The sequence below is a fragment of the Heteronotia binoei genome, chromosome 19, assembly GCF_032191835.1.
Source record: "Heteronotia binoei isolate CCM8104 ecotype False Entrance Well chromosome 19, APGP_CSIRO_Hbin_v1, whole genome shotgun sequence".
NCBI lineage: Eukaryota > Metazoa > Chordata > Lepidosauria > Squamata > Gekkonidae > Heteronotia > Heteronotia binoei.
In genome coordinates this window covers 16,871,907-17,014,235 of record NC_083241.1, presented here as the reverse complement: position 1 = coordinate 17,014,235, position 142,329 = coordinate 16,871,907, and the positions used below count along the sequence as shown (strand labels likewise).

Here is a 142,329-nt window from a genome sequence, read left to right as displayed (position 1 = left end):
GAAATAAACAGCTTTACAATGGCACAAATTTTTCTTAATCTATCTGTGACAAATATATGGAAAAAACCCCAAAGAAATTATAGCTGGGGTACATTCACTTAATCTGTACCTGATCCCAAGTGCCAAGTGTCTCCACTCAGTTCCATGTTTAGAAGAAGAAGATATTGGATTTATATCCCGCCCTCCACTTCGAAGAGTCTCAGAGCGGCTCACAATCTCCTTTACCTTCCTCCCCCACAACAGACACCCTGTGAGGTGGGTAGGGCTGGAGAGGGCTCTCACAGCAGCTGCCCTTTCAAGGACAACCTCTGCCAGAACTATGGCTGACCCAAAGCCATGCTAGCAGGTGCAAGTGGAGAAGTGGGGAATCAAACCTGGTTCTTCCAGATAAGAGTCCGCACACTTAACCACTATACCAAACTGGTTTGTGGCAGGAGGAAGACCCAAGCTTTCAACACAAGTTTTGGACCCAATCTTGGGCCAGTCAACCTAGCCTGAATTATAGGGTTGTTGTGATTATATGATGGTGATTGGAGGGAAGAGCTTGGAGCACTGGGAGGTAAAAAGGTAAAGGTAGCTCTCTGTGCAAGCACCAGTCATTTCTGACTCTGGGGTGACGTCGCATCACGACATTTTCATGGCAGACTTTTTTTACAGGGTGGTTTGCCATTGCCTTCCCCAGCCATCTGCACTTTCCCCCCAGCAAGCTGGGTACTCATTTTACCGACCTCAGAAGGATGGAAGGCTGAGTCAACCTGGAGCTGGCTACCTGAACCCACCTTCCACCGGGATCGAACTCAGGTCATGAGGACAGAGCCCGGACTTTACCACTCTGTGCCACAGGGCTTTTCTCACTTGGGAGGCAGTGAATGATAAAAATGTAACAGACTGCCATGGGGCTGTGGTGTGAGCTATGCAGTTGTGAAAAGATTTGTTTTTGGCAAAAACCTTGTGTCCTGTCATGGTTACAGGATGTATAGAGTAGTAATCAGTGTTACGTTTGGATGCAGGAGATCTTGTTCTAAGTCTCTGCTTGCCATGAAACTTACTAGACCAACCACACACTTCCAGCCTCACCTGAGGATCAAATGGAGGAGGGGAGAACCTTGTATATAGCTCCAAACTCCTTGGAGAAAGGACAAGAGAAAATTTTACTAAATCAATGTTAAAGGTGACGAGAACAATTCTGATGTACAAGGAAATCTCATCCACCTGTCACATGGAGAAAATAATACATCAACTGGGTAGTCGTTCCTTCACCCTTTCTAGCAAACATTCCAAAAACTTGAATGTGTACATGGAATGTCCCTCACCCCATGGCTTCTCCATTCATTTATGTGGAGGGAACCACTGAAATTCAAGAGCTTTTTTGGTGGAGCCCTGAGGTCCTATGAGAGCAGCATCACAGAGATACAAAACTTGGACCAGTCAGTCCTTGACAGATGAGGCACTTTTTTGGATTATGCAAAACTCTTCCCTTGATAACAACAAGGGCTCCATTTTGAATGAGGCTGCTGAGACAGTAACTGGAGCGCTGAGGTCTTTAGGTCAAAACATGCACACTTACAGTCGTGCTTGTAAACGCTAAGGAATAGGTGCAAATTGCTCCCCCAGCACCACATTGATTACTGAAGCTATGGCTGCAGTATGCATTAGCGTCAGTTGCTGAATGCGCTCTGTGTGCAATCCCATGATGAGCGGCTTAGACAAATTCCATCTCAGAAAGAAAGGGAGCGGCTGATGGCATTCCTATCCATGCACTCCTAGGGTTTGGGGAAGTGTTTTGCCACTGCTCTGACATTATGGCCCAAGAAGTCACCTCTCTCGAAGTCTCAATGAGGAGTGGCAGGGTGCTTCCTGCTGACAGGCCAGGCTCTCTGATTGGGTTCCCAGGGGCTCTGATCAAAAATGTCTCCCCCCCTCCCAATGGAGTTGCAGATCACACAGACATTCCACAGGTCTTACAAGTCCAGGTTAGGGATTCTAGACACACAAAACCATCTTTGCAACAATGGAAGTTATTTGCATGCAAAAGTTATGCCATTTAGGAATCTGATTATATGGAGGGGAAAAGAATGTTATGATCATTCTAATTACGGCTGCAAGGTTTAATCAGTAGATAAGTCAACAGATGATTAATTGATTGTGGCTAGTTTTAATACATAATACCATATTTTTATTCAGTGAGGCTGAAGACTTAAGGCATAGTTTGCTTTATTAATGATCAGCTCATTGATAACCTTCTTGGATTTCCACATAATTTGTTAATTGCATCGTTGGTGTGCTGGGCTACATTCTGAAGGCATCAAATGAGGTTTGTGTTGACCTTCTCCAGCTCTGAAGTATTAAAGCTCTAAAATCCAAGAGAAGCCACTTGGTTGAAGGTCCTTGCTGGCCTCAAGAAAATAGCCCAGCATCCTAGAGTAGGGCTCTCTGGAGAGGAGGCACAGGAAGTCCCTAAACAAACCAGCAAGTAAATAATCCCTTTTCATTCTTCCAAATTTAAAAATCAAGCTCATGTATCCAGCTAGTAAAAATGATGTGGAATAATCTTTTTAAATACAGAAGCCTTGCAGGCTGCTTGTGGGGCTCCCATTTTGAATGCTCCCCCACATATAAAACATTCCCTGGGAATATTAAAAAAAACAGGCACCATCAAGGAGAAATGGTCAAGCCTAGCCCATTCCCTGAAGTGCTAGCTTTCTGCTTGCAGGGATTTCTTAAAAACTCTGAGGCAGCATTAACGGCATGACCGCTTCCACCTATTGCCTGAAGTCTATTCTCCCACCTCAGGACTCCTGTCATCGTATTCTGTCACAAGAGTAGGTGACGACTGACACGTCTCCCCATCCCTTCTCCTGCTTCACCTCCAGCATTGCTATAATCACGTTATTACTATTAATTTCATTAGAGATCACAGAGGCTTCCGCCATATGCCCAGTTCAGCATACTTCCATTCAGTGTGACTTAAGTACCTGCCACTGGCACAGGATGGCTGCCAATGAAATTAACAATTTGGCTGGAAACGGTATCATTGGACTTGCACATAACCCACAGGGCATAGAAACGGCAATGCTCTCAAGGCCAGAGCTGATGCACACAAAGGGCACACATATCTGTTCCGCTAGCATCGTTTGGCTGCTCACAAGGCCATGATGTTGCCAAGGCAGGAGATCAGAGCCTATTTCCCAGCATTTTTCTAAAGTCTGGCCATGTTGAGCTGCAGACAAATCATTCATCCGGGTGAAGTTCATTTTTGACAAATGATATTTTGCCCTTCTGAACACCTCCTCTTTCAGGAGCTGTGAACACATGACAAACATTAATTAAACTTCTGTGCAGCCTCAGGTAGTAAGCAAACATGGCCCTTTCCCCACCCTGGTTTTATGCAGCACAGATGGAGAGAAAGCAAAGCTAACCCGTTTAACCAGCCTGCCACTTTCCCCTCAATACCGCAGAAGGGGAGATACATGCTCCATTTTTATCCTGTGCTGCTTCCAAAGATCTTTGGCCAGTATGCACAGATCTTTCCACCACCCATGTTACCCTCAGCACCCCATAGGAGCTGGATCAGAAAAAGTGACTGGCTCATTGTCACTCAATGGGCTCCTGGGCTGAGCAGGGATTTGAACCCAGGTCTCCATGTTCCTTATTCAGCACTGCAACATAGCATGGGGCTCACATTTGTCTTACCTGCCACCATCCTCCTCCTTCTTCAAAACCATTGGACACATGAAGCTTCCTCCTACTGAGTCAGACCATTAGTCCGTCAAGGTCAGTATTGTCTACTCTGACTGGCAGCAGCTCTCTAGTCTAGGGTCTCAGGCAGAGGTCTTTCCCATTACCTGCCACCTGATTTTTTAACTGAGGATATCGGGGATTGAACCTAGGACCTTCTGCATGCCAAGCGGAGGCTCTACCACTGAGCCATAGACCAGCTAGTCAATTTCTTCAGTAAGAGCCAATCCTGGCTTTCCTCTACCTCAGGGGTGGCCAACGGTAGCTCTCCAGATGTTTTTTGCCTACAACTTCCATCAGCCCCAGCCATTGGCCATGCTGGCTGGGGCTGATGGGAGTTGTAGGCAAAAAACATCTGGAGAGCTACCATTGGCCACCCCTGCTCTACCTTGTTCATGCAGGAGATACTTCAGAAGAGCCCAGGAAGTATCGTCTTTGGAGCTGTGGAGAATGCCCATTTAGAGGCAGCTGCCTCCATTCCAGGAGTATGTTAGAACATAAGAACATAAGAGAAGCCATGTTGGATCAGGCCAACGGCCCATCAAGTCCAACACTCTGTGTCACACAGTGGCATTATCTTGTAAACCTCTATCATGTCACCCCGCAGTCGATGTTTCTCCAAGCTAAAGAGTCCCAAGCGTTTCAAACTTTTTTTACTGGGCCTACCACCCTGTGGCCACCATTTTGTGGTTGACCGTTATCCTCCCCCAGCAGCCATTTAACGGAGGCATCCACTTCCTGTTCTCATAATAATCCAAAAGTGTCCATCCACAGCATCAACAAGGTTTGAGAAATCTGCTATAACCACTACCTAAGGTTGCTAAGTCCAATTCAAGAAGTATCTGGGGACTTTGGGGATGGAGCCAGGAGACTTTAAGGGTGGAGCCAGGAGACACTTGGGGTGGTGCCAGGAGCAAGGTTGTGACAAGCACAATTGAACTCCAAAGGGAGTTCTGGCCATCACATTTCAAGGGACCGCACACCTTTTAAATGCCTTCCCTCCATTGGAAATAATGAAGGATAGGGGCACCTTCTTTGGGGGCTCATCTGGTCCAATCTTTTTGAAACTTGGAGGGTGTTTTGAGGAGAGGTACTGGATGCTATGCTGAAAATATGGTGCCTCTACCTCAGAAAACAGCCCTCCCATAGCCCCGGATACCTGCAGATCAATTCTCCATTATACCCTATGGGAATTGGTCTCCATAGGGAATAACGGAGTGCCCAGCAGACATTTCCCTCCACCCCCCACCCCTGCTTTCTAACGACCCTGAAGTGAGGGGAGGGCCTCCAAACCAGGGGGGATCTTCTGCCCCCATCTGGGGCTTGGCGACCCTACCAATACCTAATGCTGGCTTTCCTAAGGCCCATGGGCACTCCCTCTTTTCTAGTCATTGTAAGTCAATCACTAAGAGAGGCTTTCACAATGGAAGGTGCCCCTTCTTACTGAGACCATCTGAGGAAGGGGTGGGGGAGAAGGCAATTGCCCTCCATCTTGCAGGATCCAGCCCCTTCTATTCCACTCCCAAGTGCTACTGACAGGGCCATCAAAATGGGCTTGGGAGCTGGAGGGGGTGGGCGGGACAGCCAAGTATCTCTCCCTCTTATGCAGGTATCCCTGTTCTTCAGCTTCTATGGCTCAATTGTTTACAAGTGAAATTCGCTGAGAACAGTTATGCTGAAAAGAGGCACATCGGTGAATGACTACAGCAGCAAGGGGGCGGAGCAGAGCACTTAGCAATGTGAAATGGTGTAAGGAGGGGGGGATGGGGTTTCTCCTTGGTGTAAGAACTGGGGCATAATGAGGAGGATGTCCCTTGTTTGCTGCTGCTTACCAAGCATGGTTATAGCAGAGGGATCCCCAAACTGTTTGTGCATCCGTGGAGCAGCCTAGGATGCTACAAGAACACACCTTGGAAAATGTAGCAACCAAGTTGGATGTGTCCACCTGGCAGGGAGGGCCTCTGCAGCAGTGAGATCCCTCCTCTGCCAATACCTGAGCAGTGGCATCATCCCAAGACAGAACAGAAGTCTGTACACAGGAAGCATCTCCATTGCCTAGAAAGCGCAGGCCCACCTGTGAGCCCACAGAGAGCAAGGCCAAGAGGCAGTTTTCACTGGATTAGCCTACCGCAAGCAAGGTGCAAGCCTACTCTTTGCACCCAGGTTCAGAAAACATGTATAGACAGCTAGAGACAGAGCTTTCTTTCTTTCTTTCTTTCTTTCTTTCTTTCTTTCTTTCTTTCTTTCTTTCTTTCTTTCTTTCTTTCTTTCTTTCTTTCTTTCTTTCTTTCTTTCTTTCTTTCTTTCTTTCTTTCTTTCTTTCTTTCTTTCTTTCTTTCTTTCTTTCTTTCTTTCTTTCTTTCTTCCTTCCTTCCTTCCTTCCTTCCTTCCTTCCTTCCTTCCTTCCTTCCTTCCTTCCTTCCTCCCTCCCTCCCTCCCTCCCTCCCTTCCCTAAGTGCCAAAGAGATGAGTCTTTGGGGGGGAGCGGGTCCTATCTATCCATTTGTATCTGTCCTTTCTTCTTGAAAGCTTTGGATGGGGTAGATGGGTCTTCTCTTGCCCCAACCCTCGGGGGTAGATTGGTTTGAGGGAGAGTGTGACTGGCCCAAGGTCACCCAGTGAGCTTCCATGGCTGAGTGGGGACTTGAACCAGGGTCTACACCAGGCTGACTAAGAACATGCTGTTTGCAAAATCAGTGTGCCCCAATGGTTGGACAGGCTATTAACCCTGATTTGGACCGAGGCCTTGGCAGGGGGAATTAACTCATTCCCCTCCAGGCCATCAGTCGTTGCAGCCCCATCAGCACAACCCGGCTGAACTACTGCTGTGTTGTGGTTGCCAAGCAGGGATTGTGCACAGCAAACTATGAGCCAGCACCAGAGAGACTATTTGGACAATCTGCCAGCGGCCATCTTACCTATGTATGATGCAGAACAACCAGCCACTGTTTATTTGACTGTGTTGGTGAAATCCAGCCTAACCTTTCTTCTTGTAGAAATAGGACCAATAAGGCTGACTGCCAAGAAGGAGAATTTTTAGCCCTCTAAATTGTTTGAATGTTAGTGATAGAAAGAAATTAATGCTAGGTGTAAGGTAGGAGTAGGCCAGAGGGAGCGTGGGTGGGAAGTAGGGTGGCCAGACCGTCCCGGGCGCCCGGGAATGTCCCGGTTCTGGCCCCCTATTCCCGCCTCCCGGGCTGGCTATACCGGGACCATTTAGAGGTCCCGGTTTAGCCAGCCCCGGAGGCGGTGGGCCGCGGGCGCCGGCGGGGAAAGCGGCGAGTGAGGGAGGGAGCGTCCCTGCGCGTGCGCAGGGACGCTCCCTCCCTCACTCGCTGCCTTCCCTGCCCGCGCACGGGGCCCGGCGGCGGTGGCGGAGGCCTCTCCGCGGCCTCCGCTGGTCGCTGGAAGCCCTCCAGAGACTCTGGAGGGCCTCCAGCGACCAGCGGAGGCCGCGGAGAGGCCGCGGAGCAGCCGGCGCTGGTCCTGGGAGGCCTTCCAGAGACTCTGGAGGGCCTCCAGCGACCAGCGCCGACCAGCGAAGGCCTCTCCGCGGCCTCCGCTGGTCGCTGGAGGCCCTCCAGAGACTCTGGAGGGCCTCCAGCAACCAGCGGAGACCGCGGAGCAGCCGGCGCTGGTCCCTGGAGGCCTCCAGAGGCCAGCGCCGGCAGTGGAGAGGCCCCCGCGGGTCCCTGGAGGGCCTCCAGAGGCCCGCGGAGGCCACGGAGAGGCCCCCGCGGGTCCCTGGAGGCCCTCCAGAGGCCCGCGGAGGCCGCGGAGAGGCCGGCGCTGGTCCCTGGAGGCCTCCAGAGGCCAGCGCCGGCAGTGTAGAGGCCCCCGCGGATCCCTGGAGGGCCTCCAGAGGCCCGCGGAGGCCGCGGAGAGGCCGGCGCTGGTCCCTGGAGGCCTCCAGAGGCCAGCGCCGGAAGCGGAGAGGCTGCCGCTGGTCCCTGGAGGGCCTCCAGAGGCCAGCGGAGGCCGCGGAGAGGCCAGCGCTGGTCCCTGGAGGCCCTCCAGAGACCAGCGCCGGCCTCTCCGCCGCCTTCCCGGCCTCCGCAGCCACCGCCAGCCCCGCCAGCAGCCCGGAGGAGAGGCCGCCATCGCCCTGGATCAAGGTAAGCCAAAAGCGGGGGGGGGGGGGGGCTGGCGGGGGGGGCGGCTGGCGGAGGGGGGGCGGCTGGCCTTCCTTCTTTCCTTCCCTCCCTCCTTCCCTCCTCCCTCCCTCCCTCCTTCCTTCCTTCCTTCCTTCCTTCCTTCCTTCCTTCCTTCCTTCCTTCCTTCCTTCCTTCCTTTCTTCCTTCCTTCCCTCCCTCCTCCCTTCCTTCCCTTCTTCCTTCCCTCCTTCCCTCCCTCCTCCCTCCCTTCCTTCCCTCCCTCCCTCCTCTCTCCCTCCCTCCCTCCCTCCCTTCCTTCCTTCCTTCCTTCCTCCCTCCCTCCCTCCCTCCCTCCCTTCCCTCCCCCCTTCCTTCCCTCCCTCCTCCCTCCCTTCCTTCCTTTCTTCCTTCCCTCCCTCCCTTCCCTCCCTCCTCCCTTCCTTCCTTCCCTCCCTCCCTCCCTCCCTTCCCTCCCTCCTCCCTTCCTTCCCTCCCTTCCCTCCCTCCCTTCCCTCCCTCCTCCCTTCCTTCCTTTCTTCCTTCCTTCCTTCCCTCCCTTCCTTCCCTCCCTCCCTCCTCCCTTCCTGACTGAATGGGCCACTGGCCTGATCCAACAGGGCTTCTCTTATGTTGTTATGTGACACAGAGTGTTGGACTGGATGGGCCACTGGCCTGATCCAACAGGGCTTCTCTTATGTTCTTATGTGACACAGAGTGTTGGACTGGATGGGCCACTGGCCTGATCCAACAGGGCTTCTCTTATGTTCTTATGTGACACAGAGTGTTGGACTGGAGAGGCCACTGGCCTGATCCAACAGGGCTTCTCTTATGTTCTTATGTGACGCAGAGTGTTGGACTGGATGGGCCACTGGCCTGATCCAACAGGGCTTCTCTTATGTTCTTATGTGACAATACTGACTTTGGTGGACCCAAGCACTGATTCAGTGTAAGGGAGCTTTGTGTTTGTGACTGGAGTGGACAATACTGACTTTGGTGGACCCAAGCACTGATTCAGTGTAAGGGAGCTTTGTGTTTGTGTCTTCTGGTGCAATTTTGTTCTCAGATCCTGTATTTACTTCATCAGTATATGGGATAAGGCACTTTCTCAACTGTGCGCATAATGCAGCCTATTTATTTTGTCCTGTTTGCTCTGTTGGCTCTATCTGCGCCACCTTCATCACTTTCGGGGTGTGGATCCCCCAGTGGGGTGGTCTCCCGACTCCCTCCGCCGGCTGTTTCTGATAGCCCTGCGCCCCCTCTTTCATTTGATATGTGTCCCGTGCGGATGCCACCCTCCCGCCGGGAGATGCCGCAAAATGAGCCCCCTTGAGGCTTATGGCGGCAGGGCTCGGGGGAAGCGAGCTAGACTGCTGTTCTTTTGAGGGGTCATAGAGTGTTTCGAGCCCGTCCCTGTGGCATCGGTCCCATCGTTGTGGGGCCCAGGGGACCGGCGCAGCGGCACGCTGAAGCAGCCTGTCGGTCACTTCCGGGTTCCTGTCCTGCATCTCGACCTGTGTTATTAGTGACAGGCTGCTTCGGCGTGCCGCTGCGCCGGCCCCCTGGGTCCCACAACGATGGGACCGATGCCACAGGGACGGGCTCGAAACACTCTATAACCCCTCAAAAGAACAGCAGTCTAGCTCGCTTCCCCCGAGCCCTGCCGCCATAAGCCTCAAGGGGGCTCATTTTGCGGCATCTCCTGGCGGGAGGGTGGCACCCGCACGGGACACATATCAAATGAAAGAGGGGGCGCAGGGCTATCAGAAACAGCCGGCGGAGGGAGTCACGAGACCACCCCACTGGGGGATCCACACCCCGAAAGTGATGAAGGTGGCGCAGATAGAGCCAACAGAGCAAACAGGACAAAATAAATAGGCTGCATTATGCAGCACAGTTGAGAAAGTGCCTTATCCTATATACTGATGAAGTATATAGAGGATTTGAGAGCAAAATTGTTTCCGGCAGTGATATCTGGGGGATTTTTGGGGACGTCACAGGAAGTGCTGTGAAGTCACTTCCTGTTTCCGGCAGTGGCATTTGGGGGAAATGATGTCATTCGGGGGAAGTGATGTCACAGGAAGTGATGTCACTTCCCATTTCCGGCAGGTGACGCGGGGAAATGATGTCACAGGAAGTGGTGTCACTTCCTGTTTCCGGCAGTGGCATGATGTCACCGGAAGTGACGTCACCGGAAGTGACGTCACTTCCTGTTTCCAGCGGGGCACGCGCTTTGCGCGCACGCACCCCTACCTTCCCCCCCTCCAAGGTGTCCCTGGCTGGCCTTCAGACATTATGGTCACCCTAGTGGGAAGGTTTGAAGTTAGTAGGTCATTTAGGTCTGTCTAGCTGGTTAACTGATTATCCGTAAATTGTAGGTTGGGTTTGTATTAGGTGGGTGAGGAGAGGGATGGGGAAATAGGGATGAGATCTGAAAACATCTGGCGTGCCAGTGCTGGCTCAGGGGGCCCAGTGATCAGGGGAAGAGGGAGGTATGGTGATGTGACAAGGTATTGGAAGGGAAAGAGATGGAGATATGGAGATACTCGGTCTCCTTTCAGCTTTTGTCCCATCCCGAGGCACAGTGGTGGGGAAGTGAGGAAAGGAAACCCTTCTCTGACACTGATGTTGAGCAGTGCCAAGTCCATCAATAATAAGACCCTGACTCTGCAGAATTGTTTTGCAGGGTGGGTGAGACAGTCACCTGAAAAGACCCCCCCCCCCAGTTTCTTGGGCTCTCCCAAATTGTGTCAAGTTCCACACATCAAGCAAGCCACACCCTGGAGTTGATCTTTGACACAGGGATAAATATAGATCTGATTGCCTTTGATAGGGTGCCATGGTCAGATCATTATCCCCTGAAGGCTTGGCTGGTAGTCCCAAGCCCTCCCTAACTAGGCAGCAAGCTCATTTATGCTCAGCTGCAGAGACTAATGGATTCAATTGGTTTCCAGAGTGCTCTGTAGGAACCGATATCACCCGGTGACTCATTGGATGTGCTGATGGAGGACTGGAATACCCATCTCTCTGAAGCCATCAGTGAAATCCCCCTCCCATGTCCTCTTCGTTCCCACCCCAGATAAGTCCCATGGTATAACACGGTGCTTAGGGGAATGAAACATGAACATAGGTGGCTAGAGCAAGCTCGGTGGCAGTCTCGTGATGAAGCCACAAGAAATACTATAGGTTGTTTATGAAAACCTAAGAGATGGCAGTGAAGACCTCAAAGAGGGAATTCTTTGCAGTCTCGCCTGGTACAATTATTTAGGACAGGGGTGGCCAACAATAGTTCTCCAGATGTTTTTTGCCTACAACTCCCATCAGCTCCAGCCATTGGCCATGCTGGCTGGGGCTGATGGGAGTTGTAGGCAAAAAAACATCTGGAGAGCTACCGTTGGCCACCCCTGATTTAGGACAATTAGGTCTCTGATTTCTCTCACAGAGAGAATCCAAAATGTTAGTAATCTGACAATTCGCTGTGAGGCTTTTGAAAGCTTTTTTGGGGATAAGATCTTGTCAGTCCACCATGATCTGCCTGCCAATATTGATACAGTATATGAACTGGAGGCCCCTTGGCCATCTTTGGGTTCAGTTTTTGACAACTTCTGCTGACTCTCTTGGGCTGACCTTGGCAATATTCTGGGTGTTGTTAAACCGACCACCTGCCTCCTAGACTTTGCCCATCATGGCTGGTAAAAGCCAGTGGTGATGGAATATGGGACTCCCTGGTGGACAATATCAACCTGTCCTTTAGTACAGGGGTCTATGATGGGGGAGGTTAAAGGAGCCTGTAGTAACACTGCTCTTAAAGGAACCATCTTTGGATCCATCAGATCCTGCCAATGACCATCCAGTCTCAAATCTTTCATTTCTGAGCAAGGTAATTGAGACAGCGGTAGCAGAGCAGCACTAGAATCTGCAGGAAGACACGATGGCCCTGGACCCGTTTCAGTCTAGCTTCCACTCTGGCCATGGGATGGATAGCACTGGTTGCTCTCGCAGATGGTCTCCACAGGCAGCTGGACCTAGGCAGGTCAGCACTGTTGTTACTGCTAGATCTGACAGCAGCATTCAACATTGTCGACCATGACCTGTTGACCCACCACCACATCAACAGAGGAGTCCATTGGGTGGCCTTAAAGTGTTTTACCTCATTTATCCAAGGTCAGGGACAGAGGATGACACTAGGAGAAGGGGTGTCACCCTGATGGTATGTGGGGTGCCTCAGGGGGTTATTCTCTCCCCAGTGTTGCTTAATATGCACCCCCTTGCCCAGCTGGCACAGAGTTTATGGCAAAGTAGAGGTTGAATGTGCACTGTCAATGTCTTTATGTTTCTCCCAATAAAAAATTATATTGGCTAAGGGATTACCTCCCCACCGCCACCTGCTGCAACCCCCATCCAAATCAGGGATCTCCCTACTCCAATTTATCAGATTAACTGCAAGCTTCTTCCAGCAATTTGTTTCGTTGATTCCTAAGAATGAGCAAGTTTAAACAGGAAAAACCCACAGTGTGTCTGGTATCCAAAGAAGGGATCTACAGCCCTCACTAGGCCTTGGCTGCAAGCTAGAATTTGTGAGCATCAGAGAATGACATATTGCCGATCTCCAGCAAGACATAAAGTTGCCAATCCCCAGATCAGGGTCATCAGAAAGGGGTGGGGGGAGGGAAATGTCTATTGGGCACTCCATTATAGTCTATAAGTTTCAGTTTCAGTTTATATCCCGCCCTCCCCACCGAAGCGGCTCAGGGCGGCTTACAACATATAAAATCTAACATAAAGTTTGCTTTTAAAATACATCAGTTTGCAACAATTTAAAACAATAAAATAGCCATTTTGGTGTAGTGGTTAAATGTGGGAGAACCGGGTTTGATTCCCCACTCCTCCACTCGCACCTGCTAGCATGGCCTTGGGTCAGCCATAGCTCTGGCAAAGGTTGTCCTTGAAAGGTCAGCTGCTGTGAGAGCCCTCTCAGCCCCACCCATCTCACAGGGTGTCTGTTGTGGGGGAGGAAGGGAAAGGAGATTGTGAGCCGCTCTGAGACTCTTCGGAGTGGAGGGCAGGATATAAATCCAATATCTTCTTCATCTTCTTCTATGGAGACCAATTCCCATATGGTATAATGGAGAATTGATCTATGGGAATCTGGGGCTCTGAGGAGCTGTTTTAAGAGGTAGAGGCACCACATTTTCAGCATATCATCCAGTGCCTCTCCCCAAAACATTCCCCAAGTTTCAAAAAGATCAGACCAAGGAGTCCAATAGTATGAGCCCCAAAAGAAGGTGCCCCTATCTTTCATTATTTCCAGTGGTGGGAAGGCATTAAAAGGTGTGCGGTCCCTTTAAATGTGATGGCCAGAACTCCCTTTGGAGTTCAATAATGCTTGTCACACCCTTGCTCCTGGCTCTGCCCCCAAAGTCCCCTGATATTTTTTGAGTCAGACCTGGCAGCCCTAGCATGACAGTTCAGAGGAGGGGTCTTATTTCTGATGGCGCACTGAACTTTAGAGATACTTGGGAGTAATAGGAAATTTCAAGCTGAGGTCACCAGATCAAAACAGTCAGTGCTGGCAACATGGGAAGCCTGTCTGTAGACCCCAGTGTTTGGAGACACTACTTGGGCAGCCATGTAGGATCACTTAGTGGGAAACAGGTAATTTAGTTCCCTTTCCCAGAATATCAAAATACTTGAATGTAATGCTGGATGAGTGTTTTTGCTGGATGTTGGATTCTAAAATGTGCACACCACTTGGAAGAAGTTCACCAGCACTATCTCTGGGGCTATGTCTTGAAATCAGCCTCATTCATGCATTCTGTATGTGATTATGCAGCATAAGCAACACATTTCCAGAGCCATGCATCCATTTGCATTTGGTACAGGTCAAGACAGTGTGCGATTGCAATAAAAAAGGCCAACGCCATGCTGGGAATTATTAGGAAGGGAATTGAAAACAAATCAGCTAGTATCATAATGCCCCTGTATAAATCGATGGTGCGGTCTCATTTGGAGTACTGTGTACAATTCTGGTCACCGCATCTCAAAAAGGATATTATAGCATTGGAAAAAGTGCAGAAAAGGGCAACTAGAATGATTAAAGGTTTGGAACACTTTCCCTATGAAGAAAGGTTAAAATGCTTAGAGCTCTTTAGCTTGGAGAAACGTCGACTGCGGGGTGACATGATAGAGGTTGACAAGATGATGCATGGGATGGAGAAAGTAGAGAAAGAAGTCCTTTTCTCCCTTTCTCACAATACAAGAACTCGTGGGCATTCAATGAAATATGGAGCAGAGGTCCATCAGTGGCTATTAGCCACAGTGTGTATGTATGTGTGTGAGTGTGTGTGTGTGTGTGTATATATCTATATCTATCTATATCTATATCTATATCTATATCTATCTATCTATCTATCTATCTATCTATCTATCTATCTATCTATCTATCTATCTATCTATCTATCTATCTATCTATCTAATCTATCTATCTATCTATCTATATATTTTGGCCACTGGTGACACAGAGTGTTGGACTGGATGGGCCATTGGCCTGATCCAACATGGCTTCTCTTACGTTCTTATGAAATTGCTAAGTAGTCAGGTTAAAACGGATAAAAGGAAGTACTTCTTCACCCAAAGGGTGATTAACATGTGGAATTCACTGCCACAGGAGGTGGTGGCTGCTACAAGCATAGCCAGCTTCAAGAGGGGATTGGATAAAAATATGGAGCAGAGGTCCATCAGTGGCTATTAGCCACAGTGTGTGTGTGTATTGGCCACTGTGTGACACAGAGTGTTGGACTGGATGGGCCATTGGTCTGATCCATAATGGCTTCTCTTATGTTTTTATGTTCTTAAGTTATTCGATAGACAAGAATGGCAGATGACTCAGTGGACAGAGGCACTAAAGTCTACATAAGCCCACTGAGTGCACCTTTGAGCTGTTATGATTTTTACCAGATGGTAGAAATGTAATTCCAAGCTGCTCTGAGCCCCAAAAAGTCAGTTGTGGAGACTCAGGCAGCCCAGGCAGTGACAAGAAGAAAAAAAAAAAATCCCATTTCCCAAACTGAAGAGATCTCAATTGCCTGAGAGCGTTTGTACAAACATCTTTTCAGGCAAATCTCAATGAAAGCTGTATTTTCTCTGTGATGGCACGCAAGTCACACTTAATGTTTCAGAAGTGCCTTGAAGTTGAAGTCCTTGGCATGTGGGTTTTATGGTGTGTGAAGTATAGTGCTGGCAGTAAACAAAGTATCAAGGGTCTGGCACTAAAAAAAAAAATACATTTGGGGAGGGCTTATTTAGACTGTAAACTTGCATCTGTTTTATGCCCATTTAACTGCATGGCCTTGTCCCAAAGGATATTGGGAGCTGCGGATTCCTAAGGCTTCTGAGAATCCCGGCAGATTTTCCTCAGCCTATCACCAGAGCTACCAATTCATGGTTTGCTGGGAAGAGCCTGCCTTGGCGGGGAGGGCGGGATATAAATAAAAGTTTTTTTTAAAAAGAAAAGAACAAAGGTGATGGTGATGATGAAGAAGAAGAAAAAGAAGAAGAATTGTCACAGTCAGATATTTGACTGATAGATGGTAGCCATTCTTGGGAACTACACGTGTATTTTCACAGGCTTCTTCCAAGCAACACTGACGGATTTCCCACCAGCCTTATGCTGATCTCACTCTCCTCGTCTCAGTGCGGCTTCCGTTGGATTTCACACAAGCTGCCCCGAAGCTGCAACTTGCTCCACCTCTTTCATGCAGCAAACAAGATCCTCTAAAAACCAGCTCCTGTTTGCCACGCAAAAAGGGCGAAGCTAGTTGCAGCCCCAGGGCAGATAGTGTGAAATCCGACAGAAGCCCCACGGAGAAGAGGAGCGTGAGAGCGGCATAAGGTGAGTGGGAAATCGGTGAGTGTCTTCTGCAGCTGAGCTGGTTTTATTTGTTCAATACCCAGAATGTTCAGGGTGTTCCTTGAGACGTCTAGGCACTGTTCTGAGGGCTCCGATGACAAAACTCCAAGATATTTGTTGTTTTCTTCAGAGCTCAGTGTTTTGATGTTGCTGTTTGGCATCCTGATTTCTTCTTATTCACTGATCTTTCCTCTACTTACTGCTAATGCCACACACTTGTCAAGGCTAAATTCCACTGCTGTATCTTTGCTGAATATTCAAACTGTATTGAGTGAAGAACCAAGCTTTACTAACGTTTTATAAAACCATAATGTTTTATGGTTTTATTTATTCTGGTTTTATTTGTTTGTAAATTATCATTTTGTCATTAACCACCCTGAGACTGGCTATCAGGAGGGGCAGTAAGTAAGTAAATAAATAAATCTCTGATGATGACTATCCAAACATTTTCAAATCATCCATATACAATACATATGAAATCTTTGAAAGCTGGTATCTTAGGCCTGTGCTGTTAAGAATGGTTGTGAGTGGTATTAGGGCAATGATAAGGAGTAGCAGTGAACATAAGAGAACATAGAACATAAGAGAAACCATGTTGGATCAGGCCATTGGCCCATCCAGTCCAACACTCTGTGTCACATGAGAAGCCATATTGGATCAGGCCAATGGCCCATCCAGTCCAACACTCTGTGTCACATAAGAACATAAGAGAAGCCATGTAGGATCAGACCAATGGCTCATCCAGTCCAACACTCTGAGTCACATAAAAACATAAGAGAAGCCATGTTGGATCAGGCCAGTGGCCCATCCAGTCCAAACACTGTATCACACAGTGTGTGTGTATATATATATATATATATATATATATATATATATATATATATATATACACTCAGTGATACTGAGTCTTCCTTGGAAAATTCCTCATTTGATATTAACTGTTCCAATTTGTTCTCCATTCACCACAAACCTGGCATTCCACTTACTCGTGGCAGTTTTGATAAACATTACCATTTGGCTGATGCCTATAATTTTTAGTGTTCAAAGGATGCAGGTATGAGGGAGATAATCAAATGCCTTCTTGTAATCAACCCATGCAACATTCAGGTTGGTTTTCTGCTTTTTACAATTTGTAAGACCATTTTTATCAATCAGCTGGGCTTTTTTTTGTAGCAGGAACTCCTTTGCACATTAGGCCACACACCCCTGATGTAGCCAGTCCTCCAAGAGCTTACAGGGCTCTTCTTATAGGACCTAATAAATGCTCTTGTTGGGTTCAGGAAATTGTGGTTTGTTAATTTCCCCACCTCTCCCTCTTCCCTTCTGAACCTGGCTATTATTTGCTACCTCTCTTCTGTGCTTTTAGGTCATCTTTTGGTATTTCATTTATTGCCGCTAAGGCAGATATCAATTAATTACGCAACAGAAAATAAGGACATGAGAGTCATTTAACTCAGTTCTGTCACATGCTGGTAGGCCACTGGGGTTGGGAAAGGTTTCTCAAGCCATGAGACATTTCCTTTTAGGGCTTCTGAATAAATTACTGGAGAAAGCTGGTTAAAGGGCAAGCTGGGTCCATAGGTGCTCAGAGAAATAAGCCAGGAATGCAATCTTTTCTTTGAATTCTGTAATGCCATAAATGTTAGGGTTGCCATGTCTAACTCAGAAAATATCTGGGGACTTTGGGGGTGGAGCCAGGAGACTTTGAGGGTGGAGTCAGGAGACTATAGGGCGGAGTCAGGACTTTCCTATTCCCAAAATAAATACATATTTTCAAAAATAAATAAGAACATAAGAGAAGCCATGTTGGATCAGGCCAATGGCCCATCCAGTCCAACACTCTGTATCACACAGTGGCCAATATATATATTATATACACACACACACACACACACTAATAGCCACTGATGGACCTCTGCTCCATATTTTTATCCAATCCCCTATTGAAGCTGGCTATGCTTGTAGCTGCCACCACCTCCTGTGGCAGTGAATTCCACATGTTAATTGTCAAGCTCGACTGATTCTGATCAATAACTGATGGGTTCCTAGCCTGCCACAAGCAGGCCTGGGTAAGATCATAATGAACCAAATGCTGCTAGTTTATTATCCTTTCCTAGCCCTCTTTGTTTTACGACTGGCAATTACTGAGAGCAAAGCAATCAGCAACTTCCCATGAATCCTCTTGTGGGAGGAAGCGCCATCTAGGTGATACAAGGCCGAATGTCTGATAACGCCCTGGGAATGCATGTACTTTTGTGGCTATGTGTGAATGCTCCCCTGCTTCCCCTCCCCGTAGGAATTTCTTTGAAGTGTACCTTAAAACTTATGTATCAATGTATTGGTTTCATTCTTCTCAAGCCAAGGCTTGAGCCAAAGTAACGGTCTATCAATAAACGTAGTCTTTGTAGCAACTTCGACTCGTCATTGAATCTGTCTGCTTGACAAATCACCCTTTGGGTGAAGAAGTACTTCCTTTTATCCATTTTAACCTGACTGCTCAGCAATTTCATTGAATGCCCATGAGTTCTCGTATTGTGAGAAAGGGAGAAAAGGACTTATTTCTCTACTTTCTCCATCCCATGCATAATCTATCATGTCACCTCACAGTCGACGTTTCTCCAAGCTAAAGAGCCCCAAGTGTTTTAACCTTTCTTCATAGGGAAAGTGTTCCAAACCTTTAATCATTCTAGTTGCCCTTTTCTGCACTTTTTCCAATGCTATAATATCCTTTTTGAGGTGTGGTGACCAGAATTGCACACAGTACTCCAAATGAGACCGCACCATCAATTTATACAGGGGCATTATGATACTGGCTAATTTGTTTTCAATTCCCTTCCTAATAATTCCCAGCATGGTGTTGGCCTTTTATTATTGCAATTGCACACTGTCTTGACATTTTCAGTGAGTTATCTACAATGACCCCAAGATCTCTTTCTTGGTCAGTCTCTGTCAATAAATATTTTCAAACAAGAGTTTTTCCATTCCTTGAATGCAGTCTTCACTTCCTCCTCTTTTTTGCTTTCCCCACCACTAACTGAAAATGTCATTTGCTGTATCCCACAACCACAAGCCCCTTGTCAGGCTCTGGTAGCATGCCTATATTATGGGACACGCACACTGCAGCCAAAATAAACAATGAATCTGCAACACAATTTTGCAAGCGCCCAGCGTGCTCAGCTCAGCACCTTAAGCAAGGGCAAAGAGGCATTTCCTACCCAAGTTATATTTAAAGCAAAACAAGTGTCAGAAGTTGGAACTTCAAATAAGAACAAATCATTTTGTTTCAAAATTAATCCATTTATTTGAGAACAAGTGGTCTGGTGTAGAAGCAAATTGAGTTTGATACTTTCCAAGGCCAAGCCTGGTGTTTTTGTATAGTACATGAAAGCATAACAATAAAAACATTCTCACACTCTAAGAGACAGTTGACGATTCCCATACTCCCTTATCTCTTTTTCAGGGAAGGAACCCCGCTGGTTACCTTGGGGCATGCCAGCTTCAAAGGCCCCAGATGTTTCTTGTACCAAGTGAGAAATTCCTCCCTTGCGGTTAACAACTGTCCTTGTTTGAAATGCAGATCTTTGTTCCCAGGGTTAGTAGCAATGCAGAGAATATAATAGCCTACAAAATGGGGTTAGTCATGTCAAGCAAGCATATCTACCTACAGAATGAATAAAGGCAAGTTACAATGTCTGACAACAAGGCTTTTATTTTCTCCTCCATACAGTGTTTTGCCCCCCTCAAAAAAACCAACAAACCCTATTTACACAGTAAACAGAGACACTTTGGAGAAACCATGGCGAGACTTGCTCCATGCCTGTTTCCCTCCACCACCATTTTCTTTTTGCAGAGATTTTAAGGGGGTTGCCTGGGCTGGGTGAGAAAGAGACCTTAGTAAGCATGTTGGAAAAACCTACAGAGAGACCGTTTTCTCTTTCTCTGGATCACTGCAGCTTCACACCAGAAGAGCAATATTGCTCCGTGCCTGCTTCCCCACCCCCCACCCCCGCTTTCCTCTCCCAAAGATTTTTAAGGAGCCTGGTCTGACTCAGAGGGAAAGAGACTTCTTAGTAAGCAGAGGCACATTGGAAAACCTATGGAGGGACTATTCTCTCCCTCTCTTTGGATCAGTGCAGCTTCACATCGTCACGTAGAAGAGCAATGTTACTCTGTGCCTGCTTTCCCCGCCCCTTTCCTGTTGCAGATTTTAAGGAGCCTGCATGGATGGGTAGGAAAGAGACTTCTCTCTGGTAGTCATTCCCAACTCACGGCAGCGGCAAGAAGGGATAGCAGCTGCACCCCAGGCTTGTCCTGGCAGGATTGGGGGGTGCTGGGAGCTGGGGGCGGGGCTTAGCTGTCCATAAAGAGAGACTCTTGGCTGTTCTAGCCTGCCCACCCACCCTCTCTTTGCCCCAATGATTGAGGGTATTGAATGTGCTGGTCTAGCGTGGGATGTCGGAGAGGGATTGGCGATCTGGCTGGTGTACCGTCCGCCTAACGCATCAGCCAGTGCCTTACCATCCCTGATGGAGGTGGTGGCAGGCTGGGTGTTGGAGTACCCAGGGCTTATAGTCCTGGGTGACTTCAACGTCCATGCTGATGACGCAGCCTCCAATCAGGCAATGGATTTGGTGTCATCCATGGTGACTCTGGGACTCTCTCAATTTGTCACGACACCCACGCATCAGGCTGGGCACACGTTAGACCTGATCTTTGCATCCGGGATTCTGGTGAACGATATCGCGGTAGAAGCGGTACCATGGTCGGATCACCTAGCCCTCAAGGCCTGTATGGAGATGCTGCCCCAACCCTGTATGGGCGGAGAGCCTATTTTGGCTCGCTCGTGGAGCCTAATGGACCCGGAACGGTTCCAAATGGCCCTGTGGGATCCCTGGCCCCTTGGCGATTCCCTTGATGACCTGGTAGAGGCCTGGCAAAACCGGCTATCCAGGGCAATCAACGAGATCACACCTCGACGTCCTCTACGCCCTTGTGCAAGGCTGGTGCCATGGTACACCTTGGAGTTACGCCAGCTGAAACAAGGGCTCAGACGACTAGAGAGGCAGTGGCGGCATACTCGTGACGAAGCGACAAGAACATCCTATAGATCGTTTATGAGGTCTTATGAGATGGCAGTCAAGGCCGCAAAGAAAGCTTACTTTGCGGCCAAGATTGTGTCTGCAAATTCGTGCCCAGCTCAATTGTTCAGAATAATTGGAAGTCTTACTACACTGCCTCAAAGCAGACCAAATGTGAGGGAATTAGAGATAGGCTGCGAGGCTTTTGTGAAATTTTTTGCAGATAAAATCACGTCGCTCCGCCAGGACCTGCCTATCACATTGCATACAGTACAGGAACTTGAGGCTCCGTGCCTGTCTTCCGATTTCGTTCTGGATCGCTTCAGCCCGCTCAGCCTGGAGGAAGTCAACGGAATTCTCTCTTCTGCACGCCCAACAACTTGTGATTTGGACCCTTGCCCCTCTTGGCTGATTAAATCTTGCCAAAGGGAGTTTAGATGTTTTTTACGGGACATCATAAATAGATCCCTTTCTGAGGGGCATTTTCCAACACCCTTGAAAGAGGCTTTGGTCCATCCCCTCCTGAAAAAAAGTACAGCAGACCCGGCCGAATTGGCAAATTACCGACCGGTCTCTAATTTACCGTTTCTTGGTAAAATTATTGAGAGGGCAGTGGCGTTGCAGCTGCAGGGTTTTCTGGATGATGCTTCCATCCTAGACCCTTCCCAGTCCGGCTATCATCCAGGTCATGGGACGGAGACAGTGCTGGTTGCCTTGGTAGATGACCTCCAGCGGCATCTGGACCGAGGCGGCGTGGCAGTGCTGATGTTATTAGATCTGTCTGCCGCATTCGATATGGTTGATCATCAGCTACTGACCCGCCGCCTCGCCGACATAGGGGTTGGGGGGCTAGCCCTACAATGGCTTTCCTCCTTCCTTAAGGGTCGAGGACAAAGGGTGGCAATCGGGGGTGAGCTGTCCCAGAGGCACACACTTGATTGTGGGGTGCCGCAGGGAGCAGTTCTCTCCCCAATGCTATTTAATATCTATATGCGCCCCCTTGCCCAGATTGCCCGGGGGTATGGGCTTGGGTGTCACCAATATGCAGACGACACCCAGCTCTATCTGCTAATGGATGGCCGGCCTGACTGCGTTCCAGGGAATTTGGACCTGGCATTGCAGGCCATGGCAACTTGGCTTAGGCTGAGTGGGCTGAAGCTGAATCCGACGAAGACAGAGGTCCTTTGCGTGGGTCGTGGCGCCCTAGGGAGGGAAATACCTCTCCCAGTTTTTGATGGTGTGCCTCTGAAAGCGGCGCACCGGGTCAAGAGCTTGGGAGTCCTATTGGAGCCTTCACTATCAATGGAGGCCCAGATAGCAGCCACTGCCAAGTCGGCGTTTTTCCACCTGAAGCGGGCAAAGCAGCTGGCTCCCTTCCTGGAGCGCCGGGACCTAGCAACAGTGACCCATGCAACGGTCACCTCAAGATTGGATTACTGTAATGCCCTCTACATGGGGCTGCCTCTGTGCCGAACCCAGAGGTTGCAGCTGGTGCAGAACGCGGCTAGGCTGATATTAGGGCTCCTGAAGTGGGAGCACATACAGCTGGGGCTACGTGAGCTGCACTGGTTGCCAGTTACCTACTGGGTTTGTTACAGAGTGCTGGTTATTACCTTTAAAGCCCTATATGGCTGAGGACCTGCCTACCTGAGGGACTGTCTCTCCCCATATGAACCCCAGAGAGCACTGAGGTCAGCAGGGAAGAACCAGCTGACTATCCCTGGACCAAAGGAGGCCAAACTTCAAAACACCCGTATACGGGCCTTCTCCATTGCAGCTCCACACCTATGGAACCAGCTCCCGGAAGAAGTGCGAGCCCTGTAGTGCCTTGACCAGTTCCGCAGGGCCTGCAAGACCACCCTTTTCAGGATGGCCTTTGCTGGCTGAGAGACCGCTGTTGGGTGACTTTCGCTATTATCATCTATAAATGGAATTAGCACCTGGAAATCTGTATAGTACTTGGTTAACTGGAATGTTTTAAAGCTAATTCGATTTTAAACTCTGTATAATTTTATGAAAATGTTGTTAGTCGTCCTGAGCCCGCTTTGGCGGGGAGGGCGGGATATAAATAAAATTTTTATTATTATTATTTACATTTTTTTTACTTGCTCTCCGCTTTCAAAATGGGTTCCTGGGATGCATGGGGTGGGGGGCGGGGAAGACAGCTTTGGGAGCCACAGAGGAGACCTTAAAAAGCCACATGTGGTTCCTGAGCAGCAGTTTGACCACCCCTGCTCTCGATCTAAAGTGGAAAGGCAGGTGCTGGCTGTGGGGGCGGGGCTTCCCCCCCTTGCTGGCCAGCTGATTGGGGGCGGGAAGGAGCCTTCAAAAGTGGGGAATTCCCTGCTGGGACCTGGGGATTGGCAAGCCTAATAAATGTGCATAGTGCATTCCAGAATCTAAGAAGCCTGGACCGTTCTATATGGAGCCGACTGTAGAGTTTGATTCTGAAACAAGGCAGCCTTCTATTGTGTCCTGCAAGAGCAGGGGAGAGAAACGTGACAAGCTGTGTGCATTCTTGTCATGAGTCATCCATTTGTTGTGATGTCTGAATGGGATGGCCTTGGGGCCATGCAAAGGAATTACGAAACATTGATCTTCTGTTCCCTCTGGTTTTGGGTCCCAGCTCCTCTTGTGTCCATTTTGATGCAATTGCAAGAACTGGTCCTCAGCTGTAAAATAATAACACACCTCTTGCTAAATCACAGTTCTGTAAAAGTGCTGTCAGGCTGCCATAAAGCATATCCATGGAAATGAAGAATCACAACACCCCTGCTTCTTAGGCTGTGAGCCTCTTCCATGGTCTACAAAATTTCAGAGCAAGGGTCATATGTACGCGATTGATACTGTCAGCTGGCCAGCAGTGCTGGGAGTGTGGCCTCTGATTTCTTCCTTTCAGACATCTCTTCCAGATTTGTGAATGGGACCCCATCAAACTGCTAGCTTGATCCAAAACTCCCAGCATGTTCAAAACTACCACATCAGAGAGGAGGCCAGGGAAGAAGGTTCAGAGTAGTGTGGCTACAGAGTACTAATAAGAATGCTCGATTCAGATGAGGGAAGCTCCAGGTTCAAGTTTCCTCTCCGCTTTGAAGGTGAAGCTGAGAGTGGATGGCTGACCCAAAGTCACCCAGTGAGCTTGCATGGCAATGTGGGGATTCGTATCTCCCAGATCCTAGTCCAACATTCCAGCTACTACAGCTCACTAGGGTTGCCAGGTCTGACTCAAGAAATATCTGGGGACTTTGGGGGTGGAGCCAGGAGCAAGGGTATGAGAAGCATGACTGAACTCCGAAGGGAGTTCTGGGTATTTCAAGGGACCACACGCCTTTTAAATGCCTTCCCTCCATTTGGAAATGATGAAGGATAGAGGGCTCATAGAATTGGACCTCCTGGTACAACCTTTTTGAAACTTCGAGGGTGTTTTGAGGAGATGCACCAGATATTATACTGAAAATTTGGTGCCTCTAATTACAGCCCCGCTAGAGCCCCAGATGCTCACTGATCAATTATCCATTATACCTTATGGGAATTGGTCTCCATTGGGAATAATGGAGTGCCAAGCAGACATTTCCTCCCCCCTCCCACTTTTTGATGACTCTGAAGTGGGGGGGGAGGGACTTCAAACCAGAGAATTCCCTGCCCCCAACTGGCGATTGGCAACTCTACAGCTCACTGGCTTGTCATAAAGTTGTCTAAGGGACCATTATTACATCTTTTGTTAATAAATAAACATAATTATATGAGGAAGCATTTTCTTTCGTCTGTCCAGATTTCATTGCCAGTTATTTTTGGAGGGTGTTTCTAAGTTGCTCCATTGGAGAGCGAAGGAAATCTCTCTCAAAGATTTCAGGTTTTCACGGCTGGTAACATCATTAGGGTTTGTAGAATCTTTCGGGCTCAAGTGCCGTGTTCTACTGGAGAAAGCTTTTCTTCCAGACGTTTCATTCTCGGCTGCGGAGAACATCCTCAGTGGCGTTGCAGCCGGAGCAGGTGCTCTGACCTTCTTGGCTGCTGCTCTCCTTGGTTTCTCTGTCTAATTTTATAAACCTCTGTTCTGTCTCCCTTTTAGCAATTTCCCTAAACCGTTGAGAATCTTTAGATCAAAAAGATGGTGCAAAGCTGAGCAGGTGCAAAACTGCATTCTCTTTTGTTACAGCCAACATGTTCAATGGCTATCTTGCTCAACACGTTAATATTTATTTTAAGTCCCTTATCATTTCTCCTTTTCCTCTCCTTTACTGCTGCATCCATTTTAATTTATCTAAGGTGAAGTTCATCAGTAATTTAGTTATGGCTTATTTGGTTGGATAATGAACATCTCCCTGTGATAAATTATACCCTCTTCTCGAAGAGTGGTCAGAGAGAGAGAGAGAGAGAAAACGAATGAACTTTGGGATATCTTCTGGAAGCCTTTCCAATGATAACCAACCTGAACAAGGCTGCCCTTTCTGGTCACAAAGATAAATATTGGACCACTGGACCTCGGGGGGCACATCTGAGCAAAGGCTTAATTGCAGAATCCTTTTGGAAGGGCTCAGCTCTCAGGTATACTACAAAATGTTAAAGAAGGGGGTGAATCTGAGTTTTAGTCTTCATTCACCACACCCAGCTATAAGCTAGAAAAGGACTGCTGGTAAGAGAGCTGAGATAGGATTTGAGAGATCTGGCTCAGAAGGAAGAGGAGAGGGGAGATTGGATTTATACCTGACCTTCACTCGGAGTCGCAAAGCAGTTTACAATCTCCTTTCCCTTCCCCTCTGCACAACAGACACCCTGTGAGGTAGGTGGAGCTGAGAGAGCTCTTTTGAGAACTGCTCTTCAGCAGAATAGCTCTGAGAAAGTTATGACTGACCCAAGGTCACCCCAGCAATTGCTTGTGGAGGAGTGGGGAATCAAACCCGGTTCTCCCACATAAGAGTCTGCATACTTAACCACTACACCAAACTAAGCAGGCCGATCATCGTACACATGCAGCCTAATCAACCTTGCTTGGACCTGCCTGATTCCTCTTCAAAGCTGTCTGTGCTTGTGGCCATCATCGGCAGTGGATTCCAGTGAATCACTCATTGAGTAAAGAAGTATTCCCTTTTATTGCCCATCAACTTCACTGGATATCCTCTAGTATTTTGGAAGAGGGAGAAAAGGTTATCTCTGCCCACTTTCTCTAGTCTGTGCATATTTTTATAAATGGCTATCATGTCCCCTCCTCCTCCCTGTCACCTCTTTTCTAAGCTGAAAAGTCCCAGACTCTTCGGCCTTCCTGCATGGGAAAATTGCCCCGCCTCACTCATCAGCTTGTTCACCCTCCTCTGTACTTTTCCCCAGCTCTACGATGTTCTTTTTGAGATATGGTGACCAGAACTGCACACAGGATTCCAAATGAGGCTTCAGCACAAATCTATATAGGGGCATTATATAATATTGGCTGTTTGACTTTCAGATTAAAATTTTTTTATTTAGTAACATATGGTAACAATATCTTATTCCTGCATCATTAATAACATCTTTTTATCTATCCCATATATTACTTTCTAATCATCCCTCCCCCGTTACTTGACCCCCGCCGGTGTTATTTACTTATAATACTAATCTTAAAAGGTACCCTTAACTTAATATAAACAAAAAATTTACATTCTTCTTCCTTCTAAGACTTAATCATTATCAAAAATTGTCCAATGTCCTTTTATTTTCCACTCTTTTTCTACATATCTTCTGAACTTTTTCCACTCCATCTTAAAAACTTCTAAGTCATAGTCTCTTAAAATTCTTGTTAATTTGTCCATTTCACTCCATGTCATAACTTTTACAATCCAATCCCATTTCTCTGGTATTTTTTCCTGTTTCCACAACTGCGCATATAATGTCCTAGCAGCTGAAAGCAAGTGCCAAATTATAGTTCTATCTTCTTTTGGAATTTTTTCCATTTGTAATCCCAACAGAAAAGTCTCTGCAATTTTCTTAAATTCATATCCCAAGATCCTAGAAATTTCTTGTTGAATCATCTGCCAATACTTTTTTGCTCTTTCACAAGTCCACCACATATGATAGAAAGAACCTTCATGCTTTTTCCATTTCCAACATCTGTCTGGCACCTTATTGTTCATCTTTGCCAACTTTTTAGGAGTCATATACCATCTGTACAGCATTTTAAAACCGTTCTCTTTAATACTATGACACATTGAAAGCTTCCTAGAGTTCTTCCACAAATATTCCCAAATTTCCATCTGTATTTCTTTATTTACATTTATTGCCCGCTTAATCATTTGAGATTTCACTACTTAATCTTCCGTAGACCATTTTAAAAGTAATTTATATAGTTTTGAAATTAATTTTTCATTGTCTCCAAGCAGAACTCTTTCCATTTCTGTTTGCTCTTTTCTTATTCCTTCCGTTTTAATATCATTAACCACCAAGCTCTTTATTTGTTGCATTTGGAACCAATCATATTTATTATTCAGCTCTTCATCAGTTTTCAATTCTATTTTGCCACTTTGTATTTTTAATAGTTGATTATATGACAACCACTTTTCTTCCCCCATCTCAGCTGTTATTTTTATTACTTCTTCTAGCACTATCCATAACGGTTCTCTCTCATCTCCATATTTCTTATATTTCATCCATGCATTTAGCAAATTATTTCTTATATAATGGTGAGAGAAAAAACCATCCTTTTCCCCCATACTACATATAAACGTGCCAGCCAACGCTAAGAGTTTTTTGTTTAACAGCATCATCCATTCTTTTATCCACACTAAACAAACTGCTTTGTGATATAATGTTAAATCTGGTAATTGGAATCCGCCTCTCTCTTTTGCATCTGTTAAAATTTTCATTTTAAGCCTTGGTTTCTTCCCAGCCCACACAAACTCTGAAATTTTTCTTTGCCATCTATTAAATTGTTTACTGTTTTTTACAATCGGGATAGTTTGAAACAAATACATTATTCTTGGTAGAATATTCATTTTAATTGCAGCTATTCTGCCCAGCAATGACAAATAAAGTTTATTCCATTTTAACATATCTTCATCCATTTTACGCCATAGCTTCTCATAATTATTTTTGAACAAATCAATATTCTTCATTGTTATCTCCACACCCAAATATTTTACCTTAGAGGTAACTTCACAACCTGTTAGCCTCTGCAATTCCTTTTGCTTATTTACTTGCATATTTTTACATAAAAGTTTTGATTTTTCTTTATTAATACAAAGTCTTGCCAATTTCCCATATTCTTGTATTTTAGCTAACAAAGGTGTGATTTGTATAGGATTTTCATTTATAAACATTATATCATCTGCAAATGCTCTATATTTGTAAATAAATCCTTTTACTTTTAATCCTTCTATTTCTTTATCTTCTTGGATTTGCATCAGTAAAATTTCAAGTGTCATTATAAACAACAGTGGGGAAAGTGGACAGCCTTGTCTTGTACCTTTGCTAATTACCATGTCTTCTGTAAGATCTGCATTTATACATAGTCTTGCACGTTGTTCAGTATATATTGCTTTTATCATCCTTATAAAGTTTTCCCCCAACTCCATTTTCTCCATTACTGCAAACATAAAGTCCCAATTTAAATTATCAAATACTTTCTCTGCATCCGCAAAGAATAATGCTACTTCCTTTTCTGGATGTCTTTCATAATATTCTACAATATTTACAACAGTTCTAATATTGTTTCTTATTTGCCTTTTGGGGAGAAACCCCGCTTGATCTTCCTTTATAAAAAATTTTAAATGTTGTTTAAGCCGTTCTGCCAAGATTCTTGTGTATATTTTATAGTCATTATTTAATAGTGAGATTGGGCTATAATTTTTTACATTCGTGACATCTCTATCTTCCTTTGGAATCAACGAAATAACAGCTTCCACGTATTTGGTATTTTCCCTTTTATTCTTATCATGTTCATCAATTTCTGAAGTTTCAGTATTAACTCCTCTTTGAAGGTTTTAAAAAATTTAGCTGTATATCCATCCGGCCCAGGTGCTTTTCCATTTTTCATTGCATTAATTGCTGCTTCAATTTCTATTTTTTCAATTGGACCATTCAAGACTTTCCCCATATTTTCTGTTAAGGGTGCTATTTTAATCTTTTGTAAATACGCTTCCATTTTTTCTTTCTTTATTTTAACACCCTTAAATAATTTGGCATAATACTTAAAGAATTCTCTTTTTATTCCTTCTTGATCTACAACCTCTCTTCCCTCTACCACAATTTTATTAAAATTTTACTCTCTCTCTTTTTCTTCAGTTGCCAGGCCAAATATTTTCCAGGTTTATTTGCTCCCTCAAAAGATTTCTGCTGCAATCTTTTCAGATTCCATTCCAGTTCTTTATTTAACAAATGTCTCATTTGTGTTTGTAATATTGTAATCTCCCTCATAATTTTCTTTTTCCCTGGCCTTTTTCTCAGTTCCCCTTCTTTTTTCTTTATTTCATTTTGAATGTCCAGCATCTGTTTTTCTTTTGCCCTCTTGTCTTTATTATTCAATGTAATCAGTATTCCTTTCATTACTGCTTTATAAGCATCCCACACCGTCTGAATTTCTATATCTTCTTTATCGTTTATTTGGAAGAAAGCATTAGTTTCATTTTCTAGAGATGTCACTATTTCTTTATTCTGTAGTAAATCTTCATTCAATCTCCATCTTCTCGACTTTTTAGACAATTTTGTAATCCATATTATAGGGTTATGATCAACCCCTATTTTAGGTAAAATCTCTATTTTCTTTGTTATAAGGCCTAAATCTTTAGTACCCCACAACATGTCAATGCTGGAAAAAGTTTTATGTCTTGCTGAAAAAAAGGTATAGTCCCGCACTTCAGGATTAAATTTCCTCCATATATCCTCCAAATTTTCTTGTTTGACCAATTCAAAAAAAGACTTTGGCCATTTTCCTTCCTTATCCCCCCCCCCCCAAAGACCTATCCAGTGTGTTCTTAATTGTTCCATTAAAGTCCCCCAATATCAAAACTTGATCATATGTCACTTCATCAAATTGTTGTATAATGTCTTTTTAAAAAGCATCCTTTGCTCCATTTGGTGCATACAGTCCCAGTAACAACGGGGTTTTTTGCATTTAATATTATTTCTACCGCTACAAATCTTCCATCTTTATCTTTAAACACTAATTTCGGGTCCCACCATTTCTTTTGTCATGTATCTTATAACCACATCTCTTGGTAGATTATTTTTTTTTTGACATATAGTGAGTTCACTCTATACATATAGTCATTCATGTTTCTAGTCCCTTCAGGATCTTCCTCCAAAAATTCTGCAATTATTTTTATTATATATTCTTTCAAATCAGTTTCTTCATCCTCATGTACTCCTCTCAGATGTATCTGGGTCTCCATCAATTTGCAATCATGAATTGCCATTTTTTCTTGTATTTTTAACAAGGTGGAATCATGTACTTTCACTCTCCCTTCCACCTTTTGCACTTTTTTTGATGTCACCATAGTCTCATTTCTGAGATCCTTTATATCTTCTTTTAGCTCTTCAATATCTTTTCTAATTTCTTTTTTGGAAGCAGTTATCATCTCTTTCATCCCTTTCATTATCCTGGCTTCCATTGCATCTAATTGGTCCTGCATTTTCTCCAGTGAAGCAGTCCTTGCACGGGTTTGCTTGTGGTCTGACATGTAAAAACACTGAAAATTTTGACCTCACCAAATTAAATTTCAACTGTCATATTCAAAAGAGTGAGGCTTGCTCTTTCCAATAAGCCTAATTTCACTGTCCTCAGAGCCTCCTGGGCTCAGATATTAATTTTTAAAGTTTTTATTTTTTCCAAAATGGCGGTCGCAACTTTCTGCTTCACTTTAAAAAAATTTTCCTTTTTCCTCTAGAGGCTTCTAAAATGGTTATTAACAGCAATGTCCAATAGTCTTTACCTTATAATCGTCACTTCTGTTGGCTCCACCAATTTTTAATTTCCCGAACACTTTAAAATTTTTATTTAAATTTTAGCCTCCTAGCAATGGCCGCTGATGTTTTTCTATGATATTATAGTCCTAGAATAGGCTGGCTGCGTCAATGATTTCCCTTTTCCATCCGATACTTCCTGCTTTGCTTGCCACCAAATCCCGTTTTCGCTGGTAGAGAGATCTCACGATACTTGACGTATTTCCTGTGTTGGCTGTGGGAGCTGCAAATCTATGACGATGGGGCTTTTTCTCCAAAACCGCAAGTAGACAAAACAATAAATTCCTTTCCACTTTTTTGCACTGTCCTTTAAATTTACAAAGTCCAAATTTCGCCCCTTCTTCTTCTAAGCTTTCTAGATTTCATTTTCCCACCTTTTGATTTTATTTTGTTTAACTTTAATTAGTCCTGGAATGAAAGATAGCAATCTGTACCTTTTCTGTAGTTATCCAGATCAACACCGGTCTTGTATAGCTTTAGATGTTTATCAGTATCAAAGAAGATTAGGATCCTGTCGAGCTTATGTCAAATAAATGACTCTGGAAACTTCTGCAGATGATAAAAATGCAACTCATCTCCAGAGACCCCTCAAGGTTTCAAAGGAGCCCCCCCCCGGGACTCCCTTTTAGCCAAGGTAAATCTCCTCAAAGTTTCCTGTGCATGTCTTGGACTGATCTCTGACTGAGAAAAGTAGGCAGTAGGCATTAGATTGCCTTCCACTACCCCGAACAGAAGTTCCAGCTTGCTCCCCTTCTGAGAAGCAATTCAGCTCGGCATTTTCCAGCCCCAGAAGTCTTGGCTGTTTGATTTTCCATTCTTTTCTTAATAATTCCCTATATAGAATTTATCTTTTTCTCTGCTGCTCAACATTGCATCAACATTTTCATTGAGCTATCCACAATGATACAAAGAAGGAGTAGAGGATATTATATTTATACCCTGCCCTTATTCTGAATCTCAGAGTCTCAGAGCCGGCTTACAATCTCCTTTACCTTCCCCCCTCACAACAGACACCCTGTGAGGTGGTGGGGCTGAGAGAGCTCTCCCAGAAGCTGCCCTTCAAGGACAACCTCTGCCAGAGCTTTGGCTGACCCAAGGCCATTCTGACAGCTGCAAGTGGAGGAGTTGGGAATCAAACCCGGTTCTCCCAGAGAAGAGTCTGCTCATTTAACCACTACACCAAACAAGATATCTTTTCTGCTCAGTCTCAGGAAGTTTAGAACCCATTAGTATAGTGATTATTTGTTCCAGTGTGCGTTACCTTACTCTTACCTACACTGAACTTCAAATGCCACATTATTGCCCACTCACCCAATTTGTGAAAATCCTCCTAGAGCTTATCACATTAGTCTTGGTTTTCACCATCCTGAATAATATTGTGTCATCTGCAAATTTGGCTACTACACTACGTATCCCCAGCTGAAGATCATTTATGAGCAAAATAACTGACATCGTCCCCAGTACCAGTCCTTGTAGGACCCCACTGCTTACTTCCCTCCATTGCAAGAACTGCCCTGTCCATTTATTCATACCCTCTGCTTCATTAAAGAGTTTTTAATCCATACAAGGGACCAGGTAACCTTGGGCCAATCATTCTCTTTCTTCCTAACCAGCCTCACAGGGATGTTGTGAAACTGAAATAGAGGAAGGGAGAATTATGTATGCTGCCCTGAGCTTCTTGGAGTAAGGATAACATACTAGTATATATATGTAACATATACACACACACACATATATTGGCCACTGTGTGACACAGAGTGTTGGACTGGATGGGCCATTGGCCTGATCCAACATGGCTTCTCTTATGTTCTTATTATTTTTACCATATAAATACTGCAAACACTGAAACACCTTGTTTGTTAACAAAACACCTTGTTTAGGGGAGGGACAGTGGCTCAGTGGTAGAGCATCTGCTTGGGAAGCAGAAGGTCCCAGGTTCAATCCCTGGCATCTCCAAAAAAGGGTTCAGGCAAATAGGTGTGAAAAACCTCAGCTTGAGACCCTGGAGAGCTGCTGCCAGTCTGAGAAGACAATACTGACTTTGATGGACCAAATGTCTGATTCAGTATAAGGCAGCTTCATATGTTCAAAATGTGCTTGATTTGATCATAAGAAAGCCCTAACTGCCTCACTCTGATCTGTTCCAAAAGAATGCAACAAGAGCATATGAGAGAATCTCCTTTGCAAGTAAAAAGTCAGTTTGGTGTAGTGGATGAATGCGCAGACTCTTATCTGGGAGAACAGGGTTTGACTCTCCACTTGCAGCTGCTAGAATGGCCTTGCATCCGCCATTGCTCTCATAGGAGTTGTCCTTGAAAGGGCAGCTGCTTGTAAAAGCTCTCTCAGCCCCACCCACCTCACAGGGTGTATGTTGTGTGTGTGTGTGTGGGGGGAAGGTAAAGGAGATTGTAAGCCACTCTAAGACTCTGAGATTCAAAGAGAATGGCAGGGTATAAATCTTCTAAAAAGTCTTCGGTTCAAATCCTGCCCTCTCCAGCTAGTGGGTGATGTGAAAGACCTCCCCCTGAGACCCTGGAGAGCTGCCCCCAGTCAGAATAGCGAAGAATGACCTCAGTAGGCAAATGGCCTGCGTCAGTATAAGGAAGCTTCCCAAGACTGCAGAAGCACAAAAGAGGCTGAGCTGCCAAGAAGAGGGCTTGCCTCAGGTCATGAGCTGTGAGATCCAGCAAAATAAAGTTTGAATCCAGTAGCAACTTTCAGACCAACAAAGTTTTATTCAGGATATGAGCTTTCCTATACATGCACGCTTCATCAGATATGTAACCAGATCTGAAGAAGTGTGCACACAAACACTTATACCTCAAAGATTTCAGGTTTTCACAGCTGGTAACATCATTAGGGTTTGTAGAATCTTTCGGGCTCAAGTGCCGTGTTCTACTGGAGAAAGTTTTCCTTCCAGACGTTTCGTTCTCAGCTGCGGAGAACATCCTCAGTGGCGTTGCAGCCGGAGCAGGCGCTCTGACCTTCTTGGCTGCTGTGCATTGAGTGGGGCCAGGGCTGCTGGAGAGCTGCTATTTCTAGGCTGGAGGGGGTGTGGTGAAAGGGCAATTGGTTTGTGGATGTGCCCATTGTTTGGTGGGGCTTCCTGGAAGGGTAGTGATAAGGAAACTGGCTGTCGAATGTGACCATTGTTCTGTGTTAAATGCTGGGAGGGTTGGAAGGGGTGTGAAGATAAGGAAGATGGTTGTTGACTGTGCTGATTGTTCTGTTGAATGTGCTGGTTGTTCTGTGACTTTCTGCAATTTATAGTCTGTAGGGTGTTTTGCAGAGCTGGGTACCAAGATTGGTCTCACATTATCATACCTGCCTGAACAGAGAAGCTATTGAGATTTACAAACACCAGCACAAATTTAACAGAAAGGAAGAAGGCATTTTCATCCACCAATCTTGGTACCCAGCTCTGCAAAACACCCTGGGATGTGATATGATCACCATCTTCAAGTACTTGAAGGGCTGTCATAGAGAGGATGGTGTGGAATTGTTTTCTGTGGCCTCAGAAGGTAGGACCAGAACCAATGGGTTGAAATGAAATCAAAAGAGTTTCCGGCTCAACATTAGGAAGAACTTCCTGACCGTTAGAGCGGTTCCTCAGTGGAACAGGCTTCCTCCTTGGGAGGTGGTGGGCTCTCCTTCCTTGGAGTTTTTAAACAGAGGCTAGATGGCCATCTGACAGCAATGAAGATCCTGTGAATTTGGGGTAGGTATTTGTGGGTTTCCTGCATTGTGCAGGGGGTTGGACTAGATGACCGTGGAGTTCCCTTCCAATTCTATGATTCTATCTGGAGATCAGTTGAAATTCCAGGAGATTTCCAGGCCCCACATGGAGACTGGCAACCCTAACAGATTCAGGCTTAGCTCTGTTCCTCTCCCTGTAGCAAAAAAGAGTGGGATTTCTGCTCACAACCACCTTGCAGCTTCCCCTTTGAGCCAAAATCAAGTTGGTTGATTTTTCTTCACTTTGGTATTTGTGTATTTCAGTGTATGTGTGTGTGCACCTGGAAGTCATGCAACCTCTGGTGACTGATCCCTACTGGGGGCCTGGAGGATATTCAAGGAGGTGGCTGAATAAAGCCTGCCCCTGCCTCCCAGCTGCGGGTATTCCAACTCCCATCCAAGTACTTGCCAAAGTTGGCCCTGTTTAGCTTCCAAGATCAGATGAGATTGAGCTTGCCTGGGCTATCCAGGTCAGGGAAATTTGGTTTGTTTTTCATGCCACTTCAAGAGGAAAAAATACAGGAGGCGGACAAATTGTGCTCAGATTGGGCATGGCATTGCTTGGATGCTCCCATGGATCTGCACCGATGTGTCTTCTATACCAAACTGGAGAGCCAGTTTGATGTAGTGGTTAAGTGTGCGGACTCTTATCTGGGAGAACCAGGTTTGATTCCCCACTCTTCCACTTGCACCTGCTGGAATGGCCTTGGGTCAGCCATAGCTCTGGCAGAGGTTGTCCTTGAAAGGGCAGCTGCTGTGAGAGCCCTCTCCAGCCCCACCCACCTCACAGGGGGTCTGTTGTGGGGGAGGAAGGGAAAGGAGATTGTGAGCTGCTTAGGGTTGCCAAGTCCAATTCAAGAAATATCTGGGGACTTTGGGGGTGGAGCCGGGAGACTTTGGGGGTGGAGCCAGGAGCAAGGTTGTGACAAGCACAATTGAACTCCAAGGGAGTTCTGGCAATCCCATTTCAAGGGACTGAACACCTTTTAAATGCCTTCCTTCCATAGGGAATAATGAAGGATAGGGGCACCTTCTTTTGGGGCACATAGAATTGGACCCCCTGGTCCAATCTTTTTGAAACTTGGAGGGTATTTTGGGGAGAGGCACCAGATGCTACACTACAAATTTGGGGCCTCTGCCTCAAAAAACGTCATTATTTCCTATGGAAGGAAGGAATTAGGGTTGCCAAGTCCAATTTAAGAAATATCTGGGGACTTTGGGGGTGGAGCCGGGAAACTTTGGGGGTGGAGCCAGGAGACATTAGGGGCAGAGCCAAGATCAAGGCTGTGACAAGCATCATTGAACTCCAAAGGGAGTTCTGGCCATCACATTTAAAGGGACACCTTTTCAATTCCTTCCTCCCATAGGAAGTAATGAAGGATAGGGGCACCTTCTTTTGGGGCTCATAGAATTGGACCCCCTGGTCCAATCTTTTTGAAACTTGGGGGATATTTTGGGGAGAGGCACTAGAGGCTGTATTGAACATTTGGTGCCTCTGCCTCAAGAAACAGCCCCCCCAGAGTCCCAGATACCCACGGATCAATTCTCCATGATTTTCTATGGGAATAAATCTCCATAGGGAATAACAGAGTTCCCAGCAGACATTCCCCTCCCCTCCCCCCCGCTTTCTGACGACCCTGAAGCGGGGGGAGGGCCTCCAAACCGGGGGATCCCCTGCCCCCACCTGGGCAACCCTAGAAGGAATTGAAAGGTGTGCCGTCCCTTTAAATGTGATGGCCAGAACTCTCTTTGGAGTTCAATTATGCTTGTCACAGCCTTGATCTTGGCTCCACCCCTAATGTCTCCTGGCTCCACCCCCAAAGTCCCCAGATATTTCTTGAATTGGACTTGGCAACCCTATATGAATCCAATATCTTCTTCTTCCTGCTGCCGATTTTAAGGGGGAAATTCCCCTGTGGAAGCAAGCAGCCTTCTTTGTAGCATTGTCAGGTGGGGTCTAGAGACCTCCTGGGATTACAGCTGATCTCCAGAATGCAGAGATCAGTTCTCCTGCAGAAAATGGCTGCTTTGGAAGGTAGACTGCATGGCCTTGTGCCCTGCTGAGGTCTCTCCCCTCCTCAAATCCACCCTTCCCGGGCTGCACCCCCAAATTGTCAGGAATTTCCCCACCTAGCAATCCCACCAAAGTCAACGCCAGCCAGGAAGCCAAGGCTTGCTTTCCCCGGCTCTCTCCCCCGCCACCCCCCCCTCAGGCCTGAACTTCCCTTGCAGCAGATGAGTGTCAGAGAGGTGCCCTGCCTGGCCCACAAGGCCGCCTTTTTGCTTCCCTGAAGCATCAGGAAAGGCAGCGGATGGTTAACTCGACTTAACAGCACCAGGTCTCATTAAACCCCGTCTGAGAGAGAGAGAGAGAGAGAGGCCCACCCAGCCCCCTCCCCCAGCTCCCTCCCCCAGCTCCTTGTTGAAAATGGTTCAAAGGTGGTGGTAACAGATGTCCCCTATCAGCACCAGAGCACCTGAGGCAGGCTCGGTGCTGTTTGCTTAACAGCGTCATCAGTAACTGATTATTGGCACCGGCAGGGAACATCTGTTCAATTTACAGAAATGGCGAAGCAGCCCCTACCCTCACCTGACATCCTCCCTGGGTTTTTTATTGAATCTTCAGCCCTCACAATTACCTTTAATTTCATTGCTGGCCTTGTGTGAGAAGAAAGGGGGAAAAAGCACCTCCCCTGAAGCCCCAGCAAGACACACACATTGATGGCCTCTTCCTTCCATCTCAGTCTTTGCCCTTTATTGGATGCAGGAGGCACCGGGCGCATCAGAGCCTCCTTGATGGCATCTGTCTCGAAGTATGGCTGGATCTGGGCGCCTCAGGCACCTCAGGCATCTTAGTCGCTGTCCCAGAACTATCAATATTGGGAGGGGAGGGAGAGTAACGGCAGTGCCAGCTTATGGCCACAGAAGTCCCCAAAGCCCCTGGAATCTGGCCCTTCTCCCTCACTGTCCCCCTGAGCACACTGAAGCTGCCTTATCAAGGTCAGTATTGTCTACTTAGACAAGCAGTAGCTCTCCATAGACCTGGGTTGCAACGGCTGGCGAGCGAAAGGGCCTCAGCAGGGGATAATGCCATAGAGTCCACCCTCCAAAGCACTCTGCAGGGGAACTGCTCTCTACAGTCTGGAGACCAAAGTTGCTGAATGCCTGATTATTATAACACTACCCAGGACTTAACAGGGATGTTGCTTTCTTATCTCATTACATATTCTAAACTCATTCAGTCTTTACATATGTATACTTACCAAGAAGGGCTAAACATCCTTTGTATTTTAGTGTATTTTGTTTTTTGGAATAGTATATTGGAATAGTGAATGTCATGCGATGCAGTGAATATTGAAATGTGTTCCTCTGACATAACACAGCACCTCACCTTAAAGGAAAGGATGCTGTCAGCTAACTCCATGCTTGAGAAGAAATGAATGGTACTTAACAGCGGAGTCTCAATTACTCTTAACAATTAAGAAAGGTACTTTTACACATGAGCCTCTTGCTTTGCCATATCTATTGCTCCACTGGTTTTTTTCTTGTAATTAAATCCAAACATATTGTGACCTTGGCTTTTATTGCTATTTAGTCTTTGCATATGTCAGAACATCTTCATTAAGTTGTATGTTAATTTGTTGTTGTGGGACTCTTATCTGGGAGAACTGGATTTGATTCCCCACTCCTCCTCTTGCACCTGCTGGAATGGCCTTGGGTCAGCCATAGGTCTTGTAGGAGTTGTCCTTGAAAGGGCAACTGCTATGAGAGTCCTCTCAGCACCCACCTCACAGGGTGTTTGTTGTGGGGGAGGAAGGTAAAGGAGATTGTGAGAGATCTTCTTCCTCCTTCTTCTTCGTAGAGGCATCTGCCTACACTTACCAAGGAGAGGGCTAAACATCCTCTATATTTTAGTGTTTCATGTTTTGAATAGTGTGTTGTTATTTATATGTGTGTGTGTGTGTGTGTTTATATATATGAAATGTTAGCTTCTGTTTCTATGTACCTGAAGAAATGTGTGCACACAAAAGCTCATACCATTAATAAATTTTTGTTGATCTTAAAGTTGCTACTGGACTCAAAATCTGTGAGCCTGTAGATCAGTTGTAGCATCAGGAAATCTGCAGATCCTACGTAGCAGGAGGTTGGCAGACTGAGAGTGATTTCCCAAGGTTTTATGCAGAGGTCACTTTCCGATCACCTCCTCCTACCAGCTGCTTCTAGCTGGAGATGTCAGGGGACTAAAGTGGGGAGCTTTAGCACATCAAGTGACAAGCAGGGACTCTCCCATGAAGTTGTGGCCCCTCCCTGCAGAACTGCTGCTGCCAGTCAGAGGAGACAGTTCTGAATCTGAGAAACCAAGAAGCCCTTTGAAGAATGGACTCCTTCTGTTCAAGGATGTGGAGAACTCGTGATGAGCTGGACCCCTTCTTCCTTGCTCCCTGGCATCTGCACAAAGGGGGCATTCCACAGGGTGGCTCACTTCACATTGCAGAGATTCTCAGATTTTGCGCCCACACAGTGGGAGAGTCACTACTCAGGACAATCTCACATGCTTCCATGTGCTCAGAATGAGTGGAATCGAACAAGAGGGTGAGACAGTCTTGGTATATCGTGGTCTATATTATTTGTTGAGGAGAAAGATGCATAGAAATATTTCAAATAAATAAATAACGGCCAATGCCATTGATCAGGCGCCTAAAATGAGCAAGGAATATTCGATGGCAGAGTTGCCTCTGCTTCTTCCTCACAAGATTAAGACAGTGAAGGAAACTGTCCTTTTTATATGTTTGTCTAGAATCAGAGAGTTGGAAGGAGCCATGCAGCCCATCCAGTCCAATCCCCTGCTCAGTGCAGGATCAGCCTAGAGCATCCCTGGTGAGTGTTTGTCCAGCTGCTGCTTAAAGACTGCCAGTGAGGGGAGTCCAAGGGAGCTGATTCCACTGGTTGAACAACTCTTGCTATAAAAATGTTTTTCCCAATATCCAGCCGGTACCTTCCTACCTTTAATTTAAACCCACCATTGCGAGTCCTCTCCTCTGCTGCCAACAGGAACAATTCCCTGCCCTCTTCTAAGTGCCAACCCTTCAAATACTTTAAAAAGAGAGTGCTCATGTCTCCCCTCAACCTCATCTTCTCCAGACTGAACATTCCCAAGTTCCTCAGCCTTTCCTTACTGGGTTTGGTCTCCAGGCCCCTGATCATCTTTGTCGCTCTCCTATGTCCACGTCCTTCCTGAAGTGAAGCCTCCAGAACTGCACTCAATACTCCAGTGTACAGAGGGACTATGATAGCTTGCAATTTGAATGTTATGCCTCTGCCAAGATCACATTAGGTTTTTTTGTCGCTGCATCACACTGGTTGCTGGTCCACCACTCCACCCATACCCCAAGATCTTGTTCACACACACTGCTACCCAGAAGTGTTCCTCATCCTTGTTACTCAGATGTAAAATGCATCGCATTGTTTAAAACCTTTTTTAGAATCATGTTTTCCCATCAGGTTGGATGGGGTGAAGCACTAGGGTTGCCTGGTGTTCCGCTGGAATGGCAACTGGCGGTCTCCAGGTAATAGAGAGATCAGTTCCCCTGGAAGAGATGGCAGCTTCAGAGCCTGTCATGCTCTGCAAGCCTAACCTACCTCAAAGAGTTGTTGTGAGAAAAGGGAAGGGGGGGGGAAGAAAGATGTTGTAAATTACTTTGGGTCTCCACTAGTTGGATAAAAGTGGGATATAAATAAATATACGAATCCACCCAAGTTTTTCATACATAGATGGCCTTAAAACTGTGAAAAGAAATGGGCAGCTAGTGATGCTCTGCAATTGCTTGTGCAAGTAGTTGTACAGTTCACGGAGTCCCCAGGCCTGTGCAGGAGACACACAGGCCTTTGCACAAATGCAAAAACCCATTTTGTGCACGTGTCCCTTTCTGCGCACAATGCTCTAGCTTGCGGTGTAAGCCGGTCCCTCCAGAAAATGCCGTGCCAGCTGCATGCGGAAGAGCTGCGTTGGATCCCGCTATTACCAGTCTTCGTCATCATCCGGACATCATCATCCAGCAAGTCACAAACAGAGAAGGCAGATCATTTGGTCTTTACACGTGTCTCACCAGATCACACTTCCTTGGCAGGAACCAACATGCACTGCTGTGGTCCCGACCCAAATGCAATAGATCCGCTAGCCCCATGCAAACATGCAGTTTTCAAAAAAAAGAAATCATTTCCAGTATTTTCAGCATTCGCCCCCCTCCCTGCTGCATCTCTCTCTTTTATATTTACGGCACTTATGAAATAGCTCTGAGTGCCTGTATGGCTTGTGCTGAGAATGCATAATAAGCCACTCAGCCTGGGGAGGGGGGAGGGGGGGAGAGAGACAGGCCGGCAGCGTGCAAATGGAACTGGAGAGACCCCTGGCATTCTGTCTTTTGAAGGGGGGGTGTGTGTGTGTGAGGAATGGAAGTGAAGGAGGAAGTGCTTCCAGAGCCCCCCTCTGGCTCCCACTTCTCTCTCTCTCTCTCCTCTACATTTGTTAATGCAGAAGGTGAAGGAGGGGGAAAGGGATACATACAGCTAAAAGCAGCAGGGGCCCAGCCCTGGAAGGAAATAGGCTCAAACCTAAGGAGAAGCAAAAAACCCCAACAACTCCCCCCCACTTAATCAAATGCTCCCTCCAGTTGCAGAAGCTCACAGCCATTGGTCAAGTAAATATTTAAAAGAATATTGACTGGGCTGGTGGGTGGGGCTGGCCCAGTTGAGTTTGGAAAGAGCGGAGCCAGGGCTTTTTTTGAAGAAAAAGCCCAGCAGGAACTCATTTGCCTATTAGGCCATACCCTCTGACACCCAAGTCAGCCAGAACTGCATTCCTGGGTGTTCCTGCTCAACAACAACAACAACAACAACAACAACAACAACAAAAAGCCCTGGGTGGAGTTAAAAGCAGAACCTGGAGGGTCAGGGTTGGAGCCTGCAAGGATCCGGCAGAGAAGAGGACAGGTTTACTAATTTGCAGGAGGGGTCAGCAGATCTCCCAGAATTACAATGGCTCTCCAGCCCACAGAGATCAGTTCCCCAGAGGAAGTGTCAGCTTCGGAGGGTGGATTCTATAATATACCATAGAGTTTCAGATAAATGGAAGTCTAGAGTGACATAACACCCCTGATAAGCTCCTTCCCTTCCCCAGATTCCACCCTTCCCAGGCACACTCCAGGAATTTCCTAGACCATTGCTTGTAACCCTACCAGGGCAGGACCTGTTTGTAGGGTTACCAGCTTCCAGGTAGTGCCTGGAGCTCTCTGGAATTAGAGCTGATCTCCAGCTGGCAGTGATTCGTTTCCCTGGAGAATATGGCTGTTTTGGGTGGTGGACCTGATGGCATTATGCCCTGCTGAGATCCCTCTCTGGGCCATACCCCAAAATCTCCGGAAATTTCCCAGCCTGGAGTTGGCAGCCTCACGTGGCTAGAGACTTAAGTCTTTTAAGGAATGAAAGCTGATGACTGCATAGTGGCAGTAGATCATTATAATGTCATTGCACTGTTTTGCTCTAGCAATTTCTGATTTTAAATGTCTGAAGGAAATTGGCGGCACGAGGAAATGGCCATCATGGGGGCGCTGAAGGAAGGAAAGGATCACAACAAAGCAGGGGGAAACCAAAAGCGGAATATTAGGGGGGAAACGTTGCAGAGATTCTCCAAAAAGGTGCCCAGTAAGGGCAAAACTTTCAAGTGGAAGCAGCCCATGCATATCAGCCACAAATAGTCTTTGACCCTGTCAGATCTGGTCTTCATTCCTTTCAAAGCCACCTAAGCAACTGGCTGCTACCACATCCTCTGGCAGCGAGCCTCATAAGCATGTTGTGTGAAAAATAATTCCTTTTAATTTGTCCTTCAACTACTGCTTATCCATTCATTGGGCACGGCTGAGTTCTAGTATTATAGGAAGAGGAGAAAAAACGCCAGTTTGGTGTAGTGGTTGAGTGCGCGGACTCTTATCTGGGAGAACTGGGTTTGATTCCCCTCTCCTCCACTTGCAGCTGCTGCTGGAATGGCCTTGGGTCAGCCAGAGCTTTCGTAGTTGTCCTTGAAAGGGCAGCTGCTGTGAGAGCTCTCTCAGCCCCACCCACCTCACAGGGTGTCTGTTGTGGGGGGAGAAGATAAAGGAGATTGTAAGCCGCTCTGAGTCTCTGATTCAGAGAGAAGGGCAGGGTATAAATCTGCAGTCTTCTTCTTCTGTACATGAATATATCCAGCACGTCTCTTGCCATCTTTATGGCAGAAAGGGAGTTATTGTTGTAGGCTTCCCAATCCCCAGGTCCCAGCGGAGGGATCCCCGGTTTTTACAGGCTTCTCCCCACCCCCAGCCAGCTGGCTGGCGGGGGAAGCCCCGCCCCTCACAGTCACCATGTAGTTTTAGAGCTCCTGCAGGTCCGTTTTTAAAAGATGTGCCTTTAAGGCTGAGCAGGAAGCAGGAAACAGGAAGGGCTTCGGAGAACGGCCCCTCCCTTTGTTTTGCTTTTGTTTTCAGATCAAGTAAAGTTCTGTGGGAACAAGACCCAGTAAGTATTTGTGTGAGAGGGGGAGGGAGGGGGCAGGGGATTCCCTCGTTTGGAGGCCCTCCCCCCGCTTTAGAAAGCGTGAAGGGAAGAGGGAAATGTCTACTGGGCACTCTATTATTCCCTATGGAGAACGATTCCCATAGGAAATAATGGGGAATTGATCCGCGGGTATTGGGGGCTCTGGGGGGGATATGTTTTGAGGTAGAGGCACCAAATTTTTAGTATAGCATCTAGTGCCTCTCCCCAAAATACCCCCCAAGTTTCAAAACGATTGAACCAGGGGGTCCAATTCTATGAGCCGCAAAAGATGGTGCCCCTATCCTTCATTATTTCCTATGGGAAAAAAGCATTTAAAAAGGTGTGCTGTCCCTTTAAATGTGATGGCCAGAACTCCCTTGGAGTTCAATTATGCTTGTCACATCCTTGTTCCTGGCTCCACTCCCAATGTCTCCTGCCTCCACTCCAAAGTCTCCTGGCTCCACCCCCAAAGTCCCCAGATATTTTTTGAATTGGACTTGGCAACCCTATATTGTTGCTCCCTCTCTCCGTTGCCATCCTTTCTGGTGCTTAGCCTGGCCCTCTTTGCAACGCCATGCCGCCCAAATTCGACCCCTACGAGATTAAAGTTGAGATACACGGGAGGTGAATTTGGTGCCACTTTTGCTTTGGCTCCTAAAATTGGATCCTTGGGTTTGTCTCCCAAAAAGGTTGGGGATGACATTGCCAAAGCCACAGGTGACTGGAAAGGGCTGCGGATCACTGTGAAGCTGACCATCCAGAACAGGCAGGCTCCGATCGAAGGGGTCCCATCAGCCTCTGCCTTGATCATCAGAGCTCTGAAGGAGCCACCCTATGAACGCAAGAAGCAAAAGGACATTAAGCACGGTGGCAACATCAGCTTTGATGAGACTGTTTATTTATTTATTTATTTATTTATTACTTTACATTTATATCCCGCCCTCTCCGCAAGCGGACTCAGGGCGGCTGTGAGCATTGCTAGGCAGCTGTGGCACAGATCCTTGGCCTGGGAGCTCTCTGGACCCATTAAGGAGATCCTGGGAACAGCACAGTCCGCTGGCTGCAATATTGATGGGAGACATCCCCACGACATCATTGATGGCATCAACAGCGGTGCAATTGAATGTCCAGCGAGCTAAGCCTGCAGCCCATGGGAACTCAACACAGCAAGTTCCACAGTGCTCTGCAATCCTGTGACTATTAGTAATAAAAATGCAATTTGTTTCCCTCCCCACCCCCAAAAATGAATACATCCTGCATCATTTTATAAACCATGCCCCCCCCCAGTTATCTTTTTCTCCTAAACTAAAAAGCTCCCAACTCTTTATGTTTTCTTCATAGGGACGGTGTTCTATGGCCTTTATGCTTTTGGTTCTCTTTGTGACACCAGGTGGGAATGTTTCTTTAAAATGCTTTAAAACTCGGGCCAGACTGGAGCAGCTGCAGCTGTTAAGAACATCAGAAGAGCCTGGCTGGGTCAGACCAGTGATCCACATAGTCCACTATCCTGTCTGACGCATGGGCCAAGCAGTGCCTCTGGAGGGCCAACAAAAGAGCCTAGAGGCTGAGGCCTTCCTACGAGGTTGCCGCCACCACTGGCACTCATTCAACAATGTGCTGCCTCTGATTGAGCCAATTCCCCTTCAGTCACCATAACTAGCAGCTACTGACGGACCCATTCTCCTTGAATAGGTAAGAGTTCCCTTTTGCCTGTGCTTGTGTGGTCATCATAACATTCTGCATCTGAATCACTTATTGAGTGCATTACTTCCTTTGGTCCATTCTGAATCTGTTGCTTCATTGGGTGCCCTCAGGTTCTACTCCTGAATAGGGTCGCTAAGTCCAATTCAAGAAATAACTGAGGACTTTGGGGGTGGAGCCACGAGACATTGGGGGTGGAGCCAGGAGCAATGGTATGACAAGCACGATAACTCCAAAGGGAGTTCTGGCCATCACATATTAAGGGACTGCATACCTTTTAAATGCTTTGCCTCCAATGGAAATAATGAAGGATAGGGGCACCTTCTTTGGGGGCTCATAGAATGGGACCGCCCCAGTCCAATCCTTTTGAAACTTGGAAGGTATTTTGGGGGAGAGGAACTGGATGCTATGCTGAAAATTTGGTGCCTCTACCTCAAAACACATCACCCGCAGAGCCTCAGATACCCCTGAATCAATTCTCCATTATACCCTTAGGGAATTGGTCTCCACAGGGAATAATGGAGTGCCAAGCACACATTTTCTTCCCCCCACCCACGTTTTCTGATTACCACAAAGTGGGGGGAGGGCCTCCAAACCAGAGGATCCCCTGCCCCCCCCCCCCCCCCCCCGGGGATTGTCAACTCTAGTCCTGAAACAGACAGCACTGGAACTTCATCAGCAGTACTCTGAGAAGGGCTGATGCTCCAACCCAGTTATTACGCTAACTGATCTGGGTGGCGTAATGAGGACCGCCCCACCATGACAGAGACTCAGCTCTCTCCCAGCCAACAGCAGCAGAGAAGGGGACCAGCATCACTTCCTGAGTCTGGGCCACCATGAACGGTTGTATGTACTCCAGAGGGTGCTGAGATCAGGTTCACAAAATCTACTGCTAATCCCCGGCTGAAGGAGGCCAAACTGAAAAACACAAGGGAAAGGGCCCCCAAATACCCCCCCAAGTTTCATGGCTCCCCACTGGTGGAATCAATTACCTAGGGTTGCCAAGTCCGATTTAAGAAATATCTGGGGATTTTGGGGGTGGAGCCAGGAGACATTAGGGGTGGAGCCAAGATTCAGGCTGTGATAAGCATCATTGAACTCCAAAGGGAGTTCTGGCCATCACATTGAAAGGGCATCACCTTTTCAATCCCTTCCTTCCATAGGAAATAATGAAGGATAGGGGCACCTTCTTTTGGGGCTCATAGAATTGGACCCCCTGATCCAATCATTTTGAAACTTGGGGGATATGTTGGGGAGAGGCATTAGATGCTGTACTGAAAATGTGGTGCCTCTACCTCAACAAACAGCTCCCCCAGAGCCCCAGATACCCACGGATCGATTCTCCATTATTTTCTATGGGAATAAATCTGCATAGGGAATAATAGAGTTCCCAGCAGACGTTTTCCTCCTCTCCCCCCGCTTTCTGATGACCCTGAAGCGGGGGCGGGGCTCCAAACAAGGGGATCCCCTGCCCCCACCTGGGGATTGGCAACCCTACAATTACCAGAGGAGGTGCAGGCCCTGCGGAGTCTTGCCCAGTTCCGTAGGGCCTGCAAGACTACCCTCTTTCAGCTGGCCTTTTCTTAATGCAGATCCAGCTGTACCGTCGTTATGATAAAATCTATATATGAGTAAGATCGGAAATTTGGGAAATGTGGCACCGAGTACGATCGTATGAAATTGCTGGTTTTATTTAGATGGCTTTAAGGGAATTTTAAGGAAATTATATAATGTTGCAGATTATTGTTTTATGATGTAACCTTTGTATTTTATATTATGTTGTGAGCTGCCCTGAGCCTGCTTTGGTGGGGAGGGTGGGGTATAAATTAAATGTTGTTGCTATTATTATTATTATTATTATTATTATTATTATTATTATTGTAGGAGCCCCAGCCAAACCCCTGTGGCGACTTGGGGAATGAACTGGCAATGAAGGGGGAAAAACCCATCACCTGGTCTGCTCATGTGCCTTCAACAGTGCTTTAAGACACAGGATTCAACAGATGAAGCTTCTCACAGCACACGGATAAATGTGATCATGTTGAGCAAAAGACTAAAAAGGTGGTTTGAAGGGTGGTGGCCCTTTGATGCCATTCCAGAAGGGAAGCTGCAGTGGTCTGTGGCAGCAGAGAGGAAAACAGACAGAGCTGCCTTCTCTTGAATTAGGCCTTTGGTCTGTCAAGGTCAGCATCTCCTGGCAGCTGCTTTTCTGGTCTCAGGTGCAGGCTTTTGTGTGCAAGGAGGACATTAACAAATGGTGCTCCACCGCTCTACAGACAGCAGAGGCGTAATCCATTCTGCCCCTTTAGAATGCTGCTACCTCATTCTGCCACATGGATGGATTGTGCCTGACTGGTAGGGAGGGAGAGGGGGGGGGGGAAGCATTGTTTTTGAATCCAGGATTTCTGTGTCAGCTGGGGGGAGAAAACCTGGTTTGGATGGGGAAGATGTTAGATCCAAATGCATGTTTGCAGCTTCAATAAATAATTTAGGATGCAATCCAGGGGTGCATTGCCATTTAGGCTCAGGCTTAGTTCACTAGCTGCAGAAAGGGAGGCAGTTTTTTCATGGATCATTTTTCTATTTGGTAACCTGCTCAGCGGTTTACTTCCGTGTATTATTTCCTAACAGCGCAGTACAACATAATGGGCTTTTTGTGCATGCAGGTTCTCAGGCAGCCCAATGGAGTTCTGCTTGCCCACAACATTGCTGCACCACTGATCCATTCAGCAGGCAATCGTTTAACTAGGCAGTTAAATAACTCATAAATCATACCATACAGACATAAATAAATGCTGTGTTTAAAAACAATCCTGCCATTCTGTGTTCCTTCACAGTGTTTTTTTTTTTTTTGTAGAAAAAGCCCAGCAGGAGCTCATTTGCCTATTTGGCCACACTGCCTGGCCTGTAGGTGGGGACAGGGGATCCCCCTCTTTGGAGGCCCTCCACCTGCTTCAAGGTCATCAGAAACCAGATGGGGGGGGGGGAAGAGAGAAATATCTGCTGGGCACTCCATTATACCCTAAGGAGATCAATTCCCATATGGCATAATAGAGAATTGATCTGTGGGTATCTGGGGCTCCAGAGGGGCTGTTTGTTGAAACAGAGGCACCAAAATTTCAGCATCACATCTAGTGCCGCTCCTCAAAACATCCCCAAAGTTTCAAAAAGATTGGACCAGAGGGCCCAATTCCATTAGACCCCAAAGAAGGTGCCCTATCCTCCATTTTTTTCCTGTGGAAGGAAGACATTTAAAAGGAACACAGTTCCTTTAAATGTGATTGCCAGAACTCCTTTCGGAGTTCAGTTTCCTAAGCTCTGCTCATGCCCTGAGTTTGATCCCAGCAGAAGCTGGGTTCAGGTAGCCGACTCAAGGCTGACTCAGCCTTCCATCCTTCTGAAGTCGGTAAAATGAGTATCCAGCTCGCTGGGGGGAAAGTGTAGATGACTGGGGAAGGCAATGGCAAACCACTCCATTAAAAAAGTCTGTCGTGAAAACGTCATGATGCGACGTCACCCCTGAGTCAGAAACGACTGGTGCTTGCACAGGGGACTACCTTTACCTTTTTGTTCTTGTCACACCCTTGCTCCTGGCCCAAAGTCCCCAGATATTTCTTGAACTGGACTTGGCAACCCTACTGGCCTGGGAGCACATGGCTGCCGCATGGCAGGTTGGGCCAGCTGGAGCCTTGGCTAGCCCAGGTGGAGCTCCCTCCTGTGGCCTTCAGCAGAAAAAAAGCCTTGGTCTTTAGTGATGTTGACCGTTTTCACACACAGCTTACCCTGTGGTCACGTTCCTATTCTCTCTGCAGCATCTGTTGGATTTCCCATTATCTGCGCCGGAGTTACAGGAAGTGCCACGGCTTTTGCGCAGCAAACGTAAATTGGGTTTTAGCGGTTTACGTTTGCTATGCAAAAGCCATGGCACTTCCTGTAACTTTGACCCAGATAATGGGAAATCCGACGGACGCTGCGGAGAGAACAGGAATGTGACCCCGTGGTAAGCTGTGTACGAAAACAGTCGTTGTTTGTTAAAATGCTGAACTGGAAGAAGCTATGTGAAACAGGAAACAGACATGTCCTGTGTTCTGATGGAAACTTGTTGTGCTTGATTGTTTTGATTATCAGGGAGATTCCTAGAGATTTGTATTAACTTTGATGGAATTATTGCAAGTGTATTGTGCATAGTTGTAATAAGTGTGGTTAGATTTGTATAAGTTTCTTAGTTATGTTATGTCACTATAACCTGTTGGTTGTGGTTTGCTCATTCTCTAGTGACAGCTCTCCTATTGTCTGACTTGTTTGGATTAGCAGCATTTTCACCCATGCTCAGAGTTTCTTTTGGGGGGGGTGGGGGGGGTGAGGTGGAGTTACGCAAACATGTTCAGCCAGCAGTCAAGCTGAACTAAACAGACCAGGTAATCAGGTCGTGCCTGATTATCACAGTCAAACACGGTATGTTCACCGGTCAAAAACATTTTCACAGCATCCCTGATGCTATCCCATGTACACACTTGGATGCAGCATTCAAATCAGATGGAAGTGCAGCCATGTTCTTGTGCTGGCAAATACCGTCTGCCAACCGGCCTAACTGTGTGTAGCCACAAAGAGAGGGGAAGAGAAACTAAGCCAACCAAGCAAAAACCTCCAAAGGAAGTTTAAAATACTAGCAAAGAGCCAAAAGTTAAAAACATCAATAGCAACTACATACTGATGTTACGCTGCTCCTGATAAAGGGATTTTACATTTTGGACCTAAACTGGAAGGTACATATTTCCAATTACTATTTGCTGTATATATAATTGCTGCTGACATAAGGCCAGATACATTTGTGGCCTTCCAAAAAATGGTGAAATGCAGGGCTTTTTTTGAGCAGGAACGCACAAGAACACAGTTCCAGCTAGCTTGGCATCAGGGGGTGTGGCCTAATATGCAAATGATTCCTGCTGGGCGTTTTCTACAAAAAAGCCCTGTGTGAAACAATGGCGATGTCAAGGGGTGTGGCCTAATATGCAAATAAGTTCTTGCTGTTTTTTTTCTACAAAACAAGCCTTGGTGTCATCCATTTCCAGATTGCAACATTCCATTTTGAGTACTATATTAATTATTGATTTACAAGAGTAACAGGGACTTTGTTGTATGTTGACATTTGTACTATTTGACATCTGAAGAAGGCCTCTGCAGGCCAAAATGTGTCAGGTCATATATGGTTCTTTCCTTTGTCACTTTGATGATGTGTGAGGCTTCGTTTGGGCCCCTGCAAGGTTTTTATATGTTTTTGTAATAAACGTGTACTTTTATCTATAACTTTTGATGTTTTTTAAGTTTTGGCCCCTAACTGTGTGTACACAAAAGCCCATTTCAGTCTAGAGATCTAGTTTATTATTATATATTTTCCATCTGTCTTTATCCCTTGTCTGGAATGTATGGAAACCATTTTGGTCTCATTTTTGAGATATATAATCACTGGAGGGATTAAATGCTTGCATTTATTTACTGAAGGAAGATGACTAAGGCCAAATCCTGTGGAGAGGCAGCTGCAGCTTCTTATAGCCAAACAAAGCATCCTTTAAACCAGCCACAGGTAACAATGTCTTGGCATCAGGACCAAATGAAGAAGAAGAAAAGATTGGATTTACCTTCACTCAGAGTGGCTTACAATCGCCTTTCTGTTTCCCTCCCCACAACACTACAGGCACCCTGTGAGGGAGGTGGGGCTGAGAGAGCTCTAACAGAAACTGCTCTTGAGAGGACAGCTCTGAGAGATCTGTGATTGACCCAAGGTCATCCAGCTGCCTGCATGTGGAGAAGTGAGGAATCAAACCCAGTTCTCCCAGATTAGAGTCCATGCTCCTAACTAGGCTCATATAAAGTTGCAGAGACCTGGCCTCAGCAGACAACTCTTAGAGGGCACAAAATCTGCTAAGGAGCAGGGCCCACACGGGGGAGCGTGGCAGGGCTCCTTCACTAAGGGGCAGGACCAATGAGGTCAATTTAATCAGGAACAGAGCCGAAGGGTCAAAGGGCAGAGTCCTCAGAAATATCAAGTAAACTAAGGTGCACATATCTCTCTTTCTTTCTCTCTTCCTTTCTGTCAAGCTGAGGAGATATCAGGAAGGAAAATGAAGAGGACCACCCCCACGCCAAGATCTGCAGCGTTTAAAGAAGTTGCTTTTGAGGCACAGAAAAGCCTGGAATGAAAATGAAAGTTAAAATAGGCTGGAAGTCTAGCACAGCCTGCCAATTTGTTTCCCTTAAAAGGCACTAAATCAGTAGTGTCAAACTCATTTGTTAGGAGGGCTGAATCTGAGACCTTGTTGGGCTAGGCCATGTGTGTCATGAAATGTAATACCAGGTAGTGGAGATATGAACAAAGGATACAAACACAGAGATTTTTAAAAAAACTTAAAATAAAACATGCTTAAAACATTGGCACTTGTTGGTCTTAAAGGTGCTTTCTTTGTATCTCTTCCATGCAATCCAGGGAACTGGGCAAAGGAAGCTCTGGCTCTTTCCTTCCTTCCCCAGGGGCTGAGGAGGGGGAGGAGCCTCAGCCAATAGAAGGAAGAGAGGCTTGACTCAGTAGCTCTGCTGTGCAATTGAGAGAACCTGGCAAAGCAAGCTATTCCTCTCCCCTTCCTCCCCAAGAGAGGTGCCTCAGCCAATGGAGAATATAGAAGCTTTGCTCTGTAGTTCTTGTGTGATAGAGCAAGCCTGGCAAAGCAAGCTGTGATGCAGAAGGAAGCAAGAGAAAGGAAGAAGGAAACAGATGACAGCCAGTTGCTCGGGGGGGGGGCCTGATAGGAGCCCTCCAAGGGCCTGATTTGGCCCCTGGGCCGCATGTTTGACACCCCTGCACTAAATGGTCACATGCATTGCCCTTTCCTATTTCCTCCCATTATATGAAGAAACCCAGAAGGGGGTAGGACTGGTTATGCCATTGGAAATGTGGCCAGTTTACAACCCTATATCCCCTGGCTATTCTAGAGATGGAAGCCTTCCAAGTTGCATTGCTGAGGCTGGGTGTGTGTGTGTGGCAGGGAGGGCAAAGACTCTCTTGGCAAAAGAGCCCTACTGGCTTTCTAGTTTGCTCCCTGCTTTCCCTCTGTGCCTGTCTCAAAAATGAAGGCGTTCGTCTTTACCAAAATAGCTGTATTTTGCAGATCAACAGTGGCACATGCCCCCTTCCAGAGCTCACATCTCTGCTACAAGGGCTGTCTTGCCTGATGCTGTAGCCCCGTTCAGGACTGCCTCAGAATGAGAGGCAAAGCCTCCCTATAATGGCTGCAGTGCAAATCAAGTGTGGGCTACATGGCTTTGCTTGCATCCATCCCTCCAGTGCTGGAGATGAGAGAAGACATTGTGCCAAAGGCATAAGAGATGTGACCTTTTTCTCCTTGTCTGTCCACCACATCATCTGGAGGATGAGCAAACCCTGACCCCTCCTCCCTTTCCTTCTCAGATAATCATTTGCGCGCGTGCGTGTGTGTAGCTTCTTCCTACCCCCATCAAACTTCCATGAACAGGCAAAGGCGGATGGAATCAGGCCTTCTCACCACCCTGACGCGAAACCAGAGAAATTATGCAGCCTGCACTGGGTGAATTCCACACTAATAGGGTCCTCAGACCTGTTTTTGACCCTCTCCTACTCTCATTTAAGCCAGTCTCTCTGGTAGGGGATGGGAAGATGTGCTTAAGGCAAGTGAGGAGTACCCCACAGTTTGCAGCATGAGGGCCGCATGTGTCAGTGCAAATGAGCAAGGTCAACTGCAGCCATATGGCGCGATGCCGGAGAAGTACTTTGCTGTCCTTGACGGAGGGGTGCTTGAATAACACAGCAACAAAGGCAGTCCATGGATATGTAACAGGGGTGGGGGGTGGGGAGAATTTCTCCTCCATGCAGCATCTTCCACATGCAGATAGCATACCCTCCAATGAAACCTATTTAATAGGTGCTCTGTTTATTTTCCTCCCCCTCCCCCCTTCCTTGCCAAAGGATGCCAGAAGCTCCATACAGCGTCATTCCATTTTCTATAGCAATCTGTGCCCCCCAGATTTCAAGGTGCCCTAACTCCAATTCTCCTTTCTTTCCCTCATTTTCAAATCCAGGGAAGGGGCTTCAGAAGTGAAGGAAGTGTTGCGAGTCTCCCCCCCTTTGCATATCCAACATGACCTTCTCTTAAGGCTTCTGCACAGGTTGCTTATTGAATGCACTTTACTCGTTAACAGCAGCCCATTACTTCACACACACACGCCCTTAAGTCAGAATGCAGTGGTAAAGAGGACAGAAAGAAAAGCTGGGTGTGAGACCACATCTCAATGGAAGGGCATCGACGTCATGCAGGGCCAGCCCTGCCACTAGGCAATTGCCATGGGCACAGGCTTTCTGGGGGTGCTGAATTGGGCCCTGCCATGTGACTTGGTGATGTTATCGGTTTGGAGGTGCGTGTGCCAGAAGCTAGCTTTGCCCAGGGTGCCAGACAGTCTAGGGGCGGCCCTGACTTCATGCGCAGAAGGTCCCAGGTTCAGTCTCCAGCATCAGAAGGATCAGGTAGTAGGTGATGTGAACGACCTCCACCTGAGACCCTGAAAAGCCATTGCCAGTCAGAGTAGACGAAAGCTCACTCGGGATATAGTTTTGGGTTGCAGCTGTGGCTCAGTAGTAGGGCATCTGCTTGGCATGCAGAAGGTCCCAGTTTCAATCCCTGGAAGTACTAAGGTCACATAGCAGGCAGGTGATGTGAAAGACGTTTCCCACAGACCCTGGAAAACTGCTGCCAGTCAGAGGAGACACTGATGACCTTGATGACTCGGCAGAAGACAGCCTCATATCGTCATCAGTTCAGTTCTTCTGTTTATTTTATGGCTAGATAGAAAGAAGACACTTTGTGTGGGGGAGGGGGGATGTGGATGAGAAAGCCAAAACAAGGGAACTCATTTGCTTGTACGAATGTCTGCCTGCTTCCCCCTCTCTGCTCAGTATGTAAATAAAGTGGATGTTACAAAAATTTAAAGATTCAACAGAGTTATTCTGGAGGACCTTTGGGACAGCTGAATCGGAGGGAGGGAGGAAGGAAGGATTAGTTATCTGGCTGTTAATAATTACCTGGAATGCTATAGATGCTGTGAACCAGTGCTGAACTACTGTAGTTGAATGGTAAGCAAGCTGAAACAGAATCCTGACAAGATGGAAGTAATGTTGACAGGGAAGGCTGACGTCCTAAAGGACGTGGGGCTGCCCACCTTCAATGGAGGTCTTTGAAAAGCATCTTGATGTGTAAGGCCTTGGTTTAGCTTGGGGCCACATGGGGCATAGGAAAGGAAAGGTCCCCTGTACAAGCACCAGTCGTTTCCGAATCTGGGGTGACGTTACAACATTTTCATGGCAGATTTTTAATGGGGTGGTTTGCCAATGCCTTCCCAGTCCTCTACACTTCCCCCCCAGCAAGCTGGGTACTCATTTTACCGACCTCGGAAGGATGGAAGGCTGAGTCAACCTCGAGCCAGCTACCTGAAAACCCAGTTTCCGCCGGGGATTGAACTCTGGTCATGAGCAGAGTTTAGGACTGGAGTACTGCAGCTTTAACACTCTGTGCCACAGGAAGAGGCTTAATACATGGTTTTGCCAAATGAAACCCTCTGTCAAGCATGCGGTTTCAATGACCAGTCAGGTTTGATACAAAACTACGTTTATTGATAGACCGATACTTTCAGTGTAACAGATTCTTGAGAGTGATGCTAAAGATACTGATTGATACATTGATACAATACTTTTAAGGCATACTTCAAAAGGATTCCAAAAGGTGGGGGCGAGGGATGCGCTCTCACACATAAACTATCATAAATGTCTACATTCTCATGGCGTTATCAGGACTCCATCCTTGCTTTCCCTAGATGTGCCACACTCCCTAATGTATGGGAAGGTGCTGATTACTCTTTCTCAAGTTAGTTTTGTTTATCTCTACTTCTACTTTGCAAGCAATAAAGTAAGAAGTGGGAGGGGGAAAGAATAACAGAGTTAATAGACCTTGGTCCTCCATGATATTTCACAGGCCAGCTTTATGGAGGACCCTAAAACAATCAATTACCAATGGAATTCCACCATGCTTGACACCCTCTTCCTTTGCAAGGCAGGCACTGTCTTATTTCCCTTCCAAAGCTAAGTCGAGGGGGGCAGTTTTGGTAATGGATACCATCTGGATTAAACCCCTTCCCCTCTGCCTCAGCCTGGGGTTGCCAACCTCAAGGTGTGGCCTGGAGTTCTCCTGACATCATAGTTGATCTTCAGACTGCAGAGAGCAGGCCCCCTGGAGGAAATGGCAGCTCCAGAGGGCAGACTGTATGCAATACCTATGTGAAATCTCTCTCCAAATTTCTCCCTCCACGGGCTCCACAAATCTCCAAGAATTTCTCAGACCAAAGTTGGCAACCCAACTCTAACCAAGTTCAATTCAATTTATTGCATTAGCACATATTGCCATAGCATCAAACAACCAGATTCAGCAATAAAACAAAAGACACAAGAAGAGAGAGAGAGAGAGAGAGAAAAAAAACTCCAACCAAGATTGCTGCCCCAGTAAAGCTGGCTGAAGTAGCTGTGGAGGTTTACTTCCTGAGCATCCACAATAGACCCAGAACCAGTCTCCCCTCTAAGCTGAGTTAGTGTGAGATAGCTCAGTTTTTTTAGCTCCTGGCTCACACATGTTTTGTCTTAGCTCAGGAAAAATGGCCCCAGAGCAAACTGATTTATGCAGTAGCTCACAGCTTTAATGCCAGTAGCTCATAGGGTTGCCAAGTCCAATTCAAGAAATATCTGGGGACTTTGGGGGTGGAGCCAGGAGACTTTGGGGGCGGAGCCAGGAACAAGGATGTGACAAGCAGAATTGAACTCCAAGGGAGTTCTGGCCATGACATTTAAAGGGACAGCGCACCTTTTTAAATGTCTTCCTTCCATAGGAAATAATGAAGGATTGGGGCACCTTCTTTTGGGGCTCATAGAATTGGACCCCCTGGTCCAATCGTTTTGAAACTTGGGGGGTACTTTGGGGAGAGGCACTAGATACTATACTAAAAATTTGGTGCATCTACCTCAAAAAACAGCTCCCCCAAAGCCCCCGAAACCTCCAGATCAATTCCCCATTATACCCTATGAGAATTGATCTCCACATAGGGAATAATGAAGTGCTCAGCAGACATTTACCTCCCCCCCCCATTTCTGGCAACTCTGAAGCGAGGGATTGGCCTCTCTACTCACGAATGGCTGCCAACTTCTTCCAAGTAACACAGACACCCCATCCCAAGAGGAAGCCTTTCAATCAGAGACTGAAGCCTCTTGAGGTGGAAAGGCCCATGGCCCTCTGGAGGTGGGACTTCCCCCTGCCGGCCAGCTGACTGGGGGCGGGAAGGAACCTGGAAAAGCGGAAGAACCCCTGCTGGGACCTGGGGACTGGCAAGCCTAGTAGCTCATGAAGTGGAATTTTTGCTCACTAGACTCCGCAGCTTAGAGGGAGTATTGCCCAGAACTACGTGTGACTGGGGAAAGGGCTGCTTATGCTAACCTGGACAAGTAATTTGAAGTTAATTTGCATCTATGAATGCAACTTAGCATATACACATTGCATCCTTTTTTTCCCTGGGCTCTTGCTCTTTTGGTTTCTGCTTTGGGTAGCCTCTCTAGAACTAGTAAAGCCCCAGAAATGTCTCGCTTGGAAAAGTGGAAAGCACATGGTAATATTTCATAATTTACTTCCTTGGAAGTCAAGGTGGCAGATGAAGGATCGTCAGGCAATTCCCATCCATGCATTGAGCAGATCAAGATCTGCTTTGCTTCAGCAAGGAGACTGTTGTACACTTTCAGACAATACTCTGCTGGGAAGAACTAGGAGAAATCTTTCAAGGACTGGCACAATTAATGTGCTTGCCATTGCGTCTACACTGACAGAATTGACGATATCAGTACCAAGAGGGTATGCACACATGTGTCCATGTCAGTATAGATACTGAGAATGTCATCTCACACTGATAGTCCCAGGAGTTGGGTTGAGAGTAAATAGACCACCCACAGATTCTTTGAAAAGGCCCATCGGGGAAGAAACATTGTGGGTGGAGAGAAATCTGCTGCTGTCCCTTGCTTGAAATGGCAGTGGGGATACACATCCCTTCGCTTCAAAGGTTACTCACATCATACTGAGTCCAGCTGTTGGCTTGTTTCTTAATATTCCAAAAATGGAACTCTTTGATTTCAGCCACTTTTTGTCAATACAAAAGAGCCCATGAGGTTTCTTGTTGGATTTGAACACTCAATACACACAGCAGGGACATTGATTCTTCCAATCTCCCACTAAAACATGTTTTCCAACTATGGGAGAGCAACTCAAACAGTATCAAAATGTGAAACCTATGAAAAACTTAGTCTGAGGCATCAGTCAAGTCTTGGCTTTCTTCTTGATGGGTCATCAAAGCCCATGGTCTAATGTGGGTCACCACTACTATAATAATGTTGGGGAGCAAGTCAAGGTCACATCTGTTTGTGAAATGGTTCATCCTTCAGTGTTGTCTGTGGGAGCTCTTTGATTTTTGAAAGGGTTAGAGGCTTTCCAGAAAAATGAAAACTTTCCTGAGTAAATTTGGAGCCACAGTCTTGCCTTCTGCTTTTTGTGACTGTGAAACAGCACACATCTGACTGAGGGAAACTTTAAATCGATGGGGCGGTCTCATTTGGAGTACTGTGTACAATTCTGGTCACTGCACCTCAAAAAGGATATTATAGCATTTGAAAAAGTGCAGAAAAGGGCAACTAGAATGATTAAAGGTTTGGAACACTTTCCCTATGACGAAAGGTTAAAACGCTTGGGGCTCTTTAGCTTGGAGAAACGTCGACTGTGGGAGAAACGACATGATAGAGGTTTACAAGATTATGCATGGAATGGAGAAAGTAGAGAAAGAAGTCCTTTTCTCCCTTTCTCACAATACAAGAACTCGTGGGCATTCAATGAAATTGCTGAGCACACAAATACTGGCCACTGTGTGACACAGAGTGTTGGACTGGATGGGCCATTGGCCTGATCCAGCATGGCTTCTCTTATGTTCTCATTGATTAATCACAAGTTGTGTAGCACAGTCCTATACAGATTTACTCAAAAGTAAGTCCCATTTGGTTCAGTGAGACTTACTGCCAGGTAAGTTTTCAAGACATTATCTATTAACTGCTTTATGGTCTATAGAAGGTATTATTAGCAGGACTTACTGCTTAACCTGTTGGTAGGGTTGCCAGCTCTGGGCTGGGAAATACCTGGAGATTTTTTTGGGGGGGCACCTGGAGAGGGCAGGACTTATAGAGGGGGGAGGGACAGTAGCAGAATATAATGCCGGAGAGTCCACCCTCCAAAGCAGCCAATTTCTTCCAGGGAGCTGATCTTGGTCATCTGGAGATGAATTGTAAAAGCAGATCTCCAAGGGCACCTGAAGGTTGGCAACCTTAACCTACTGGCATGGATGGTGGCTGTTAGGGCCTAAGGCATACATTCTAAACTAACCAAGTATGATGGTGGAGGAGGAGGCAGTGAAGAAGGTGATGATGATGATTCTATGCCTCACCCTTCACTACTTGAAGGAGTCTTGGAGCAGCTTACCATCACCTTCCCTTCTTCTCCCCACAACAGACACTCTGTGAGGTAGGTGGGGCAGAGAGAGATCAGAGAGAACTGACCCAAGGTTACCCAGCTGGTTGCATGTGGAGGGGGAGTGGGGAATCCATCCTGGTTCACCAGATTAAAGCCCGCTGCTCTTTAACCCCTGCACCACAGCTGGTTCGCAACTAGGGAGCAGGAAAGGTTCGACTGCTGTTATATTTTCCCATTGTAATTTATGGGAAAATTGTCTTGCCAAACATTTCCCAGTATTGTTGAATACTGAAGAGTTTCAGCCATGATGAAATCTGACAGTGGTGTTCAAACTGGGTCTCAGGAAACCGCACAGTTTCCTAGAAGTTATAACATGAAGTTGCTTTATCTTGAGTCAAACCCTGAGTCTATTGTGGTCTGTATTGTTTACTCTGATTAGCAGTGGCTCTTGAGGGTCTCAGAGGTCTTCCTCATTAGAAGATAAGAAGAAGAGATTGGATTTATACCCCACCCTTCACTCAAGAGTCTCAGAGCAGTTTACAATATCCTTCCTCTCCCCACAACAGATACCCTGAAGCAGGTGGGGCTGTGAGAGCTCTTTCCAGAACTGCTCTTGAGAGGAAGAACACTGAGAGAACTTGTGACTCACTCAAGGTCCCACCAGCAGCTGCATGTGGAGGATGAGTGGGGAATCAAACATGGTTTGATTCCCAGATCAGAGTCTATGCTCTTAACCACTACACCAAACTGACTCTCTTAGCTGCTACCTGATTTTGGAGATGGTGGGAACTGAACCTGGACATTCTGCATGCAAAGCTCAGGGGTAAGCAAAGTACAGCGCAGGAGCCACACGTGGCTTTTCCACACACATTCTGCGGCTCTCAAAGCCCCCATTGGCTGGCTTGGAGAAGGCATTTGTCTCTTAAATAACTTCTCCAAACGAGCTGGTTTGTTAAAGTTGCTTGCTTTCCTCCCTATCATTTGAAAACCTTCCTCCCTCCCCCCCTCCCTTCCTGCTCTCAAACATCTGATGTTTATTCTGTGTGGTTTTTATGTTAAGAAGAAGATGATGATGAAGATATTGGATTTATATCCCACCCTCCACTCCAAAGAGTCTCAGAGCGGCTCACAATCTCCTTTACCTTTCTCCCCCACAACAGACACCCTGTGAAGTGGGTGGGGCTAAGAGGGCTTTCACAGCAGCTGCCCTGTCAAGGACAACTCCTGCCAGAGCTATGGCTGACCCAAGGCCATTCCAGCAGCTTAGGGTTGCCAAGTCCAATTCAAGAAATATCTGGGGACTTTGGTGGTGGATCCAGGAGCAAGGTTGTGATAAGCACAATTGAACTCCAAGGGAGTTCTGGCAATCACATTTTAAGGGACTGAACACCTTTTAAATGCCTTCCTTCCATAGGGAATAATGAAGGATAGGGGCACCGTATTTTGGGGCACAGAATTGGACCCCCTAGTCCAATCTTTTTGAAACTTGGCGGGTATTTTGGGGAGAGGCACCAGATGCTACACTACAAATGTGGGGCCTCTACCTCAAAAAACAGCCCCCCCCCGAGCCCCAGATACCTGAGGATCCATTCTCCATTATTTCCTATGGGAATACATCTCCATAGGGAATAATAAAGTTCCCAGCAGATATTTCCTTCCCCTCCCCCCGCTTTCTGATGACCCTGAAGCAGGGGGAGGGCCTCCAAAGTGGGGGATCCCCTGCCCCCACCTGGGGATTGGCAACCCTACAGCAGGTGCAAGTGGAGGAGTGGGGAATCAAACCCGGTTCTCCCAGATAAGAGTCTGCACACTTGACCACTACACCAAACTGGCTCTCCAGGCAAGTTTGGCCACCCCCGCTCTAGCACTTAGCCATACTTTCTCTCCAAGTAGAAGTAAGGTGGCAGAGAAGGTCTTTTAAAAAGCAACAGCTACAGAGGAGTGCTGGCAGATGCGGTTCAATGTGGCCAAGTGCAAAGTAATGCACATTGGGGCCAAGAATCCCAGCTACAAATACAAGTTGATGGTCTGTGAACTGGCAGAGACTGACCATGAGAAAGATCTTGGGGTCGTGGTAGATAATTCACTGAAAATGTCAAGACAGTGTGCGTTTGCAATAAAAAAGGCCAACGCCATGCTGGGAATTATTAGGAAGGGAATTGAAAACAAATCAGCCAGTATCATAATGCCCCTGTATAAATCGATGGTGCGGTCTCATTTGGAGTACTGTGTGCAGTTCTGGTCGCCGCACCTAAAAAAGGATATTATAGCATTGGAGAAAGTCCGGAAAGTCCATGATTAAAGGGCTGGAGCACTTTCCCTATGAAGAAAGGTTGAAACGCTTGGGGCTCTTTAGCTTGGAGAAACGTCGACTGCGGGGTGACATGATAGAGGTTTACAAGATAATGCATGGGATGGAGAAAGTAGAGAAAGAAATACTTTTCTCCCTTTCTCACAATACAAGAACTCGTGGGCATTCCATGAAATTGCTGAGCAGAAAGGTTAAAACGGATAAAAGGAAGTACTTCTTCACCCAAAGGGTGATTAACATGTGGAATTCACTGCCACAGGAGGTGGTGGCGGCCACAAGCATAGCCACCTTCAAGAGGAGGTAAGATAAAAATATGGAGCAGAGGTCCATCAGTGGCTATTAGCCACAGTGTGTATATATATATGTATATATAATTTTTTTGGCCAGTGTGACACAGAATGTTGGACTGGATGGGCCATTGGCCTGATCTAACATGGCTTCTCTTATGTTCTTATGTTCATGACCAAATTCAGTTCCAGAGGCTGGAGGACAACAAGGATGCCTGGCAGGCATCCCTCCATCATGCCTGGCCCCAGACTTCACTCAGAACTGCTCCCCTGAGCAACTTTTAATAGAGTTTACTAATATAAAATACATATAAAACTTGCAAGTGTTCAAACGGCTTCGAATATAGTGCACTGAGAAACATCCACGGGTGTTGGAACTCATTTGTTATGAGGGCCAGAGCTGACATAAATGAGACCTTGTTGGGCCGAACCATGTCAGGCCAGGCCGTGTGTGTACCTCTCTAAGATTAGGTAGCAGAGATATAAATAGACAAACACAATTGAAGATTAAAAAAAACCCCCTTAAAAATAAAAGTTAAAATAAAACAATAAAATAAAAAAACCCTTAAAATAAAATATGCTTAAAACATTAGCACTTTCTTTGTATCTCTCCCATAGGATCTAGGGAACTGGGCAATGGAAGCTCTGGCTCTTTCCTTCCTTTGCCAATAGAAGGAAGAGAGGCTTGGCTCTGTAGCTCCTGTGCGATTGAGCAAGCCTGACAAAGCAGGTTGGGATGCAGAAGGAAGCAACAGGGAGGGAGAAGGAAGCAGACCACAGCCAGTTGCTCGGGGGCCTGATAGGAGCCCTCCGAGGACCTGATTTGGCCCCCGGCCTGCATGTTTGACACCCCTGCTGTAAACCACTCCAGAACCCAGTTTGGGGTATGTGAAATACAATGACTGTATGTTGGCCGTTGCCTCATGTGTTTGTGTGAAGGTATGGATATGCCAGCATTTATGTTTTAGATTGTTTTCACTGTTAATTGTATGTTTTCCTGTGCTGAAAGGCACCTGGGATGCTGTTTGCAGAAATGTGGGTTAGAAACTGCAGAGAAAACAGCAGTTCTGCAGTGTAGACTGTATGGAATTACATCTCCGCTGAGCAGCCTTCCCTCTTCAAGCTCCATTGACGCCCAAGTCTCCCAACCCAGAGTTGGCAACCCTGTGCTTGTTGACTCATATTGCGTTGTAGGGTTACCATCCTCCAGGTGTTGGTTGGAGTGTAGATCTCCAGATGACAGAGATAATTCCCTCTGGAGAAAATGGCTGCTTTGGAGGGTGGACTTAATGGCATTATAACCCACAGAGGCACCTCTCCTGCCCAAACCACACCCTCCCTCCCAAACCTCCAGGAATTTCCCTACCCAGAGTTGGCAACTCCATAAACTGGGGTGGCCACTGTGGTCCTGATACTCCTTTAGGAGTAAGGGTTGGAATGAGGCCTTTTTGGGAGGGGCAGAGGGGGTTGCTGCAATGGTCATGGTCTGCTGAGGGGGGGAGAAGAGAAGAGGGGGATAAGACGTTGTCATGCTGCTTAAGGTTGTCATGGCATCCTGCTAGGCAGCGACTGTCATGGCAAGGCATCCAACTGGTGAGAGTGGTTGGCATGGCAACCCCAAGGGGATTGGCATATTGCCCTCCCCCCTCCAGAAGAGACCCCATGGAGTCTGCCATAGGGGGTCTTCTCTGGAGGCGGCCAGTCTCTGCGAAGGCAGCGCGAACTGCAGGGAAGGCTGCTTCTATTGGGGTATCCTTCCTGCCCAGCGGCAGTTGCTAAGGCTTCCTTGAGGACGGGATGAAAGCAACCCTTTCGGTTGCCACGCGCAGCTCTTCTAAGGAGGTGGTTGCCATGGCGCCATCTTAGGCTAGGATGCGGTTGCTATGGCAGCCACGCGCGGGGCAGGGGCTAGAGAAGGGGCGAGTTCCACCCCTTTCCGGAGGAGCGTCCTCCGGCCACGAGGGGCCGCTGCGAAGAGCTGAAAGGCGGCGTGGGGGAGAACAGCCGCGCGATGGACGCTCTGTCCTTCCTCGAAGTTCTCTATAATAAACCACAGCATTTCCGGCTTGGGGCGGGTACGCTGCTGCTGCCGGCTTCACCGGTAGGCTGTTCGGACTCGTTGGTCGCGCTCTACCTCCCTCGGCGGAAAGATGGCGGCGGTTGTTGCCGCTGAGTGAGTCAGGGAGGGGAGCCAGAGGCGATGCGGGCGCCTGCTTTGTCCCTCGGGGGTGGGAATCGGGGTCTGCGTGTGGGGAAAGGATCTGTTCCTGCGTGCTGGGATGCCATTGCCTGCGGGGCCCCGAAATCACTCAAGATTCTGGCATGAGGCAGTTGTCTCAGACCCATCCGCCACCAGCCAGTGTAGTGTAGAGAAGCCATTCCCAGCCTGGGTTTTGTCTGCCATAATCCCTCAATACTTGTGTGAACCCCACAAAACTCATGATGGGCTTGGAAGGGGCTGCCTGCTGCATTTCTGCATGATGCAGTGTTCTGAGATGGCTTACCTTCCACTCAGGGGCAATCAAGGAAGCGGGTAGGCTGCTTCCCGCCCCTCTTCGGCTTCTATATACAGGGTGATGGGGGCAGTCCAGGACACATGTAGAAATGCACTGAGTATCCTTTCTGCCCCAAAGAGATTGCTTTTTGTATTATTTCCAGTAGTGAGGGGCAGGGTTGCATTTCTCAGACTTTATGATCTGAAAAAGTTCAGGCTTTATGGTGGAGAGAGCAAAAATTTAGCTCTGTCTCTTGAAGTGGTGCCATCTCTGTTAAGCAGGTTATTTACAGATATGGCCGCCCATAGAAGAATCTGTCTGGTGCCTTTCTGCGTGTTTCACTGTCCCGGATTGTTTTTGTCCTGGCAGCCTTTTTGCGTTAAATGTTGATGTGTGGTAGTTGGGGCTCATCCATTGCTCACGTTATGCCTCTTTTCTGATCAGAGGCATAACCTGAAAAAATGACTTGTGTGGAAATGGCAACCTCAAGGGGATTGGCGTATCGCCCTCCCCCCTCTAGAAGAGACCCTGTGGAGTCCGCCATAGAGGGTCTCCTCTGGAGGTTACTCTGTGGACAATTCTCTTATCATTAAACTTTTCAGATCTTTTAAAACTTAACTGGTTTTAATTAAGAAAAAAACAGTTGTCTGTCCATTTCAGTAACCTGGAAGACATTAGGGCAAAGTGATTTGACTTGTTCCAAGGAAGTCTGGGTTCAGTTATCCACATTGTTTTGAAGATCATTAAATGGTGTCATGTAACTCAGTAGCACGCAACCTGACTTTGCTCACAGGATTGTTGCGGAGTTAAAAGTGTACATCTCTTTGTGTGTGGAATGGGCAGGAGGTACTCCTTGAAGGAAGGATGAGATTTTTTTCTGTGGCAGATACTTTACACATCAGTCACATATTTCAGTGACAGATTAATTAGTTCTTTGTACCCTCCACAACGGCTTGAACTTTGGCATTGTCCCCAGACTTGGCGCTTTCATGTCTGGCAGCAATAAAATGTTTGTTATTAAAGCCTGCTTCTTAGCACATTTGTGTGCAAATTGTATCTTGCTTTCCTAATGTCTGTAGCATAACTGTGGGCTTTCCCTTTCACAATACACATACCACTAGGAGGAAGTTTTTGTTAACTCACTGTTCTCTGGTCTTCCCTTTTCTTCCTCAAATTTTTGAAATTGTGCAGCTGGGTTTATGCATTGACCTTTGTGACTTTTTCCAAACGAACACTACCATGTCAGATTTCGTGTGAATGTAATGTTACAGCTCATTAGACTGAGCTTTTTTTTGGGGGGGGGGGATATTCATATATATAAATATATATTTAAAAATAAGCTTCGTAAAACCCAATTAATGTTGTGGATTTTAATTCGTTGAACAGAGCTCAGAAACCTTAACCATATGGTGTGTAAAAGCACAGCCAGTGATTGCTTGTCAAGTGCTCAGCGTATATCAGTTTGCTGTCCAGCTGCAACCAACTTATGGTGATCTTCAGCAAGCGGCTTCCAAGGAAGGTGAGAAGCAGAGGTGGTTTGCCATTGGCTTCTTTGGTTGTCTCCCATCCAAGTACTGACCCTGTGTAGCTTCTCAGATCTGATAAGATCAGGCTATACCATGCCATTCAAATCCTCAGGTGTTCAGTACAGAGCACTTCATCCACAGAGTGTGTGATGTATTGGTTAGAGTGTTTTACTAGGAATGGAGAGACCCCTTCTTTTCATGAAACTTCATTGAGTGACCTGGACGTAGTCTCTCATTCTAATCTATCAAAGAGTTGTCATAAGGATAAAATGGAGAATGGGAGAATAATGTATGTTGACCTGAACTCATTGGGAAACAGGTGCCATAAAAATGCACAAAATAATAGGAGTCCTTTGGCACCTTAAAGATAAGAGATTAACAACATAAACTACCATGACTCTTACTACTGTTTGCCAGGATGGAGTTGGTTTTACAGTTAGCCCCATGGTGCAGAGTGGTAAAGCTGCAGTACTGCAGTCTTAAACTCTGCTCACCTGAGTTTGATTCTGGCGGAAGCTGGGTTCAGGTAGCCAGCTCAAGGTTGACTCAGCCTTCCATTCTTCCGAGGTCAGTCAAATGAGTACCCAGCTTGCTGGGGGGAAAGTGCAGATGACTGGGGAAGGCAATGGCATGAAAACGTGCCATGAAAGGGCATGAAAAAGTCTGCCATGAAAACGTTCTGAAAGCAGCATCCCCCCAGAGTCGGAAACAACTGGTGCTTGTACAGGGAACTACCTTTACCTTTTTACACTTTGAGTAGTGATAGAATGGGTGTATATATGAATGTAGGGTTTGACCCTTCTTCCTCATGACTACTTTTTCCTGCAACTGCAATTTTGTGATTTTCTTTGACAGCATGACCTGCCTCAGAGCCATTTCAGATTCTTCTCATCTGGGGTTTTTCTTCACTTGAAGACGGTGGCATGGATCATGAAGCCCCAACCATCAGACCTCGTCGGATCCAGAACCAGAATGTCATCTACCGCTTGGAACGGCGAAGGATCACGTCTGGCAAGATGGGGACACACTGGCACCAGGTCCGCGTCTTCCACCAAAACGTCTTCCCCAACTTCACAGTGGTGAATGTTGAAAAGCCACCCTGCTTCCTGCGCAAGTTTTCCCCTGATGGAAGGTACTTCATAGCTTTCTCCTCGGATCAGACTTCCTTGGAAATCTATGAATATCAAGGGTGTCAGGCAGCAGAGGACCTCCTCAAGGGCTATGAAGGGGAGATCTTGGCAAATGGCAATGACCAGCGGTCCATTAACATCCGTGGGCGGCTCTTTGAGCGCTTCTTTGTCCTTCTCCATATCACCAATGTGGCTTCCAACGGCGAGCACTTGAACCGTGAGTGCAGCTTGTTCACAGATGACTGTCGCTATGTCATTGTTGGCTCTGCTGCCTACCTGCCAGAGGAGCCCCACCCTCCCTTCTTTGAGGTTTACCGCAACAGCGAATCAGTGACTCCTAATCCCAGGTCCCCTTTAGAAGATTACTCTTTGCACATCATAGACCTCCACACAGGCAAGCTGTGTGACACCAGGACGTTCAAATGTGACAAAGTCATCTTGTCCCACAACCAAGGGCTCTACTTGTATAAGAATATCCTGGCCATTCTGTCTGTACAGCAGCAAACCATCCATGTTTTTCAGGTGACGCCAGAGGGCACCTTCATTGACGTACGGACAATCGGTCGCTTCTGCTACGAGGATGACCTCCTCACGCTGTCAGCAGTCTATCCAGAAGTCCAGCGGGACTCTCAGACAGGCATGGCGAACCCATACAAAGAGCCATTCATCAATTCTTTGAAACACAGATTGCTGGTCTACTTGTGGCGAAGGGCAGAGCAAGATGGGAGCACGATGGCAAAAAGGAGGTTCTTTCAGTATTTTGACCAGCTGAGGCAGCTGCGGATGTGGAAGATGCAGCTGTTAGATGAAAACCACCTCTTTATCAAATACACCAGTGAAGATGTGGTCACATTGCGGGTGACAGACCCTTCACAGGTACAGGTCTGTCCTCGGTGGGATTGGCTGGATGTGAAGTCTGCCTTAAACCATGCTTCTAGCCCAGGGGTAGGGAACGTTGGCTCTCCAGATGTTTTTTTGCCCACAACTCCCATCAGCCCCATCCATTGTGTTCTGGTCGAGAGAAAGAGATTGAGTTTCTTGATGCTCTCAATGACTGTGCTATGGAGCAGATGGTCTCAGAACCTACCAGGGGTGGGGCGTTCCTGGATTTGGTCCTAAGTAATGCCCAAGACTTGGTGAGAGATGTAAAAGTGATTGCGCCACTTGGGAGCAGTGACCATAATGTTATTGATTTCACCGTTTGTATAAATAGGGAGTTGTCCAAAAAGACCGCCACAACCACGTTTAAAAGGGGTAAATACACTGAGATGAGGAGGCATGTGAGGAGGAAACTGAAAGGAAAGGTACATACGGTCAAAACCCTTGGGGAAGCTTGGATGCTATTTAAAACTATAATCCTAGAAGCTCAGATAAAATACATACCACAAGTTAGGAAAGGCACAAACAGGCATAAGAAAAGGCCTGCGTGGTTAACAAACAAAGTAATGGAAGCTGTAAAAGGTAAGAAGGACTCCTTTAAGCGGTGGAAAACCAGTCCAAGTGAGATTAGTAAAAGGGAACACAGACTGTGGCAAATCAAATGCAAGACTGTGATCAGGCAGGCAAAAAGGGACTATGAGGAGCATATTGCAAAAAACATAAAGACCAACAATAAAACTTTCTTCAAATATATTAGAAGTAGGAAACCAGCCAGAGAGGCAGTGGGGCCCTTGGATGACCATGGGGTAAAAGGATTATTGAAGGAGGATAGGGAAATGGCTGAGAAGCTAAATGAATTTTTTGCCTCCGTCTTCACTGTGGAAGATGAGAACTTTTTGCCCGCCCCAGAACCACTAATTTTGGAAGGGGTATTGAAAGACCTGAGTCAGATTGAGGTGACAAAAGAGGAGGTCCTACAACTGATAGGCAAATTAAAAACTAATAAGTCACCGGGTCCGGATGGCATACATCCGAGAGTTCTGAAAGAACTCAAAGTCAAACTTATGGATCTTCTAACAAAAATCTGTAATCTTTCATTGAAATCTGCCTCCGTTCCTGAGGACTGGAAGGTAGCAAATGTCACCCCCATCTTTAAAAAAGGTTCCAGAGGAGACCCGGGAAATTACAGGCCAGTCAGTCTGACTTCAATACCGGGAAAGTTGGTAGAAACCATTATCAAGGACAGAATGAGTAGGCACATTGATGAACACGGGTTATTGAGGAAGACTCAGCATGGGTTCTGCAAGGGAAGATCTTGCCTCACTAACCTGTTACATTTCTTTGAGGGGGTGAACAAACATGTGGACAAAGGAGACCCAATAGATGTTGTTTACCTTGACTTCCAGAAAGCTTTTGATAAAGTTCCTCATCAAAGGCTCCTTAGAAAGCTTGAGAATCATGGAGTAAAAGGACAGGTCCTCTTGTGGATCAAAAACTGGCTGAGTAATAGGAAGCAGAGAGTGAGTATAAATGGGCAGTCTTCGCAGTGGAGGACGGTAAGCAGTGGGGTGCCGCAGGGCTTGGTACTGGGTCCCATGCTCTTTAACTTGTTCATAAATGATTTAGAGTTGGGAGTGAACAGTGAAGTGGCCAAGTTTGCGGATGACACTAAATTGTTCAGGGTGGTGAGAACCAGAGAGGATTGTGAGGAACTCCAAAGGGATCTGTTGAGGCTGGGTGAGTGGGCGTCAACGTGGCAGATGCGGTTCAATGTGGCCAAGTGCAAAGTAATGCACATTGGGGCCAAGAATCCCAGCTACAAATACAAGTTGATGGTGTGTGAACTGGCAGAGACTGACCAAGAGAGAGATCTTGGGGTCGTGGTAGATAACTCACTGAAAATGTCAAGACCGTGTGCGTTTGCAATAAAAAAGGCCAACGCTATGCTGGGAATTATTAGGAAGGGAATTGAAAACAAATCAGCCAGTATCATAATGCCCCTGTATAAATCGATGGTGCGGTCTCATTTGGAGTACTGTGTGCAGTTCTGGTCGCCGCACCTCAAAAAGGATATTATAGCATTGGAGAAAGTCCAGAGAAGGGCAACTAGAATGATTAAAGGGCTGGAGCACTTTCCCTATGAAGAAAGGTTGAAACGCTTGGGACTCTTTAGCTTGGAGAAACGTCGACTGCGGGGTGACATGATAGAGGTTTACAAGATAATGCATGGGATGGAGAAAGTAGAGAAAGAAGTACTTTTCTCCCTTTCTCACAATACAAGAACTCGTGGGCATTCGATGAAATTGCTGAGCAGACAGGTTAAAACAGATAAAAGGAAGTACTTCTTCACCCAAAGGGTGATTAACATGTGGAATTCACTGCCACAGGAGGTGGTGGCGGCCACAAGTATAGCCACCTTCAAGAAGGGTTTAGATAAAAATATGGAGCACAGGTCCATCAGTGGCTATTAGCCACAGTGTATGTGTGTATATAAAATTTTTTGCCACTGTGTGACACAGAGTGTTGGACTTGATGGGCCGTTGGCCTGATCCAACATGGCTTCTCTTATGTTCTTATGTTCTTATTGGCCATGCTGGCTGGGGCTGATGGGAGTTGTAGGCAAAAAAAACATCTGGAGAGCCAATGTTCCCTACCCCTGTTCTAGCCCATAGGCTGCTCTGCCTTTTATTGTGTAAAAAAGGACATAACTTTATTTAGGAAAACATTTACAGCCCTCACTTCCCCAGTCCACTTGCAAGGACTCAAGACAACTTATTGCATGGCAGTAAGAGCGTCGCTGGATCAGACTGAGGATCAGTTTTGGTCCAGCAGCCTGCATTCCCACAATGGCCAGACAGGTGATTCCAGAAAGCCCACCGTCTTGAATGCAACCAGTAGCTTTCCTGTGTTGTCTGTCCCTCAAGGCTGCACTGCTTCTGAACATGGATGTGTCATTTAGTTTATCATAGCTATTAGCTTTCGGTAGATGTTTATTCCATTGTTGTCGCTGTGTCTTCTGACTGGGAATTCCATAGGTTAGTAATTCTGCGTATGCTCCAATCCATCTCACTGGGCGATCCAGAATACTGGTATGGCAAGAGAGGGGTAACGACTGCAAACCTTTGCACCGTTTGTGATTTCAGGAATTCGTATTATGCCCCTCTGCAAACTTTTAAAAGAGTCCAAACGCTCTAATTTATCTGCTTAGGTGTTTCCATGTTCTTATTAGGGTTTTATGTAACTAGTTGTTTTACATCGGTCCTCACATGAGAATCCTTTCTATGTGTTTAATATTGACTGATCTGTCTCTCCCTTGTAACTGAGGAATTTAAGGGATTTGGTGGTGATGAAGGGGAATAAACCTCCGGCCAGGAGTGTCTCGAGTTACCATAATGCTGCAGAAAGGTGAGGGCAAGCACCCTGCTCTCTGGCCTGGTCTGCTGCAATCTGAGAGGGGCAGAATGACCAAAAGGGACTATGGGATGATGGAAGCAGTGGCAGGCTGAGGGGAGAACTGGCCATGAGATGAAAAGTGGGAGTGTCTGAGAAAGGAAGGCTAGGAGTGGAATGCAGGAATGGGGTGAGTCTGAGGGGATGGCAAACAGGATGGGGTAGCAGGCCATGGCTCTTCTGCCATGGTGAAGCATCCACTTGGCATGCAGAAGGTCCCAGGTTCGGTCCTCAGCATCTCCAGCCAGCAGGAGGTGACATGAAAGACCTGTGCCTCAGGCCTAGAAGAGCTGCTACCTGTCAGAGAAGATGATACTGACTTCAGTAGACCAAAGGTCTGTCTCTGTAGAAGGCAGCAGCCGGCGTTCTTGTGCCATTGAGATCTCACACAGGGCTGGGAGTTGCAGAGAGTGAGGAAGGAGGGAAGTTCTTGGACAGGTTTTGGATAACAAAGCCAGTTCTTTGACTACCAGTTTTGAGTGCATCTTATCTACCCAGACCATTGATGTCAGCCTAGGGTCTGGTCCCAGTCTCCTGCTCTGCAGTATGCTTAATGTGGTCCCTGCTCCTAACCTGTGTATGGAACTCACGTTGAACCAGTCTGGATATTTGAAATAACAACGCAGTTGTTACCGGTTTGCAGTGCAGCAGATTATTTCCCCTTCTGTCGTTTCTCTGCTTCTCCGAGCTGTGTCGTTCGCTTTGCACGTGATCTTGCCTGTGGCCTTGGAGCCTTGCTCTTGCGTGTTTTCTTCTTGCCACCTGCTGCAGCTTTTTTTTTTTTTTAAAGGATTTATTTAGTGATATGCCCCCAGTTGCTCAATAGGCATCTGCTATAGAAATGTACACCCTTCAGCCTTCCAAAGCGATCCTGTGCTGGCCAGCAGGGCTCCTGACAGAGGCTGCGTGTGTCACCAAAGCAGGGGTCGAGGCAGCAGATGTTCCCCAAAGGAGCAGGACGTTTCTCTGGTCTGAAAGGCAGGAACCCCATATTGCATCAGCTCGCAGGGGAAGCTGATGGCAGAATCCCTGAGCCTCCCTCCCTCCATACTCCCAAGAGGCTGGGAAGGTTGTGTGGCCCTGGTACCAGTTGGGAAAAAGAGCCCCCACTTCTTTCCTGAAGAAAAGAGGCACATGTTCTCCCACTGCTGGCTTGGACTCTTTTGATGAGTTTGTAATTATATGTTTTAAAAAAATTGTTCTGGGGTTTTACTGGCAGAAGAATTGTTAAGTGGCAAGACTTCACCACTCCCTCGGTTTAAAAAATAAATACAACCAGCCTGGCCAGCAGTGAAGAACTGCCTCCTCCTTCATCTGTGGCAAGAAATTCTTCCCTGTTCTTTTGATGTTTCTGGAGACTTTTTCTTACTTGGGAGGGTAAGGAGTAAACCCCTGAGGTTTCTGCAATGTTCCCTCTAAGCTGCAGAGACTTGTGAGCAAAAATCCTACTTTGTGAGCTACTGGCATTAAAATTGTGAGCTGTTGCATAAATTAGTGTGCTCTGGAGTTATCCTTCCTGATCTAAGACAAAAATATGTGAGCTGGAAGCTAAAAATCTGTGAGCTAGCTCACACTAACTCAGCTTACAGGGAACACTGTTCCCCTGTCTCTTGGTACAGTTGCAAGGAAAGAGACCCTGGGGGTCTTGAACTGACAGCTTCTCCGCCCCCTTCCCTGGAGAGGCCTTGTTGCATGCCTCACATTTTTTTTAAACTCACAATATTGAGCAATAAGTCAATAGTGTTACTTGGCGATCATTGCCAGAAATCCAGATTTCTTTCCCCAGCTAATATAACTACTGTGACAGGGAGTGTGGTCTGGAATGTAGTTGAGAGAGCATTGCAGGTTCCTGTTGGATAGTGACAGTGTGGTTACTTGTGTCATGGACGTATGCACCTCCTTGAATGCTGATGCTTAACCTGGGCACCAAGAAAGCCTCACTACATTTCAAGGATTTTATTCCTCAACTTTAGTGATGATTGAAGTGGCAGGGAGGAATGAGAAAAAAAGAAGCGAGGATTTAGGAGTGTGGGGGCAACAGACTATGAAGTGGTGGAGTCCCCCTCCCATGAATACTGTGTGCGTTTCTCCCCTTTTGCTGCATTTGATTGGAAGGTCCTTGAATCCCAGGGACCAGGCATTCATACATCTAATAATAATCGTGGTGATATCTGTGGATATTGAAAACCAGAATTTGGAGCTATGAATAGAAGAGAGATCTTTCTACAAACCTGGAAAGCTCTAGTTTTGTAGATGATTTGGAAATCTTAAAAAATACATTGGGAGGGTTAATCCTCCCAAAATAATAGAAGTGGTGTCTGTAGGTTTAAGAAATAGATGTCCTCTGGTCATTGCTAGGCAACCATAACAGTATTTCCAGCCTTCAGGCCTTGGTTTCTGTGAGTAATAGTCAGGATGAGGGGGTTGTTTTGATGTTTTAGGGAGAACTCATTGAGAGCAGTCCTAGCAGTGACAACTGGGCAACTTGCTGTTGCTTGACTAATACAATTTACCCAGGCCCTGCTGTTCAACAGCAGGTTGGAAGCCCCACTGTGCCATAAATGCCCACCGGGTGATTTTGGGCTAGTCATACGTTCTCAGCCTAACCTCCCCAATAGGATCATTGCGAGGGTAAAATGGAGGCGAGAATTGTGAGCCACTTTGGGTCCCCATTTTGGAGAATGGCAGGGTGTAAGTGAAGCAAATGAATCATAAACATAGCCGAAGATAACAGACAGATAAAAGGTTGGTGGGAAGGAGAAAAAGAAGCAGGGAAAGCTGAAAATATAGGGGTTGCTAGAGTAAAAGTAAGTAGTTTGGGGAGCGTAATGCAAGGCAAGTGAGGTGACCTTTGCAGTTACTTAACTCAGAGGTGTTAAACTCATTTGTAACAAGGGCTGGATGCGATATAAATGTCAAGTTGTATGGCCAGGCCATGTGTGCCATAAAATGTAATGCCAGGTACTGGAGATATAAACTTTGTAAATGAAAAGGTAAACTCAACTTAGCATATTATTTTTTAATTCAAAAGCGATTGATTCCTAGGAGTGAGAACAATTGATTTACAAAAGCCCCAGCAAATGTACTTAATCATATGCAAGGCTATTTCCTCCCGCAAGGGATACATGACTCAGGAGGAGGGGGTGGGGTCTGAACCTGGCTCTCCCAGATTCCCCGCCCTGCATCTCTCTTCTTTCCTGTTTTCAATAGAAGCGGTGGCTCCGAGGGGAAGGAGAGTCTATTTCCAAAACCTCCAAGGGGTGCATTTTGTCCTCCCACAACCCCTCTTCTTTCATGGGCTGACAACAAGGGAGGAGAAGGGAGGTCACCATCTTCCATCCTCCCTGACACTCATTCTGCCTCCCAGCTCTGTGGTTGTTCAGGCATGCGGTGTGACCCTTTCCCCTTCATTCCTCCACTCACTTCCAAGGCTGGGATGTCTTTCCCCTCAGAGCGGCTCACGCAAGACAGCCCAGTCGCCTCCTGATCCATGCACTGGTCCTCCTCCTCTCTCCCCTGCTAGCCCGGTCCCTTCGTCAGCAAACCACCGCTCCACACACCTGCTCTCGCCAGCCCCCCTCACAATCACTGTTTGAAAAAAAATGCAATGATGGCTGGTGCAGCAGTGGCAAGTGCTGACCGTTTAGCTCTGACCCCCCCCCGTGCCCCCCATGCAGTGGCTTCACCAATCCTTGCTGAACTGTGGCCAGAGGAGGTGGGAGCGGAAAAAATCCACCACACCCCCTCTTTCTCCTCCTTTGCTGCCATTCCCCTGCACTATTTTACCTCCGTCTCACTGACCTGCCCCCTAACCATTTCCTTTCTATTTCTTGACAACTTCAAGCACACACCTCACCAGGTGCATCCGCTCCCCCCTGCCCCGAGCAGCCTTCTGCCTTCCCTCGCACCAGTTGCTTGTGGGCCAGAAAAGAGCCCTGGATGGATGGATTCTGGCCCCTGGGCCTTACATGTGACACTCCTGACTTACAGGTTCTCCACTAGGCAGATTGACCTGGTGGTTATTACTGCGCAACTGGGTCATAGTTTTCCTGCGTAGAGAGTGCCAGGGAGGAAGCAGAGAAAGCTGAAGGCAGGGGCAGATAAAGATAGATTGGCTGGTCAGTGGGAAGGAGAGAGGGAAGCAGGAAAAGCGGAGAGGCTATGGGGGCTGCCTGGGAAAGGAAAGGGCATTGTGGGGGAGGGTTAAATGAGATGCCCCCTGCAAGTCCTCGCAGGACCCCCTGTTCATTGTCTTAAATGAGAGAGCCAGTTTGGTGTAGTGGTGAAGTGTGCAGACTCTTATCTGGGAGAACCGGGTTTGATTCCCCACTCCTCCACTTGCAGCTGCCATAGCTCTGGCAGAGGTTGTCCTTGAAAAGGCAGCTGCTGTGAGAGTCCTCTCAGCCCCACCCACCTCATAGGGTGTCTGTTGTGGGGGAGGAAGGTAAAGGAGATTGTGAGTCGCTCTGAGACTCTTGGGAGTGGCGGGTGGGATATAAATCCAATATCTTCTTCTTAAAATTGCCATGCACCTGTGTCCTGAACAGTAGTTTTAAAAAATGGCACTCGTGGACCAGAAACTTTCTTTTTAAAATGAAAGCTGGGATTCTCCAGATACAGCCTCAAACACTGAGCCTTTAGAGGTGCAAAAAGTACCCCAAGCTTTGGTTGTTTGTAACCAGGGAAAGATTGCTTCACATGTCCCCAGCTGACTGATTGCAAAGCTAAGCTGCAGCTTTTGGAAATTCTTGGATAAGAACGTCAGTAATTCAAAAGAAATAGTTAATGGTGCTCAGCCTTTCATTTCCCCAGCAGCGGGGGACCCTGAAGGGGACGGCGTTTGCAAGCAGCCACTGAGCACAATGCGCTTTACAAGGCTCATCTCGGCATGCTCGAAATATTAAGGCAGGAAAAAGAAAACAGCAACCCCTCCCCACCCTCAGTAAAACCGACCAACTCTCACCTCTCTGCATATACGGTTGGGGGAAATAATTTGTTTCCTGGTTAAAATCGTTTCCCAGCAGGTACTAAAATTAAATCTGCCGCTCTGGGAGAAAGGGGGAAAAACATTTCATGTTTGGCAAAGGAAGTAAGCAGGGACGCTGATGTGTCTGGATTCAGATATAAACAATCCTCCCCTCCCCCCTAAAAAAAAGCATTGGGAGGAATTTCACATTGCTTTGTAAAATAATTTGACAACAGTTAATGGGGTGCCCGTAGAGGTGGCTGAAAACACAATAAAGTGGCCTGTAAAATGCTGGATCCTCCTGGGCCAGCCGCAAAACTGCCGTTTCTCCGCTTTAATTTTTGGTGGCAGGAGTTGTTGAGCTGCGTCTTTCTTCGGAGCTCAGCTGGACGACTCTAATTCTCCTTCTCCCCCTCCCAGCCTTCCTTCTTCGTCGTGTACAACATGGTGACCACTGAGGTGATCGCTGTTTTTGAGAACACTTCAGATGAGCTGCTGGAACTCTTTGAGAACTTTTGTGACCTCTTCCGAAACGCCACCCTGCACAGCGAGGCAGTTCAGTTCCCCTGCTCGGCCTCCAGCAACAATTTTGCCAGGCAGATCCAACGCCGGTGAGCCCTGGGGCTTGCGGGTGGTTGTTCAGCTTCTTGGCAAGTGTACTGAATCTGGAGGGATTTGGCTGGCTCCAGTTCAAATACTCTGTTTTAACTGATTATTTTTGCTTTTGACAGAGCTTGCAGGGTTGTTTAAGGGGAAAAAGTTTAAAATATATTTTCCTTCCTTTCTGCAAAGGTGGATTGCAACTAGTACAAACGGCTTTAAAGAGATTGGGTGAATGTGGTCTAGTTGTTGATACCAAACTAAGAATAGGGAGTCCTGTGTTCAAATTCTCCCTGGAGCTTTTTAGATGAGCTTGGGCTCGTCACTCTTCCTTAGCCTAGCCTAACTCATGGACTTGTTATGAGGTTGGGTGGGGGAAGAGAGGCGGGAGAGAACCACATATACCCATCTGAGCTCCTTGGAGGAAGGGTGGGGCAAAAATGTAGGCTCTGAATGCAGTGGCCAGCTTAAATTTCCATAGCATAACAGTGTGCTATTCATAGCATAGTGTGATTCTAAGCAGAGTCTTGTTGAAGGATGTAACTTTGGCAGCAGAGGACAGGACTGGAAATAATGGGTCTAAATTAAGGGTGGGAAGGTGCTGGCTGGATATTAGGAAAAACCTTTTTACAGTAAGAGTCGTTCAGCAGTGGAGTCAGCTGCTGAGGGAGGTGGTGGGCTCCCCCACACTGGCAGACTTTAAGCAGCGGCTGGACAAACACTTGTCAGGGATGCTCTAGGCCAGGGGTGGCCAATGGTAGCTCTCCAGATGTTTTTTTGCCTACAACTCCCATCAGCCCCAGCCAGTATGGCTGGGGCTGATGGGAGTTGTAGGCAAAAACATCTGGAGAGCTACTGTTGGCCACCCCTGCTCTAGGCTGATACTGCATTGAGATTGGAGATTGGACTGGATGGCCCCTCCCAACTCTGATTCTATTTAGGATTAGACTGGCTGCAGCTGTGGTTTGGGTGGTCCTTCCCATTCCCTATTGCACCATTTCAGCCACAAATTTATGATGGCTTTAGGAAGGCCAGACTGCAATATGGGATTAGTCATTCTGGCCTACCTTATGAGGCTGGGTGCAGCAAAGTAATTTGCATGGAAGCATTTCAAATGCTGAAAGCTGTATAAATGTATACATGTGTTATCTAATAAATAGTAAATAAGCAAAGCAGACCAGGTGCAAAAATAAGCAAAGATGTTATTCCACAAAAGTTTGGGATGGTGTCAATGTAGTATGTTAAGGAGAAGGCCAAGCGGATAGTCCCTGGTAGACAGGACATCCCTGCAAAAGTTGGGTGCCACTACAAAGAAAGCCATGACTCAGTTGCTCCTCTGACCAGTTTCTGAAAGTGAGCCTTTCTTCTAGTCATGATCTCTGGAACTGGGCAAGTTGAGATGGGAGAGGGCAGTCCTTCAGGTGATAGTCAGCGGTTATGTGTGGGGGTCCCCGATGTGTGCTGATGGGTGCCAGGGTGCTTGCTGATACCTTGTTTTCAGGAAGTGGGCAAGGCTGGTTAGGGCTTTTGCCCAGCAAGACTTCGGATTGACTATTGGGAATTGGATTAGTTATGTAGATTTTAAAAACGTTGCTTTGCAGCCCTTTTGTTGCTGTGCCTACCATGCCACGTCAGAATTCTAAATGGGCCTGAAGGCTCAAACAGGTTGGGGACCCCTTTCTAGAGTTCAAAGCAGTCCACGTATTTTTTTTCAGCTATCCTTATAAGAGCCCTGCAAGGCGGGTCAATATCACTGTTGTGCACCTTTCTCTCCTGCCTCCTTGGTAAGGCACAGGTGGAGGTGGCTGTATTGTGCTTTGTGCAGTTGCCTCCCTTACATGATCTGTCTCTGTTTCAGGTTTAAAGACACTATCGTGAATGCCAAGTACGGCGGGCACACCGAGGCTGTGCGGCGGCTCCTGGGCCAGCTCCCGATCAGCGCTCAGTCCTACAGCGGCAGCCCTTACCTTGATCTCTCCCTCTTCAGTTATGACGACAAGTGGGTTTCAGTCATGGAGCGCCCCAAGACTTGTGGTGACCATCCAATTAGGTATGCATCGTGGGTACTTATGCAAATTTAGCTCCATAAGAACATAAGAGAAGCCATGTTGGATCAGGCCAGTGGCCCATCCAGTCCAACACTCTGTGTCACACAGTGGCCAATATATATATATATATATACTCTCTCTCTCTCTCTGTGGCTAATAGCCACTGATGTACCTCTGCTCCATATTTTTATCCAATCCCCTCTTAAAGCTGGCTATGCTTGTAGCCACCACCACCTCCTGTGGCAGTGAATTCCACATGTTAATCACCCTTTGGGTGAAGAAGTACTTCCTTTTATCCGTTTTAACCTGACTGCTCAGCAATTTCATTGAATGCCCACGAGTTCTCGTGAGAAAGGGAGAAAAGTACTTCTTTCTCTACTTTCTCCATCCCATGCATAATCTTGTAAACCTCTCTCATGTCACCCCAACAGTCATTGTTTCTCCAAGCTAAAGAGCCCCAAGCGTTTTAACCTTTCTTCATAGGGAAAGTGTTCCAAACCTTTAATCATTCTAGTTGCCCTTTTCTGCACTTTTTCCAATGCACTTTTTGAGGTGCGGTGACCAGAATTGCACACAGTACTCCAGATGAGACTACACCATCGATTTATACAGGGGCATTATGATACTGGCTGATTTGTTTTCAATTCCCTTCCTAATAATTCTCAGCATGGACACCCCTGGCCTAGATGATGCACAAGCATCAAGTGCTTGGGGAAAATAATGTGACAGTTGTTCAAATGCAGTTGTTCAAATGAAACAAAGGAAGCAAAAGGTTCTCCTCCACCCGGCCCATTTCTCAGCTGCTCTGGAAATCATGATAGCTGAACCTCTCTGTCTGTATCCATTCATTTCTGTCCCTTCCGTCTCCAAGGAGCTCTGCTTAGCACTCTCCACTCTTTCACTTTTGTGGTGGGTTAGGCTGAGAGGGAGAGTGACTGGTCCAGAGTCAACCAATGAATTCCTTGGTGGTGGGGATTTGAATGGGGCTTTCTCCAGTTTTTAGTCCAGCATTATAACCATAGTACTGCCCTGCTCTCTATACCTGATGGCGGGAGCAAAGGAAAGAGGAAAGCTGTGACTGTTATTCCCTGCCTGAAGGTTTCCCAGGGTTTTGGCTGCTGGAAACAGAATGCTGGACGGCATGGGCATTGTCCAGAAGTAGCCAAGCAGCTTATTTTTAATGCAATTAAACCTACTCTTCTAAAAACAGACGCTGTTGATTCTTTCCATCTTCCCAGAGGTGAGATACAAGTTGAAAATCATCAACTTTATTAACATCCAGGGAATTTTTGGGAAATCGTCTTTCGAATTTACCACGGAGTCCATCCTCCTTATGACCTCCAGAGATCTTGGGGAGCATTTGAACAACTGTCACATTATTTTCCCCAAGCACTTGACGCTTGTGCATCATCTAGGCCAGGGATCAAACTCATTTGTTATGAGGGTCGAATCTGACATAAATGAGCCCTTGTTGGACCAGGCTATGTCGGGGTGGGCCGGGCCAGGCCATGTGTGTACCTATTGAAGACTAGGTAGCAGAGATATGAATTTTAAACAGGATACACAAATTTTTTTTTTAAAAAAAAACTTATAACCTGCTTAAAATGTTACCACTCATTGGTCTTAAAGGTGCTTTCTTTATATTTCTCCCATGGGATCCAGGGAACTGGGCAAAGGAAGCTCTGGCTCTTTTCTTCCTTCCCCAGGGGACAGGTGAGGGTGGAGCCTCAGCCAGTAGAAGGAAATGAGGCTTGGCTCAGTAGTTCTGCTGTGCAATTGAGAGAGACTGGAAGAACAAGCTCTGCCTTCCCCCCTTTCCCCAAGGGAGGAGCTTCAGCCAATGGAGAAAATAGAGGTTTTGCTCTGTAGCTCCTGTGCGATTGAACAAGCCTTGCAAGGCAAACTGTTATGCGGAAGGAAGCAAGAGAGAGGGAGAAGGAAGCAGATGACAGCCAGTCACTTGGGGGCCTGATAGAAGCCCTCTGGGGGACCGATTCAGCCCCCGGGTCGCATGTTTGACACCCCTGCCTTAGGTGCTTTTATTTATTAAAATAAATACAATATGCTGCCTTTCTACCCAAATAGAGTCCTCAAGGCACCAAACCTCAAAGCATCGATGGTCACGGAAAATGCCTTCAGGTCCCAGCCAACTTATGGCCAACCCCTCGGGTTTTCAAGGCAAGAGGCCAGCAGAAGTAGCTGCTGTGGACTTCCTTGCTGGTCTCCCATCCAAGTATGAAGCAGGGTGGACCCTGCTGAGCCTCTGAGGCAATCAGGCTAGCCTGGGCTGTCCAGGACAAGGCAAGAGATGTAAGGAGGTGGTTTGCCATTGCCAGCCTCTGCATGGCAACTCTGCACTTCCTGGGTGGTCTCCCGTCTAAGTACTCACCAGGGCCAACCCTGCTTAGCTTCTGAGATCTGACAGGATTGAGCTCGCTTGGGCCAATCCAGGTAAGGGCAGCGGCAATACATTAAAAAAAGATCTATTGAAACATTAAAGTAGCATTTAAAATATATGTGCAGAATGGTTAACGCCTTGAAAACGTATCCTCCCTGTGACTGTATAAGACAGCTTTGTATTGAGTCAGACCACTTGTCCATCTAGCCTAGGACTCTTGCGATTGAAGATGCTGGGAACTTGTCCTGGTTTGTTTTGGTTTTTTGCATGGGAAATATGAGCCCCCACTACTGATCTTTTAAGATTTACAGACCTGTGTCATTTGGATTTGGGGTTTCCCCAAAGTGTTTGCATAGTGTGCATTCAGTATTTCGTTAGCGGTATAGTTCCTTTCAACAGTCTTGTAAGGGAGGTCTTGACAGGCTGGAAAACTGGACTAAAACCAGTAAAATGAATTTTAACCGGGATAAATGTCAAGTTCTGCATTTAGGTAGGAAAAATCCAATGCATGGTTATAGAATGGGGAAGACTTGTCTTAGCAGTAGTATGTGTGAAAAGGATCTAGGTGTCTTAGTGGACCATACACTGAACATGAGTCAACAGTGTGATGTGGTGGCTAAAAAGGCAAATGCAATTTTGGGCTGTATCAACAGAAATATAGTGTCCAGATCACGTGAAGTGATGGTGTCGCTTTACTCTGCTCTGGTAAGACCTCACCTGAAGTATTGTGTTCAGTTTTGGGCACCACATTTTAAGAAGGATATAGACAAGCTGGAATGGGTCCAGAGGAAGGTGACGAAGATGGTGAGGGGTCTGGAGACCAAGTCCTATGAGGAAAGTTTGAAGGAGCTGGGGTTGTTTTGCCTGGAGAGGAGGTGGCTAAGGGGTGATATGATCACCATCCTGTCCTATAGAGGATGGTGTGGAATTGTTTTCTGTGGCCCCAGAAGGCAGGACCAGAATCAACGGGTTGAAATTAAATCAAGAGTTTCTGGCTCAACATTAGGAAGGACTTCCTGACCGTTAGAGCGATTCTTCAGTGGAACAGGCTTTCTCAGGAGGTGGTGGGCTCTCTTTCCTTGGAGGTTTTTAAACAGAGGCTAGATGGCCATCTGACAGCAATGAAGATCCTGTGAATTTAGGGGGAGGTATTTGTGAGTTTCCTGCATTGTGCAGGGGGTTGGACTAGATGACCCTGGAGATCCCTTTCAACTCTATGATTCTATGATTCTGTCTTATTTATTCCTTTATTGCTGAGTTAGTCTAGGGCCTGAGGGAGAAGGCCCACGAGTGAGTTTGTGGTAGAGGCTGCAATCAAGGACTAATTTCCAATTCATTCTCTTGCAGTGCCATCCTAAACAAGAGTTTAGGTCCTTAGAAGTCGCAAGGCCGAACTGGATGCAACCGTTAGAATTGCACTGTTAGCTACTGTGCTACATGAGCCTGGGATTTAAGTGTCCTTCCAAAAATGGAAAACCATGAAATGTGTTGAATGTTCAGAACACTGACTTGTGAGCCATTTGCCAACGATTGCCATCGTGAAACTTCCTTTGCGCCTTAGCTGGTGGATCACCCATAGGCTTAAAATTTTGAGTCATGGTGTAGATCAGAGCCTGTGAACAGCGGGATGGAGCTGAACTGAGAGGGCCACTGGTGCCTTTCTGGTAGTTATGAGGGAAAAGAGTTTTGAAGTGTGCAGCTGGGTGTGGGGATATGCTTCTTGTAAAAGTGCGCCTGGTTTTCTTGAGCAGGAAAGGCAACTGAACACCCAGTGAAATGAAGCTGAGCCAGAGAATTCTGGATGTTTGTTCCCAGAATGTGTTGCAGAAGATGAGAAAATTAGGGTCAGATACGAAGCCTTGCAAGGGGGGGGGCAAACCTAGCTGTTCTGCCATCTGTACAGTCTGTGTTATTGTTTTGACCTTCCTGGTAGCGGCTTGAGAGCGTGGCCACAGTTCTCCCTTCCACCACTATCTTCCCAACAACCCTGCAAGGTAGACCAGGGCAAGGGGCAATGGTTAGTATGTCAGACCAGAATCTGGGAGACCCGGATTCCGATGCTCCCTCAGCTGTGGAATCTTGCTGGGAGATCTTGGGCCAGTCAAACCCCCTCAGCCTAACCTACCTCAGAAGGTTGTTGTGAGGGGAAAACAATGGAGGAGAGGAGAACAACGCAAGCTGCCCTGGGGCCCTCGTTGGGAAGGAAGGCAGACTACAAATGAGGTAAATAAAATTTTAAAAAGAGAGATTGGGAAGGCCAGTATCACCGGTGAGCTTCAAGCCTCAGGATAAGAATGGAGTCTGCCCAGCTGCAGTCCTGTTCTCTGCCCCGGCTTTCTCTCCCAAGGTGCCTGCTGCTTTTACTGGATCGGGAATGCCCCCCCCCTTCCTCCCTGCTTCCTGGGAGGCTGTCAGCATCAGCCTGGCCTTCACATGCCTGTACCTCCCTCCCCCCTGCCCCCCCTGTCATGGTCGCCAGTTGCTCACGGAGGAGCTTTGGGTCCCCCCCTCCTAATCCCTCCTCCCAAGGAGTTCTGTTGCTGTCAGCCTCCGCACAAGGGATTGCTAGCATTTCCTCAGCATAGAGGACGATTATTATTATTATTATTGCTGTTCCTGTAATGTGCCTGCACTGTCGTCCCATGTCACGCTCCCGCTGCCTTTGGTCCCCCCCCTCCCCCAGCCACGCAGTTTTTCTCCTCCTACGCCAGCCGGCAGCTGCTGGATTGGCCCCCCCCCTTCCTTCTTGAGCTTCTAGGCGGAGCAGAACGTCTCTCTGGGGATTCAGAGGCTCCCAAGCCTCCCCCTTGCCTTGGCTTTGGCAGCTGTCCCGCCATAGCCAAGCGTGGCACTTGGGGCCACGGGGAAGGCGAGAGCAACCCCCTCCACCTTGCAAGGAGCCTAAAGCTCAAGCGGTGTGTGTGTGCGTGCGTGTTGAGTGGGGGGGAGACTGGGAAGTTTAAACGAGAATCCTCTTTGGAAGCCTTTTAGAAACAGAAACAATTTGCAGGCAAAGTTTCCATTTTCATAACAACCTGTGGCGGGGCAGGAAAGCAAAAAATCTCCATTTTGCTGTTTTCACTGACACGCACCTTGCATTTCGGCGTCTTAATTTATCCAGGGTGTGTGAGCCCATGGAAATGGCCTCTGATTGCAGAGCACTCTTCGAATAGATTTAAAAATACCTAACGGCGCCCATCTTGGAGATTACAGGGCGCTCTTCTTGAGTACAGCAAATTGCCCTGAATTGGAGTAAGAGGAGCAGACCACAGACCATGTTTTATTTCGACACACACACACAAACCTTACCTCCTCTTTTCTTTCTTCCCCCCCCCCCTCCAAAAGCTTCCCTCTGTGAAGGAGGGGGAACCATTTGGAAAACCAACGATACAGATTGTTGCTCTTCCACTCAGTCCTTGTCCTTTTATTGTCAGGCTGGCGGTGGGGGGGGGGGATTCAGAAGTGTGTGGGGGGGAGAATAATGGTCATCTCGCAAGAACGCAAGGGCTTCAAGCCGGCTGCCTTGTCAAAAGCCCAGAGGGTGTCTGCTGGTTTAAAAGAGCCTTTTCCTTCCTGTTCCACCTGCTGCTGGGAGAAGCTAGGCTGGCAGCTGGAGGGTAGCCCCTGCTGGGAAGTGGCTTGTGGAGGACATTTTGAGTGGAGACCAGGGAGTTAGGCAAGCGTAGCCCTCAAAAGAGGGAATGCGGAAGGGGGGGTATGTTTATTTCCAATTGCACTTATTTACCTGACATTTCCCTCCTGCCTTTCTAATCCTGAACTCTTCCAAGCGATACCCACAGAAGCTTAAAAAAGAAGAGCAGCGTGCCATCAAGTCACATGCGACTTTCGGCGACCTTATCCGTAGGGCACTCCAGGCCGGAGGCAAACAGAGGCAGTTGGCTACTGCTTTCCTCCACACAGCAACCCTCGCCTTCCTTTATGGCCTCCCATCCGAGTACTAATCATGGCCGACCCCGCTTAGCAGCCACGTTCTGAGGCGCTCAGGCTAAGCTGGGCTATTCAGGCTGCTTAACCCATCCGGTAAAAGCAATTGCTAAATGAGAAAAAAAGTAGTCTTTTTAATTTAATTTATTTATAACGGTCATAGACCAGCAAGCAATTCATAAAAGTCCAATTCATAACCAATAAAAGGTGATGTAAATATACAATAATTATTATACACTAAAGTATGATACCACCTAAAATATACATAAAATACAAATACAGACTTTTAAGACGCTGACACTGAAGATGTAAAATTAGTGTTAAAACCAAGGATGAACTAAAAACCCTGTCTAGACCTCTTTGTTTCTTCCCTTAATAAATAAATTATTTATTCACTGCCTAAGCCAGCATTTAAAGCAGTAAAATCATACAAAATTAAAACCGATTGTCCATTAAATCATACATAAAGGCATAAAATACTGTTATAAAACTACAAATATAACAAAACATGGCAGTTACAGCCAACAGATTGGCAAAGGTGTATAGCCATTTCCTGACTGGATCATTAGAGTTTTCTTTATCCTTGTGGCAAGTCGCCAAATTTTGCTAATTTGTATGTAAGGAGTTGCAATTTTTGGCTACTGGTAAAAGGTTTGGCCGTGGAAAATGGAAGTACTTCTCGATGATCATTATGCTGCCAGTTACATACCGGGTTCGCTACAAAGTGCTGGTCATTACCTTTAAAGCCCTTTAAAGCCCTATATGGCCGAGGACCTGCCTACCTGAAGGACCGTCTCTCCCCATACGAGCCCCAAAGAGCACTGAGGTCAGCAGGGAAGAACAAGCTGACTGTCCCTGGGCCAAGGGAGGCAAAATTACAGACCACACGGCCACGGGCTTTCTCCGTGGTAGCCCCCAGCCTGTGGAATCAACTCCCGGAGGAGGTGCGGGCCCTGCGGAACTTAGATCAGTTCCGCAGGGCCTGCAAGACCATCCTCTTTAGGCAGGCTTTCTCAGAATGCTGACAGAGGATGACTGAACGGAGGATCCAGTAAAGCGATTCTTCAATGATTCTTGCCACTATTTAAATATTTAAATATGTAGCAGCGTCCGGAACACCTCTGCTGTCGTTAAACTATAGATTATATATGTTATAGACTATATATGCTGGATTAGTGTTGTTTTAAAAAATTTTTATGCTGTTTTATAATTTTAATGTGTTTTATGTGTTTAATGTGTTTTAATTATTTATTTATATTATGTCCTATTGAATGTTGTTAGCCGCCCTGAGCCTGCCCAGGCGGGAAGGGCGGGATACAAATAAAAATTAATAATAATAATAATAAGCCTCACAATCAAATATGACATGGACTAGAGATTCAATACCAAAAAAAGTAGTTGTTTCGCCCAGCCAAATTCAGTACCTACCCCTATATTAGCAGCAGGAGAGGGGAAAAAATAATAATCCATAATCAAGGTAAACCAAAGAATCTTCAACCTGGAGTGCCCCCTCCCCCTCCCACCCCCGGAAGGCCTTTGCTCGCCTCTGAAGGGGACTATCCCAAGCAGGACCTCTGTGAAGCTGGAGGCAGGTTGTTTGCAGAGCCAGCGGAGGGTCCAGCTCCCAGACCTGCTCAGAGTTCTGTCGGTCAACCTTGCTTGCCTTTTGAATTGCATCTGGCAGCAAATCCTTAAGCAGCAAAGTTCTTTTAATTCTGCCAAATACCATCATGGCGATTGGCACCCGTCAGCAGCCGTGCTGCTGCGTTTTTGCATCAGCGGAAGCTTTCAAGTTGCTCTCAAAGGCGAGCGCCTTGTGAGGTGCCTCGTGGTAGCTTAATCCTGCTTGGCTCTCCATAGCAGGGCAATAACGTAACAGTTCCTGATCCCTTGTGGCTTAAGCATTTAACTTGCCTCTCTCTGTCCTTTGCAGGTTCTATGCCCGAGATTCTGGCCTTCTGAAGTTTGAAATCCAAGCGGGGCTCCTGGGCCGGCCTATCAATCACACTGTCCGGCGACTGGTCGCATTCACCTTCCACCCGTTTGAGCCCTTTGCCATCTCTGTGCAGCGGACTAATGCCGAATATGTTGTAAACTTCCACATGAGGCACAGCTGCACATAATGCAGTTTTCGTCGGTGGCAGCCATGCCTGTTGGCTAAACGTGTTTTGTCACTGACACGCCAAAGCAAGACCGGCCTGTTCTAGAAAACCAAACATCCCTGCTGCCCTTTGAGGAGCTGAAAGCGCCATTGGTCTTCCCCCGCCTACTGTGGTGACTGGTGAACTGCTCCTGCCCTCGGAGGAAGGCTGCTGGGTTGCTTCTTCTGGATCAGCTGAGTGCTGATGAACTCGGAGTCCCGGTGCTGTTTCACTGCCTGACTCACCTTATGCTCTGTTTGGCCTAACTGACTGTTCGGCCTTACGCTTGGTGGACCAGTCCAGCTCCATTCAATTCTTTTGTGGGGAGGGAGGTGTGGTCTGTTGAGCAGAATGCAGCAGAGAAACAGTTTCCCTTTAACCAAACAGTCCAGTCTTTAAAGAGCTGTCCCCAGGCCTGTCGGGCTATTCACCAAATTACCTTTCAAAACCACACATTTTCTTTTCCTGTCCTGACGTAATTATACTGCTGCAGAAATCTGTCCCGGCCGTATGAGGTGGATGCTTCAAAGGGCTGTGGCCGAAGACTGAAGAGTCTTGCCATGCTGACTGGCACAGTTGGGAACAGATGGTTTTGTGGACCTTTGCCGGTAGCCACTGTGTGGGCATGGCCCAGCCTTCCTTGTAACATCCTTAGTCATTGGCAAAGACCAAAATTCAGCATCCCTTCTTTGGCAGCCTCATGTTGACGGAAAGGTTGGCAGAGGTTTCAAATTCACAGCTAGAAGGCAGGGACGATTTACTGTCCCACTGTGGTTTTGCAGTTGAGTGAAGAGGGATGAGTGGTGTGTGCGGGTGACCTTATTCTCCCCCTTCCTCGCTACTGCCACAGAGGGGGCAGATTTTCCTGCCCCTGTGCAACCTCAGCCCAGGTTAAGCACCAGCCCCTTGTGATTGTGGTAGATCATGTTACGGAATGTTACGTGAATCCATCCCTCTGTCCCGTGCAATCTTGCCTCAGGCTGCAGCCCTAATGCCACTGAAGCCTGTCTCTCTGCTTTTGGAGCAAGCTGGCCTGTGAACTGCGGGCTGTGCCTCTCTTTGTGCCTTAGTTTTTAGGGAGTGAGAGAAGTGAGACCCTGGAGGCCTGCCAACGAAACATTTTAAAAACCAGGATGGGGCTGGTGGTGTCCCTTGGAGATGAGCTGAATAGCCAGGCACCCACAGCTGAGCGAAAGGAGCAGTACGAAGAGCAGGAGCAGTTCTCTGAAGAGGGAACGCCTTCATGGTCACCATTTAGAAGGGGGAAATAAGCCCTAACCCCGGAAGGAGAACAGCTTCACTTCCCCCCCTTCTGCAGCCTGAACTGTTACAAAGAATGCTCCGGCTGTGTTCTAGTGAAGTCCATTATGCAATGGAGAAAGGTGGAATTGATGCTTAGGAGCATGAGATTTTTGCGGGCACCTTCCCACTTGGAAGTGGCGCATCCCCTTTGCTCAGACTGCCTTAGCCTTCTGTAGATCCAGTTCATCATATGGAGTCAAACTTATCCGCTGAGTGCTATAAAGGTCTGGGGTAGGTGGGGACATGTTTGCCGAAAACCGATTAATGGCCTTGCAGGTTAGACTTCAGAAATATGTGAATCTGGAATGTGCCAAATCTTTTTTTCAAATGCCCATCCATTGCAGGGATCTTCACTGTTCCCCTTTGTGGGTTTAACACCTTTTGGGGATATTCCAAACACGGAGTGAGAGAAAAGCCAACTACAGGAGGCTCATTCTGTTTGTGGGCATCAGTTCCTGGGATTGCAGTGAAGGGGGAAATATGTGAATATGGGGAGGTGGGGAGTGGGGGGGTCTAGCTTTGGCTAAATCTATGGTTTTCGAGTGTTACTGACCCTGGAGGTCCCTTCCAACTCTTCTGATTCTATCGCCTTGTAGTAACCAGGCAAATGTGCTTTCCATCTGTAGACATGCTTAATAAGTACAGACCCCCACCCCACCTCTTTAGGCCATCTGGAATCCCGCTGTGTCTCCTGGCCTGTTTCTGCAAACCAGGAAATGCTCAGAGTTGTGCCATGTGACTGAAAGCTGCTCGGATAGGTGAGCAGCAGGACAAATGCTCCCCCCCCCCCCTCAGAATGTTGTGTTTTGTTGCTGCATCTTGCCCTCCGCCTTCCCCAGATGTCTCTTTTGTGTGTGTGTGTGTGCGTGTGCGCAGTGCTCAGAGCTCCAAGCCAAGTCAACACTTAGTTTCCCTGCTGATTGACAGCACTCAACAGGAGCGGCTCAATTTACAAGTTAACATGTGCTTTTAATGGCTGCCTAAAAGAATGTTTGCTAATTGGGGATTGCTGTGAAACGTCTATAAAGTGGTTTGCTGGCAGCCGAGCATGAGCAATGCTGAGTGTCCTTTATGGGGACAGGGCTGGAGGTGGGGAGGGGATACCCTTCAGTGGCGTGCAGCTCCACAGTTAGTGGTTCAGAGCAGGGGTAACTGGGGCAGGCTGGTGAGATCATTACCTGTCTCCATCCCCCACTGTTGGGTACTGCTGTCCCACTTGCTTGTCGTGCCTGGACACCTGGAATCTCCTTCCTGTTGCCTTCCAGTAAGTGTGCCAGATTTCACTCCCCATTGGTAGTTCTCTGCTTTAGGAAATGTGTAGTTTGCCCGCAAATGGCCGTGATGGCCAACACCACTACATTTGCTGTTTCCAGTACTGAAAAAATCCATCTTCACCCCAAAGGAACCAGCCTCTGGATGCCCTGGCTTGGCTGCGCATGTTATCTGCCAGAGCCACCTTTGGAATCAGTCATGGGGTGGGGTGGATCCAGCCATCTTCCAAGGGGATTTCTTCCAGCCTGAGGAGTTTTCCTCTGATGCAGAAGGATTGTCCCTGAATGGAAGAGCCGTTTAAGCTGGAGGAATGCTTCAGACTTGAGCCAAAAGAGAAACTGAGGTATAAATATTTAAATAAAGTGGAGTGGAGTGGAGTGGTTGAGTGATGAGGGTAAGACTCACCCTGGTGGCTGTAGATGGCTTTTAAAGAAAGGAATGTCTTATGATTAGCTTTGCTCTGCTCTGGTAAGACCACCTGGAGTGTGTGCTCAGTTTTGGGCACCACATTTTCAGAAGAATATAGACAAGCTGGAACGGGTCCAAAGGAGGGTGACGAAGATGGTGAGGGGTCTGGAGACCAAGTCCTATGAGGAAAGGTTGAAAGAGCTGGGGATGTTTAGCCTGGAGAGGAGACGACTGAGAGGTGATATGATCACCATCTTCAAGTACTTGAAGGGCTGTCATATAGAGGATGGTGTGGAATTGTTTTCTGTGGCCCCGGAAGGTAGGACCAGAACCAGTGGGTTGAAATTAAATCAGAAGAGTTTCTGGGTCAGCATCAGGAAGAACCTCCTGACCGTTAGAGCGGTCTCCTCAGTGGAACAGGCTTCCTCGGGAGGTGGTTGGCTCTCCTTCCTTGGAGGTTTTCAAACAGAAGCTAGATGGCCATCTGACAGCAATGAAGATCCTGTGAACTTAGGGGGAGGAGCTTGTGAGTTTCCTGCACTGTTCAAGGGGTTGGACTAGATGACCCTGGAGGTCCCTTCTGACTCTATGATTCTATGACAACCCAATAATCCAATTTGGGATCAGAAATTTGTATGGCTGCTCCTGAAATACATAACCCAGACTGCCTAGCTGTGTTGCTGGTCTTTCCTCAGTTTCTTCAGGGCAGGAAAGAGAAGAGACTTTGGGGACTTTCTGGATGGATTTGGGATCCAAGGATTTGCCAAAAAATGATGGTTAGATGCAAGGAATGGGGGTGGGGTGACTATGCGGGTGACCCCCAACTTCCAAGTGCCGCAGAGTCAGTAATTGTGTTCTCTGCATTTGTGTATCCCCCCCTCCCCCACAAAAAATGCAGCTCCCAACCTTTTGACTCTTTAGGAACCATGTGAACCTAGTGGCGGAAGAGAGGACGAATGTTTTATTCTCTGTCGTTTTTCTTCCATCCAAGCTCAGGTGCGAGTTGTTACCCTTGTGAGATTTTACACAACAAAAAAAATGTATTTTTTAACACACTGACCTGCCTCCGCTTTGCTTTCTCGTAGCCCCCATGCCTGGGCCAACCCGAGCTGTTCTGCAAGAAAGCAAAGGTGCAGAGCCGTAGGGTGCCTTTGGCAGAAACGGAAAGGGCTGAACCCCAGAACTTTCAGCGACTCCATGGAAGGAAATAAAACCCTTTGGAACAGCGAAGGGACTTCCCATTTCTTAATTCAGTAAAACAAGTGATGCCGTGCTGCATGTTGGTCGTCATTTTAGCCCACTCTTTAAGCAAGCCTGGCTGCTGGAGTGGCCTGCTGGAAAGGACAATTCTGGCTGCAAATCCTTCCTCGAGAAGGAAGTCTCAGCTGAAGCCAGGCACAGCAGACGGGTGCCCTGCAGCTTTCTGCCCTCCCCCCCCTCCAGTAGCAGAAGGTGGTGCTGAATCTGGCCCTGGAGGTGGGGCCTGGTTGGTTTCTGCTCTTCCTCTGGCAGGGAGGTGAATGCCTGTTGAGTTTAACGGGGGTCTTGGTGGTGGTGGGGAGTGCCGTCAAGTCGCAGCTGACTTACAGTGACCTCATGAGGTTTTCAAGATCTAGAGAAATTCAGAGGTGGTTTGCCGATACCTCCCTCTGCATCATGACCCTCCTGTTCCTTGGCGGTCACCCATCCCAGTAGCAGCCGGGGGCTTAGCTTCTGAGACATGACAAGATTGGGCTAGCCTGGGCCATCCAGGTTGGGGCAAACAGGCCTTACTGGTTCAAAATGTCAGCTGCACATGTGCCATGAACCTGCCTTCTGCTCAGTCACAGCAGCGGGCCATCTGGCCTACCCCTGTCCAGTCTGACTGGCAGCTGCCCTCAAAGGTTTCAGGCAGAGAAGAGTCTTGCCTAGCGGTTGCTACCTTGAGAGCCTTTGACTGGAGATGTTTGGGCCGAACCCCAGGGACTTTTTGCAGACAGAGCAGCAGGGGCTGAATCACCCAGCTGTCATCCCCTCTTGATCCCCTGTTGAACTGACTGCGCAAGGAACCTCAGGGGTGAAATTGTCTTTCATTAGTTTATCTGACTTTTAATCACAAGAGCTTTCAAGTGCACAGGTTGAATTTGAATCAAGCAATGTTTGGTGTAGTGGTGAAGCGCATGGACTCCTGTCTGGGAGAACTGAGTTTGATTCCCCACTCCTCCACTTGCAGCTGCTGGAATGGCCTTGGGCCAGCCATAGCTATCTCAGAGCTGTCCTTGAAAGGGGCAGCTTCCAGGAGAGGTCTCTCAACCCCACCCACCTCACAGAGGGTATCTGTTGTGGGTCGGGGGTGGGGAGGTAAAAGAGATCATGAGCCGCTCTGAGATTCAGAGCAAAGGGCGGGGTAAAAATCCAATATCTTCTTTTTCTTCTACTTGCAAGATGGAATCTGGTATACATTATAAGCAAAAGGTCATTGAGGGCTGAGGGAAGGGGGTGATATCCCAGTCTTCCCACAGGACTATGATTCCCCCCTCCCTCATTGGATCCAGATTTTCCTGCTCTTGGCGCTTGAACATTTCTTCCAGCTGGCATTTCTCTCTCCCCCTACTGGCCTCTGCTTTCCCTCTTCCCCCTCTACTCTTTGAGAGTTGAGAGCCAGTTTGGTGTAGTGGTTAAGTGTGCAGACTCTTATCTGGAAGAACCGGGTTTGATTCCCCACTCCTCCCCTTGCACCTGCTAGCATGGCCTTGGGTCAGCCATAGCTCTGGCAGAGGTTATCCTTGAAAGGGCAGCTGCTGTGAGAGCCCTCTCAGCCCCACCCACCTCACAGGGTGTCTGCTGTTGGGGGAGGAAGGTAAAGGAGATTGTGAGCCGCTCTGAGACTCTTTGGAGTGGAGGGTAGGATATAAATCCAATATCATCTTTGCTGATTGTTCTTTTCCCTCCCCTCCATCACAGCCCTGTAGTCTCTTCCCTCCCGGCCCTAATGCCTCCTTTAGTTCCACTTCACCTCCAAAGGAGATTAATTACTTTTAAAAGTGCTGAGACTTTGCAAGAAAGTCTTTTGCAAAGTCAGACCCTAGTAGACTGTGTTGTCTGGGGTTGGCTTGGCACTCCATAGCAGTGGCCTAGATCTTGCAAGATAGGCTACTAAGATCTCTGCACTTTTTAGCTCTTGTGGTCTTTCTTCACCTCTCTCTTTTAAGCTTACAATTTTTTCCAGCAAATCTGGGAGCCCCCCAGGTTTACAGAAAAGCCTGTCCCATCCCTGGGTGGCCCCCCTGTGAGGATGTTTTAATCCATGAAACGGCACACAAATACCTAGAGGAGATTGCTCCAAAGCTAACAGAATTTGTTTTCAAGGTCTGTATCTATGAAATTGGGGTGGAGCAAGGAGCACATGGGGTATAAAGCCAATATCTTCTTTTTCTTCTACTTGCAAGGTGGAATCTGGTATACATTATAAGCAAAAGGGCGTTGAGGGCTGAAGGAAGGGGGTGATATCCCATTCTTCCCGCTGGACTATGATTCCTCCCTCCCTCCCTCACATATCACAGATGCTTAGTTTGGAGCTATATTACTCCCAAACTAGATGCAAAGGTGGGAGGTCCATGATTAGGGGTCCCTTCAAATTGTGAAAAGGAGGCAGCCAACTCTTGAATTTAGAGGTCGATTCCTATTTCTGATTTGGGTTTTTTTTGTTTTTTTTTGGGGGGGGGGATAGTCGGAAGAAAGCAAGTTTTATCTTCAGAGTTGTGGGGAGCACCATGAAGCTGTTCTCTGCTGGCTATCAGCAGCATTATGGGGAGAAGAGACTGCTTAAAACCCCCAAATGCCTCAGTTCACCCCAACCCTGTTCTGAATGCCCAAGACTCATAGATTTTCTGGGGGTGGGGGTATCAGAGAGGGGGCTCTCTGGCACTCACTGGCAATAATCGATTGGAATATAATTATTACATTTTTTTTCTGGCTCTTTTAGCAGTCATGGTTTCTCCCCTTTATACTTTAAAACGGTAAAGGTAGTCCCCTGTGCAAGCACCAGTCATTTCTGACTCTGGGGTGAGGTTGCTTTTGCAACGTTTTCAAGGCAGAATTTTTAGGGGGTGGTTTGCCATTGCCTTCCCCAGTCATCTACACTTTCCCTCCAGCAAGCTGGAGACTCATTTGACTGACCTCGGAAGGATGGAAGGCTGAGTCAACCATGAGCCAGCTACCTGAACCCAGCTTCTGCTGGGATCTAACTCAGGTCATGAGCAGCGAGCTTGGACTGCAGTACTGCAGTTCACCACTCAGTGCCATATATATATATATGTATGTGAAGTAGTTCAAGCTGGAAAAGAGTGACTGGCTGAAAGTCACACGGAGGGTTTGGCAGCTTGCCTTGAGCACAGGTTGCCAACACCAGATGGGCTTGCTTCAGTGCAACTGAGGGACAGGAGAGAGCCTGGTCTTGATGGAGGGGGCACTTGAAGGTTGGGAATGATTCCACAGAGAAGCATCATGACCATGGTCGTGCAAAAGCAACACCTGGCTTTGGTCCAAGATGGCCCCGTTTGCACATCTGAACCTCAGCTTGTTGCTGGGTTATCAAGTGGTGAACCAGCCACTGAGGAGCTGGCGCACACCAAGCCCTGCACGTCTGCAATGAGAGCTGACAGAGTGACTCTTTTGCATCTTCTAAGGATTTTCAGCAGAGACATTCGTGGGACTCTTGGCAAAGATGGGAAGAACTGTGACCAGAAATAAGGCAGTCTGCACTCTCAGAAATCCCTGCCTTCTTTTCAGCCTTAGGTTTGATATACAAGAGGTGAATCAGTCCAAGTACACTTTTCAGATGCGGCCCTGGAGTTGGTTGTTCGGTTGGAGCATTGGAGACTGAAAGCATAGCAGTACTAAGGATTTAGATGCACCTGTTGCCCCTGGAGAGCACATTTTGCCCCTCCTTCCTTGCCCCCCACTCCAGGATGGAGCTCTTGCTAATCCCCGTAGCCACGGCAACCAGAAATGACAACCTGCAAGAGTAGCTCTCGATGCAGAAACAGCCGCAGTGCTTTGGCAATGGATGGTGAGGTGCCGGTGGCACCGGAGAGCAGAAAATGGAGCGATTCTTCCATCCCACTTGTGGAAAAGGGCAGGAGTGGCACTCTTGCACTAGCCCAGTGCTTTGTGATTACTCCAAGCAGAATGACACCCTAGTCCTTAATTTGAAGCCATAGAAGCCCATCCCATCTCAAAGCCATCTGAGCACCAGCCTATGGAGAGCAGCAGGCAGATATGCTGGAGAGTTTCCATGACCATCTCCAGCTGCTGTTTCCATGTCTTAAACAGGAGTGCCTCTGTCTGTAGGATTGGGTTACCTGCATCTCTGTGAATTTTGGAGCAGGGCCTCAAGCAGTGTGAGTAGTTCATCTAAAGCTCTGTTTGATCAGAGAGGAAAAAAAATACAAAACTGTGGCCCAAAAATCGCTTCCATCACAATAAATTGTATTCAAACATCTCTCACAAAACACAGTCCAAAAGTGCAGAAGGATGAATGAAGCCCAGCTCCAGCAAGAATATCTCCATTCAATTGGTCCCGTTCTGACAGAAGATAAAATAAAGTCCAAGCCCTAAAAAGGAGGGAAAAGGTGCAAAAGAGCAGTGGGGTGAAAGTCCGTTCAAAGGGGGTGGTGGGGCAACAGTGTCAACTCTTCACCTCACTCCTCTTCAATCGCCGGAGAAATCCAACTTCAATCTCTCAACGCGTCTGTCGACTATACTTGTTGTGCGTTTTGAAGAACCGCCCTAAGGCAGTTCACGCTTTATCAAGAGCAAAACGGTACATGACTTTCTCTCAACTGCACTTCATTCCAGGACTTGGACTTTATTTTATCTTCTGTCAGAACGGGATGAATTGAACTGAGATATTCTTGCTGGAGCTGGGCTCCGTTCATCCGTCTGCACTTTCGATTGTGTTGATTGTGTGAGATATGTTTGAATACAATTTATTGTGATATAAGCGAATTTTTGGGCAGCACAGTTTTGTATTTTTGTTTATGACTTATTACTGTGTTTTGCTTTGGCGTGCTGTTTGATCAGAGGGCTGGTTAAAATGGGGCTATGAGTTTTAGGGTCAACATCTGTTTTTGAGGCTATTTTACTTATTACATAATGGACTACATAACAGAATATTAAAGCTAGCCTTTTCTTCCAGCAATGGCCCATTATTTAATCTAAAAGGAGAGAGGAGGAGCTGAGCCCCATAAGAACAAGCTGGAAATAGATCTTTCTTTGCACAGTCTGTTTTGCCCTGGATCTTGCAGTATATTTTGTGAATAAACACTTCCTGAAATCAGCTCAGTTTTTACAAGGCTCCAAAATTTATTGCAATATCGATTCATCCCTTCACACATTACAGTGCAGTTAAACTGGAATGTAACAGTATGAAGCACAGTTTATTTCAAATATTTAGATGCCACGTCTTCATATAAAACTTTACAAGAAGTCTTGCAGCAGAGCACTATAATACATAAAATATACCGTGGGGTCTCTTTGCAGGTGGAAGGTGGGGATTACCTGATAGGAGGAGCCATGGCTGGGCAGATCCTCTGCTTGGCATGCAGAAGGTCCCAGGCCCAATCCCGGCACTTCCATTTTAGAGAACCAGGAGGCAGGAAATGTGAAAAACCTGCCAGTCAGAATAGACAACATCAGGCGGCTGCATGCATTTCTATGGCTTATGCTGGTGCAACTCCTTCGTATGTAAAGGGTGAGCTTTTTACCTGGCTCTAGTTTGGCTTCTCCAAATGATTAAAAGCTGTGCTTTGTTTCCCAAAGTGTGTTTTAGTCGCTGTGCACATCGTTCGTAGCACAGCGGTGACAAATGGGCAGAAGGCTTGGAAGCTTTCTAGACAAGTTGATTTTTGTTTCCAGTTGTCCTGAGGACCGACTTGGGCAGATCTCAGTGCTGACAGCCCAACAAAATGATGTACACCTGCCATAAACCATCTCAGAGCAAATGAAAGTCTTGGGTCATGAAGTTACGACTAGAGGACGATTTCCACACATGTTGTGCTTATTCACAAAATACAATTTCCACACGTTGCATGCCTTAGGGCAGGAGGATGGAGAGACTGCAACCATCTGCCTTTGTTTCCCTCAAGGACTCGCCATGGGGGTCTTAGCATAATAATAATAAGTTTATTTTTGTATCCCGCCCTCCCCCGCCAAAGGCAGGCTCAGAGAGGCTCACAGAGCATGGTGTATACCATGTTTACAGTAGAATACAATCATATAAAAACAGTTAAAATATAATTGAATTTCATTTATAAATTAAGTTAAAAGTTAGATAAACAGTTGTGCCAGATAAATTATTAATTAAGGTGCTACAATTCAGAATACGTACAGGATGGTTAGATGTCATTTAGCTGGGTTCCGTCTCAAAAGCGAGCTGAAAGAGGGCGGTTTTGCAAGCCCTGCGAAACTGATTCAGGTCTCGCAGGGCTCACACCTCTTCTGGTAGTTGATTCCACCATCGGGGAGCCATTACTGAGAAGGCTTGCTCCCTCGTTTTCAATCTAGCCTCTCTTGGTCCAGGGATTTTTAAAAGATTTTGGGAACTAAATCTCAGTGCTCTCTGAGGAACATATGGGGAGAGGTGGTCCCTAAGGTAGGCAGGTCCTCGGCCAGCATGAAGTCAGCGCCCAGGGTATATGTGCATCTATGTGTACATCAACAAGTGCAGGGGAAGGATGAGTTAAGGAGTATCCCACCCTTGTATACCCTGCCCTTCACTACTCAAAGGCGTCTCAGAGTAGCTTGCAATCACCTTCCTATCCCCACAACAGGCACCCTGTGAAATAAGTGGGACTGAGAGGGCTCTGAGTGACTGTAACTGGCCCAAGGTCACTCCAGCAGGCTTCACGCGGTGGACGAGCGGGGAGTCAAACCTGCTTCTCCAGATTAGAGTCGTTGCTCTTAACCACTACATCACAGCTGGCTCTCAAAGAAATGGAAGGCCTTGTATTTTTCACAGGCAAACTTGCATAGAATCTCAGAGTTGGAAGGGGCCATCCGGGCCATCTTGCCCAACTCCCTGCTCAATGCAGGGTCAGCCTACCTAGAGCATCCCCGACAAGTGTTCATCCAGCCGCTGCTTGAAGATGCCAGTGAGGGGAAGTTCATCACCTCCCTAGGCAGCTGATTCCACTGTTGAACAACTCTGACTGTAACCCCTCCACTCCTCCAATATCCAACCAAGGCCTTCCAGCCCATCATTTAAAGCCACGATTGTGAGTCCTCTCCTCTGCCCTCCTTTAAGTGACAGCTCTTCAAATAGTTAAGTACATGTTTGATTGGAGTCTTGCAAATACAGCTGCAACTGTTTCTTTGCAGCGTTCGCTTTGGGCTGAGGGCCTGTGAGCATAAACAGATCTCCCCTCAGGCCAAGACGTTCTTGGCAAGCCACTGCTTCTCTCCCTTAACTGCAGCAGGTGTGTGCAGAAAGTGCTGTCAACTGATGGCAACCCTATCAAGTAATGACCTCCCAGAGGTCTTGTCCTTAACAGCCTTCCTCAGGTATTGCAAAGCACGGTCTAAGTGGTTTCCTTGATGGCGTCCATCCATCTCACATTGGCTCTTCCTCTGTTCCTGCTTCCTTCAACTTGCCCTAATGTTATTGTCTGTTCCAACGAGGCTTCTTGTCTCTGACCAAAGTACGATGGCCTCCGGTTAGTCTTTTTTGCCTCTAGGAGAGTTCAGGCTTGATTTGATCTAAAACCCACTTGTTTGCCTCTTTGGCAGTCCATGGTCTCTGCAAAACCTACTCCAACCTCATATATCAAATGCCAGCAGATGTTACCCATGTTTTATTTCTTGCCTGGGAAAAAAGCTTCATCTGCTGATCCGGGAGCTGCTGAGGGCACAGGAGCAAGTGAATTAGAGGTTTAATGGTCAGTTGGCAACCTTGATGATGACATGTGCAGAAGGAGCTGAGGAAGAAGACATTGGATTTATATCCCGCCCTCTACTCCAAATCTCAAGAGTCTCAGAGCGGCTCACAATCTCCTTTACCTTCCCCCCCCCCACAACAGACACCCTGTGAGGTGGGTGGGGCTGAGAGGACTCTCACATAGGCTTCCCAATCCCCAGGTCCCAGCGGGGGATCCCCCGGTGTTACAGGCTTCCCCCCTCCCCCAGCCAGCTGGCCGGCAGGGGAAGCCCCGCCCCCAGAGCCATCATGCACCTCCACAAACGATTCCCATAGGGAATGATGGGGAATTGATCTGCAGGTATCGGGGGCTCTGGGGGGGGGGCTGTTTTTTGAGATAGAGGCACCAAATTTTCAGTATAGCATCTAGTGCCTCTCCCCAAAATACCTCCCAAGTTTCAAAAAGATTGGACCAGGGGGTCCAATTATATGAGCCCCACAAGAAGGTGCCCCTATCCTTCATTATTTCCTATGGAAGGAAGGCATTTAAAAATTTGCGCAGTCCCTTTAAATGTGATGGCCAGAACTCCCTTGAAGTTCAATTATGCTTGTCACACCCTTGGTCTCGGCTCCGCCCCCAGTGTCTCCTGGCTCCACCCCCAAAGTCTCCTGGCTCCACCCCCAAAGTCCCCAGATATTTCTTAAATTGGACTTGGCAACCCTACTCTCACAGCAGCTGCCCTTTTAAGGACAACCTCTGCCAGAGCTTTGGCTGACCCAAAGCCATGCTAGCAGGTGCAAGTGGAGGAGTGGGGAATCAAACCTGGTTCTCCCAGATAAGAGTCCACACACTTAACCACTGCACCAAACTGACATGGAAATACAGTTGAAGGGCAGTGAAACTGCAAAGAAATTAGCAGTAGGCCAATAGGGAGACCCTCAAGTTTTTAAAGAGACAGATCCAAGTTCAGTCTTTGAAGTTAATGCAGACCAGAGAGAGTCCAATTTCCTTGTGAAATTGTATCGGTGAGCAGTTGGTGAGCTGGGTTCACAAAAGCTCTACTCAGTATTACGTATGCTTGGATGACCTGATAGTTTGGCCTATTATACCATTAGTTTCATAGACTTCCTGTGTTGTTACTTGTTTGACTGGATATGGTAGCTGGCTGGCCAATCAGCCAGGAAATGGCACTTTAGCCCCCTCCCTCCCACTGCCTCTGCTCTTGTTGAACTAGAGGTCATAAAGGCCTCACTCCAGTTTCTAGTAGTCTATCAGGGCTTCCTCTGGCCCAGTTTTGACATGGGGAGAAACTTGAAAGGAATACACTCAAATGGTCCCTGGTATTCCTGAGGCACCACATACCCTTGGAGATCCACCAGAAGATCTTCTGCTTGCTTCATAACAGCGAGCTCCAATTCAAGATACAGTGGCTTGGGTAGATCAGGAACCCATGGGGTGGACCTGTCCACCGCCAGCACTCCCAGACTCTCCAGGAGCAAAGAAGTTGGTGGACCAGGACCAATGGGGGGCACGCCCCTGGCACCTCAAGGCTTCCTGCAGTCCAGTCTCACAACGTTGTAGAACTTGGCAAGATCAGGAGCCCTGCTGTGACTGCAGGAAAGGGTGGGGAGACCTGTTCCCCACCTCAACCCTCAGCTGGGTTCAGCGCCTTTCAAAAACCAACTTGGACAGTTCTCCATGCTTTATGGAGTTCTTTATGGATGTCTCTGGTTCCTCCTGCTGTCTCAATAGACAGCTCTAACTTGGGCTGAGCTTGGCTGCCTTGTGCTTTCACACCATATTGGTCAGGAAAGTTACAGGACCTTCTTGCTGCTGTAGACCTTCCAAGGTCCTACCAGGGTGTTGGCTAGCCTGGCATGACCTTCCGGGGATATATTTGACCCTATTGCTAATGTCTGCCTGAAGACTTTCTGGCAGAAGAGCAAATGTTGTTTTCCTGGGCTAAAGTGCCCTAGAGAAGCAAGCTGCATCTGGGAATGCACATCTCAGCAGGCATTTGACTGGCATCCCAAGTGGACACTGTTCCCGACTCTTGCCGCTGTGGAGGGTTTTGCCTTTCTCATTTACTTTTTTTCTAAGAAATGTTGCTTCAGTTGATCTCCCTTCCTCCATTAGAGAGCCCTTCCATCAGGGCTGCCTCTTGGATGCTCTTAGCCAGCTCAATAACAAAAGCATCACAGCAGCTCCCAAGATGGAAAGAGTGCCAATTAAAGCCAGGGTATCTTGTGCGGAGCAGAACGTCTGTGGTGAAAGTATGAAAACAACAACTGGAGGGCTCTTGATCTTCTTTGCCCTGCAAAGTTCTGTTTGTGGAACCCGAAGAGGCAGGGAGTTTAAAACCATCCTGCCGATGAGCTGGTGCTTGGATTGCAGAAATGGATGGAGGTTAGGTTGGCATGATCCTCGCTTCTCCTTTTGGAGTGGAGCAAAAAAAAAAAATCTCCTGTATTTCATTGACAACGTTGGAGTGGGGGCATGGATTTATCAGCTCCTTCGATTTGCAGTCGCTGGCTGTCTCTTTCCATTCAAGGGGCATCAATCGATATTGAACAGTGCTTTTATTCTTTTTTCACAAATAGCTTTGGTTGAAAAGCAGATATAAGGATGGGTGCGTATCTAACAAAACGTCAGTGGAGTTCATCTCTAAATAAATGGTGTTCCATTAGTACACAACCAGCTTTGCTATGCCGGGCATGATCCTTGTGCAATTGTGACTGCTTATCATGAAAATGCGTTCTGTATCTGCATTTCAGACTAAGAATTTTAAATCTGGACATGCAGACATACATTTAGACAGGGTTTTTTTTCAGCAGGAGCGCAGTTCTGGCTGGGTTGGCATCAGGGGGTGTGGCCTAATGTGTAAATGATTCCTGCTGGACTTTTTCTACAAAGAAGCCCTGCATTTAGAGAAACACTGTGTTGCTTGCACAAGTGGCAATGCGTCATTGAGTACAAGGAGACTTTGCTTGTGTGAGAGCTTACTGCAATTTCAAACACAGCCCACTTGTGCTAACATAACTTTTTTTTACAACTAGTGGAAGCTGACTGCAGGATACGTGCCCCTGCAAATCAACAATGTTGAAGCTCCAAAAGATCAAATTGTTATGGTTGACCAGCAAATAGAAAAGAAATTAATCTTTGTGGTCACTTAGGACTAAAGGGAAGGGAACACACACTTTCAGATCATGGCAAGGCCCAAACTATACATCAGGGGTGGCCAACATTAGCTCTCCAGATGTTTTTTGCCTACAACTCCCATCAGCCCCAGCCATTGGCCATGCTGGCTGGGGCTGATGGGAGTTGTAGGCAAAAACATCTGGAGAGCTACCGTTGGCCACCCCTGCTATACATGATGCTGTAAGGCCGATGCCCCACTAGTCTTGCCCCAGTCTCACACTCCTCTTTCCTGCAGTGCTTCTGCCTGATTTTACACACACTGCTGCGGAGCTGCGGCTGGCCCCGCCTCCACATCCGTAGGATTCTCTGAAAACTGGATTTTTAAGCCCTGAAAAATAAGCCACAGGTTGGGCTCACATAGATTGGAACCAGAGCACTGAGGAAAGGAGGTGTGTGTGCTCTTTGATGCTACCTTGGGCATTACAGCCTTCCTTCCCTTCCACGATGTGGTGTGGGCTTCCTCACAAGTTCTACTGATGTGCTTTCCCACTGATAGGTTTTTTGCAAAGCAAGATACATTTTTTACAAATTTAATTTTAAATGGGTCAAATCCCACTTTAGACATTTAGGAATTTTAATACCTTTGGATCTACAGAATTTATTTAGAGAAAACTTTGACCCCCTATTAAAATCTATATCAACAACTTTCAAAGACTGTGAGAAACTTTCATTAAGTTTATTAGAAAAAATAGAGCAACTAAAGGTCTTTATCCTACCAACATTTTTATTTTTATTTCAAAACCTCCCCATAGTTATTAAACCTGAGATTTTTAAAAAATGGGAATCGTTGTTTCTAAATTTTATATGGGCAGGGAAAAAACATAGGATAGCCTATTCGACCTTAGTGAAACCCTTAACTCAAGGCAGAATGGTGCTTCCAGATCTGGAAAAATATTATTTGGCGGATCAATTAAAACATGTTTTGTTATACGCGACTCCACACATAGAAAAAGACTGGGTTCATATAGAACAATCTTTTATAGAACCAAACTTAATATATGAAACAATTTGGAATAGGCCTAGCTCACGTAGTTCAAGTATTCAATTGAACCCATTTTTGAAATTAACTTTGAATGTTTGGGACAAATATAGGAATATACTAGCGCCTCATCCTTCCCCAGCAACAGTATTTTTGGGGCAGGATTGGTTTCCAGCTGCAAAGGAAAAAGCAAGCTTTAAGAACTGGAGAGAGGCAGGTATTTTTAGATTCAAACATTTATTTATAAATAACCTAATGAGATCGGTTAAAAATTTGGAAAGAAAATTCCATCTTAAGGCCAATTGGATGCAATATAACCAGGTACAGCATTTATTACACAACCCAAACATTTTGTCCCAGTTGAATAGACCTTTAAAAACCTTTGAAGAAGCCATGACGGACCCGGAACCTAAACTCAAGGGAAAAACTGCGATTATCTATAAAGAACTAAGTAACTTTAAAATAAATATAGAAAGCTCAATAGTAAAAGCTTGGGATAAGGATTGTGGGACTAAAATTACAACAGAAAATTGGTCCAGCATCTGGTCATCATCGTTATACCACACCCCTATATTGAACTTGCGGCTACAAAATTTTAAGATTTACTCCAGATGGTACTTGACACCACTGCAGATTTTTTATTCTAAAAGATCCAAAGATGCTAACTGCTGGAGAGGGTGTGGCCATATTGGCTCATTTATCCACTGTTGGTGGGAATGTCCTGTTGTTTTGGAATTCTGGAAGAAAATCTTACCCACGATTGAACGTATTATAAATCATAAGGTGCCCTTCTCCCCTCAATCAATATTGCTTAACCTATGGAATAATTCGGAAATACCAAAACATAAGAAAGAATTGGCATCTATGCTTATTTTAGCAGCGAAATTATTAATAGCTCATCAGTGGAAAGCTTCAGTTCTACCTTCTAAATGTAAATGGTTTCTTAAAATTTGGGACCTAATAGTGATGGATAAAATAGCTGGTTCTATACAAAATTCAGAAGCATTTGACAAAGGAAGCGAGAAGAATATGTTTATAGAGAAATGGTTTCACTTTTTTGCCTATGTACAAGCTGACCAAAGTACACTTTGTAAATTACCGGATAAATATTTAGATTTTGCTTTTTACTAGATATTTACTCTGTATATCATATACAAAACAGGATGGCTTGTGTTATAGATATTGTTATTGTTATGGTTGATGTTTGTAGAATTGTGTTTTTATTAATTAATAAAAAATTTTAAACTTGGAAAAAAAAAGATACATTTTTTAGGAAGTGTGCACTTAACTTTGTATATCCAAAGGGGCTTTGGACTAACAGGCATTCTCACATTCTGACATGTTACTGTTTTATGGTTTCCCACGCTAATTCAACCCCCAGATCAAAGGTTTTCTGAATTTGTTAATTTTACTATTCTGCTATTGGTTCTTAACTTTGTACCACTTGGCATTCCAAACCCCACCAGCTGTATGTGGCTCTGCTTACAGTTACCTCATTCCTCGCCTGAAGAAGTGTGCATGCACACAAAAGCTTACGTTCTGAATAAAACTAAACTGGTCTTAAAGGTGCAATCGACTCCTATTTTGTTCTGCTACTTCAGACCAACATGGCTGCCTATTTGGATCAATGCCCTCTGAGTGTATCTATAGACTTTTAATTTCTATTAATTGCTCATTTCAGGAATTTCTAAACTTAATCAGAATAGTTATTGTTAAGTTCAGAAGCTTTTACCCACTTATATCTAACACTTTCCTTAAATCAATGAGGACTTGTTTTCCCAGTTAAGCACTGCCAGGTTTTAAACAAATTTTCCTATTCTAAAAAAAAAGCTCACTCTTTCAATAGGAAATGTCACAAATTAAAAGCCCATTTTCCCCATTAAAACACTTTTTGTGCAAATATGACCCCATTTGCCCCATCCTGGTCCTTGAAGATGAATTTAACACATTGAAAAAAGCAATTAAAATTGTCTGAGTGGTTACCTTTGTGATAAGAAGCATTTGGAACTTTTTACTGAGAAAAATAACTAAGGAAAGGATATGATAGAAACATATAATGACACTGCAGAGCTAACCACTAGCAATAACTTTTCTCCTTGTCTGCTGAGTACCTTAACCAGAGGAACCAACTGGCAGGAGATTCAGCAGTGTCAAGATGTCAGTTGTTTCTGCAGTCAGTAACGATAGAACTTACCATCATAAGATGCAATGCTTACCACTATAAGATGTGCCGGCTTTTGAAAAGGATTAAGACACATTTGTGGAGGACAGGACCTATCTGTTGACGGCTTTTAGCCGTGATGGCTATATGGCACCTTCATGTGTGGAACCAATATACCTCCTGAGGCAAAAACTGTATGAACCAGGGATGGCCAAACTTGCTTAATGTAAGAGCCACATAGAATAAATGTCAGATGTTTAAGAGCCACCAAACATAAATGCCAGATGTTTGAAAGCTGCAAGGAAGGAAAAATAGATGGAGGGAGAGGTGGGAAGGAAGCACCTTTAAATGAATTCTTCAAGCCAGAATAAATTTCAGATATTTAAGAGCCACCAAACATATCAGATGTTTGAAAGCTGCAAGGAAGGAAAAATAGATGGAGGGAGAGAGAGGTGGGAAGGAAGCAACTTTAAATGAATTCTTCAAGCCGCTGGCTTGCTTGGCTTGGAAAAGTGATTTAAAGAGAGACATGCCTTCTTCAAGATAGCTGATGGGGCGGTGGGGACTTTGAGAGCCACACAATATGTGTGAAAGGGCCACAGGTGGCTCCTGAGCCGCAGTTTGGCCACCCCTGATATAACTGAAGCTCAAGCCAGGTGAGATGGAGGTGCTTGAATGGAGCAGCTCCTTGGCGACTGCAGAAGCAGCCTGTCCTGGAGGGGGCTGCACTTCCCCTAAGGAGCAGACTTGTAGCCTGGAGCTGCTACTGGATCCAGGATAAGGTCTCTTCGATGGCACAGAGGGCCTTTTGTCAGCTGCAGCTCATCTGTCGCTGACCCATGTCTGCGAATCATTCATCTGTCGCTGACCCACATTCGAACCCTGACCCACATCAGAACATGCTCTGCCTGGGGGTGCCTTTGAAAACAGTCCAGAAGCTTTGTTATGAGGGCAGGATCTGACAACGCCAGGCACTGGAGGTATAAACATTGTAAAGGACACAGGCAAACCCAATTAATGATATTAGTTTTTACTCAAAAGACAAACAAAAGCAACTGATTCCAAGGACGGAATGTGAGTGATTTACTAGGGCAGAGGTGGCCAATGGTAGCGCTCCAGATATTTTTTTTTGCCTACAACTCCCATCAGCCCCAGCCAGCATGGCCAATGGCTGGGGGTGATGGGAGTTGTAGGCAAAAAAAACATCTGGGGAGCTACTGTTGACCACCCCTGTACTAGGTAATCTACAAAAGCCCCAATAAGTATATTTAATCATATCTGAGACTAGGTTTTTTCCAAGAGATACCATAAAGGGGGGGGGGGGGAGTTATATTATATTTGCATACAAATTGATCCCTTTTTGTATATACAGGACTTTTAGGAGAGGAGTTATCTTCCTTGCAAGTCGATACTAAAGAGCCAGTTTGGTGTAGTGGTTAAGTGTGCGGACTCTTATCTGGGAGAACCGGGTTTGATTCCCCACTCCTCCACTTGCACCTGCTGGGATGGCCTTGGGTCAGCCATAGCTCTGGCAGAGGTTGTCCTTGAAAGGGCAGCTGCTGTGAGAGCCCTCTCAGCCCCACCCACCTCACAGGGTGTCCTTTGTGGGGGAGGAAGGTAAAGGAGATTGTGAGCCGCTCTGAGACTCTGATTCAGAGAGAAGGGCTGGGTATAAATTGATGGTTTTCTTCTTCTTCCCATTGTGAAAGTGATGCTTCTTCCCTTCCTTGCAGCCTCTCACTAGTCTGACCTCTATGGGAGAGCCAGTTTGGTGTAGTGGTTAAGTGTGCCGACTCTTATCTGGGAGAACTGGGTTTGATTTCCCATGTACACCTGCTGGAATGGCCTTGGGTCAGCCATAGCTCTGGCAGAGGTTGTCCTTGAAAGGACAGCTGCTGTGAGAGCTCTCTCAGCTGCACCCACCTCATAGGATGTCTGTTGTGGGAGAGGAAGGTAAAGGAGATTGTGAGCTGCTCTAAGACTCTGAGATTTGGAGGACAGAATATAAATCCAATATCATCATCACCACTATCATCATCATCACCATCATCATCTCTCTTGACTTAGTCCTCTCACTCTCTCCACATGGTCCTCCATGGGAACATACGTCTCTGCAGGTCTTTCCTGTGGCTATAATGCCCTCGGCTTTGGGTCAGCCATAGCTCTGGCAGAGGTTGTCCTTGAAAGGGCAGCTGCTGTGAGAGCCCTCTCCAGCCCCACCCACCTCACAGGGTGTCTGTTGTGGGGGAGGAAGGTAGATTGTGAGCCGCTCTGAGACTCTTTGGAGTGGAGGGTGGGATATAAATCCAATATCTTCTTCTTCTCCCTTTTGCAGCACCCCCTTCCCCTCCCCCCATATGCCCAGCCTCAGCAGCCCAGCTGCACTCTCTCTGTTTCCTTTCTTCCCCCCATCTTGCCTCTGAGGATCAGGAGGAGGCACACTGGACTTCTCCCTCCACTGCCCCATTAACCCTGTGAGGTGGGTCAGACTGAGCAGCTGGTCCTGGGTGACCCAGACAACAGAGTCCTGGCTCAGGAGGAGGGGGTGGGGGTCTAAACCTGGCTCTCCCAGATCCTCCCCCCCCCCATTGCCAGTTCTCATCCCTCCTTCATTTCTCACAGAAGTGGTGAGACTGAGAGGAATGCTCAATGAAGAGGCTGTTTCCAAAACCTCCAGGGGGTACTTTTGGTCCTCTCCTTTTTCCTTCACGGGCTAAGAATAGGTGCAGGGGAGAAGGGTGGTTGCTGACCCCTTCCTTCCCTGACACGCCTGCCGCCTGACTCCACAGCTGTTCAAATGTGCTGCTGCAACAGCATCTCCTCTTTGTTCTTCCATGCGGGAGCCAGTTTGGTGCAGTGGTTAAGTGTGCGAATCCTTATCTGGGAGAACCGGGTTTGATTCCCCACTCCTCCACTTGCACCTGCTAGCATGGCCTTGGGTCAGCCATAGCCCTGGCAGAAGTTGTCCTTGAAAGGGCAGCTGCTGCGAGAGCTCTCTCAGCCCCACCCACCTCACACGGTGTCTGTTGTGGGGGGAGAAGATACAGGAGATTATAAATTGCTCTGAGTCTGATTCAGAGAGAAGGGCGGGGCATAAATCTGCAGTCTACCTCTTCTTTCAAGGCCAGGGAGGGGGCAGAGGGGGGTGCTTGCCCTGGGCGTCACTGGAGGGGGGCGCCAAATTGGGTATGGAGTCCATTCTATTTTATGGGCTAATAAGGGAGTGCCATTTTTTAATTTTGCCCCCCCTCAAAAAACATGTAGAAGAAGAATAAGATATTGGATTTATATCCCGACCTCCACTCCTAAGAGTCTCAGAGCGGCTCACAATCTCCTTTCCCTTCCTCCCCCACAACAGACACCCTGTGAGGTGGGTGGGGCTGAGAGGCAGCTGCCCTTTCAAGGACCTCTGCCAGAGCTGTGGCTGACCCAAGGCCATGCTAGCAGGTGCAAGTGGAGGAGTGGGGAATCAAACCCGGTTCTCCCAGATAAGAGTCTGCACACTTAACCACTACACCAAACTGGATCTCCCAGATCCGGTCAGATGTAGATCTGGTCCTGTTCAAGGCAGGGACATCTTTCTGCTCAGAATGACATGCGCAAGACAGCCTAGTTGCCTCCTCCCGATCCATGCGCCAGCCCTCTTACTCCCTCCCCTGCTGGGCCCCGTCCCATCACTTGGCAAACCACTGCTCCTGCCACCCGCTCTCACCAACCCTCCTCATGGTCTCCGTTTGGTGCGGTGGTGCCAGCTGCTTGGCTTCTCCCCGCCCCCCCGTGCGGTGGCTTTGCCAGTCCTCGCTGAACTGTCGTTGGGGGAGGTGGGAGGGGAAAAAACCTGCACCTTCTCTGCCATCCCCCCTGCCCCTATTTTCCCTCAGCTCCATAGTTCTGTCCACCCCGCAACAATTGCCTTTCTATTTCTTGATTGCTTTGACCACACACATCTCACTTCCTGTCTTCCCTTCCTTGCACCAGTTGCTTGTGGGCCAGATAAGAGCCCTGGATGGCTGGTTCCACCCTGTGGACCTTATCTTAGACACCCCTGCTTTAACTGGTCCAAAATACGGCAACCAGGCTTTTGGCAGGGGCTGGTTACTGGGATTGTATAATTCCTGTGCTGAAAGTTTTGTAATTCTTACCCATCTGTCTCTGGGCACAATTAGAGCTCTGTTCCTTATCTAAAGCCCTCCACAGATTGGGGCCACGGCGCCTAATGGACCATCTCCTCCCATAGTATCCAGACCACCAGTTAGGATCTGCGTCTCAAACCCCACTTTCTGCGGGTGGCAAGCAGAGACAGGGCATTTTCTGTGGTGGCACCTCACCTTTGGAATGCCAATCTCTTTGAGGCTCCCCAGGGCCAAAAGATTTGTTCACCCAGACTTTTCCTTGCAAGTTTTATCTTTCCAGCTGTTTTGTCTCCTAAATAAATCAAATGCCAAGGGACAAACCACCAGGGATTTTCCGCATGTCTCGCTGGCATGATTTCAGAGGCATCTGTCCTGCTGCTGCAGAGCCCTGGGGCAGACGGCTCCCTTGTCTCATCCAGCAAGGTCCTGTCCTCCCCCCCCCCCCCTCTAAGCAATGATAACTTGTTCAGCCTGTCTTATCCCCATCCAGGAGAAACTTTTTCTGCAATAGCTGCTTGTTTGCAATGTCTTTTCTCCTCCCCCACATCCAGCACTCGGTACTAAAGGCCACTGGCTTTTTAATCACCAGTATAATTGAAATTTGAATATGTGTCAGACCTAAGCACCCAACAGAGGCACGTAACTGACAGGAGGGAACACCAAGATGCTTGAATCTTTACTGAAATACAGGCATTTTTTTTTAAAACAAGGTAATTATAACTTCTTAATCAGCATGAAATTGTCTCTACCTTTCATCTTCCACCTTGATCTTAATTAATTGTAACAAATAACTGAGGATTCCACCCACCCCCCTTAAAGAAGCTGGAAAAGGAAAGGTCCCCTGTGCAAGCACCAGTCGTTTCCGACTCTGGGGTGACGTTGCTTTCAAGACGTTTTCACGGCAGACTTTTGATGGGGTGGTTTGCCATTGCCTTCCCCTGTCTTTTACACTTCCCCCCCAGCAAGCTGGGTACTCATTTTACCGACCTTGGAAGGATGGAAGGCTGAGTCAACCTCGAGCCAGCTACCTGAACCCAGCTTCCGCCAGGATTGAACTCCGGTCGTGAGCAGACTGCAGTGCAGCAGCTTTGCCACTCTGCGCCACGGGGCCGCTCTTAAAGAAGCCGACCAGGCAACAATAGTTGGTTTAGGAAAGCAAGCTGCCTGAGACCATTGATAGCACAGTTGAAAAAAAGAGGCAAACTAACCTGGAGATGCTGGGGAGATCTGTGACCAGAGAGTGCAATTCTAAGCAGAGTGATGTCCTTCTAAGCCTTCCAGGCAGGAGTGAAGAAAACCCATGCTGGAAACTGGAATCGCTGGAGCAAATAGGGTGGCTATAAACTTGGGCAGGACCCCAAGACACAAAATGAAGAGTAGGCCAAAGTGGCCTCTTTGCAAACCCCTTGAAGACTTATGATGAGCCAGAGAAGCTGAGAGGAAGCAAATATGTCAAGGTGTTGCCTTTTGCTGGCTAAGGGGCAGCAGGGAAGGGAATGATCTCAGGACGGTGGCACAAAAGCCTGCAAAGAGCAAAGCAAACCCCTTGGGATTAGAAAAAACTGCTGCCAGATTGCTCAAGCAGGAGGCGGCAGGGGTCTTGCTACACCAGTTTGGTGCAGTGGTTAAGTGTGCGGATTCTTATCTGGGAGAGCCGGGTTTGATTCCCCACTCCTCCACTTGCAGCTGCTGGAATGGCCTTGGGTCAGCCATAGCTCTGGCAAAGGTTGTCCTTGAAAGGGGAGCTGCTGTGAGAGCCCTCTCAGCCCCACCCACGTCACAGGGTGTCTGTTGTGGGGGAGGAAGGGAAAGGAGATTGTGAGCCGCTCTGAGACTCTTCGGAGTGGAGGGCGGGATATAAATCCAATATCTTCATCTACTTCACAGGGTGTCTGATGTGGGGGAGGAAGGGAAAGGAGATTGTGAGCCGCTCTGAGACTCTTCGGAGTGGAGGGCGGGATATAAATCCAATATCTTCTTCTTCTTCTCTTCCATTTCCTTGGGATTAGACAATTGTGCACATTTTAATTTATGACTGATATTTGTACGAGAGCTCCTAGACTTAGAGGCTTCAGCAATCAAGTACACCTTCAGCTGATTTGTCGGCAATTATTTGGAGGAGATACAGGTGTTTACTCAGAGCTACCTTGGCCTGGTGTTGGAGGAAGAAAATGAAATATTGAGTGATAGTGAGTGATATATACAGGTGGATTTCTATTTGCATTCAATGCACCTAAAATGAATGGGACAAGAGCTGTGAGGTGCAGCCTCTCCAGATCTGGCACTCACTGCGTTGTAAGCACAGGATGGGCAGTTATGTGACTGGAAGAGCCAGAAGCACAGAAAGCCAGCTGAGCACCGGGCCAGGAAGCATCACCAGGAACAAACCAAGGATCCGAGCTGGTGAGGAATCCTGTCCTGCTGCTCTCCTCCTAAGGAGGTGTGAAGGAGCAGGAAGCAGCACCACGGCTGATCATTCCGGAGCATCAGCAACAGGTCTCTTCAAAAGGGACCAAGAAAAATGGCAGCTGTATTGGGGCTTGTGACCCAACAGGACCCAAAGGTTCAAGACTATTGGCTTAGGAGATAGGTCCAATTTTCAGTTCTGTTCCCTTGCCCCCCACTCTTTGTGTCATTTTCCCAATCTGATATCACTGAGAGACAATGTGGTATAGTGGATGGAGTGGCAGACTAGTACCCTGAGAGGCCTGGGTTCAAATCCCCACTTCTACCATGGAAGCTCACTGGGTGACCTTGGGCTAGTCACAAACTCTCAGCTTGGCCGACCTCATGTGGTTATTACCAGAAAATGGAGGAGGGGGGAATGATGTTCTAAGGAGTTTTGAGTCCCAATTGGGGAGAAATGCAGGGTAGAAATAAATGCAAACATATCCTTCCTATAGCGGCCTCATAGGTGAGGAGATACAAGTCGCTATAGTTTTTCTCCAACACAAAAGAAAACGCCGGTTCTTTCCATGCTCTGTCCATTCCAAGCGCACCAGAAATGGAAAAAAATATTCTGTCCCTCCTCCTTTCCCCACACTCTCTGGGATGACATTTTCGTCAACATTTCTTTTGGAAAGCAACCCCTCCATCTCTTTGTCCTTTGCTCAGGGACACACGCATGCAGCCAAATTTTGGGCTTGACAATCCACTCAAATCTAACCAAGTTCCAACGATTCAAAACAAAACAAGATTTAAAAAAAAAGAACTAAAAGGGTCTGTTAAATGCATAACGAGGCCTGGAAAGAGTTAAAATGGCTGCCCGGTTGCCATGGCACCCTTTCTTTTAAAGAAGAGCTGAGTTGATTACAACATTGGGAACCAAAGGGGAATGAAAAAGGCGGGGGGGGGGGCATAAGGGAATCGGGGGAGGGAGGCAGTCACAACAATATTGACTCCAGAACTAGCAGCTGGACTATAAGGGATTCCTGCCCAAAGTTTATTTTCTCTGGCTGTTTGTTGAGCGTCAAGCTTCTTGGCTTCCCTGCAAGGCTGCCTTCAACTAACCAGCCAGCTTCCCAGCCACAACAGACAACGGTGGAGGAGATGGCTGCCAAGAGGTTGTCAGGAGCAGGGAGTTTTCTAGATTGGCTGACTTGATTAGAGAGGGAGGAACCCACCTTGGGACCTGCACTTGCAGGTATGTACAAACAGACAAGGCTCTCGGAAGAGCCATAACTGGAATTCCAGATGTGGTGTCTGTCTTTTAAAAAAGCAGTCATGTTGTGGTGTGGGAGAGGCCTTCAGATATCCCTATTGGGATAGGAACGGTCCTCACGCAGCTCTTTTTTATAAGCCAATAAACATGTCCGTCACGAGAAGGCTCATTGGAACAAACAAGAAAGCAAGGGAAAGTTGAAGGCAGCAAGAAGAGAGGACGACCCAACAGGAGATGGCCGGGCTCCATCAAGGGGGCCACAAGGGCCCCCCAGCTGGCAAGACCTGAGCAAGGCTGTTAAGAACAGGAGGTTCTGGAGGTCCATTAATTCATGGAGTTGCCATAACGCAGAGGTGGCCAATGGTAGCTCTCCAGGTGTTTTTTTTTGCCTACAACTCCCATCAGCCCCAGCCATTGGCCACGCCGGCTGGGGTTGATGGGAGTTGTAGGCAAAACAAAAGAAAATCTGGAGAGCTACCGTTGGCCACCCCTGTCATAATGGGTTGCTAGTTTCTTGATGGACCACATGTTTGGAGTTCCAATAATGGAATGCGGGGGGGGGGGGGGTCTGCGTGCAATCTCAAAAAGAAAAAAGGAGTCAAACACCTGCATCCCGCAGAACTCAACGCTTGCGAGGGTGCGAGTGAAAGCTGGTCCCCGAGGCCAGCAGCAATGCTTTTAAAGTCATTGCCAGCCCTGAGTGACCATGCCAAAGCTTACAAATCAGACTTCCCTTCATGCCTAGCAGGTGTCTGTCAAGATCGACTAATAATGACTTAAGACTGGGGGATCATGGCCTAAGCAATAGGCCCTGCTAAAATCATAATGGATCCACTGCTGCTAATGTTTTACCTTAGTTACTTCCCTTCCCCCCTTTTCTTATTTTGATTTGTAACTGGGGTGAAGGAACTAGTTGGTGCCTTCTCAGGGCCTGAGGTGGGAGGAAGCCTTGCATAGCAATTCAAGGGCATTTGCTAGATATCGCCTGAGAAAATATCTAGTAGTTATGTGTGAATGTTTCCTCCTGTAAATCCCGTAGGAATGTTTTTGAAGTGTATCTTAAAACCCATGTATCAATGTATTGGTTTCATTCTTAGCAAGCTAGAGGCTTGCGCCAGAGTTCCGGTTATCAATAAATGTGGTCTTAGTATCAACTTTGACTCGTTCTTGAATCCGTCGACTTGACAGTGTCCCGCTACAGAGCCAGGGGATGAAAGCATTTGAAAAGAACAGCAATAGGATGCTTCTTGGGACTTACTTTGTAAATTCAACTGAGCTATGAATAGCCAAATGACACCTCCGGCGGGTCCCTGAATCTGAGATGGTGGGAAGTGCCATGGGGAGGGGAGGGGGGCAGGGCACTCCCTCCCTGTGCTGCTTGTGGGCTTTCTGGCCAGTCTGGCTGGGCCCTTGTGCCGCCAAGGTGCTGCAGTTGCCACAGCCCTCGTTTGGTCTCGAAGGGCTCCTTTTTGACTTACAGACAGAAATCCTTGTGCCCCAACACTGGATTGCAGCTGTCCTGGCTCCCAGCCCACTGCACAGAGGTTTGCATCCAAAGAGCTTCTCAGCAGATTGGTTCCCTCCCCCCCACTATGGCACTCTGCCTCCCTTGATGATAGATGTCCTGCCCCACCCTTCTGGGTGTCCTGCCACTAGCCTTGCGGTGAAGCCCTGGAGTCAGAGGTCGCTTTGGCTAACCGTGCTTACTGAGACATTCCTGACCGAGAAAACCAGCAGAAGGTTTAGGCCAGACAGCAATACCCTCTTAAGCAGAAGACGGTGACAGTGGCAGCAAAACACATCTTGGCATGCTAGCCTGAGAAAGAGGCAGACAACGGTTCAGCTTACAGACTTTAGAAATGATCCTTGTTCAGTTGACAGTAAAATACTTCTTAGCTTTTGAAAAAGCCTTCATGCTTCCCAGTAACAGCATCCAGAAAACAAGGACGAGAGGGCCGGACAAGCCGTCTCAGGACACGCAACCGTCCTGTCCTTCCTGGCCTCACAACCTCCGCACCTTTTCAGGCCGGCAGCCATTGTGGGGGATCGGGGTGTTGTCTGTGATGGAGATCACTTCTAGGCCTCCCATGGTGAGCCCTTTGATGGCTGCCTGGAAGAAAAGAGAGGGGGTTTCAGACAAGGCTGCTGTGCTTTGGGGCAGGCCAGGCTTCCTACGTCTCTCTCTCTAATCTTGGATTCAGTTCTCATGGTGGGGGTGGGGGTCAGCGCTGCTAAGAGAACAGCCAGCTACTGAGCTCATGGAGAGCCCCCCTCCCAGTTGAGTCTGGCGGTCTATGTTAAGCGCTGAGGTTCTGCTCTGCATGTGCCACTCTCAAATACTGGGCTGGGTGAGCTCCAGAGGATGGGGTCTCCTCAGCAGTGGCCCCCGTTCTGGACTTCTTCGATTTTAAAAGCTTTCTTGGTTTTCTAAAGGTTTGGGGGGGGCGGTAAAGGGTAAGAAGGAGTAGAAAATTATAGTTACAAATATATCTTAATCTGAATCTAATATACTTTCTGAGAATACAAGTCTGCGTCTAATATACTTTCTTAGAATACATATATTGTCATGTGTTATTATCTCTTAACTTTAAATCATCAGCGTTTTGATACATTTATGTTATAAGTCTTCCTGTTGAAATGCCTATTCAAGTTGACATTTCCAACAAAGGCAGTCTTATAATAATAAAAGATACAGAAGAAGGAAATATAAGTTCACACCAAAGAATCTTATCTAGCCAAATATGTAGCTTCAACCAGTATTTTCTTGCTTCTTCCTTAGATTTCCCAGCCAACAACTGGGATAAGTAGTCCAACTCAGCCGTTTCCGGAATTTTCCCCAGCAAGTCCAATCTCGCAGGGATCTCCTGAAGCTTCCATCTCTGGGCCAAAAGAATCCAGGCCACTGTGCATTCTAGACTCTTCACACAGGAGCTTGCTTGGTGTGGAATGCACAAGCTTTCAGGAAGTGGCTGGAAATGCGTTTTTCTTTTTTCAGGCCCCTTGCTTCCTGTCCTTGTGGACACTGTGCTGCCTTTACCCCATTTTAAAAGAAGGGGGGGGGGGAGAGAAGGGAGCTTTAACCCTTTCTTCTCCTGCCGTCTCCTAGCCAGAAAAAAACCCAGTTGTGGTGGTAGGGAGAGAACAGTTACCTGTTCCGTTTCCCCCAAAAGAGTAAGAAGTGAAAACAGAGCCTGGCCGACAGGCCAGAACCTGGGACTAGAACGGGGTGGGGTGAGAACTGCGGCAGAGAGGGAAAGGACATGGGTGCGTGTGTGTGTGTGTGTGTGTGCGAGGGGGTACTAGCCACGGTGTGATGTGAATGCTGTTAGTGGCTCTCTGGAGCTGTCGTGCTTCTCAGGGCGGGGGCTTCCATTGGCCTGCAAAGTGCAGAGAGATGGTGCTGTGGGAGCCAGCTGCTTGGAGTGGCAAGCACACCTACCTGTCGTCCAGGGCCCAGGCCTTTCACCACCACTCGCACATGGGACACTCCCTTCGCACAGGCTTTCTGGGGAGGGGGAGCGGGAGACAGGAGGAGAGAGAGGAAAGGGTGCCTGCCGTTAATACCTACAGAACAAGGTTGCTTACCCCCCCATCATAGCTTGCCCTTTCTTGATGCTATCTCACTTCTATTGGATAAGCCCTAACTAGGACTTTTCTGTTTTGCTGCCTTTCTGTTCAAACAGCACACATGACTTGGCAACACAAAAGCATCAGTCCTCAGTGAAGAACAACAGCTGGACTGATCAGTTAAAGCGAACGAACGAAATCTAACCGATCGACGCCGGCGGTGATAGAAGTGGCAGTCGCACAAAAAAAAAAATCTAAACTATCTCAGTGCAAACTAGAAAAGCAAATTAATTTCAAAGCCTCTCCTAAACAAAACCATCTGCGTGCTACTGTGGAAAGGCAAAACAGAGCGAGAGCACCAACTGTAATTCTATGACCTGGAGTTGGCACCCCAAAAAAGGTCTTGTGGGTTCCTACCAGCCCTGCGTTAAATGGTGCATGCTCTCCTAGCCAGATCTAAGCAGCGTTGTAAGGAATTCTTCCAGGATTCTGGTTACAAGCAGCACTCTGAACTAGGCCTGGAAATAGATGAAGAAGCTGCACCTTGGATGTGACGTTTAGTATCCTTGTTCACTAGAACATTAACTGCACATGTGGGGAATGGGAAGACTGCATTAGATAGTCCTTGGGTCTGACTTGAAATAGTTCTTCTGGTGTTAGGGGGGGTTCCAATGATGTTTTGGAAGATCTTAAGGGTTTTCTTGAACGAACACTGGTTTCCTCCAGTAAAGGAACACATTTATTCGTGGCAAGAAAACTTGTTTGCCTTGTTTGGAACTGGCCGGTAGGCAATCACAGTGATAGCAGGGTGGGTTTAAATGAATCCTGCATGGTGTATTGTTCTCTGACTCGTGGACTGTGTTAAATAGAAGGAGGCTTTGTAGAAGAAGGGAAGTGGCTGCTTTCTGGGGTATGAATTGGGAGACGAAAGGCAAGTGGTAATTGCAGGACTGCATGAAGAACACATTGTGTACATTTCTAATGCTCTTAGAGATCTCTTAATTCCAAACTGCCTATTGTAAACTATGAGTTCATTATTTTGGTGGGTTAAAACTGCCATCTAGTGGCTAACTACATCTGAGAAACTAATACTCTAACTACTTCATCTGAGAAACTAATGCCTTCATTTTAACCCAGAGCTAACAACTAATGCTTGAACAGCTGCTTTTTTAAACATTACAACAGACTCTATTGCCTTCTTGTTATTCCAGCCCAGTCAACACAAACTAACAGTCACCAAACCCCAACTTGTGATTCTTTTAATCTGCTAAAAAACATTTGCATGATTTTGCATACTCATTCACTGCCCACTTTCTCTATATTTAGGACAGCTTGCCATTCCATCCTATTGTATGATGAAGTGTGCTTCTAGCACATGGAAGCTTACATTCTGCATAAAACTTTGTTGGTCTTAAAGGTGCTGCTTGACTCCTGCTTTGTTCTACTACATCTCTAGTCCAATAATAATAACTGTGTGTCATCAAGTCACAGCTGACTTATGGTTATGGCATGGAACAGGGGTGACTGGGTGTGTGTGTGTGGGGGGGGGAGCAGGAGAGGTATTTGTGAATTTCCTGCATTGTGCAGAGGGTTGGACATCAGACCAAAAGACTTGAAAACAGCAAACACAAATATCAGGAGGTGGACCATAGTAAGGAACAACCCAAAGGTCTGATTTCCTTTGAATCCTCTCCCTCACTGAGTGAGATGGGGCTGCCTGTCATGTCTCTGCATGAGTTCATGACCTTGCCACTTCCTGCTCTTACACAGTCTCTGATGGGTTTTTCCTGGATTCTGTACCATTTGATTGGAACACTGTCAGTCCCCAGGCAGAGAGGGAGCTGGTGCCTGTCTTCAGTGGATCCAGAATACGCGATTCATGCTGGAGCATAGAGAGCAACTCCTCTGTTGGTGCAGTGTAGCTCTTATTCTTAAGCACTCTAAATTTAACTTTTTTTTAGTATGAAAATGAAGACTGCCTCCAGGATTGCCACAGAATCATAAAATCGGAAGGGACCTCCAGAGTCTTCTCACTCTTTGGAGGAGAGGATTCAAAGGAGATCAGACCCTTGGCTTGTTCCTTACTATGGTCCACCTCCTGATATTTGTGTTTCCTCTTTTCACGTCTTCTGGTCTGATGTCCATGATCTTGTTAGGGGATTCTGATGTTACACAACTTATACTGAATCCGGCATTACTGCTGGTGAAGCAAGTTAACACAGCTGCAAACAATTCTTTCAATTTTGTCAATGAAGTCTGAGGAGAGCAGGGTTTGGGGGAGGGGGAGAGGCCTCAGCATGGTATAATACTACAGAGGCCACCCTCCAAAGTAGCCATTCTCTCCAGGGGGACAGATGTCTAGAGTTCAGTTGTAATTCGAGAGGTCTCCAGGTCCCACCTGGAGGCTGGCAACCCCAGACTGGCTGCAACCTCTCAATGACTTGATGCCACCATGACCCAAGTAGATCTGACTGCTTGCTAACGTTCAACAGCAGCCACCCTATGAAAGACAGGGTGGCGCAGCAGTTAAGAGCTTCTGATTAGAGTCTGCAAGAATCGGGTTTGAATCCCTTTCTTGCTGTGGAAGCTGTGGGTGATTTTGGCCCAGTCACATACTTTTAGCCTAACCTACCTCACGGGGTTGTTATGCGGATAAAAAGGTGGAGAATGGATGAAGTAAATAGAAAAAAATATATAGCTGAAGATGGGATGCAGATAAAAGGTATGCTGGGGAAGAAGAAGATGAAGATATTGGATTTATATCCCGCCCTCCACTCCGAAGCGTCTCAGAGCGTCTCACAATCTCCTTTACCTTCCTCCCCCACAACAGACACCCTGTGAGGTGGGTGGGGCTGGAGAGGACTCTCACAGCAGCTGTCCTTTCAAGGACAACCTCTGCCAGAGCTATGGCTGACCCAAGGCCATGCTAGCAGGTACAAGTGGAGGAGTGGGGAATCAAACCCGGTTCTCCCAGATAAGAGTCCGCACACTTAACCGCTACACCAAACTGGCTCAGGAAGGAAGGAAGGAAGGAAGGAAGGAAGGAAGGAAGGAAGGAAGGAAGGAAGGAAGGAAGGAAGGAAGGAAGGAAGGAAGGAAGGAAGGAAGGAAGGAAGGAAGGAAGGAAGGAAGGAAGATGAAGACATTGGATTTATATTCCGCCCTCCACTCAAGAGTCTCAGGGTGGCTCACAATCTCCTTTATCTCCCTCCAACACAACAAGCACCATCCCTCCCCACAACAAACAGGTGGGTGGGGCTGAGAGGGCTCTCCCAGAAGCTGCCCTTTCAAGGACAAGCTCTGTGATAACTTTGACTGACCCAAGGCCATCCCAGCAGGTGCAAGTGGAGGAGTGGGGAATCAAACCCGATTCTCCCAGATAAGAGTCTGCACACTTAACCACTACACCAAACTGGCTCTCTTCACCAGCAGTAATGCTGGATTCAGTATAAGTTATGTAACATCAGAATCCCCTGACAAGATCATGGACATCAGACCAGAAGACGTGAAAACAGGAAACACAAATATCAGGAGGTGGACCATAGTAAGGAACAAGCCAAGGGTCTGATCTCCTTTGAATCCTCTCCTCCAAAGAGTGAGAAGACTCTGGATATATGGGGATTGCCAAAAGGAGCGAAAGGGGTTAGAGATGTGGGGGGGAGGCCTTAGAACTTAGAGGGGTCTAATGTCATAGCCTCCACGGGAACTAGGGTTGCCAACTTCTAGGTGGGGCCTGGAGATCATATGAGATGGAGAAAGTAGAGAAAGAAGTCCTTTTCTCCCTTTCTCACAATACAAGAACTCATGGGCATTCAATGAAATTGCTGAGCAGTCAGGTTAAAACGGATAGAAGGAAGTACTTCTTTACCCAAAGGGTGATTAACGTGTGGAATTCACTGCCACAGGAGGTGGCGGCTACAAGCATAGCCAACTTCAAGAGGGGGTTAGATAAAAATATGGAGCAGAGGTCCATCAGTGGCTATTAGCCACAGGGTGTGTGTGTGTATATATATTTGGCCACTGTGTGACACAGAATGTTGGACAGGATGGGCCATTGGCCTGATCCAACATGGCTTCTCTAATGTTCTTATCTCCTGGAATTACAACTGCTTTCCAGATGAGAAAGCTCAGTTTCCCTGGAGAAAATGGCTGCTTTGGAGGGTGGACTTTATGGCATCACACCCTGCTGAGGTTGCTGCCCTCCCCAAAGCTCCCCCTCCCAAGGCTCCACAGCCCCAAGTCTCCAGGGATTTCCCAACTTCAATCTGGCAACCCTATGGGGAACTGATCTCTGCAAATGGGAAATTCCATGAGATCTCCAGGGCAGAGACTACTTCCCTTCAGGAAAGTGGGAGGGGGGAGTGAGATGCCTCCTGCGAGTCCCTGAGGTTCCCTGTTTGTCATGCATGATGAGGAAACCTTTTGTATAAAGGAAACACGGCTACACTATAACAGTCATTCAGAAAGGCGCTTCTATAAAGGGAAAGGAACTGTGGATTATACCACTATGTGCCATGATGTACAGGCTGTGTTAGCAGTCTGCTGCACCTATTTGTCCTGTTGTCATCCCATTATTTCCTTCTACCATTTTTCTTCATTATACCCACTCTATATCATGCCCCATCCGCTATGCTCACTGAGGTTTCAGTAATCCTAGTCCAATGCTCATCCAATGTCTCCTCTCCTCATATTAGAGGTCGCTTTGTATGGACTGCTCCTAATGTATTATTGCATGGGCCCGTTTAGATGCTGTATTTACAGTCCATCCTTCTTATTGAGACTCCAAAAAGGCTTTACACTGTGTGTAAATGCTCCTTTGAGTCTGAGAAGAGCGACGGCAAAGACAGTAAATAAAGCTGATCCTGGGACCTTTTTCACACATTGCCCAGAACCAGTCTTTTGGGGGGGTGCACCGGATGTGCCCTGATTGGAGAGCTGTAGCACCCAGCCCCACCTCTGTGACAAGAACACCCGGACATGAGGTGCGCTGTAAGACCTGCTGGGTTCCTTTTGGCAAGAGGGCCGTCATCACAGAATATGCTCATAGATTCTGTTCCCAGTTAGTTCTGTCTGTCCTACTTTCTCCTTGCCGTTCCTCAGAGTTCTAGGGTGGGTGGAAACATATTTCTCACCCCCACCCCCCATTTTAGCCTCATAACAACCCCACAAGGCAGCTTAGGCGGGTGGGGGGGGGAGAGAGAGAGAAAGAGAGAGCGCTGCTGTTTTGGGGGAAAAACAGTCTTTCCCTCCTTGGTGTCTGGCAAGTCCTCACCCTTTTGCTCACACCATCGCTATTTCCAAGGGGCAGAGGGAGGTGGGCCACACTTACCGCTGCAGCTGAGATCCCAGCAGTCTGTGCGGCGATGGCAGTGCCCTTCTTGGTGTTCTTGAATCCTTCTGTGCCACAAGTTACTAGGGTCAAAGAGGTGTTCTTATGGGTGACCACCTGGATGTGAGTGCTGTGGGCACAAGAGGGAGGGGGTGAAAAGTCCATGTGAACAAGGTGGCTCTTTCCTGTTACCCTTAAGAGACCAGCTGTAACATTTTCAGCAGAGATCAAAACCAGGAGCAGAAGGGGGATTGAAATGGCCTGTCCGTGACTACAGAATGCTCCCTGAAGAAGAGAGAAGCCTGTTTGCAGTATGTATGCCAATCCCAGCTTGGAAAGCTATTCCTACAGAGACATCCCCAAATAATGGAAAGTGAGTTCTGTTTAGGTGCAGGGAAGCCACCTGGAAGCCACCCAATAATATGGGTGTTCCTTCAAGACCAGCTCTTCTTGAATGGGTGGGGAGGAAACGTTTCCAGATCCTTCCCAACCAAGGAACAACCCCTGCTGCCCACCTGCATCCTCTCAGCACCTCAGCCTGCCTGGTTCCCCCCACCAGGAGAACAAACTCATCTCTTACTTGTTAAATGTTGCTTTAATATGAGCAATCGGGATCTCTTCATATTTCTTTCCAGCCCAACGGAGAGTGCTCCCTTTCCCTGGAACAGGGGGGTGAAAGCTGAAATGGGGAAAAAATTGCCAAGAGGAAGGTCCCCATGTTAGACTTCTAAAACGAATAGTGAAAAGCACCTGGGGAAAGAACCTCTGCCAATCAAACTGCACTTAAAGGAAATATTCTATCAAATACGAAGAAGATATGCACACAACTTCAAACATGCTAAATATCCAGTTACCTTAAGACTCCTGAAATGTCTGTACTCAATGTCATTAATGAAATGTCACGGCTTCAAACAGCTGGCGGACATGGATGAGGTGAGCAGAATCGGAATGACTCCATAAGGGACAGGGACTGGCAACAACTGCTGAATTACCAGCATCCTTCCCCACACCTCACTTTACACAGTTAAGGGAAGTCTGCCAACCTGGAGTATGAACTGATTTTCTCTTGATGGTACACAGGGGAGAAATTTGACCTGATGGATTTGTATCCTTGCCAGCTGGGGGAGAGTTCATAAGAAATCTCTATGGTTGGACACAGAAAACATCTGAATCTGAGCACTAGGGGGCAACATCGAGACAGAGCCTTGGCCTCTTTGCCCCATTCACTGGTCCTCCAGGGCAACTGGATGGCCACTGTGTATAAAAATGCTTGACTAGATAATGACTAGATAACTGACTAGATAATAGGAGCCCCATGGCGCAGAGTGCTAAGCTGCAGTACTGCAGTCCAAGCTCTGCTCACGATCTGAGTTCAATCCCAGTGGAAGCTGGGTCCGAGGTCGGTAAAATGAGTACCCAACTTGCTGGGGGGCGGGAAAGTGTAGAGGACTGAGGAAGGCAATGGCAAACTACCCCATAAAAAGTCTGCCGTGAAAACGTTGTAAAAGCAACATCACCTCAGAGTCGAAAATGACTGGTGCTTGCACAAGGGACTATAGGTAAAGGTAGCCCCCTGTGCAAGCACCAGTCGTTTTCGATTCTGAGGTGATGTTGCTTTCACAACGTTTTCACGACAGTCTTTTTACGGGGTAGTTTGCCATTGCCTTCCTCAGTCCTCTACACTCCCCCACCCCCTCCCCAGCAAGCTGGGTACTCATTTTACCGACCTCGGAAGGATGGAAGGCTGAGTCAACCTTGAGCCGGCTACCTGAACCAGCTTCCGTTGGGATCGAACTCAGGTTGTGAGCAGAGGGCTCTGACTGCAGTACTGCAGCTTTACCACTCTGTGCCTTTAACCTTTTTAAGATAATGACCACTGGGTCTGGTTCAACAGGGCTGTAACATTGGGAAGAGCCAATCCAGAAATTCCCTGTCCCATAGAAACACTCCCACATGCCCGTTTGGAACTTCAGGCCTAAGTGGCCCATTGCTTCTCTCTCCTTCTGTTTGCTTCCATTTAACTGACTCTTGACTATGCTTAACATTCTGTGCCTCCCGGAACAGGCGACATTCTCTGTGGGCAGGGGTGTTTTTTTTTGAGGGGGGGAGGGAGGGCCCCCTTCTCCTGTTGGTTAATTTATAGCACTCTTTTCTTGCATAGCTCAAGAGTTCTCTGCTGTGTAAAAACCAAGACCTGGTGTGTGGGGGGCCTGATTGTTCTGCTTTTTACGACTGGCACCAGCCCCCTACTCTACCCACTACATAAAGTATACTGATTGCTTTTGGAAGTAGTAAGTGATCTATTTGTCACCTGTGTTTAATACAATAGTCAGTACAATTATCGTCGTTGTGCGCCTGTAATTTTATATATTAGTCACTGTCCTTGTCTGTAATTGTACACAGTTAAATTATTGCATTTAAATTATTTAAATGTCTTTTACTATCTGGGATATATTAAAAAAGGCAAATAAACGTATGGCTGCCCTGGGCTGCTCGTTCTCCTGCAGTCACCCAAAGATGTTCTTCTGTTTTGCAAGCCAAACGAGTGACTTTCAAAAGTATTCGGTGAGCAATATCGAGAGTTTATAGCCGCCTGCAGACGGAATTGGTTCAGAAACTGCTGAGCTCAAGAAATGATCTGGAATTCTGAAAACAGATCTCAAAACCTGTTTTCAAAATTTCAAAAACTTTATGGTAGCATGTCTGGAGCTGCCCGAATACCAGGCTAGCCCAATCTCATCAGAGCTTGGAAATGAAGCAGGGTTGGTTCTGGTTAGTCCTTGGATGGGAGACCACCCAGGAAGACCACGCAGAGGGAGGCCACTGTAAACCACCTCTGAACGTCTCTTGCCTTGAAAACCTGACAGGGTCACCATAAATCAGTTGTGATTTAATGCCTCACTTTACCTTTCATATGCCTGGATCGCTCGCTGAACTGCATGCTGGGACGCTCTACCTGGTCCTACTGGCTTGCTTCCCCCAGGGCAGACATTACAATTGCTTCAGAGGAGGGACTGAGCATTGAAGCCACCTCACCTGAAGTCTCTGTTGTTCTGGGACTCAAGTGCTTCGGCTGCTTCTCTGGCTGAATTCTCAGCTACAGCTTGAAGTCTCTGGAAACCGGTGTGCACACTCTGAACTACGGCAGCGTGGCAGCTGTGGTGAGAACAGGAAAAGCAGAAGGAAGAGATTAGAATGAGCTTAGAATGGGGGCTCCTAAAAAAAAGTACTGAGAGCATGTATCTCAAGGATTTTTCAGAACTTCCATCATCATCTCCACACCTTGATGTAGATCTAACCCACTGGCCCTTGGCGCAGAACTCAACTCCAGCTTCAGTGACCCATCTGCAGCAGCTGGGAGGGCTTCTTACAAGCGTCTTGTGAGTTCCTGGCAAGTCTGAAGTCTTGTGTGCCAATCAATAACATTAACAGAGTTGTAACAAGGTGTTTGGAACCATTCACCATTCAAAGCTAGTCTGTTTAAACTCCTGCATAGGGGCCCAGATCTCTTTCCTCTCTCTTCCAGCTCCAGTATCCCATGTCACCAGATAAGAGCTTCAGCGACGGGCTGGTTTTTTTCTTATTACAGGGTACAATGTGGTGCAGAAACTCAAGAGCAGTGGATTCATGACCTGGAGCAGATCAGTGGTGTCAACTATATTGTTTAATGTCTATGTGACTACTGGATAAGATGCAGCGGGGAGAAGCTGGGGTTCAATGACAGAGCATCTGCAGGAGGCCCCAGGTTCAAATCCCAGGGTATCCAGTTAAAGGTATCAGGTAGTAGGCGATGTGAAAGAGCTCCACCTGAGACCATGGAGAGCAGCTGGCAGCCAGAACAGACAATACTGATCTAGATGGGTCAGTTGGTATAAGACAACTTCTGGTTCAAGATCAATGTATGCTAGAAAGACCTGGTTCGAACCCCTACTGGGCCACAACCTCACTAGGTAGGTTGGGGACCACTGAGGGGCAATAGCTTTAGGGGAGGAAGCAGAACTCTGATGAAATGATGGTCATTAGCTTCAATAGTTACTAATGGACATTTCATTCCTAAATTTGTCTAACCTGCTTTTTAAATTATTAGTCACGATAGCTAAAGTGGACCAGTGTAATTCCTGAATTCCAGCTATGGTGCTGGGAATACAATTTTATTTATTACATTTGATTTCCAAGCCACCCTTCCTTAGAACAGGACTCAGGGCAATGTACAGCAGAATGACAGACGAGTTGGAAGGGATCTCCAAAGTCATCTAGTCCAACCCCTGCACAATGCAGGGATTTCACAAATACCTCCTCCCAGGACAGACGCAATAACAGAAATCAAACCAGCATTAAAATCCTTAAAAGCAACAGCTATAGATCCATACTGTATTCAGGATAGTGGATAACAATTTCCAGTTCCCACAGGCCCCCTCGGGTGAAGGAAATGTGGAAGAGTGAGGGTGTGTGTGTGAGTGCCATACTGTCACTGTCCTCAACCAAATTCTGGCAGAACATCTTTGCCTTGCACGCTCTGTGGAAAGGTAGTAAATCCCGCAGGGCACAGATGTTCTCAGAGAGTTCCACCAGGCAGGGGCCAGAGCCAAGAAGGCCCTGGTCCTAGTCTCAGGCAGGGGGCCACCAGGAGGTTTTGGTTCCCAGAGTGCAACACTCTTCCAGGGCCATACTGAGTGAGGCAGTCCTGAAGATATGTGGGTCCCTGGCCACTAAGAGCCTTGAAGGTCAGAAATAGCACCTTGAACTGAATCCAGTGCTCCACTGGATATGGGGTAACAACCCATGTAGCCGTGTTCTGCATCAGTTGGAGCCTCTAGGTCATGTGCAAGGGTAGGCCCAGGTAGAGCAAATTACAGTAGTGTATCCTGGAGTTGACTGTTGTGTGGATTACTGTGGCTAGGTCAAGATGAGACAGGTAGGGGCCAGTTGCCTAAGCTGGCACAGTTGGGAAAATGCTAGGCTGGCAATCTTCACAACCTTGGCCTCCATAGATAGGGTGGCATCCGGAGTCATACCTAGACTCTTGACGGTCAGAGCCAGTGAAAAAAAACACACCATCAAGAGCCAGGAGCTGGCAACCCAAACGTGGCTCTTCCCACCCTCCAGCCACAGAACCTCTCTCTCACCTGGATTCAGTTTCAGGCAATTCTGCTTCAACCACCCAACCACAGCCTCCAAACCTTCAGTTAAGTTCATGGGGGTGGCTTTCAACTGGTCGCTCATCAGTGGAAATAGCTGGGTGTCATCAGCATATTGATGACACTGCAGCCTGAAACCCTGCACTAGCTGGCCGAGGGGGCACACGTAGATGTTAAATAACATTGGGAGGTTTAGCATCTGTGTCCTGCTTGTCCACTACCAAAAAAGGGAGACCCCAAAGACTGTTCCAGTTATTGCACAATTGCTTTATCATCTCTCACATTAGCAAAATCCTGCTTAAAATTACCCAACGATGCCTGGTGCCGACTACTGAAAGGGAATTACCAGGTGTTCAAGCCAGCTTCCAAAGGGGGTGTGGCACTTGTGACCGTATGTCAGATCTTCGCTGGATCACGGGAAAATCTCATTCATATCCAAAGATCATCTACCCATGCTTCAAAACCTTTGACTGTGTCAATCATGACAAGCTGCGGAGAAGCCTACAAGATCCGGGGGTGCCAGCACAACTAGTCAAGCTGATACAATCATTGTACACAAACCAGGAAGCCACTGTGCGAACGCTGAACAGAAATACTAATTGGTTCAATGCAGGGAAAGGAGTATGAGGATGCGTTCTTTCATTTTTCATATTCAACATATATGCCAAAACAATCACAAGGAACTTAAGAGCAGCAAGAGTAAAAAACCAAGGTCAAGACTGGAGAAAGGAATAGCAAGAACCTTCGTTATGCTGACAACACACCCCTCCTCTTGGAAACTAAAGAAGGCCTGGAATATCTGATCAAGGAAATCAAAGAAGAAAGTGAGAAGCTTGGCCTCTTCCTAAACATCAAAAAGACCAAGATCATGACGACCAAGAACATATATATGAAAATATATGAAGCTGCCTTCTACTGAATCAGACCCTCGTTCCATCGAAGTCAGTATTGCCTACTCAGACTGGCAGCGGCTCTCCAGGGTCTCAAGCTGAGGTTTTTCACGCCTTTTACCTGGACCCTTTTTAGTTGGAGAAGCCGGGGATTGAACCTGGGACCTTCTGCTTGAAGAACAGAAACAATAAAATAAGTTTATGAATGAAGAGAATGTGTGGAAGAATTCGCATTCTTAAAATAACTGATCAACCAAGGCAGCAAATGCAGTCCAGAAATAAAACGTCAACTCAAGCTGGATCGTACGGCAACGATGAGCATGGATCAAATATGGAAGAGCAAGGACATCAGCTTAGCAACCAAATGCAGATTAGTCTGCGCTACTGTGTTTCCCGTAGCAACCTAAGGCTGCAAAAGCTGGACCATGAAGAAGCAAGGCAGGAGGAAAATAGACTCATTTGAGCTGTGGAGCTGGAGAAGGCTCCTGCACATTCCTTGGATGGCAAAGGTGACAAACAAGCAAGTATTGGAGTGCATAAAACCAGACATGCCATTGGGAGGAAAAATCACAAAACTGCGACTGACTTATTTTGGCCACGACATGCGGAAGAACTCACTAGAAAAAGCAATTGTGCTTTAATAGGTTAATGGCCAGCGGAAACCAAGCCACCAAAGAACATGGTGGCTAGACACCATAAAAGTTGACATCAGCCTGAGCATGGAACAACTCAAACAGGACAATATTGGAAAACGTGGAGAGAGCTGGCCCACAGAATTGCCAAGAGCCAGACATGACTGAGTGGTTAACAAGAAGAAGAAGCCCTGCTTGAAGCTTTTTTTGCGTGCATCTGGTTGACCAGGGTGGGAAATGGGATGCTGAACTAAGACCATTCGTCTGATCCAGCAAGGCTCTTATCTTCTACCACACTGCACTCTTGTGAAGACCAAACAGGTGACACCATGTTTGTGATTAAGGAGCAAAAGCAGAATGCAAATATGTCGAGGGAAGGAACAGCTGAGCAACTGGTGGGCAGTTCTGGAATGCTTTGTGGGCAGCAGAAAGCTGGCACTTATTCATGGCCAACTGCAGAGCATCTCTTGCTGGTTAACATAAGAACATAAGAGAAGCCATGTTGGATCAGGCCAATGGCCCATCCAGTCCAACACTCTGTGTCACACAGTGGCCAATATATGTGTGTGTGTGTGTATATATATATTGGCCGCTGTGTGATATATATTCACACACACTGTGGCTAATAGCCACTGATTGACCTCTGCCCAGTATGGTTCTGCATACTGGGCAGACCCCTCACCTATTTGGAGGGCATGTTGGCTGTGGCCCCCTTTCATCCAGTCAGGCCTCATTCCCTGGTTGTCTGCATTCCACTCCTCTGAACAGGCCAGCTTCTGAATGAAAAGCTCAGGGCGTCAACAGTGTGACACCGGCTCACTTTTAAATAGGTAGCAATTCAAACAAGTAACAAACATTTAAAACAAGCATTCCCAGCACAACAATGATGAATTATTAGTTAAAAAAGAAAACAGAGGCTGCCAGTTCAAGGGTGACCAGGAAACCCTGTACCAAAGAGAGCTGACATGGATGCACACTGCTGAATTTCTGCCTCAATGTCATACATTGTGAAGCACACAGCAAAATCAGAAAATTCAGTCAGAAAATTCAGCCTTGTCCTGGCCTTTGTAATTTTTCACATCCTCTGTATGCAACCTTGGATAGGTGAGAATCTCACTTTGGAATGCTGCCTTTTTATGTGAACCAAGCACCTTGCTGAGATACTGCCAGAGCGACAGCAGAGGCAAAGACAAATTCCATGTGCCAGAAAAGAATTCCTTGGCCCCTCTTAGAAAGGCTTCCATGAACAAAAATTACACAGATACCTGACTATGAAAAAGGCCCAATATATGGGGTGCACCTGGGGGGGGCGGAATCATAAGCTCTCAACCTAACCATACTTGGAGTGGCTGACCCCCACCACCTGGGTCTTGAAAATAGGAGCGTTCTGGAATCCCAAAGAGAAATTCTTTACTGACTTGGAGGCAAAAAAGCAGGTAGAGAAACGGTTCTAGGAAGCAAAACCCTGCATTTGGGTGAGATTTTGGGTGGGGAGCGGAATGAGGTTTAGCAGATATGAGGCAGAACCTGACATAAAAACTGTCTGTTCAGCTGAGGTGTACAGAGAACCAGTTTGGTGCAGTGCTTAAGTGTGCTGACTCTTTGAACCGGGTTTGATTCCCCACTCCTCCACTTGCACCTGCTGGCATGGCCTTGGATCAGCCATAGCTTTGGCAGAGGTTGTCCTTGAAAGGGCAGCTGCTGTGAGAGCCCTCTCAGCCCCACCGACCACAGGGTGTCTGTTGTGGGGGAGGAGGATAAAGGAGATTGTGAGCCACTCTGAGACTCGGAGTGGAGGGCAGGATATAAATCCAATATCTTCTTCTTCTACAGATAACTTAGGAGGAATGGGCGAGGCAACTGACAGAAAGTGGTGGTGGGGAAAGTTTGCTTTTCTGGCCACTGGCCTGAAAGCAAATGATGAACACTGCATTGATTGATTTATATCCCACCTTCCCTCCCATCTGGGATTCAAAGCGGCATAGAACACGCCCCCCCCTCACCTCCATTCTCACAACAACCACCTTGTGAGTTAGGCCAGGCTGAGTCTGTAAAGGGGACAAGTCACCCAGCAACCTTCCATGACTGAAGTGTGGATTTGAATCCTGGTCTCCTAGGATGCTAGTCTGACACTCCATCCACTGTCATGCTGGCTCTCAGTGAGAGATCAGGCTGTTTGCTGGGTGACAATGCTGTCCTTGCAGTTTCTTACTTTTGAGGGGCGAGGGTGGAAATATCACGAGATACAGCTTTAGTAGAAGTTTTTAATTTTGAAGCTATTAATATTTAGTTACCACTGAAGTCTTTCATTGTCTAATTACATCTGTTTTTTTGGTTCGGTATTTAGCTCTATATGTTATGGTATTTAATAATAATAATAAAATTTTATTTACATCCCGCCCTCCCCGCCTAAGCAGGCTCAGAGCGGCTAACAACATCCATAAAATATACAATTCAGTAGTTATGCAAGACATTAAAATCGACATTATCTATTATTTTTAGCTTTCATATTGTAGATACAGTATTTTCCACTTATTTTTTAAGACTGCTGTTTGCTAAAGTTTGTTAGGTGCAAGAATCTAATTGAATGTACACCTGAGATCTTGTGTGCATCTACATCAAATACACATCTACATAAAGAGAGCTATTTTTTCTGAATGTTTTTGAGATGCCAGTTTTTCCTTTGTGCTTTGTGGGCATCATATTGTGTGCTTAAAGTTCCAGCTCTTTATTGTTTAATCATTTCTGAACACACTTCTTCCAGGTTAGGCAGATCATGGGAAGGAAGGGTTGCATCAGTTCTTAGTTCTTGTGACCCTTTCTTACACACCCAGGGAAATGCTGATCACCACAATGGGGTCAGGTAGCAATTTTTCTCCAGGCCAGTTTGGCCAAGGACCCTAGGGTTTTTTTGCCACCTTCTGGGCATTGAGCAGGGCTCACTGGGTGTATGTGTGTGTGGTGGGGAAGGTATGTGTGAATTTCCTGCATTGTGCAGGGAGTTGGACTAGATGACCCTGAAGGTCCCTTCCAACTGTAAGTCAGATCTGGTCAATTGAGGTGAGTATTATCTACTTTGACTGGCAGCAGCTTTCCAGTCTAAGGCCTCTCAGAGGCCTTTCATCTATTGCCCAATTCTCTAGGTGGAAGTGCTGGGGACTGAACCTAGGATCCTCTGCTTCACAAACAGTTGCTGTGCCACTGATCTACAGCTCCTTTCTGGAGTATATTGTCCCTGCAAGGGTGAAGCTGTCTGGAGTGGAGCAAGCAGTGGAGCCATTACCCAAGAGAATGCCAGGCAGAAATTCCACCTGCATGCCAGTTCTATAACAAAACAGATCCAGGTGGGCAGGGGTCATTTTGTAGGGAAAAAAGTGCAGGAGCTCAGTAGCATATCTTATTTGCCTAAGCCCCAGGATCTACGCAGACCCTGGCTGGAGGTTCAGGAGCTGTGCTCCTGTGAGCTCCTGCTGAATTCAAGCCCTGCAGGTGGGTAGCTATACTGGTCTGAAGCAGTAAAGTTAGAGTGCAGGGGCACTGGAGTCTAACTTCATTCTTAACAAAATGTATGTCTTATGCTAAAATACAAATAAATGAAGAGTGCAAATGGTGTTTTTTGAATAATGATAAGTAATCACAACACTCTTAAAGCCAGGGCTCAACTCTCCCCTCCACGATGAGCTTCACTGTGGTAGTGACCTGGGACCATGGACTCTTCTTCAAACTAACCTACCTCTCAGGGCTATTGTGCAGATAAGGAAGAACTGGGCATGTCACCTTGAGCTACTTGGATAAGAATTCAACTAATTTACTGTGCAAGCAATAAGGTGGAGTGCTGCAAAATTTCTCCATCTTTGGGACAGTGGCTCAGTGGTAGAGCATCTGCTTGGTAAGCAGAAGATCCCAGGTTCAATCCCCGGCATCTCCAAGTAAAAAGGGTCCAAGAGGGCAGCCGTGTTGGTCTGAAGTAGTTGAACAAAGCAGGAGTCAAGTGCACCTTTAAGACCAACCAAGTTTTATTCAGAACGAAAGTTTACGTTCTGAATAAAACTTGGTTGGTCTTAAAAGTGCAACTTGACTCCTGCTTTGTAAAAAGGGTCCAGGCCAGGAGTGGGGAACAGTGGCTCTCCAGATGTTTTTGCCTACAACTCCCATCAGCCCCAGCCATTGGCCATGCTGGCTGGGGCTGATGGGAGTTGTAGGCAAAAAAAAACTTCTGGAGAGCCACTGTTCCCCACCCCTGGTCCAGGCAAGTAGGCGTGAAAACCCTCAGTTGGAGACCCTGGAGAGCCGCTGCCAGTCTGAGTAGGCAATACTGACTTCGATGGACCAAGAGTCTGATTCAGTATAAGGCAGCTTCATATGTATCTACTTCTCCCCCCCTCACCCGACTTTTAACAGACAGACCCTACCGGGTGCTCCCTTCTCCGCACCGCCCCCCAACTCTTACCCAGAATCGCCCCCTAAAAGCCTCCGCCGGGCCACCGCCAAGGCCGCAATCATGGTCCTCCCGCACCAGCGTCCGAGACCCGCTCAGACTACAGAGATGGGAGGATAGAGGGGTCATAGAGACGTTACTTCCGGTTCAAAACAGGAAGACGTGTTGCTGCGGGGGGGGGGTGCCTCTCCCTGAAGGTGCTGCTTAGCACCTTAGTGCCTCCCTTGGCCTGGAGAGCGAACAGTGTGTGTGTGTGTGTGTGTGTGGGGGGGTGCTCCTGCATTAATTAAGCGCCTAAGCTAACTTTTAAGACTCCACCAAGATGGCGAAACCCATACTTGAAGAGGGTTCGCGGTGCATTGTGGGAAGAGGAGGTGCCATCTATTCACCACCATCGCGGTGCATTGTGGGAAGATGGCGGCGCCCAGCTACAGGGCGCTGTTCAGAGCCGTGCAGAGATGGCGCTGGGGGGCTTTCAGCGGTAGCGGTTGCTGCCGGGGACTCTCGAGCTTGGCGGTTCCCCGGTCGAAGTGGAGGCTGCACGGGGCGCTTTGCTTGCAGAGGTCGCCCACAGTGACGCAGGAGATGAACCCGTTTGAGAAGGAAATGGCTGAGTTGGTGGAGCAGGTGAAGGACGGAGTTACGCACGCGCGGACCGGAGGAAGGCGGAGGCTACGTCGGGGAGGAACATTTAATTGGCTGAGAGGAAAAGGGGGCGGGTGGGAGGCTCATTTTGCACTTTCAGCTCAGGCGGGCACACCAGTATATTTTAAATAAGTCAAGAAGCAGTATTTAGTAAATGTAACCGGATCCGTTAAAAAGAAAGTAAAAATACGTTAGCCGGTCCGCTGCAGAGTCAGAGGAGTGTTTTGCTAGGCTTACAAGATGCCCTCGTTTTTTTGTTTTTTTTTGGCTCATTTTAAAAAACTGATAAAAATGGCTTATTTTTGGGGTTGGAAGATTAGGAATATTGCTAGTTAGTAGCAATTAAAGCAGCTTAAATAATAGGGGTATTTAAAGTGAGATTTGTCTTAGTGATGATCACCAGTGTTCCCTCTAATTACACCCCCCCCCCCTCGGCCACACACACACACACACACAGACTGTAAGTGGAGCAGTTCACATTCTGAGCAGAATATAACTGCTATAATCATAAAATGAGTAGTGCAAGACCCTGTGCAGCTCCAGATTGCTGCTGTGTGGGGCTTCCAGTGTAAATGAGCAGCCACATGAGCGCACAGCTTAGAAGGATCACTGGATCACTTGTTTGAAATAGTCAGCCAGGAAATTCGTTCTTTTTTTTTTATTTCCAAAACGTGCAACCCTAGTTTGGCAGGCTGAAATCAAGAGTTTTCTGTTTAGAACTGAAGAGCAGCAGCATAGGCAGTGGGAGAGTAGGGGTCTTATAATTGCACTCAAGGGTTTCTGTTTTCAGCAGTGAAAATTCAGGTGGCTGTGGAATGTTTTGACAAATATCTAAAGAGAGATGGGATTTATGTATGGGGTGGGGGACTAATAACTCATCTAATACCGTGGCAAGCACTGTTCAGATGAAGTACCCCTACAGAATTCAAGTAACTTTTTTATTGTTGCTGAGAGAAGTGCCTTAAAGCTGGTCATTCCTGATGTGTAAAAATGTTAACTGATTTGTAAAAATAAAAGTGTGCATGACTGCTTTTGAATTGACCATCTTCTCCAGAAAAGCCAAGGTCCCCGGGCTTTAACATGAGACAGTACATGTCACACGTCTTCAGAATCATGATATTGTAGATTTCCTGAGCCATACAGGCAAGTGACTTGCAGAACTCTGCTGCTCTGGCCCTGATCTGATAACTTTTTGGTTTGTTCTCTAGATGGATGTAGAGAAGAGCTTGTATTCAGACCACGAGATCCGCTGCCTGGCAGAGGAGGAGCGCATGCAGCAAAAGAAAGAGATGTATGAAGATGATGATGGCGGGAAGGAGATTTTGTTGGCTCAAGACTTGGAAGATGCATGGGAGCAGAAGCTGCGCAAGTTCAGCCCTGCCCCACGGATCACAGGTGTGGGTTGCTAGGCTTCCTTTGATGTTGGTGGGGTGTTATCAGGCATGTTTGGCTTCACACTGAACACTGATTAATTTGAAGCCAGTGGAAATGGAAACACAGTGTGCTCTGAAGAGAATAGCTGTTGTTTGATCTCTTCTGGGCTTGTCTGAGGGAAGTTGCTCTAATCTTTCTCCTATGTCCATATGGAAAAGTATGTGCTTTGTTGAAGCAGAACACATCATCTAAACCAGCAGTCTCTTTCAAAAGGGGTCAGAGTGGTGGACTAGGGCTTGCGTGATCCAGATGTAGATATCTGTTAAAATGGAGGAGAGGGGACTGATGGAAGCTACTTTGGGTCCCCATTTGGGAGAAAGGCAGGGTAGAAATAAAGTAGATAAAAATGAATACATTTTGGTTGTAGCATGAATGTGATCCCTAGGGTCTGGTTTTCACAGCTATGGCATTTCTACACAAGGAGGCTCTTCTCCACTTCACCCTCACAATATACCTGGCAACCATCAATATCTCATTTTAAAAAAAAGATTATGTAAACTAGTGATTGTCAGTACTAAGAGAGGGTATAGTGAAATGAAATCAAGATTCTATTCTCCCCCAATACTTCAGCCAACGTTATCGTGATGTGATGTCTGAATACATGAATCTTTTATGTTTTACTGAGCTGAGTGATTCAAAAGATGTTCACACATTTATTAGTTCTCAAAAAATTGAATAGCTGTCTATTTGAAATCTTTAAAAACAAAAACACCAGCTTCTCTGCCTACGTACTCAGAGATACATTCTGCTTGCCACAGGTACTAGATACTCACCTAGTTTCCCGCCCTCTGAGCTACATGTTAAAGGGGAAAGCCTTTCACCAGATGTCTGATAGCCCTGAATGGCATGGCATCTGGTTGTATCCAAGTACTCTGGCTTAACTGGTTTGTGGTTGCAGTCAGAGACCCCCTTCAAAGAAAGGCTGCTGTTTTTTTCGATGGGTGCTGCTAATAGACCTTCCAGTTTCATGTTGCCTTGGTGATGTTTTCTTGAGCCCTACATAACTAGAATCCAATTTTAATAAGTGTCAATTAAATTTGAGCACATAATTTAAGTGACCTTTTAAAAAAAGGGGGAACATAATTTTGCTACTCACCTTGAGGACAAAAGAAAATATGGTGGTGCCCTGTCCAAGTTGTGGGTGCCATCTAACTTCCTAGTGCAGGGATCCCCAACTTTGTGAGCACCTTTGGAATTCTGGCACAGTAAGGTGGGCAAAGCGGCCTTTTGGCGCATGGTGGTAAAGCTGTAGTGCTGCAGTCTGAACTCTGCTCATGACCTGAGTTCAGTCCCGGCAGAAGCTGGTTTCAGGTAGCCGGCTCAGGTTGACACAACCTTCCATCCTTCCGAGGTCAGTAAAATGAGAACCCAGCTTGGTGGGGGAAAAGTGTAGATGACTGGGGAAGGCAATGGCAAACCACCCCGTAAAAGGTCTGCCAGGAAAACGTGAAAGCAACGTCACCTCAGAGTTGGAAACGACTGGTGCTTGCACAGGGGACTACCTTTACCTTTTTTAAAGTGGGCAAAGCCACACAATGGCTACCACAGAAGGCGGAGCCAGCCACAAAATGATGGTCACAGCTTACCTTAAGTCACACAGTGCAGATCCTTGTGTTATGGTGGCAGCTGAAAAGTATGCAAAGCCAAGCAGAAGCCTTGTGTGAGGAACCAGTCAGGGTCAGCTTGGGAAGGTGACCACTACGAATTTTTCCTGTCACCTCCACCCAGTACCTCAGACACACCAAAGAAAACTGTCAGAAAAATAAACTAGGCATCAAACTTTTTAAAATTTTAAACCAAAAGATATTTATTGGATCACAAAAAGTCAAGGGAGGGAGTGAAAATGTTATTATTTGGTTATAACCAAATCAGTTAGCAGGCACGAATTCAACTGAAAAGACAATGTCCAGACACCAGAGATTTGGCAGACTGATATAGTTTAGAAATATAAACACTGGCAGGCTTAATACAGTCTGTAAGAACCTTGAACAGGCGGGCAGTGCTTACTTGGCACCAGGGCTTTTTGTGTAGAAAAAGCCCAGCAGGAACTCATTTGCATATTAGGCCACACCCCAGGACAACACCATTGTTTCATACAGGGCTTTTTGTGCCGAAAAAGCCCAGCGGGAACTCATTTGCATATTAGGCCACACCCCCTGGCACCAAGCCAGCTGGAACTGTGTTCCTTTGCATTCCTGCTCAAAAAACGCCCTGCTTGGCACTGGGAATACTATGCAGAGATGGAATTATCCCCTAAGCTTGTATGCAGACCACGAGATCTGCCCAAAAATAATAAATGGTCACATACTCTTTGCCATACACACCAAGGACTTCTGACTTGTGCCGAATAAATATTCCCTCACAGACTCACTCACTAGCATATAGGACTCACCTTTTGAGTGCTATTACCAGCCCCTCAATCCTGTGTGTCCCACCCAGCTAGAATCCTAGTCTGACTCTTGGGATTCCTTCCTAGCCACAAGAATCTAGTCTTTCTTTTAGTGTGTTTGTGTGTTCTAAATTGGACCAGGAGTCTGCCCTGATGTACTGACAGATCTCAGAGAGTTTTTCCTCACAGAAGGTGCATGGTTTTGCCCCCTTCTTCCCAATAGTTCTCTCGCAGACAGAAACTTAACTCCATTCTGTCTCTCAAGGAACTCTGCTCACAGGCTGTTCTCAGCTCCTTCCCAGTTGCTCTCACAACTGAACAGCTTCAGTACCAAGACTGAACTCCTCCATTCACACTGAACTGTTCTAGTACTAAAGCTCAACTCAACTCTGAGGCATTTTTCCCCTGAAAGCCTCTTTGCAATTCAATACATTCTTGTAACCTTGGCTGTGGCCCAGCCAATCAGTGCAAGCTGTTCCCAATTACCAGGCTAACTGCCTGAGTCCATTACACCTTGCTAGGCAAAAAAGGCCCACCTGGGATCCAGGAATGATGTCCCAGCATCATGTTGGGACCTCTGTTCTAGTGTGTTGCCAAGGCAACCTGTACCAAATGTCTCCTTTTAATCTGTGCCTCTGAACTCTCTTTCCTTGGCAGACGCCGATAAAGATGGTGATCGGACATCTTTGAACAGGAAGCTGGACCAGAATCTGCTGCTGTTGGTTAAGCAGAAGGTTGGCGACCAAGAGATCTGGCTGTTGCCCCAAGCAGAGTGGCAGGATGGGGAAACCCTGCGAGCCACAGCAGAACGAGCTCTGGTTGAGCTGTCAGGTCAGTGCTTGTCTGTGGATACATACCCCTCTCCTGCTAGCTCACGCTTTTGGTGACCTCTTTCTCTGGCGCCTGGCCCTGCTGTCAAATGGCTCAGCTCATTCACCAATGATGCCGCTTGCTGTTGAGTCAGGTCACTGGTCCATCACGGTCAGTCTTGTCCACTTTGAGTGGCAGCAGCTCACCGGGGTCTTGGGTAGAAGCCTTTCACATCACCTACTAAAATGACTGAAAGCAAACAAATTGAAACATAACCAAGACAAGAAGGAAGTTATGCTAGCTGGGAAGTTGGAGATCTTGAAGGGCACTGTGCTTCCCTCTTTGGATGGGGTTCAGATTACCCTTGCTGACTCGATTAAGAGCCCAGGGGTCACAAAGAATCAAGCATGGAGCAGCACATAATGCTTCCTTCCAACTCCATCTAGCCCATAATGCGGCTCTGTACCTTGACAAGACCAGACTACTGCAGTCTACATAAGTGTCCCATTGAAGTCAACCTGGAGACATCAGTTGGTGCAGAATGCCACAGCTCTGCTATTATCAGGAGCTGGGCTCCCATTCTGCAATCTCTCCATCAGCTACTGAGCTCTCACGTCAAGGTACTAGCTATCCCCTAAAAAAACCCTCTCATAGGCTTTGGTCCTTCATATCTGTGGGACTGCCTCTCCCCCTGTGCTCGACCATGACAGTGTTGCTCATCTGAGTATTTGTGTAGGTGCCATCCTAAAAACAGGCAGGGTTAACAAGGTGGCTGTATATGTGCATTCTCTGTTGTGGAACAGCCTGCCTGAGGAGGTCAGAAAAGCTGCTACTCTCCTGGCTTTCCACAACCTCTGCAAAGCTGAAGTATTCAGGAGGACTTTATTACACAGGTAACAGGTCTATACTGTAGCGAAATGGTTTAGAACAGTGCTTTGATAAAGGGACAAGGGTTGTGCACTATACTAGTGTTTCCCCATATGAGGGTCAGTTTGGTGTAGTGGTTAAGTGTGCACTTTTATCTGGGAGAACCCACTCCTCCACTTGCAGCTGCTGGAATGGCCTTGGTTCAGTCATAGCTCTTGCAGAGGTTGTCCTTGAAAGGGCAGCTGCTGTGAGATCTCGCTCAGCCCCACCCACCTCACAGGGTGTCTGTTGTGGTAAAAGAAGATAAAGGAGATTGGAAGCCGCTCTGACTCTGGTTCAGAGAGAAGGATGGGATATAAATCTGAGGTAGTCTTCCTCTTCTTATCCTGCTATGTAATTTCTGCTCTATTCTGCATACCATGCTAATGTTTATGCTGTGCTTCAGCTTTGTTTCAGACTGATGCTTTTTTCTGGATTTCTGCATTCCAAATAGTCTGCCTTTCTCAGTGTGACTCAAGGCAGAGTACACAGTACAAGTCAACACAATCAGTAGGACAGGACATCCAGTATGCAATACAATAGGATTAGAGTTGTGGAAATTAAAGCAAAGTAAAAATCTGGAACAAAGCAAAAGCATTAACATGGCATATTAAATGATTCAGAAATTACCTGATTGCACAATAGATACAGCAACAGATAGTATTTACTGTACACGGTAGTATAGCCCACAGTCTGTTTCTCTTTATTAAAGTATTCTTCTGAACCATTCCATTATGATAAAGCCCTATTACTTAGTAAAAATGCCCTCTATAATAAATAAGTTTAGCATAGTTTGTGACATGCCAGGGGAGTGGGGATTTCCTGATTTCATACTGGAAATTAATTTTGAGTTACGTGCCCTGATTTCATATGTGGGCGCTATTAAACCACTGTACTCATGGATATACATTCGGCAGACCAGGAGGCAGGACAGCTACTCCTTGTGGGTGGGACCAGCAGGCACAAGTTGCACCCATGCGCAGCAGATAAGGTTATCCGAACTGTCCCAAGTTGCTGTTTCTTGGGGAAAGGGCCAGTCTGAGATACGAGCTCCGTGCTGGCTAAAGAATGTTAGCCAGGAAACACATCGGCACCTTGCTTAAATGGATGTGTCCCAGTCCCCCCAACTCCTGTAAAGGGGAGGCATTGTTGATCTAGATTTTAAAATCTCTCTGTATAACTTGCTCTTACTTGGATGTTTCCTTCTTTTCTCATCATGTCTGGATTCCTGGACTTCCAAGGAAGGCACTGGGAGGCCAAGTTCCTGGGGAATGCACCATGTGGTTTTTACAAGTACAAGTTTCCTCAAGCGGTCCAGACGGATACCAGCGTGGGGGCCAAGGTATTTTTCTTCAAAGCCCTTCTGCAGCACAGCCAGCCATCCTTGCCCAAGGGTGAACTGGATCACGTTTGGGTCAGCAAAGAGGAGCTGGCAGACTATTTGAAACCCAAATACCACTCCCAGGTTTCTCGGTTTCTTGTGGATCTGTGAACAGCAATAGTTGAGATCTGTCCTTAATCCATTGGTGTGGAGGGAGTGGTATGGGGGAGAAGATGCTGGGATTCTCCTCATTGCACGGTTGTTCCAGCTGAAAGACCTTGCTAAGTTTTTATCCATGCTCAATAAAAGAAACAACTTGCTGGTTGTGTGTGTTTGTGTGTTACACTCAGTTCTATCCTTCCAGCAAGGGCTGCCTCCTGGTAGAAAAACGAGCTTTCAAACTGAAAATCGATAAATCTAGTTGTCTGGAGCAAAAGAATTCCAGTGGCTCTTGGTAAATTAGGAGCATCATCTTGAAGAAGAGGGGCGATGATGTGGCAGCAGTTGCTCCTCTGCCTTAATCAGTCTGTGATGTCCTGGTCCCCATTCTGCAATATGAACATATGACTGGCCTACTTGCCACAAGCAGGGGACCGGGGAGACCACTCTGCAATCCAGTCTACCACCACTCTGCTACGGGTCTGTCTGGGAGGGCCCAGGGCACCCATCCAACCTCTCTATCTTCCTTCTCAGCAAATCCATAACCAAAGAGACATGAGGACGCAGGTAGTATAACAACAATTTTATTGTAAGTGCTCAAGCGCAAGCAAGTGGGTTGTAAAATTATTAGTGCAACAGTGAAAGGGAAAACAGTAAATGTGGTACAAAGAAAATTAACCACGTTCCTTGCTTCTGCTTCCAACTCACCCCTCTTTGGATGAAGGAACTCTCCTTCTGCAGCCTCTCTCCAGCTAGCCTTTTCCAGAGATAATACCCCTCCTCCTCTAGCTAGGCTTCATATCCTTTCCCCCCCAGGTCCCACTCCTCTATTCTCCCTTGAGCGAATTTTCTCTCCAAAATTTCTACCCACCCAATCAGACGGACAGAAGGGATCCTGGGAAATGTTGCTACTCATACAGGCTTGCCTGTAGGCTGTACTATGCCTAGGATCATGACACTACCTTACAGGCTTATTGAAAAGATTAATATGTATATCTGGAATACTGAAGTGGAAAGTGAGTATTACATACAGAATGTTCTTCAGGGGAAGTATTCTGTGCTTGAAACAGCTCTAGGTATGGTGGAGAGTTGGTTGGCTGCCTTCTGTCTCCTACAATTTTTGTGCAGAATTGCAGTGCATACATAGCTCTAACTTACCACATCTAATCACGGGTGAACACTGGCATGGTATAGTGGTTAAGAGTAGTGGACTCTAATCTGGAGAACTTGGTTTGATTCCTCACTCCTCCACATGAAGCTTACTGGGTGACCTTGGGTCCATCCCAGTACTCAGAACTCTCTTAGCCTCACCTACCTACCACAGAAGTATAGTGTCCAGATCACGTGAAGTGATGGTATCACTTTACTCTGCCCTGGTAAGACCTCACCTGGAGTATTGTGTTCAGTTTTGGGCGCCACATTTTAAAAAGGATGTAGACAAGTTGGAACGGGTCCAGTGGAGGGCGACGAAGATGGTGAGGGGTCTGGAGATGAAGTCCCATGAGGAAAGGTTGAAGGAGCTGGGCACGTTTAGCCTGGAGAGGAGGTGGCTAAGGTGATGTGATCACCATGTTCAAGTACTTGAAGGGCTGTCATCTAGAGGAGGGTGTGGAATTGTTTTCTGTGGACCCAGAAGGTAGGACCAGAACCAATGGGTTGAAATTAAATCAAGAGTTTCCAGCTCAACATTAGGAAGAACTTCCTGACAGAGCGGTTCCTCAGTGGAACAGGCTTCCTCAGGGGGTGGTGGGCTCTCCTCCCTTGGGGTTTTTAAACAGAGGCTAAATGGCCATCTTTCAGCAATGCAGATCCTGTTAATTTAGGGGGAGGTATTTGTGAGCTTCCTGCATTGTGCAGGGGGTTGGACTAGATGACCCTGGAGGCTCCTTCCAACTCTATGATTCTGTTATTCTACCTCACAAGGTTCCTGTTGTGGAGGGAGGGGGAGAGGAAATGAAGCTACTCGCAGACCTTCAGAGAGAGAAAAATTGGGTATAAAAACTTCCTTTGCCACACACACGCTATTACTAAAAGCCCTTGATCACCCAGTGTTACGGTAGGAGTTTTTGACATAATGTGAGAGTGGAGATGTGGCAAAAAAAAGTGGATTAACTG

At 47.0% G+C, this 142,329-nt stretch overlaps 3 protein-coding genes and 1 pseudogene across 5 annotated transcripts; 3 read left to right on the top strand and 1 right to left on the bottom strand.

Annotated features, from left to right (window-relative positions):
- The first annotated feature begins 43,608 nt into the window (after positions 1-43,608).
- LOC132587600 (large ribosomal subunit protein uL11-like) lies at positions 43,609-44,272 on the top strand (annotated as a pseudogene).
- An 18,770-nt stretch (positions 44,273-63,042) lies between these two features.
- Positions 63,043-87,048, top strand: DET1 (DET1 partner of COP1 E3 ubiquitin ligase). 2 transcript variants are annotated; one of them, XM_060260170.1, is made up of 5 exons: positions 63,043-63,143; positions 65,847-66,643; positions 75,837-76,027; positions 77,875-78,066; positions 86,341-87,048. In XM_060260170.1, exons 2-5 carry the CDS (start codon positions 65,915-65,917, stop codon positions 86,528-86,530), a joined length of 1,302 nt encoding a protein of 433 aa, XP_060116153.1. In that variant the 5' UTR covers positions 63,043-63,143; positions 65,847-65,914; the 3' UTR covers positions 86,531-87,048. The 2 variants fall into 2 exon arrangements, with proteins under 2 accessions (XP_060116153.1, XP_060116152.1); XM_060260169.1 differs by having other exon boundaries at positions 63,044-63,143; positions 65,847-66,997.
- A 27,346-nt stretch (positions 87,049-114,394) lies between these two features.
- Positions 114,395-132,866, bottom strand: MRPS11 (mitochondrial ribosomal protein S11). Of its 2 annotated transcripts, XM_060260318.1 has the most exons (6): positions 132,563-132,866; positions 124,489-124,608; positions 122,033-122,131; positions 121,453-121,582; positions 115,996-116,061; positions 114,395-114,666 (listed from the first exon to the last, which is right to left on the bottom strand). In XM_060260318.1, exons 1-6 carry the CDS (start codon positions 132,613-132,615, stop codon positions 114,559-114,561), a joined length of 576 nt encoding a protein of 191 aa, XP_060116301.1. In that variant the 5' UTR covers positions 132,616-132,866; the 3' UTR covers positions 114,395-114,558. The 2 variants fall into 2 exon arrangements, with proteins under 2 accessions (XP_060116301.1, XP_060116300.1); XM_060260317.1 differs by having other exon boundaries at positions 114,395-116,061.
- Positions 132,728-140,375, top strand: MRPL46 (mitochondrial ribosomal protein L46). The gene is made up of 4 exons (XM_060260316.1): positions 132,728-133,177; positions 134,404-134,590; positions 137,676-137,849; positions 139,976-140,375. The coding sequence occupies exons 1-4, from the start codon at positions 132,965-132,967 to the stop codon at positions 140,224-140,226; spliced, it is 825 nt and encodes a 274-aa protein (XP_060116299.1). The 5' UTR covers positions 132,728-132,964; the 3' UTR covers positions 140,227-140,375.
- The last annotated feature ends 1,954 nt before the right edge of the window (positions 140,376-142,329 follow it).

Excerpts from the sequence above, each read along its gene's own strand:
- MRPS11 (XM_060260317.1), bottom strand. The coding sequence starts at position 132,615 with ATGATTGCGGCCTTGGCGGTGGCCCGGCGGAGGCTTTTAGGGGGCGAT. Across the intron at positions 122,132-124,488 it reads CAGAACAACAGAGACTTCAG|CTTTCACCCCCCTGTTCCAG; the intron begins GTGAGGTGGCTT and ends TCCCCATTTCAG. Across the intron at positions 121,583-122,032 it reads ATTAAAGCAACATTTAACAA|CACTCACATCCAGGTGGTCA; the intron begins GTAAGAGATGAG and ends TTGTGCCCACAG.
- MRPL46 (XM_060260316.1), top strand. The coding sequence starts at position 132,965 with ATGGCGGCGCCCAGCTACAGGGCGCTGTTCAGAGCCGTGCAGAGATGG. Across the intron at positions 133,178-134,403 it reads TGGCTGAGTTGGTGGAGCAG|ATGGATGTAGAGAAGAGCTT; the intron begins GTGAAGGACGGA and ends TTTGTTCTCTAG. Across the intron at positions 137,850-139,975 it reads AGCTCTGGTTGAGCTGTCAG|GAAGGCACTGGGAGGCCAAG; the intron begins GTCAGTGCTTGT and ends TGGACTTCCAAG.
- DET1 (XM_060260169.1), top strand. The coding sequence starts at position 65,915 with ATGGATCATGAAGCCCCAACCATCAGACCTCGTCGGATCCAGAACCAG. Across the intron at positions 76,028-77,874 it reads GCCAGGCAGATCCAACGCCG|GTTTAAAGACACTATCGTGA; the intron begins GTGAGCCCTGGG and ends TCTCTGTTTCAG. Across the intron at positions 78,067-86,340 it reads TGTGGTGACCATCCAATTAG|GTTCTATGCCCGAGATTCTG; the intron begins GTATGCATCGTG and ends TGTCCTTTGCAG.